This window comes from Pseudophryne corroboree, chromosome 3 (assembly GCF_028390025.1).
Source record: "Pseudophryne corroboree isolate aPseCor3 chromosome 3, aPseCor3.hap2, whole genome shotgun sequence".
NCBI classification, from domain to species: domain Eukaryota; kingdom Metazoa; phylum Chordata; class Amphibia; order Anura; family Myobatrachidae; genus Pseudophryne; species Pseudophryne corroboree.
In genome coordinates this window covers 47,352,080-47,489,797 of record NC_086446.1, presented here as the reverse complement: position 1 = coordinate 47,489,797, position 137,718 = coordinate 47,352,080, and the positions used below count along the sequence as shown (strand labels likewise).

The following is a 137,718-nucleotide window of genomic DNA, read 5'->3' as shown; positions in this document are numbered from 1 at the left end:
GTAGACACTGATACCAACACGGATTCTGACTCCAGTGTTGACTATGATGAGGCAAGGTTGCACCCTAAGGTGACCAAAAGTATTCATTATATGATTTTGGCAATAAAAGATGTTTTGCATATTGCAGATGACCCCTCTGTTCCTGACACGAGGGTACACATGTTTAAGGGGAAGAAACCTGAGGTAACGTTTCCTCCATCTCATGAACTGAACGAATTATTTGAAAAAGCTTGGGAAACTCCAGACAAAAAATTGCAGATTCCCAAGAGGATTCTTATGGCGTATCCTTTCCCTGCAAAGGACAGGGTACGCTGGGAATCCTCGCCCAGGGTGGACAAGGCATTAACGCGTCTGTCCAAAAAGGTGGCGCTACCGTCTCGACACCGCGGCCCTTAAGGATCCTGCGGATCGTAGACAGGAGACTACCTTAAAGTCTATTTATGCACATACAGGGGCTTTACTCAGGCCGGCAATAGCATCGGCATGGGTCTGTAGCGCTGTTGCAGCATGGACACATACCTTGTCAGCTGACATGGATACCCTGGACAAGGATACCGTTGTCCTGACTTTAGGCCACATTAAGGACGCAGTCTTGTATATGAGAGACGCTCAAAGAGATGTGGGGCTGCATGGTTCCAGAGCCAACGCCATGGGCGGTTTCGGCAAGGCAAGCTCTGTGGACCCGCCAATGGTCGGGTGATGCCGACTCAAAAAAGCATATGGAGGTTTTACCTTACAAGGGTGAAGTTTTATTTGGGGATGGTCTCGCGGACCTGGTTTCCACAGCTACCACGGGTAAATCTACATTTTTGCCTTTTGTTCCCCCACATCAAAAGAAAACCCCACAATATCAGATGCAGTCCTTTCGGTTGCATAAGTCCAGAAGAGGTCGGGGCTCCTCTTTCCTCGCCAGAGGTAAGAGAACACCTGCTTCGGCTAGTTCCCAGGAGCAGAAGTCCTCCCCGGTTTCTGCTAAATCCACCGCATGACGCTGAGGCTCCACGGAGGGAGTCCGCACCGGTGGGGGCACGTCTTCGACTCTTCAGCCCCTCAAGTCGGCTTTGCCAACTTCTCCCCCGGAGAGGGGAGTGGTATTAGATGCAATTCAAAAGCTGTGTCAACAGCAAGTGATTGTCAAGGTTCCCCTAGGCCAACAGGGAAAAGGGTACTATTCAACAATGTTTGTGATTCCGAAGCCGGATGGTTCGATCAGACCAATGTTGAATCTAAAATCACTAAAGCTTTACTTGAAAAAGTTCAAATTCAAGATGGAATCACTCCGGACTGTGATATCCAGTCTGGAAGCAGGGGATTTTATGGTGTCACTGGACGTGAAGGATGCCTACCTTCACGTCCCCATATTTCCTCTTCATTAAGAATACCTACGTTTCGTGGTACAGGACTGTCATTACCAATTTCAGACGTTGCCGTTTGGGCTTTCCATGGCCCCGAGGATTTTCATCAAGGTAATGGCAGAAATGATGGTGCTCCTGCGCAAGCAGGGTGTCACAATTATCCCGTACTTGGACGATCTCCTGATAAAGACGAGATCAAGGGATCAATTGCTGAAAGGCGTGTCACTCTCCCTGAGAGTGTTACATCAACACGGTTGGATTCTCAATCTGCCAAAGTCACAGTTGCTTCCAACGACTCGACTATCTTTCCTAGGCATGATTCTGGACACGGAACAGAAGAGGGTTTTTCTACCAATAGAAAAAGCCCAGGACATCCAGAACATGGTCAGGGACCTGCTAAAACCAAGAAGAGTGTTGGTGCATCAATGCACTCGTGTTCTGGGAAAAATGGTGGCAGCCTACGAGGCCATTCCCTTTGGCAGGTTCCATGCGAGGACGTTTCAGTGGGACCTTCTCGACAAATGGTCAGGGTCGCATCTACACCTTCATCAAAAGATAAGCCTGTCCCCCAGGGCCAGGGTGTCTCTCCTGTGGTGGCTGCAGAGTGCTCACCTTCTAGAGGGTCTCAGGTTCGGCGTTCAGGACTGGGTTCTGGTGACCACGGACGCGAGCCTCCGAGGATGGGGAGCAGTCACACAAGGAAGAAATTTTCAGGGACTATGGTCAAGCCAGTAGGCTTGTCTACACATCAACGTACTGGAATTGAGGGCCATATACAACGGCCTTCGACAAGCGGAGTATCTTCTTCGCGACCTAACGGCTCTGATTCAATCAGAAAACATCACAGCAGTGGCTCATGTAAACCGCCAAGGCGGGACAAGGAGCAGAGTGGCTATGGCGGAAGCCACAAGAATTCTGCGCTGGGCAGAAAATCACGTAAGTGTTCTGTCAGCAGTCTTCATACCGGGAGTGGACAACTGGGAAGCAGACTTCCTCAGCAGACATGATCTCCATCCAGGAGAGTGGGGACTTTATCAAGAGGTCTTTGCAGAGATAGCAAGTCTTTGGGGGCTTCCTCAAACAGACATGATGGCATCACGCCTCAACAAAAAGCTTCAGAGGTATTGTGCCAGGTCAAGGGACCCTCAGGCAGTAGCGGTAGACGCCCTAGTTACACCATGGGTGTTTCAGTCAGTCTATGTGTTCCCTCCTCTTCCTCTCATCTCAAAAGTGTTGAGAATCATAAGACGAAACAGAGTACAAGCAATACTCGTGGTTCCAGATTGGCCTCGAAGGGCCTGGTATTCGGATCTTCAGGAAATGCTCACGGAAGATCCGTGGCCTCTTCCTCTCAGGGAAGACCTGTTACAGCAGGGGCCTTGCATGTTCCAAGACTTACCGCGGTTGCGTTTGACGGCATGGCGGTTGAAAACCGGATCCTAGCAGAGAGAGGTATTCCAGAGGAAGTTATCCCTACTCTGATAAAGGCTAGGAAGGAGATAACGGCGAAGCATTATCACCATATCTGGAGGAAATATGTATCTTGGTGTGAAACCAAGAATGCTCCTACGGAAGATTTCCATCCGGGCCGTTTTCTCCACTTCTTACAGATGGGAGTGGATATGGGCCTAAAATTAGGCTCAATTAAGGTACAGATTTCGGCCCTATCTATATTTTTTCAAAAAGAATTGGCTTCTCTCCCAGAAGTCCAAACTTTCGCGAAGGGAGTGCTGCACACCCAGCCTCCTTTTGTGCCACCAGTGGCACCATGGGACCTTAACGTGGTGTTACAGTTCCTTAAGTCATACTGGTTTGAACCTCTTCAAACGGTGGAATTAAAATTTCTCACCTGGAAGGTGGTTATGTTATTAGCCTTGGCATCTGCACGGCGGGTGTCGGAGTTGGCGGCCTTGTCTCACAAGAGCCCCTACTTGATTTTTCATGTGGATAGAGCAGAGTTGAGGACTCGTCCTCAATTTCTGCGTAAGGTGGTCTCTTCTTTTCATTTGAACCAACCTATTGTGGTGCCTGTGGCTACGGGTGACTTGGAGGACTCCAAGTCCCTGGATATGGTCAGGGCCTTGAAAATTTACGTAGCCAGGACAGCTAGGGTTAGGAAAACAGAGGCTCTGTTTGTCCTATATGCAGCCAACAAGGTTGGCGCACCTGCTTCTAAGCAGACTATTGCTCGCTGGATCTGTAACACGATTCAGCAGGCTCATTCTACGGCTGGATTGCCGGTACCAAATTCGGTAAAGGCCCATTCCACTAGGAAGGTGGGCTCTTCTTGGGCGGCTGCCCGAGGTGTCTCGGCATTACAGTTGTGCCGAGCAGCTACTTGGTCGGGTTCAAACACTTTTGCAAAATTCTACAAGTTTGATACCCTGGCTGATGAGGACCTCGCATCTGCTTAATCGGTGCTGCAGAGTCATCCGCACTCTCCCGCCCGGTTTGGAGCTTTGGTATAAACCCCATGGTCCTTACGGAGTCACCAGCATCCTCTAGGACGTAAGAGAAAATAAGATTTTAAACCTACCGGTAAATCTTTTTCTCCTAGTCCGTAGAGGATGCTGGGCGCCCGTCCCAGTGTGGACTAAATCTGCAAGACTTGTATATATAGTTGTTGCTTACATAAGGGTTATGTTACGGTTAAGTTCGGTCTTTGACTGATTCTGTTTTTTGTTCATACTGTTAATTGGTTGCATATATACCAGGTTATACGGTGTGTTTGGTGTGGGCTGGTATGAATCTTGCCCTTAGATTTACAAAATCCTTTCCTCGTATTGTCCATTTCCTCTGGGCACAATTTCTCTAACTGAGGTCTGGAGGAAGGGCATAGAGGGAGGAGCCAGTGCACACCCATACTAAAAGTTCTTTAGAGTGCCCATATCTCCTGCGTAGCCCGTCTATACCCCATGGTCCTTACGGAGTCCACAGCATCCTCTACGGACTAGGACAGGGGTGTCCAACCTTTCACCTTTCCTGAACCACATTAGAAGATGAAAATTTGGTTTGGGCCGCACATAAAATAAAATAACAGTAACTATACCTGAATGAGAGACAGATTACTTACCTACATCCCACGCCGGTCACGTCCACTTGTCCAGTAGAATCCAAAAGGGTCGGTACCTATAAAAATGAAAATTATACTTACAAACGAATGAATGAATATTATGCCCTCACTGACGCGGGAAGACGTTCGCCCCTTGTAGTTGTGCCCCTGTAGCTGCGCCCCTTGTACTGTGCCCCTTGTAGTTGTGCCCCTGTAGCTGTGCCTCTTGTACTGTGCCCCTTGTAGTTGTGCCCCTTGTAGTTGTGCCCCTGTAGCTGCGCCCCTTGTAGTTGTACCCCTGTAGCTGCGCCCCTTGTAGCTGTGCCCCTGTAGCTGCGCCCCTTGTAGTTGTGCCCCTGTAGCTGCGCCCCTTGTAGCTGTGCCCCTGTAGCTGCGCCCCTTGTAGTTGTGCCCCTGTAGCTGCCCCCTTGTACTGTGCCCCTGTAGCTGCGCCCCTTGTAGTTGTGCCCCTGTAGCTGCGCCCCTTGTACTGTGCCCCTTGTAGTTGTGCCCCTGTAGCTGCGCCCCTTTCAGTTGTGCCCCTGTAGCTGCGCCCCTTGTACTGTGCCCCTTGTAGTTGTGCCCCTGTAGCTGCCCCCTTGTATGTGCCCCTTGTAGTTGTGGCCCTGTAGCACTAGCTGCCCCTTTGTACTGTGCCCCTTGTAGTTGTGGCCCTGTAGCTGCCCCCTTGTACTGTGCCCCTTGTAGTTGTGGCCCTGTAGCTGCCCCCTTGTACTGTGCCCCTTGTAGTTGTGGCCCTGTAGCTGCCCCCTTGTACTGTGCCCCTTGTAGCTGCCCCCTTGTACTGTGCCCCTTGTAGCTGACCCCTTGTACTGTGCCCCTTGTAGTTGTGGTCCTGTAGCTGCCCCCTTGTACTGTGCCCCTTGTACTGTGCCCCTTGTAGTTGTGGCCCTGTAGCTGCCCCCTTGTACTGTGCCCCTTGTAGTTGTGGCCCTGTAGCTGCCCCCTTGTACTGTGCCCCTTGTAGCTGCCCCCTTGTACTGTGCCCCTTGTAGTTGTGGCCCTGTAGCTGCCCCCTTGTACTGTGCCCCTTGTAGCTGCCCCCTTGTACTGTGCCCCTTGTAGTTGTGGCCCTGTAGCTGCCCCCTTGTACTGTGCCCCTTGTAGCTGCGCCCTTGTACTGTGCCCCTTGTAGCTGTAAAAAAAAAACACACACACACACAGACACATACTTACCGCTCCTGCAGCGCTGCCTCCGTCTCCGTCCGCCGCTCCTCTCTGCTGTACTACGGGAGGGACGTCTGTACAGGACACTGACTTCAGATCTTGATTCCCCCCCCCCCCCTTCCCCGGACACTGTACAGCTGCGCAGGACTTCAGATCTTGATTCCCCCCTTCCCCCGGGACACTGTACAGCGGCGCGGCCACGGACAGACACCCACCCCCGGCTCACTTACGTGTTCTTGTACAACCAACTTCTCCGCTGGGCTCCTCTACTCTCGCGCTGCTCAGTCACATGTGCCGCTATGCAGCGGAGGAGGGCTACACTGTGACTGACAGCGGAGAGGGCGTGAGCTGGTGCTGGTCCCAGCAGCAGCAATCCAATCAGGATGTGCTGACAGCCTGCTGGGGCCGGCTCAGCCTCACATGTGGTGTCCGTACTCGAAAAAAACAAAAAACCTCTGCTGCAGCGCTGCTCCTGGGCCGCATTACTAGCCGACTTGGGCCGCATGCGGCCCGCGGGCTGCGGGTTGGACAAGCCTGGACTAGGAGAAAAAGATTTACCGGTAGGTTTACAATCTTATTATCTCACTAGGCGTCCCCGCAAACAGTCTCCAAGTGGATCAGGTCCAAACGTCCCCCAAAGGTCTCCTCCTAGTCAATACCCTATGGTCTTGAAAAAGATACCACACACTTTTTTTCTCCTGTGTGAAGGTCAGTAAGGGACTGTTTGTGTTACTACATGCTGTAGTGTTAGTGAGCTGGGTTTAGTCCATTCTAAATTCATACTAGCATAATAACGTAAGTGGCCAATGCACCCTGTGGCTGTATTACCACTGTACAGTGTTGTGTGTGTTAGTCAGGGCCATAACTAGGTGTGGGTGGGTGGTGCTTTGCACACAGCACAGGCCCCGGCAGACTGTCAGCGCATTTGTTAGAGTGTGACAGCTGCCGGGTGCCTTCTCCGCCTCCAGCTCTCTGCTCTCAGAGAGGAGGCACCTAGTAGGGGGGTAATTCAGTCCTGATCGCTGTAAAGCGATTTTTGCTGTCCTGCAATCAGGTAGTCGCCGCCTACAGGGGGAGGGTTTTTTGTGTGTGCAGGTGTGCGTTCGCATGTGCTGGAGAACTGTACAAACAGCAGTTTGTGCAGTTTCTGCCCAGCTCAGGACTTACTCTGCCGCTGCGATGATCGGGGCTGAAGCCGACGTCGTGAATCCTCCCACAGCGATCAGGACTGAATTACCCCCTACGTGCTGAAGTGCGCTGCCCGCTGCCGCGCCACTCCTGAGTCCTGACAGCACACATGTGGTAAGTTGATTTAAGTATGCGCTATCATCACTCACCGGCCTCTGGGGGGGGGGGGGGGGGGGGTTGGCGAACACTGCCTATACAGTATATATATGTATATATATTATATCCTATTCTTTGCTTCGATTATCTAAGTAACCAGGGAATGGATTATCCAAAACTGTCATTTTTATTATTTCTCTATTTATTTTAATAAATGAAGGTTTATGAACTACCTAAACAAATAAGGAGATTTATGTTAAGACTTACCATGGTTAAATCTCTTTCTGCGAGGTACACTGGATTTCACAGGGAATAACATCGGGGTGTAGAGCTGGATCTTGATCCGAGGCACCAACAGGCTAAAAGCTTTGACTGTTCCCAGGACGCACCGCACTGCCTCCTCTATAACTCCGCCTCCGTGCACAGGAGCTCAGTTTTGATAACAAGTCCAATGCAGTAGCAGGTAAAGAGACGGTAGATGTTAGTCACATAGGTGGTCATTCCGAGTTGATCGCAGCCAGCAACTTTTAGCTGCTACTGCGATCAATAGTCCACGCCTATGGGGGAGTGTATTTTAGCTTAGCAGGGCTGCGATCGCTTGTGCAGCCCTGCTAAGCTAAAAAAAATTTCAAGCAGAAGTAGAGTAGGGCTGGACATACCCTGTGCGATGGATCCAGCGATGATGGGCCCGTCTTTGACGTCACTCCTCCGCCCTCCGTAGTCCTAGACACGCCTGCGTTTTACTCACCACTCCCCGAAAACACTCTGCAACGGTCTGGATCCGCCCATCCACGCCTCTTTCCTGTCAATCTTCTTAGCGGTCGCCGTTGCGCACTGCGCCCGCCGCACATGCGCATTCCACACCCATTCGCACTGCAGCGAAAAACCGCTGCGTGCGAACGGGTCGCATTGACACCCATAGAAACATGTTCTCACGACATGAGAAGGGACCAGTGGCTAATGCCACACAAACCCAAAGGGTGAGCGCCCTGTGGAATCCAGTGTACATCACAGAAAGTGATTTAACCATGGTAAGTCTAACCAAAATTCTCCTTTTCTGCAGCGGGGTACACTGGTATTCCACAGGGAATACCGCTGCTATGTCCTAAAGCAGTTCCTCATGGGAGGGGATGCACTGTAGCGGGCAAAAGAACCCGGCGTCCAAAGGAAGCATCCTGGGAAGTGGAAGTATCAAAGGCATAGAACCTGATGAACGTGTTCACAGAGGACCATGTAGCCGCTTTGCACAATTGTTCAGCGGGCGCACCACGATGGGCCACCCAAGAAGGTCCAAGTAGAATGGGCTTTGATAGCAGCAGGAGCTGGGAGACCAGCCTGCGCATAAGCTTGTGCAATCACCATTCTAATCCATCTGGCCAAGGTTTGTTTGGTTTTCACAAACGTGGCTGGCCTGCGAACAAACAACACGAAGAGGGAATCAGACCTCCTGATGGAGGCAGTCCTCTCCACATCAATAAGGAGAGCCCGTACCACATCCAAAGACCGCTCTTTAGAAGACAGATTAGAAGAGATAAAGGCCGGAACCACAATCTCTTGGTAAAGGTGGAAAGATGATACCACAGTAGGAAGATAATCAGGGCGAGTACGGAGAACTGCCCGGTCACGATGAAAAATCAGGAAGGGCAGACGACAGGACAAGGCGCCTAAGTCTGACACCCTCCTAGCAGAGGCAATAGCCAGCAGGAACAGGACCGTAAGCGTAAGCCATTTCAGGTCCACAGAATCAAGACGCTTAAAGGGAGACTCGTGCAGGGCATTTAGGACAACAGACAGATCCAATGGAGCCACAGGAGGGACATAGGGAGGTTGTATCCGCAAAACACCCTGAGTGAATGTATGAATGTCAGGAATAAACGCAATTTTTCTCTGAAACCACACCAACAAGGCAGAAATATGAACCTTGAGGGAGGCCAGACGAAGGCCTAAGTAAGTCCAGGCCTTGTTGCAGAAAAACCAGAAGCCATGAAGTTCTGAACTTATAGACATCATAGTTCTTAGCAGCACACCAGGTGAATTAAGAGTTCCAGACCCTGTAGTAAATACGAGCTGAAGCTGATTTACGGGCCTTCAGCATAGTTTGGATAACTGCCTCAGAGAATCCTTTGACCCTCAGGACGGATGCTTCAAGAGCCATGCCATCGAAGCCAGTCTGGCCAGATCTGGGTAGACACAGGGGCCCTGAATGAGGAGGTCTGGGCATTGAGGAAGGAGAGGACATTCCATCAATAGACCCTGCAGGTCTGACAACCAATGCCATCTGGGCCATGCAGAGTGACCAGGAGCAGGACTCCTCCTTCTTGCTTGAACTTCCGCAGTACCCTGGGCAGGAGACACCCCGCAGGGAACACGTACAGTAGCTGAAATCCCCATGGAATTGCTAGTGCATCCACGAACGCTGCTTGTGGATCTCTTGTCCTTGATCCGAAGACCGGAACCTTGTGATTGTGTCGAGACGCCATCAGGTCTACATCTGGTAGGCTCCACTTGTCCACTAGGAGTTGGGCGAAAGCTCCATTCTCCTGCGTGTACGTCCTGACGACTGAGGAAATCCACTTCCCAGTTTAGGACACTCTGAATGAACACTGCTGCCACCCAACTAAGATTTCTTGACACCTACATCATTGCAGCGCGGCTTCGAGTGCCGCCTTGATGATTTATGTAAGCCACCGTGGTGGCGTTGTCCAATTGTACTTGAACAGGCCTGTTCCTTATCAGAGGCAGGGCCAACGGCAATGCATTGAACACTGCCCGCAGTTCCAGAATGTTGATGGGGAGGAGAGACTCCTCCTTGGTCCAGCGACCATGAAGAGAATGTTGCTCGAACACCGCACCCCAGCCCCTCAGACCGGCATCCGTAGTCAAGAGGACCCAGTGAGGAATCCAGAAGGGACGGCCACTGCTCAACTGTTGATCCTGGAGCCACCAGGCTAGAGACGAGCGGGCCTCCGGAGTCAGGAATATTATTTGAGACCTGATTTGCTGAGGTAGACTGTCCCACTTGGATAGGATTAACCGTTGGAGAGGACGAGAAAGGAATTGAGCATACTCCACCATGTCAAAAGTCGACACCATCAGGCCTAGTACTTGCATCGCCGCGTGAATGGACACTCTTGGGCGAGAGAGGAAGTATCTGATCCTGTCCTGAAGCCTCAGGACCTTCTCTGGAGATATAAACAGCCTCCGGCTGTGCGTATACAGTATAGCTCCCAGGTGCACCATGCGCCATGCAGGGACCAGGGAGGACTTTTTCCAATTGATCAACCACCAATGGGCTGTGAGGAATTGCACCGTCAGTTGGAGATGACTCAGGAGCACATCTTGGGAGCTTGCCAGGATCAGCAGGTCGTCCAGATGTGGCAGGATTCTGATTCCCTGTTGACGGAGATGAGCTGTCATCACGGCCATGACCTTGATGAAAATCTAAGGGGCCATGGTTAATCCAAACAGCAATGCCCTGAATTGATAATGGAGGGTGCCATTAGCAAACCGCAGATATTGCTGATGTGAAATGGCAATAGGTATATGCAGGTAAGCATCCTGTATATCCAGGGATACCATTTAGTCCCCAGGTTCCATGGCCAGTACAATGGAGCGCAGTGTTTCCATATGGAACTTGGAAACTCTCACAAACTTGTTCAGTGACTTGAGGTTGAGAATAGGCCGGAAAGACCCATTGGGTTTCGGAACTAGAAACAGGGTCGAGTAGTAGCCCCTTCCTTTTTGAGAGCTAGGCACCGGTACACCACTCCTGTCTCCAGGAGGGATTGGATAACCAAGTGTAGAGCTTGCGCCTTCAATGGGTCCGATGGGCTGACCGTTGTGCAGAACTGGCAAGGGGGACGTCTCTTGAAGGAGACCACGTACCCGTGTGAGACAACTTCCTGCACCCATGCATCTAAAGTGGTCCTTAACCAGACCTGGGTGAACTGCAGAAGTCGGCTTTCCACCCTGGGGTCCCCCAGGGAGAGGCCCATCCCGTCATGCTGCAGGCTTGTCCCGTTTGGAAGCAGGCTGACGGGCAGCCCAGGATTGTTTAGATTTGGGCTTACTGGTCTTGGAAGCACAAGGCTGTCTCGAGTACAGCTGACCCTTCAATTTACCTGAAGTCTGAAAGGAATGAAAAGTAGTACTTTTGGCTCTCGGAGCAGAAGAAGTAGTAATAGGAAGGCACGCAGTCTTAGCAGAGGCTAAGTTAGTTACGATCTTGTTTAGATCTTCTCCAAAAAGGATGTCTCCCTTAAAAGGGAGCACCTCCAGAGTCTTCTTGGAATTCAGGTCCACCTTCCAGGACTGCAACCAGAGAATATGGCGAGCCAAAACAGATGTAGTGGCCGCTTTGGACGCCATGACACCCGCCTCAGAGGACGCCTCCTGAATATAGTGGGAGGCGGTGGTAATGTGAGACAGACACTGTATGGCCATGTAGGAAATATCCGAAGGTAGCTCATCCCCCAATACCTGGACCCATGGTTCCATACCTTTTGCAGCCCAGGAGGCTGCAATAGTTGGTCTATGTATTGCTCCATTTAGGGAAAAAATACACTTCAGGTATCCCTCCATACGCTTATCTGTCAGTTCCTTCAAGGAGGTGACAGTGCTGACAGGCATAGAAGAGAACACCACAATCCGTGCGACATGAGAGTCTACCGGAGGTGGAGTTTCCCACTTGATACTCAACTCCGTAGGGATAGGATAGCGAGCTAGCATCTTCTTAGATTTCTTCCCTGGTGAAGCCCATGCCTCCTGACATATGTCAATTAAACTGTCAGAATGAGGGAAAACAACTTTTACCACCTTCTGACTCTCGAATTTATCAGGCTTCTTTGACACAGTAGTGGGATCTGCTTCATCATCAATCTGGAGAACCATTTTGATAGCTTCCACTAAATCAGGGAAATCAACCTGTCAGGGGAGTCAGTCGGATCAGTATAAGCCCCAGCCTCATCAGAAGTAATCGAAACATGAGTGGATTGGGAGGAGGGAACCACACGCTTGGAGTGCCCCTTGGCCCCAGAGGGCTGAGGTGTAGGCTTCTGTTTAACCAAAGATTTATTAAAAATCTGTATCTGGGTAGACAGAGTGTCCGCCCAAGGCGGATTTGCTACAGAGACAATTTGTGGCTGTAATTGCACAGGTTGTCCCACAGGGGGCGTAAGACGTGTTACCAATGTGTTTAACATACAGGAGAAGGTAGCCCAGGGTGGCTCTTGATTGGCCACAGGAGATACAGGTGGAATGGGAGAGGTATGGGACCCAGCACCCACGTCCCCAGCAGCAGTTTCCCCCCCTGGGAAATCCATGGGATCAGCACTGCCTGAGGCAGGAGTATCCGTGGAATTACCGCCCTGTGTGGCAGACATTATGAGGATGTAGCCGTGGGGCACACAGTACAATATAGCCAGACAATAGGAATACCGTATACCAATTCCCTGATTTATGAACTAATAAAAGCAGGACACAGAGAATTAATTCAGTATGGGGTGACTGAAATACCAGAAAAATACACTGAGCTGTATAGACTGTGTAACACTATATCTACATATATATGGACCCTAACGCACTTATCCTCTCAGGGCACAGAATATAGTGATCGCAACTAACGCTGTCTAAATTACATGTAGAATACTCAAGTGACTAAAAGCACGGCGCTATGACAGGCGGCTTTACAGAGGAGACAGTAGCCCAGCAATCCCGTTGAGAGCAACCCTTGCTGCAGAAATGGTGTCAGGGAGAAAGTGAAAGCAGCACCAGGGCGGGAACACCTGCGGGAGATGGCGCCCAGAGCTGGGGGAGAAGCTACAGGTCAGCGCCTCATCCCCTCATGCTGGACTTCACCACCGGTACTATGGAGCCTTTACCAAAGGTTTTCAAGAAAACCGACCTGCGCTCCGGCTACCCTGGTGGATATAGCGGGGTCCCTGAGCCATACAGTGTCCACGCCAGCCGTGTGGTCCATCTCCCGGAGACCGCACCGGATCTCGATTTAGCCTGGCGGGTCCCTCCTGGGGGACCCTCTTACCTCCGCCCCATGTCCTGCAGCCACGCGACCCAGGAGATGTGCAGCGGCAGTGTGCCAGAATACCGGTGCGTCTCCACTGTAAGTACCCGGGAACCAGGCAGTGGGAGTATGCAGCACCGCAGTGGGGAGGTGATGGAGCCGCAGCACAATATGTTCAAGGGACATAAAAAGTGCAGGGGCCCTTGAAGTCTTCAATAAAGCTTTAATTTATTTTCTTCAGGGCTGCCTAACGCACCAGACCCCCCCGCCCCCCCCCCCTGTGTAAGTGACCTGCTCCAACTTTAAAACTGAGCTCCTGTGCACGGAGGCGGGGTTATAGAGGAGGCGGTGCAGTGCTTTCTGGGAACAGTCAATGCTTTTAGCCTGTTGGTGCCTCGGATCAAGATCCAACTCTACACCCCGTTGTTATTCCCTGTGGAATCCCAGTGTACCCCGCTGCAGAAATTACTGTTTTGATACATTTACTTCCAGTACAGTTCGCTTATAATAGATCAAACCTGCCTTTTAGTGGGCAAATGTGTACAAGCTGCACACTGATACTCTGAAAGGGGATCCGATCTCTAGGTCGACAATGTCTAGGTTGACCACTATTGGTCGACAGTAAGCAGGTCAACAGGGACTCTAGGACGACATGACAAAAGGTCGACATGAGTTTTTCACCTTTTTTTCATTTTTTGAACTTTTTCATACTTTACGATCCACGTGGACTATAATTAATTGGGAACGGTAACCTGCGAGCGAAGCGAGCCATGCAAGGGAATGCGGTACACTAATTGGAGTTCCTCGTCACTTTACGAAGAAAACGACACCAAAAACAGTTAAAAAATCCATGTCGACATTTTCATGTGTCGACCATTTTCACGTGTCGACAATTAGTCCATGTCAACCGATAGTGGTCGACCTAATGACTGTCCGAAACCAAGACTGTCCGTGGTTGAGCACTAATTGTACTAGATGACGAATACTTTTTGCGTTCTCGTCTGGCAGGTAAATGCGTTGAGCTACCGTATCCAGAAACATTCATAGAAATTGAATTTGTGGAGACGGGACCGGGCTTGATTTTTTTGAAGATGACAAGCAAACTATTACATTGTACGTCATTAAGGCATTTTGAAGGAGTATTTGTTGAGACGAAACTTTGATGAGAAGGTCACCTAAGTACGGATCTATTATCACTACCAGGGATCTGAGATGAGCTATCATCACAGACCTCACTTTTGTGAATACCCGAGGCGCTGATGAGAGGCTAAACAGTAGTGCTTGAAATTGTACTGCAAACGTTAAGTACGCCTGATGCGGTGGCCAAATTGGAATGTGTAAGTATGCATTCTTGAGATCCAGCAAAATCATGAATTCCTGTGGCTTTAAACCAGCAATCCCTGACCGCAGGGATTCCATCTTGAATTTGTAGTAAGTGACGTACTGATTGAGCCCATTTAGGTTCAATATCGGTGTGACAGAGCCTTCTGGTTTTGGTACTACAAAGGATTGGAATAAAACCCCTGACCTTGTTGGTGTACGGGTACCTGAATTAAAACTGCTGAATCTACGAGAGAATGAATAGCGGTCTGCCGAACCTTCTGATACAGGCAGACCTGTCTTGAAAAACAGCGTAGGTGGTAGACAATCTAACTCTATTTTGTAAACTTTGAACACTAAAATAAGAATTTACTTAACGATAATTCTATTTCTCGTAATCCGTAGTGGATGCTGGGAACTCCGTAAGGACCATGGGGAATAGCGGCTCCGCAGGAGACTGGGCACAAAAGTAAAGTTTTAGGACTACCTGGTGTGCACTGGCTCCTCCCCCTATGACCCTCCTCCAAGCCTCAGTTAGGATACTGTGCCCGGACGAGCGTACACAATAAGGAAGGATTTTGAATCCCGGGTAAGACTCATACCAGCCACACCAATCACACCGTACAGCCTGTGATATGAACCCAGTTAACAGCATGATAACAGAGGAGCCTCTGAAAAGATGGCTCACAACAATAATAACCCGATTTTTGTAACAATAACTATGTACAAGTATTGCAGACAATCCGCACTTGGGATGGGCGCCCAGCATCCACTACGGACTACGAGAAATAGAATTATCGGTAAGTAAATTCTAATTTTCTCTGACGTCCTAGTGGATGCTGGGAACTCCGTAAGGACCATGGGGATTATACCAAAGCTCCCAAACGGGCGGGAGAGTGCGGATGAATATGCAGCACCGAATGAGAGAACTCCAGGTCCTCCTCAGCCAGGGTATCAAATTTGTAGAATTTAGCAAACGTGTTTGCCCCTGACCAAGTAGCTGCTCGGCAAAGTTGTAACGCCGAGACCCCTCGGGCAGCCGCCCAAGATGAGCCCACCTTCCTTGTGGAATGGGCTTTTACAGATTGTGGCTGTGGCAGGCCTGCCACAGAATGTGCAAGCTGAATTGTACTACAAATCCAACGAGCAATAGTCTGCTTAGAAGCAGGAGCACCCAGCTTATTGGGTGCATACAGGATAAACAGCGAGTCAGATTTTCTGACTCCAGCCGTCCTGGAAACATATATTTTCAAGGCCCTGACTACGTCCAACAACTTGGAGTCCTCCAAGTCACTAGTAGCCGCAGGTACCACAATAGGCTGGTTCAGATGAAACACTGAAACCACCTTAGGGAGAAAATGAGGACGAGTCCTCAATTCCGCCCTGTCTGAATGGAAGATCAGATAAGGGCTTTTACAGGATAAAGCCCGCCAATTCTGACACCCGCCTGGCCGAGGCCAGGGCCAACAACATGACCACTTTCCATGTGAGATATTTTAACTCCACAGATTCAAGTGGTTCAAACCAATGTGACTTTAGAAACCCCAAAACTACATTGAGATCCCAAGGTGCCACTGGAGGCACAAAAGGAGGCTGTATATGCAGTACCCCTTTTACAAACGTCTGAACTTCAGGAACTGAAGCTAGTTCTTTCTGGAAGAAAATTGACAGGGCCGAAATTTGAACCTTAATGGACCCCAATTTTAGGCCCATAGACACTCCTGTTTACAGGAAATGCAGGAATTGACCTAGTTGAAAATTCCTCCATCGGGGCCTTACTGGCCTCGCACCCCGCAACATATTTTCGCCAAATGCGGTGATAATGCTTTGCGGTTACATCCTTCCTGGCTTGATCAGGGTAGGGATGACTTCATCCGGAATGCCTTTTTCCTTCAGGATCCGGCGTTCAACCGCCCTGCCGTCAAACGCAGCCGCGGTAAGTCTTGGAATAGACAGGGTCCTTGCTGGAGCAGGTCCCTTCTTAGAGGTAGAGGCCACGGGTCCTCCGTGAGTATCTCTTGAAGTTCCGGGTACCAAGTCCTTCTTGGCCAATCCGGAGCCAGGAGTATAGTTCTTACTCCCCTCCGTCTTATAATTCTCAGTACTTTTGGTATGAGAGGAAGAGGAGGGAACACATACACTGACTGGTACACCCACGGTGTTACCAGAGCGTCCACAGCTATTGCCTGAGGGTCCCTTGACCTGGCGCAATACCTGTCCAATTTTTTGTTTAGGCGGGACGCCATCATGTCCACCTTTGGTTTTTCCTAATGGTTTACAATCATGTGGAAGACTTCTGGGTGAAGTCCCTACTCTCCCGGGTGGAGGTCGTGCCTGCTGAGGAAGTCTGCTTCCCAGTTGTCCACTCCCGGAATGAACACTGCTGACAGTGCTATCACATGATTTTCCGCCCAGCGAAAAATCCTTGCAGCTTCTGCCATTGCCCTCCTGCTTCTTGTGCTGCCCTGTCTGTTTACGTGGGCGACTGCCGTGATGTTGTCCGACTGGATCAGCACCGGCTGACCCTGAAGCAGAGGTCTTGCTTGGCTTAGGGCATTGTAAATGGCCCTTAGCTCCAAAAATTTTATGTGAAGTGATGTCTCCAGGCTTGACCACAAGCCCTGGAAATTTCTTCCCTGTGTGACTGCTCTCCAGCCTCGCAAGCTGGCATCCGTGGTCACCAGGACCCAGTCCTGAATGCCGAATCTGCGGCCCTCTAGAAGATGAGCACTCTGCAGCCACCACAGGAGAGACACCCTTGTCTTTGGTGACAGGGTTATCCGCTGATGCATCTGAAGATGCGATCCGGACCATTTGTCCAGCAGGTCCCACTGGAAAGTTCTTGCGTGGAATCTGCCGAATGGAATTGCTTCGTAGAAAGCCAACATTTTTCCCAGGACCCTTGTGCACTGATGCACTGACACTTGGCCTGGTTTTAGGAGGTTTCTGACTAGTTCGGATAACTCCCTGGCTTTCTCCTCCGGGAGAAAACACCTTTTTCTGGACTGTGTCCAGGATCATCCCTAGGAATAGAAGGCGTGTCGTCAGGATCAGCTGCGATTTTGGAATATTGAGAATCCAACCGTGCTACCGCAGCACTATCTGAGATAGTGCTACCCCGACTTCCAACTGTTCCCTGGATCTTGCCCTTATCAGGAGATCGTCCAAGTAAGGGATAACTAAAAACTCCCTTCTTTCGAAGGAGTATCATCATTTCGGCCATTACCTTGGTAAAGACCCGTGGTGCCGTGGACAATCCAAACGGCAGCGTTTGAAACTGATAGTGACAGTTCTGTACCACAAACCTGAGGTACCCTTGGAGAAGGGTAAATTGGGACATGTAGGTAAGCATCTTTGATGTCCAGAGAGACCATATAGTCCCCTTCTTCCAGGTTTGCAATCACTGCTCTGAGTGACTCTATCTTGAATTTGAACCTTTGTATGTAAGTGTTCAAGGATTTTAGATTTAAAATTGGTCTCACCGAGCCGTCCGGCTTCGGTACCACAAATAGTGTGGAATAGTACCCCTTTCCCTGTTGCAGGAGGGGTACCTTGATTATCACCTGCTGGGAATACAGCCTGTGAATGGTTTGCAATACTGTCTCCCTGTCTGAGGGAGACGTCGGTAAGCAGACTTTATGAAACGGCGAGGGGAAGATGTCTCGAATTTCTTGAGACGGGCCCCCACCGTGCCTGAGACCGCTTGTAAAGCCCCAGCGTCATGCTGAGGACTTTGCGGAGGCGGGAGAGGGCTTTTTTTGGGGGGGGGGAATTGGCTGTTTGCTGCAGCCTTTTTCCTCTCCCTCTGCCACGGGGCAGAAATGAGGCGCCTTTTGCCCGCTTTATGGGGCCGAAAGGACTGCGCCTGATAATACGGCGTCTTCTTAGGTTGAGAAGCTACCTGGGGTAAAAATGTGGATTTTCCAGCCGTTGCCGTGGCCACCAGGTCTGTTAGACCTACCCCAAATAACTCCTCCCTTTTATAAGGCGATACTTCCATATGCCTTTTGGAATCAGCATCACCTGACCACTGTCTTGTCCATAACCTTCTTCTGGCAGAAATGGACAGCGCACTTACTCTTGATGCCAGTCGGCAAATATCCCTCTGTGTATCACGCATATATAGAAATGCATCTTTTAAATGCTCTATAGTTAGTAATATACTGTCCCTATCTAGGGTATCAATATTGTCAGTCAGGGAATCCGACCAAGCCACCCCAGCACTGCACATCCAGGCTGAGGCGATTGCTGGTCGCAGTATCACACCCGTGTGAGTGTATATACATTTTAGGATATTTTACTGCTTTCTGTCAGTAGGTTCCTTAAGGGCGGCCGTATCCGGGGACGGTAGTGCCACCTATTTAGACAAGCGTGTGAGCGCTTTATTCACCCTAAGGGGTGTTTCCCAACGTGCCCTATCCTCTGGCGGGGATGGGTATGATGCCAATAACTTTTTAGGAATTATCAGTTTTTTATCGGGGGAAACCCACGCATCATCACACACTTCATTTAATTCCTCAGATGCAGGAAAAACTACAGGCAGTTTTTTCTCACCCAACATAATACCCTTTTTAGCGGTACTGGTATTATCAGAAATGTGTAAAAACATTTTCCATAGCCTCAATCATGTAACGTGTGGCCCTACTGGAAGTCACATTCGTCTCTTAATCGTCGACACTGGAGTCAGTATCCGTGTCGGCGTCTGTATCTGCCATCTGCGGTAACGGGCGTTTTAGAGCCCCAGATGGCTTTTGAGACACCTGGACAGGCACAGACTGAGTCGCCGGCTGTCTCATGTCATCAATCTTTTGTAAAGAGCTGACACTGTCACATAATTCCTTCCATAAGCTCATCCACTCAGGTGTCGACTCCCTAGGGGGTGACATCTCTGTTACAGGCAATTGCTCCGCCTCCACCTCATTTTCCTCCTCATACATGTCGACACAACGTACCGACACACAGCACACACACAGGGAATGCTCTGATAGAGGACAGGACCCCACTAGCCCTTTGGGGAGACAGAGGGAGAGTATGCCAGCACACACCAGAGCGCTATACAGGGATAACCTTATATAAGTGTTTCTCCCCTTATAGCTGCTGTATTGTTATACTGCGCCTAATTAGTGCCCCCCTCTCTTTTTTAACCCCTTTCTGTAGTGTAGTAACTGCAGGGGAGAGCCAGGGAGCTTCCCTCCAATGGAGCTGTGAGAGAAAATGGCGCCCGTGTGCTGAGGAGATAGGCTCCGCCCCCTTCTCGGGGGCCTTTTCTCCCGCTTTTTAGGTTCTGACAGGGGTTAAAATACACCCATATAGCCCTGGGGGTTATATGTGGTGTATTTATGCCAGCCAAGGTGTTTACATTGCTGCTCAGGGCGCCCCCCCCTAGCGCCCTGCACCCTCAGTGACCGGAGTGTGAAGTGTGCCTGAGTAACAATGGCGCACAGCTGCAGTGCTGTGCGCTACCTTGTTGAAGACTGATGTCTTCTGCCGCCGATTTTTCCGGACCTTTTCTTGCTTCTGGCTCTGTAAGGGGGCCGGCGGCGCGGCTCCGGGACCGAGCTCCGAGGCTGGGCCTGTGTTCGGTCCCTCTGGAGCTAATGGTGTCCAGTAGCCTAAGAAGCCCAATCCACTCTGCACGCAGGTGAGTTCGCTTCTTCTCCCCTTAGTCCCTCGATGCAGTGAGCCTGTTGCCAGCAGGTCTCACTGAAAATAAAAAACCTAAAACTAAACTTTTCACTAAGAAGCTCAGGAGAGCCCCTAGTGTGCACCCTTCTCGGCCGGGCACAAAAATCTAACTGAGGCTTGAAGGAGGGTCATAGGGGGAGGAGCCAGTGCACACCAGGTAGTCCTAAAGCTTTACTTTTGTGCCCAGTCTCCTGCGGAGCCGCTATTCCCCATGGTCCTTACGGAGTTCCCAGCATCCACCAGGACGTCAGAGAAATTGTGGGTCCACCCATCTGTGGACATCTGATACCACGCCAAGTGAAATGTTTGAAGGCGTGCTCCCACAACTGAAGATCCGGAATGGGCTGGAAGCCCGTCCTGCCACTGGTTTTCAGCTGGCTTTGTGTCTTGACAACGGTTAGTGGTTAGTTGAAAACCACGTCCTCTACCACGTCTTCTCTGTACGGTTGTTCCTTGAGCCCAGCCTCAAAAGGACTGAGGTCTAAAAGATTTGAACGCTAGTCTAACATATGGGCCCTCATTCCGAGTTGTTCGCTCGGAGTTTTTCATCGCATCGCAGTGAGAATTCTCTTAGTGCGCATGCGCAATGTTCGCACTGCGACTGCGCCAAGTAACTTTACTATGAAGAAAGTAAGTTTACTCACGGCATTTTCATCGCTCCGACGTTCGCATTGTGATTGACTGGAAATGGGTGTTACTGGGCGGATGCACGGCGTTTTAGGGGCGTGTGGCAGGAAACGCTACCGTTTCCGGAAAAAACGCAGGAGTGGCCGGAGAAACGGTGGGAGTGCCTGGGCGAACGCTGGGTGTGTTTATGACGTCAGCCAGGAACGAAAAGCACTGAACTGATCGCACAGGCAGAGTAAGTCTGAAGCTACTCAGAAACTGCTATCTCGTTTGTAATCGCAATATTGCGCCTACGTCGGTCGCAATTTTAAGAAGCTAAGATTCACTCCCAGTAGGCGGCGGCTTAGCGTGTGTAACTCTGCTACATTCGCCTTGCGAGCGAACAACTCGGAATGAGGGCCATGGTCTTTTAGGAATAGGTGCGGGCAATAGTAGGAAAACAGACTTTCCCCCAGTAGCCTGAGAAATCCATTTGTCCAATGCAGGACCAAATCACATATCGCCAGAATAAGGCAACGCTTCTATTCTTCGTTTTGACTCAGCCTCGGACTGCCAAAGCGCCTGTCGGGCCGTAATTAGGGAAGCTGAAAGCAGAGTACTACCTGTCCGACATCTGTATTAGCCGTATCTAATTACTCAGCTGATTGTCAAATGTGATTGACGAAACGTATATCCTGGTATGAGGAAAGACGCTGTTGTAGGCCTAACCGGAGTTATTTTGCCTATGTAACCACTGCCTTGTTAACCCAAATTCCAACTAAAGCAGGTCTAAGCAACACTCCTGCTGTATACATGGATTTTAACATGGCCTCCAGCTTACGCTCCGACAGGTGTTTTAGCGTTGTTGCAGCTGGGACTGGAAGAGTTAAGTTTGACAGTTTTGAAACTGAATAATCCACTGGCGGCGCATTTTCTCATTTAGTTGACATAACCTGGAAATCGCTGTGGCGTAGAAAAACGTTTACCTGGATTTTTTTTATGCTTACGCCAACTGCTTATTAAGAGAATCTGAATAAGGAAACACACAATCAACCTTGGTCTCTTAGCAAACAATGCGTTAGTGAAATCTAGCAACTGGCGTAGCGCTCTGATGAGATCATCAATGCCCGGGCCCTGAGTGACCTCACTATCTGACCCTGGCCTTTCTTCCAGAGACATTAGGTGTGGCATTGAACTGTTTGAATGTAACACCAAGGAATCACTTAGCCGCCAGACGTTCGTCCCGTGCAGCTGACAACTCTGACTTCAAATCAGCCATCACACCTCATCGTTCACATAACGCACTATCACGGTTATTGCAGACAAACTGCTTTGCTCACAGACCGTAAATAGGATTTTGGTTACTTACCAGTAAATCCTTTTCTCGTAGTCCATAGAAGATGCTGGGATGCACATTAGTACCATGGGGTATAGACGAGTCCACCAGGAGCCATTGGAACTTTAAGAGTTTGAGAGTGTGGGCTGGCTCCTTCCTCTATGCCCCTCCTACCAGACTCAGTTTAGAAACTGTGCCAGAGGAGACGGACATCTTCGAGAGAAGGATTTTACACAGATAGTGGCGAGATTCATACCAGCTCACACATACAAGGCACATCAAGTTAACTTAGCTTGAAAACTCAGCAACTGCTGAAACATTACTTACCAAGTAACAATGCAGTACTCTACTAAAACGAAGTTGTACTGAACCAAATAACGATAGCAGGAAAAAATGAAGCGCTGGCCGGGCGCCCAGCATCCTCTACGGACTACGAGAAAAGGATTTACCGGTAGGTAACCAAAATCCTATTATCTCTTAGGTCCTAGGGGATACTGGGGTCCACATTAGTACCATGGGGATGTACCAAAGCTCCCAGGGAGGGAGAGCGCAAAGGCTCCTGCAGAACTGATTGACTGAACTTCAAATCATCAGAGGCCAAAGTATCGAACTTGTAGAACTTTGCAAACGTATTCGACCCAGACCAAGTTGCAGCTCGGCAAAGTTGTAAAGTTGAGACACCCCGGGCAGCCGCCCAGGAAGACCCCACCTTACGAGTAGAGTGGGCCTTGGCAGTCATAGGACATGGCAATCCTGCAGTAGAATACGCATGCTGGATAGTGAAAAATATCCAGCGAAAGATCGTCTGCTTAGAAGCAGGACACCCAATTTTATTGGGATCATACAGGACAGAGAGTCCGATTTTCTGTGACAAGCAGTCCTCTTCACATAGATTTTCAGAGCCCTTGCAACATCCAAGGACTTTGATGAAATTGAGGAGTCAGTAGCCACTGGCACCACAAAACGTTGTTTGATATGAAATGCCGACACAACCTTCAGAAGAAACTGCTGATGTGTCTGGAGCTCAGCTCTATCTTCGTGGAAGATCAAGTATGGGCTTTTACAGGACAAAGCCCCCAACTCCGACACACATCTAGCAGAAGCTAAGGCCAACAAAGTGACAGCCTTCCATGTAAGAAATATGACCTCAACCTCCTGTAGAGGCTCGAACCAGTTTGATTGGAGGAACTGCATCACCACGTAAAGGTCCCAAGGCGCCGTAGGCGGTACAAAGGGACCTGTTTTTGGTTAGATCAACACAGAGGACTCGTGGACACTCGCTCAGGTTAGAGGAGAGGAGATTCCGCACAATACGGCGTAAAGGCTTTTTCACGGTAAGGACAATACGTGTTTGGAATTCCCTGCCCGAGGGAGTTGTAATGGCGGAATCTGTCAACACCTTTAAGAATGGGTTAGATCACAGGTTCTCAAATTCGGTCCTCAGGACCCCACACAGTGCATGTTTTGCAGGTCTCCTCACAGAATCACAAGTGAAATACTTAGCTCCACCTGTGGTCCTTTTAAAATGTGTCAGTGAGTAATTAATACACCTGTGCACCTGCTGGGTTACCTGCAAAACATGCACTGTGTGGGGTCCTGAGGACCGAGTTTGAGAACCCCTGGGTTAGATAAATTCCTAATGGATAAGGATATCCAGGGGTATGGTGCATAGTCATGCATTATAGTTACTATAAATAGGGATAAAATGCAACGACTGACAGCAGCATCAGTCAGAAATTTTAGTCAAATCATCATGCATAGGAGACCACAAATAGGTTGAACTCGATGGACAATTGTCTTTTTTCAACCTCAGATACTATGGGGCCCTACACACTCGGCGATGCGCCGCCGAGGTGCCCGACGGCCGATACGGCTGACGAGCAACCCGGCGGCGAGGGGGCAGTGACGGGGGGAGTGAAGTTTCTTCACTCCCCCCGTCACCCGGCTGCATTGAAGTGCAGGCAAATATGGACGAGATCGTCCATATTGGCCTGCATGCACAGCCGACGGGAGATCAGCGATGAACGAGCGCGGGGCCGCGCATCGTTCATCGCTGGAGTCTCCACACTGAAAGATATGAACGAGTTCTCGTTCATTTATGAACGAGATCGTTCATATCTTTCAGAATATCGGCATGTGTGTAGGGCCTATAAGTTACTATGTAAAGGGAGGTTGGATGTGCAGAACGCCCTTCAAAAAGGTGTAAACCTCAGGGAGGGCAGTCAACTGTTTCTGGAAGAAAATGGATAGGGCCGTAATCTGGACCTTCACAGATCCCAGCCTCAGGCCCTTATCCACACCGGCTTATCGGAAGAGGAGAAACCGTCCCAGTTGAAACTCCACCACAAGAAATTTTTTTGACTCACACCAAGATACATATTTTTTCCAAATTCGATGGTAATGTTTAGACGTTACTCCTTTCCTAGCCTGTATCAGGGTAGGAATAACCTTGTTCGGAATGCCCTTTCGCACTAGTATCAGGCGTTCAACCTCCATGGCGTAAAACGTAGCTGCAGTAAGTCTTGATAGGCGAACGGCCCCTGCTGCAGCAGGTCCTCCCGAAGAGGAAGAGGTCTCTGCTCTTCTTACAGTAGATCTAGAAGATATGCGTACCAAGACCTTCTTGGCCAGTCCGGAACAATGAGGGTCGCTTGAACCCTTGTTCTCCTTATGAGCTTTAGAACTCTTGGGATGAGTGGAAGTGGAGGAAACACATACACCGACTGGAACACCCACTAGGGTGTCCACCACCACTGCTTGCGGGTCCCTCGACCTGGAACAATACCACCGAAGCTTCTTGTTGAGACAAGAGGCCATCATGTCGATCTGGGGTATGCCCCAAAGACTACTAAGGATAAGGGCGCACAAGCCAAAGTACATATAAATGTGTTAATGTCAAGACCCCCAGGAAAATAATTGATTTAATTGTATTCCAAAATTATTGAGAAGTGGGGGGTGCTACCACGGACACAAAGAATACAATCAGAGTTCAAAAGAAGAAGGAAAGTGTCCTCAATGTGGTGCACAAAAAATTATACAGTAGCTAAAATATAACTTTTATTGGTATACTGAATAAGAAGTATTCATAAAAAGCGAAAATTGAGTTTTTAAAAAATGTTAGACATGTGAACACAAAGAATGAGTGTGTATTAAAATAAATAGCTATATGTGAAATGACTAATTCCTCTAAATATTTCAAAAAATAGAAGGAGAAAAAGGCCTATATATTAAGATACAGTATTTGATCTCAGGCACAATATAATCTCCTAAAGATGCGAAACAGTAATTGGATCAGTGGGATCTTATGGGCTCCTCTCGTTCACGTATAATTATGTGTCTTGTTATATACCCAAATGGGCGGAGTCCTCAGAATCCTCATAAAGTGTCATATACCCTGGTCTTTTGACCTCACAGTTAGAATAATTAGCCACAAGGGGCAATTCTGTATCTATGACAGTTTGATATGTGCTAGAGCCCACTTGTTAGGTCTTATGTGGGTGGACACTCAGGTAATAATTAAATTTAAATATATATCTGTTTGTTTGAGTTTTGGTCCTCCTATAAAGCTGAGATCCCTCCTACCGTATAAATTTAATGGTATAGGTTGGTGTATGTTATGTCTATTTTTGTACCATAGAGGTGGAGAATGATGGGTAGTTCCCAGGTCTCAGATTAGGCTGGTACACTGAGGGAGAGAAGTATTGAAAAAAAGATAGCAATAGGTACACTCCTTATAAATGGAGTTAATTGGTATAAAGAAATGGAATATATCTAGTGTACGAATTCTCTATTCAATGACCTAATTCGGTAGTCCAGGACCTAAAGATCTGTTACCTCCTTGAAGTCCTCCGGATGGAGATCGTGTCTGCTGAGGAAGTCCACTTACCAGTTGTCTACTCCCGGTATGAAGATTGCTGACAGCACCAACGCGTGTTTTTCTGCCCAGAGGATGATTCTTGTTACCTCTGACATTGCAGCTCTGCTCTTCGTTCCGCCCTGTTGGTTTATGTAAGCCACCGTTGTCACATTGTCCAACTGTACTTGAACGGCCCGATTTCTCAGAACATGGGCCGAATGAAGAAGACTGTTGTAGATGGCTCTTAGTTCCAGAATGTTTATCGGCAGGCCGGCTTCCAGACTTGACCACCTTTCCTTGGAAGGTTTCCCCTTGAGTGACTGCGCCCCAGCCCCGGAGACTTGCATCCGTGGTTAGAAGAATCCAGTCCTGAATCCCAAACCTGCGGCCCTCCAGAAGGTGAGGCAGTTGCAGCCACCAAAGGGCAGAGGGGTGAAATCCTGGCCTTTGGTGACAGACGTATTCTATGGTGCATGTGTAGATGGGATCCCGACCACTAGTCCAGGAGATCCAGTTGGAAGGACCAAGCGTGAAACCTCCCGTACTGCAGGGCCTCGTAAGAGGCCACCATCTTTCCCAGAAGGCGAATGCACTGATGAACCGACACCCGGGTTGGCTTCAGGACATCCCGGACCATTGTTTGTATCACCAACACTTTTTCCTCTGGAAGAAACACCCTCTCCACTTCCGTGTCAAGGATCATTCCTAGAAACGACAACCTCCTGGTTGGTTCCAAATGTGATTTTGGAAGATTCAGGATCCAGCCATGTTCCCTGAGAAGCTGGGTCATGAGAGCTATGGACCATAACAGCTGCTCCTTGGACGATGCTTTTATCAGCAGATCGTCCAGATATGGAATTATGTTCACCCCCTGTCTGCGGAGGAGTATCATCATTTCAACCATCACATTGGTGAATACACTTGGTGCTGTGGAGAGGCCGATTGGCAGGGCCTGGAACTAAAAATGACAGTCCAACAGTGCGAATCGAAGATAAGCTTGATGCGGCAGCCAAATCAGAATGTGGAGGTACGCATCCTTTATATCCAGGGATACCAGGAATTCCCCCTCTGCTAGACCTGATATAACTGCCCTTGACTCCATTTTGAACTTGAACTCCCTCAGAAAGGGGTTTAGTGATTTTAAGTTCAGAATGGGCCTGACCGAACCATCCGGTTTCGGTACCACGAAAAGGTTCGAATAGTAACCTTTGTTTTGCATATGAGGTGGTGCTGGCACAATGACATGTGCCTCCACCAACTTCTTGACAGCTTCTTGCAGGACAGTCCTGTCCGCCAGCAGAGCTGGCAAGCCTGATTTGAAAAATTGGTGGAGGGAGATTTTGAAATTCCGAAATTCCAGCCTGTGCCCGAGACACAATATATTGCACCCAGGGGTCCAGTCCGGATAACACCCAGACATGACTGAAATGCCTAAGTCTCACTCCCACCGGCCCCAGCTCCGGGGCGTGCAGTCCACCATTATGCGGAGGACTTTGGTGTACCTGAAGCAGGTTTTTGTTCCTAGGAACCTAAAGCCGCAGGACTTGGGCCGACCTCCTCGAAAGAAGGTGTTGGACGGCTTGGCCTATCTGGGCTTGGTAGACCAAAAGGGCTGTGATGTAGCTAAAAAAGGGTTTCTTCGGAGCAGGTGTAGCTGAGGGAAGAAAAGGTGACTTACCAGCCGTAGCGATCCACGCATCTAACGCTTCCCCAAAGAGAGCCTGACCTGTGTAGGCTACGGTCTCCACACTTCTCCTGGATTCAGCGTCGGCAGACCACTGGTGCAACCACAGTCCTCGACGAGCTGATACAGACATGGAAGAAATTCCCACAGCCATGGAACCCAGGTCTTTCATGGATTCTACCAGAAATCCTGCCGAATCCTGAATGTTACTTAAAAACAATTCAACATCCCATTTCTCCATAGTATCCAAGTCTTCAAGTAACGTGCCTGACCACTTTACTATAGCTTTTGCAATCCAAGCACTGGCAATAGTGGGACGTAGTATTGCCCCAGAAGCAATGTACATGGATTTGACCGTATTATCAATTTTACGATCAGCCGGCTCTTCCAAGGCAGTAGATTCTGGAACAGGTAAAACCACCTTTTTTGAGAGTCTGGATACTGACGCGTCAACAATAGGTGGGTTTTCACATTTTTTCCTATCCTCTACCGGGAAAGGAAATGCCACCAAAACCCTTTTAGGTATCTGGAATTTTTTATCCGGGTTTTCCCAAGCCTTTTCAAAAATAGCATTTCATTCCTTTGATGCAGGGAAGGTTAGCGAGGCTTTCTTATTTTCAGTGAAGTAAGCCTCCTCAACCTGCTCAGGTGTTGTATCAGCAATATTCAACACATCTCTAATAGCCTCTATCATCGACTGCACCCCTTTAGCAAAGAGATGCTGTCCCCCGCAACACATCCCCGTCTGTAGTGTCAGAATCGGTATACATATCATCCTGCATGATCTGCGCAAGAGCACGTTTATGTGAATATACAGCGGGGAGCCCTGAGGTACCAGAACTGGGCCAAACAGCCATAGAGTTCTGTAAAGCCTGAGTTGCAGATTCATTTTGTGCAACCCTATTTGAAATCTGAGAAATCATAGTTTTGATAGAGGATAACCACTCAGGCTCCCTTGCTGGTATCCATGCTAAATCAGTGCAATCCTGATTACATGGCATGGAATCATCCTGAGGACATATCTTCTGCAGCATATGACACAGAGTCCCTGGACATTGCTTAATGGCGACCACAGACACTCCACACACACAGAGGACAGACTTTCACCCCCAAGAATGGTGAGAGACAGAGATTGGAGCCAACCCACACATAGCGCTTTTAATGTAAAGGGAGACCCCTACTAGCGCTGACTGTGCACCTTAATAGGTTACACAGTCTTATTGCAGCCCCCCCCCCCTTCTACAACCCCCTAGTACCGTGAGATAGCTGGAGTTGCTGTGGAGGGACTTGCACTTCCTGGACAGCGCTGTGCAGGCAGGAAAATGGCGCTGAAATGCTGCTGGGTCCGCTCTGAGAAGCTCCGCCCCCAAAATAGTGCTGGCTTCCCGGTCTTCACAAGGATTATACTGGCCTGAGGTAAAATGCTTGTTGAGATCCACGGATCCCGACAGGCTTGCTGACCAGTGCAGGGTTCAGGCACTGGCTCAGGGTGCCCATCCCAGCGCCGCACTAAGTACCGCTGAGCCCCCGGAGCACAGTTAGTACTGCACTCCTACCCTGTTGCCATCTTAACACCGGCCCCCCGCTTGCTAGGAGGGTCGGTGACTCATTCGCCACTGATCTTCAGCTCTGTAAGGGGGTGGCGGCATGCTGCTGGGGTGAGTGATCCCCTGTGGTGGGGAACGATCTATCCCCTCAGGAGCTCAGTGTCCTGTCAGCGGAGATAGTGGCTCAGACCCCGCAGAGCAGACACTACTCCCCCCCTTAGTCCCACAAAGCAGGGAGGCTGTTGCCAGCAGCCTCCCTGTAAAATAATAAACTCTAAAAACAAACTTTAATAAAGAAGCTCTAGGAGCTCCCCTAGCTGTGACAGGCTCCTCCAGGCACATTTTCTAAACTGAGTCTGGTAGGAGGGGTATAGAGAAGCCAGCCCACACTCTCAAACTCTTACAAGTGTCAATGGCGCCTGCTTACATAATGCATATGAATTACTGCAAACTTAAAAGTTACACGTAATTACTATAAAGCACACTGCCTGGCTGGCTTGGGCTGCCAATATATCACCCCCCCCACCACATATTGCAGAGACACTGTGTTACAGCTGTAGGAAGCACCGGGTAGCAACTCAGTGGAAGCCAGTTATTCTAAGCGGCTGCAGCGTGAACTGTATGCCCGTTCACCAGGTGGCGGGCTGGAAATGAGCAGCGCAGGGCTCTCTAGCATAGCGGAGCGCAGAATTCCCCCTCCTAATCAGAGCTCATAGCAACAGGCTGGGGAAGCGGCGGCGTAGGGCAGCAGTCCCACTGAATCTCCCTCTCACACATAGTGGTGGCATTGGGAGAGCAGTGTAGGCAGCCGTGTATAGTGGGGACCTGCACAGAGTGGCGGCAGCGTGAGCTGTCCGCCGTGATATACTGCATGTGGGGAGAGTGAGTTGGGCGCCCCATGCCACCTCTTACATCCTCACGGAGCATCGTGAGCAGACCACCGTGCACATTTACAGATCTCCGGCTGACATGCAACGGTTAAAACAAACAACATTGGTACACATGGAACGGTGGCAGTGTGAGCTGATCACCGCTTATTACCTTCCTGTACTGCCGGAGTCTGGAGGCACCGACGGAGCTTCTCTCCAAGCTGTCCTGGTCCCTGCAGCCAAGGCTGGAATCGGCTTATGCTGATGAAGGACTATGGTGGGGTTTCTCTGCAAGTGCCGACAAGCCTTTGCTGCCTGTTGCAGCACACACAGACCCGGACTCAAGCTTCTTAATAAGCTGGGAAGGGCTGTGGTTAAATATTTAAAATAAAAGGTCTGGAGTTCAATCCAGAACATGCTATCCCATGAGGCACAAAAAACACTGAGGCATCTTGGGAGTATGGAGGGGAAGGAGGGTTACACATTTAAATGTGCCTATCCGTGCTATCGCACTGTCCATATCCCAAGAGTACTCCAGTGACCCCCTAATAGATGAAAAATAAATGGGTTATCTCTATAGTAAAGAACACGCCCGCTACCTGTGAGGTCTCATACGTCCATAGGTTCCTTTCTGCCCACTAGGAACATGAATATGGGTTCTCTCTATAGTAAGGAACACGCCCGCTACCTGTGGGGTATCTCATACATCCATAGATTACTTTCTGCCCACAGGACATTCACCACTAGGAACATGAATATGGGTTATCTCTATAGTAAGGAACATGCCCGCTACCTGTGAGGTGTCTCATACATCCATGTTACTTTCTGCCCACAGGACATTCCCCACTAGGAACATGAATATGGGGTATCTCTGATCAATAAGATGAGCTGAAAAATAAGTAAAACATTTTCCACATTCTGTAGATGAATTATCACCAGAGTATGTAATTATTGCAAACACACATACTGTTTATTCGCACACTGTATATTTTATTATTATTTACATGAGGATAAAACTACACATAATGGAGCCATACTGGTAACTGTACCGGGCTCTCATGGCTGCAGATTAGATCAGCTGTGTGAAATCTCTGATGCTTTTTCCAACCAATGTCAGTCTGTAGGTTGTGGAGATTTTCCACATACACAATAAGGATATTGACTTCTCTCCTGTACAGATTTTCAAACTGCGATAAAGGAAAACCATTTACAACATTCAGAACAATATTATAGTTTTTCTCCTGCGTGACTTGTTTATGTACTTTCTGATTTGACTTAGGACTGACATTTTTTCCACTTTTAGAGCTAGATCATGGTTTTCGCTCTGTATGGATCTTCTGATGTGTTTTCAGATTTGAGCTACGGTTAAAACATTTTCCACACTCAGAACATGGAAATGGCCTCTCACCTGTGTGACTTCTCTCATGTCTAACAAGACTTGCTTTTTGTATAAAACATTTCCCACACTCAGAACATGGAAATGGCCTCTCACCTGTGTGACTTCTCTGATGTTTAACAAGACTTGCTTTTTGTATAAAACATTTCCCACACGCAGAACATGCAAATGGTTTCTCACCTGTGTGAGTTCTCTCATGTATAACAAGATTGGATTTGTGCCTAAAACATTTCACACACTCAGAGCAGGAAAATGGCCTCTCACCTGTGTGTATCTTCTGATGTGTTTTCAGACGTGTGCTACGGTTAAAACATTTCCCACACTCAGAACAAGGAAATGGCTTCTCTCCTGTGTGACTTCTCTCATGTCTAACAAGATCAGATTTGCGCATAAAACATTTCCCACACTCGGAGCAGGAAAATAATTTCTCTCCTATATGAATCTTCACATGACTTTTCAGACTTGAGGTAGTGTAAAAACATTTCCCACACTCAGAACATGGAAACAGTTTCTTTTCTGTGTGACTACTCTGATGTGTACGGAGCTGTGATTTCTGTGAGAAACATTTCCCACATTCAGAGCATCTAAATGGCCTCTCACCTGTGTGACCTCTCTGATGTCTAACAAGATGTGATTTACATGTAAACCGCTTCCCACACTCAGAACATGGAAATGGTTTCTCACCTGTATGACTTCTTTGATGAAGAGCAAGAAGTGTTTTCTCTGCAAAATACTTCCCACACTCAGAACATGGGAACGGCCTCTCACCTGTGTGACCTCTCTTATGTCGAGCAAGATGTGATTTACATCTAAACCGCTTCCCACACTCAAAACATGGAAATGGTTTCTCACCTGTGTGACATCTCTCATGCAGAACAAGATCCGATTTCCTTGCAAAACATTTTTCACACTCAGAGCATCTAAATGGCATCTCACCTGTGTGACTTATCTGATGCACTGCAAGATTTGATTTACATATAAAACGTTTACCACACTCAGAACATGGAAATGGCCTCTCATCCGTGTGACTCATCTGATGCACAGTAAGTTTTGATTTACATATAAAACGTTTACCACACTCAGAACATGGAAACGGCCTCTCACCCGTGTGACTTAGCTGATGCAAAGCAAGATTTGCTTTATCTCTAAAACGCTTCCCACACTCAGAACACGGAAATGGCCTCTCACCTGTGTGACTTCTCTGATGTGCAACAAGATCTGATTTCTGTGCAAAACATTTCCCACACTCAGAACATGGAAATGGCTTCTCACCTGTGTGAGTTCTCTGATGTCTAACAAGATTTCCTTTTAATGTGAAACATTTGTCACACTCCGAGCATGGAAATGGCCTCTCACCTGTGTGACTTCTCTGATGTACTGCAAGATTTGATTTACATATAAAACGTTTACCACACTCAGAACATGGAAATGGACTTTCATCCGTGTGAGTTATCTGATGCACAGTAAGTTTTGATTTACATATAAAACGTTTACCACACTCAGAACATGGAAACGGCCTCTCGCCCGTGTGACTTAGCTGATGCACAGCAAGATTTGCTTTATCTCTAAAACGCTTCCCACACTCAGAACATGGAAATGGCTTCTCACCTGTGTGACTTCTCTGATGTGCAACAACATATGATTTCTGTGCAAAACATTTCCCACAGTCAGAACATGGAAATGGCTTCTCACCTGTGTGAGTTCTCTGATGTATAACAAGATTTGCTTTTAATGTGAAACATTTGTCACACTCCGAGCATGGAAATGGCCTCTCACCTGTGTGACTTCTCTGATGTGCAACAACATCTGATTTCTGTGCAAAACATTTCCCACACTCAGAACATGGAAATGGCTTCTCACCTGTGTGAGTTCTCTGATGTCTAACAAGATTTGTTTTTAATGTGAAACATTTGTCACACTCCAAGCATGGAAATGGCTTCTCGCTTGTGTGAGTTCTCTGATGCTTATTAAGCAATGCCTTACTAGAAAGACTTTTTCCACATTCAGGGCAGGGCCAAGATTTGTCTCTATTGGTATGTCGACTTTTTTTCCTCTGGTGTCGAAGATGACTGGACCTGTTCTTAATACATGTTTCACTTTTGGAAGACCATACTTTCTCCTCAGCATGAGTAGATGTATACTGTGTATGATCTATGGATTTATACATCATGTCAGTGTGTGTGAGATTTCCTCCATTACATGAGATTAATTCCTCCTTAATATGAGTCGATGTATACCGTGTATGACCTGTGGGTGTATACATGTCAGTGTGTGTGAGGTCTCCTCCATCACATGAGACTGGTTCCTCCTTAATATGAGTAGATGTATACTGTGTGTGACCTTTGGGCGTATACATATCAGTGTGTTTGAGTTCTCCATCACATGAGACTGGTTCCTCCTTAATGTCAGGATGTAGAAGATTTTCTTTTTCACAAGGGATATATTCTTTATTATGAACAGATAGATCTTCCTGTAATTCTGTTGAGAAAAATAGATGTTGGTTATAAAATCAGGATTGTTTTGTACTCACCACATAATCAATTGCTGGCAATCCATCCAGGGTGCACAGCTAACTCTGGCTATAGAGGATGGGCAATTAAAACGGATACTAAACAGCTTAACTTACTAAACTAACGGTCCATCACATATTCACCTCCCATCTCCAACAAGACTTCATTTTTGTTTTTTAGTTCTCATAGCTCGAATGGAGAAAACATCCGGCAAAACGAAAAGGACAGGAACAAGTGAAACACAACACGTCAGAACATATAACAGGAAACAGATTTTACTATGCGTAGAAAAAATCCTGATTTTGCTTACATCCTATCTGGGGGACACTGCTTACTCTGGGAATTCCCAAAGCAAGCCTAAGGAGGAGGGGAGTGTTCTGGCAATGCCATACGCAACAGTCATTGCCCAAAATTGCTTGAAGAACAGGTGTCGAACCAATAGAATTTTATATGTGTGTGCACAGGTGACCTGGTTGATGTCTTGCACAGTTGTTACAGTGGCCCTGTGCCGCAACACCCATTAAGCACTTACAGCACAAGTAGCGTGAGCCCAGATGTTCACTGCTACCAGCCTCTCAGCAGACACGTACACCTGCAGCATCGTAGCGGTAAGCTATCTTGCAACAGATTGTTTTGATGCTGGCCAACATCATTTATGGGCACATCAGGGAAAAAGATTACCATCTGTTTTACGTTTGAAGTTTAATCAATGTAAATTTGTTAAGCCCAAACCACATCCAGGAGATGGGAGGATCCAGTGAACTAGAAGAAAAGGAGAGTTAAGGTAGACTTAACTATGTTAACTCTTTCTTTGCGGTCCATAGGGTCCACAGAGGAGACATTGGGATGTAGGTGGTGGTAAGGACCAAACAGTTAAAGATTTAGGCATCTCAGGATGCTCCGCGCCTTCCCCTCTGTACTCCGCCTCCAGCTCAGGCTTCCTCAGTTTTGTCAACAAGCCCAAGAACACACTCACAGACAAGAGAAGGGAACCAGTGACCAAGAAAAGAATGCATAGAAGCCAAGTGTGTCAGGGTGCGCACCCTGTGGACCTCAAAGAAAGAGAGTTAACAAAGTAAGTCTATCGTAACTCTCCTTTTCTTCTTCAGGTTCTATAGGAATCCACAGGGGAGACAGTGGGGATGTCCCAAAGCAGGTGTTTAATGGAGGGGATGATCCTGAGCGGATAGTAGAATTCTAATGTCTGAATTAAGCATCCTGTGAAGCAAATGTATCAGACACATAGAACCTGAGAAAGGAGTGGACAGAAGACCACGTGGCCGCCTTGCAGAGTTGTTCGGCAGACGCACCACAGCGGGCTGCTCACGAAGGACCCACAGAGCGCGTAGAATGAAGGACCTCAGCTTTGTTTGGGTCTGATGGGGGCCTGTGCAAAAGAATTGCTCAGGGGTAGCATCTCTGGAATGAAACAGCATACCCGTGAGACTACTTCTTGCACTCAGGCGTCTGTGGTGGTCTGACGCCATGAGTGAGCGAACTGAAGAAGTCGGTCTACCACCCTGGTTTCTCCCAGGAGGAGGCCCGCCCCATCAGGCTGCAGGCTTGTCGTCAGACTTGGTTCTGGGCTTGGAGTTCTTTGTGGAAGTTTACTGTCTGGGAAAGGAATAACCTGTAGCTTTGCCTTTTGGGTGAAAGAACCGAAAAGTAGATGTCTGGGACAGCGGAGCAGAGGCTGAGGGTAGGAAAGCAGTCTTGGAGGCTGTCAGATTAACCACGATTTTGTCTAACTCTGCTCCAAATAGGATATCTCCAGTGTAAGGCAGCAATTCCAGGGCCTTCTTGGAGTCCGTGTCCGCTTTCCATGAGTGTAGCCAGTGGAGGTGGCAAGCTACCACCGAGGTAGCAGATGCCCTGGAAGCCAGGAGACCAGTATCCAGAACCGCTTCCCTGAGGTAAGATGCAGTGTCCCTGATATAAATGAGGTGGTACCTAAGGTCCCAGGAAATGTCAGAGGGAAGGTTTTCTTCCAGAGCCCCTGCCCAACTCTCAATGGCTTTGGCCACCCAGGCAGCGGCCATAGCATGCCGAGTAATAGCTCCTATAAGGGAATAAACAGATTTGAGACAGGCTTGAATCTTCCTATCCGTAGTCTCCTTTAAAGAAGATGTGGAATGAATAGGTAAAGTACAGGTTTTCGCCAGACAAGCAACATGGAATCTACAGCTGGGGGAACCTACCACTCTGCACAATCAGTTGCTGGAGGAACAGGGTAAAACAAAGCTAGGTGCTTCAGCAGCTGAAACTTTTTATCAGGGGTATTCCAAGCTTCACGTAGGAGTTCTGTAGGATGCGCAGACTGAAAAAATTCAGCTTTAACTACCTTCTGCCGCTTAAATAGTAGCGCCTTCTTTGGTTGAGGAGCGGGCTCCTCCTCTTCTTTTTGAAGAATAGATTTGACGGCCCGTACCAGAGCAAATACATCTAAGGTAGACTGGTGCTCCTCATCCCCTGGGGGGACTCAGGGAGAGAGACGTCTGCCTCACCAGAGGATGCCGCAGAATCTGAAAGCTGCGTAGACTGTGAGAATGGCACAGCACGCCTGGTGGCTTTAGTGGGCAAGGATCTGTCACCCTGTAACACCTGCTGAAAGGCAGCAGAAGTAGTAGACTTTGTAGCGAGTTAGAAAGCATGTCTACCCAGAGAGGGGTCAGAGCTGTGACCGGCATAGCAGGGTGCACTGGTGTAGAAGAGTGGACCTGAGGGTGTCGTGGGGGGCCTCTGTGGGGGTTGCCAGGCGATCAGCTATCTGTATTAGGCGCTGTGAGAACAAAGCCCACTGGTGGAGCTTGCTGGTTAGGTGGGATATAGCAAGATGTATATAAACCATCCTGTACAATGTCCCGAGGGGATAAACCCGCTGAACAGGACCTGCATGAGACCAACAGAGGTGCAGCAGCCTCCTTCTGACTCTTGCATTTGCTAGACATAGCTGCAGGGATAATATAACACACAATATGGAACTATGCAGTGTGTTACAACTGCAGTACTGTGACAACCTTCACATACACTGGTAGCTGTTAAGTATGTTAACCTCTAAATACCTGTTCTTAGGGTTGTTTGAGAAGCAAAAGGGAAAGGTATAAGCTGACAGGAGAAACAAAACAAACAGCAGAGCTAGCACAAGTCACAGACAATGCAGAATACACTGTAAAATACACGAAATCAAATACACAGACCGCAATGGCCGGTAGGATATATCGCTATATAAGCTGGCTCCAAGGAGAGGTATACACAAAAACTGGACCCAGAGTTCCCGGAGACCTGTAGTTCCTGAAGAAAATGGTTGCTGTGGGTCTGTGAGGGTGTGGAGCAGCAACTCAGCAGTGGGAAGACGGCAGTGGAATGGCGCCCTGAGCTGGGGGAGGGGCCGCAGGAAGAGGGCTGAACTCCCCTATATGTACATCAACCACAGGTTCCCCTGGCCTCTAATAAACAAGCCATGGGCCAGTAAATGTAGCCCTGGTGGTGTAGTGGAGTCCCAGATGATTTGGTGTCCACATCAGCACCTCCAATCTGTCACCTGAGACCGGAGGTAGGACTGAATCAAAGATGCCCCTGTGGAGTCGTATGGACACCAAAGAAGAAATGTTCCTATTGCAAAGCCGGCAAGACTGTTTTCTGAGTCACATAGCATCTTTACATCTTTAATGAGTTGGAAGGTCCACCCTGACAGGATGGAAAAAATAAGAATTTACTTACCGATAATTCTATTTCTCGTAGTCCATAGTGGATGCTGGGAACTCCGTAAGGACCATGGGGAATAGCGGCTCCGCAGGAGACTGGGCACAAAAGTAAAGCTTTAGGACTACCTGGTGTGCACTGGCTCCTCCCCCTATGACCCTCCTCCAAGCCTCAGTTAGGATACTGTGCCCGGACGAGCGTACACAATAAGGAAGGATTCATGAATCCCGGGTAAGACTCATACCAGCCACACCGTACAACCTGTGATCTGAACCCAGTTAACAGCATGGTAACAGAGGAGCCTCTGGAAAGATGGCTCACAACAACAATAACCCGATTTAGTTAACAATAACTATGTACAAGTATTGCAGACAATCCGCACTTGGGATGGGCGCCCAGCATCCACTACGGACTACGAGAAATAGAATTATCGGTAAGTAAATTCTTATTTTCTCTGACGTCCTAGTGGATGCTGGGAACTCCGTAAGGACCATGGGGATTATACCAAAGCTCCCAAACGGGCGGGAGAGTGCGGATGACTCTGCAGCACCGAATGAGAGAACTCCAGGTCCTCCTCAGCCAGGGTATCAAATTTGTAGAATTTAGCAAACGTGTTTGCCCCTGACCAAGTAGCTGCTCGGCAAAGTTGTAAAGCCGAGACCCCTCGGGCAGCCGCCCAAGATGAGCCCACCTTCCTTGTGGAATGGGCTTTTACAGATTTTGGCTGTGGCAGGCCTGCCACAGAATGTGCAAGCTGAATTGTACTACAAATCCAACGAGCAATAGTCTGCTTAGAAGCAGGAGCACCCAGCTTGTTGGGTGCATACAGGATAAACAGCGAGTCAGATTTTCTGACTCCAGCCTTCCTGGAACATATATTTTCAGGGCCCTGACTACGTCCAGCAACTTGGAGTCCTCCAAGTCCCTAGTAGCCGCAGGTACCACAATAGGCTGGTTCAGGTGAAACGCTGAAACCACCTTAGGGAGAAATTGAGGACGAGTCCTCAATTCTGCCCTGTCCGTATGAAAAATCAGGTAAGGGCTTTTATAGGATAAAGCCGCCAATTCTAACACACGCCTGGCCGAAGCCAGGGCCAACAGCATTACCACTTTCCATGTGAGATATTTTAAGTCCACAGTGGTGAGTGGTTCAAACCAATGTGATTTTAGGAACCCCAAAACTACATTGAGATCCCAAGGTGCCACTGGAGGCACAAAAGGAGGCTGTATATGCAGCACCCCCTTGACAAACGTCTGAACTTCAGGAAGTGAAGCCAGTTCTTTCTGGAAGAAAATCGACAGGGCCGAAATTTGAACCTTAATGGACCCCAATTTTAGGCCCATAGACACTCCTGTTTGCAGGAAATGCAGGAATCGACCCAGTTGAAATTCCTCTGTAGGGGCCTTCCTGGCCTCGCACCACGCAACATATTTACGCCAAATACGGTGATAATGCCTTGCGGTTACATCCTTCCTGGCTTTGATCAGGGTAGGGATGACTTCATCCGGAATGCCTTTTTCCTTCAGGATCCGGCGTTCAACCGCCATGCCGTCAAACGCAGCCGCGGTAAGTCTTGGAACAGACAGGGTCCTTGCTGGAGCAGGTCCCTTCTTAGAGGTAGAGGCCACGGGTCCTCTGTGAGCATCTCTTGAAGTTCCGGGTACCAAGTCCTTCTTGGCCAATCCGGAGCCACGAGTATAGTTCTTACTCCTCTCCGTCTTATAATTCTCAGTACCTTGGGTATGAGAGGCAGAGGAGGGAACACATACACTGACTGGTACACCCACGGTGTTACCAGAGCGTCCACAGCTATTGCCTGAGGGTCCCTTGACCTGGCGCAATACCTGTCTAGTTTTTTGTTGAGGCGGGACGCCATCATGTCCACCTTTGGTTTTTCCCAACGGTTCACAATCATGTGGAAGACTTCTGGATGAAGTCCCCACTCTCCCGGGTGGAGGTCGTGCCTGCTGAGGAAGTCTGCTTCCCAGTTGTCCACTCCCGGAATGAACACTGCTGACAGTGCTATCACATGATTTTCCGCCCAGCGAAGAATCCTTGCAGCTTCTGCCATTGCCCTCCTGCTTCTTGTGCCACCCTGTCTGTTTACGTGGGCGACTGCCGTGATGTTGTCTGACCGGATCAGCACCGGCTGACCTTGAAGCAGAGGTCTTGCTAGGCTTAGAGCATTGTAAATGGCCCTTAGCTCCAGGATATTTATGTGAAGTGATGTCTCCAGGCTTGACCACAAGCCCTGGAAATTCCTTCCCTGTGTGACTGCTCCCCAGCCTCGCAGGCTGGCATCCGTGGTCACCAGGACCCAGTCCTGAATGCCGAATCTGCGGCCCTCTAGAAGATGAGCACTCTGTAACCACCACAGGAGAGACACCCTTGTCTTTGGTGACAGGGTTATCCGCTGATGCATCTGAAGATGCGATCCGGACCATTTGTCCAGCAGGTCCCACTGAAAAGTTCTTGCGTGGAATCTGCCGAATGGGATTGCTTCGTAGGAAGCCACCATTTTTCCCAGGACCCTTGTGCATTGATGCACTGAGACTTGGCCTGGTTTTAGGAGGTTTCTGACTAGCTCGGATAACTCCCTGGCTTTCTCCTCCGGGAGAAACACCTTTTTCTGGACTGTGTCCAGGATCATCCCTAGGAATAGAAGACGTGTCGTCGGGATCAGCTGCGATTTTGGAATATTGAGAATCCAACCGTGCTGCCGCAGCACTACTTGAGATAGTGCTACTCCGACTACCAACTGTTCCCTGGATCTTGCTCTTATCAGGAGATCGTCCAAGTAAGGGATAATTAAAACTCCTTTCCTTCGAAGGAGTATCATCATTTCGGCCATTACCTTGGTAAAGACCCGGGGTGCCGTGGACAATCCAAACGGCAACGTCTGAAACTGATAGTGGCAGTTCTGTACCACAAACCTGAGGTACCCTTGGTGAGAAGGGTAAATTGGGACATGGAGGTAAGCATCCTTGATGTCCAGAGACACCATATAATCCCCTTCTTCCAGGTTCGCAATCACCGCTCTGAGTGACTCCATCTTGAATTTGAACCTCTGTATGTAAGTGTTCAAAGATTTCAGATTTAAAATAGGTCTCACCGAGCCGTCCGGCTTCGGTACCACAAACAGCGTGGAATAATACCCCTTTCCCTGTTGCAGGAGGGGTACCTTGATTATCACCTGCTGAGAATACAGCTTGTGAATGGCTTCCAATACCGCCTCCCTGTCGGAGGGAGACGTCGGTAAGGCAGACTTTAGGAAACGGCGAGGGGGAGACGACTCGAATTCCAATTTGTACCCCTGAGATACCACCTGAAGGATCCAGGTGTCCACTTGTGAATGAGCCCACTGCGCGCTGAAATTCTTGAGACGGGCCCCCACCATGCCTGAGTCCGCTTGTAAAGCCCCAGCGTCATGCTGAGGACTTGGCAGAGGCGGGAGAGGGCTTCTGTTCCTGGGAACTGGCTGTTTGCTGCAGCCTTTTCCCTCTCCCTCTGCCACGGGGCAGAAAAGAGGAGCCCTTTGCCCGCTTGCCCTTATGGGGCCGAAAGGACTGCGCCTGATAATATGGCGTCTTCTTATGTTGAGAGGCTACCTGGGGTAAAAATGTGGATTTCCCAGCAGTTGCCGTGGCTACCAGGTCTGATAGACCTACCCCAAATAACTCCTCCCCTTTATAAGGCAATACTTCCATATGCCTTTTGGAATCCGCATCACCTGACCACTGCCGCGTCCATAACCCTCTTCTGGCAGAAATGGACAGCGCACTTACTCTTGATGCCAGTCGGCAGATATCCCTCTGTGCATCACGCATATATAGAAATGCATCTTTTAAATGCTCTATAGTCAGTAATATACTGTCCCTGTCTAGGGTATCAATATTGTCCGTCAGGGAATCCGACCAAGCCACCCCAGCACTGCACATCCAGGCGGAGGCGATTGCTGGTCGCAGTATAACTCCCGTATGAGTGTATATACATTTTAGGATATTCTCCTGCTTTCTGTCAGCAGGTTCCTTAAGGGCGGCCGTATCAGGAGACGGCAGTGCCACCTGTTTAGACAAGCGTGTGAGCGCTTTATCCACCCTAGGGGGTGTTTCCCAACGTGTCCTATCCTCTGGCGGGAAAGGGTATGATGCCAATAACCTTTTAGGAATTATCAGTTTTTTATCGGGGGAAACCCACGCTTCATCACACACTTCATTTAATTCCTCAGAAGCAGGAAAAACTACAGGCAGTTTTTTCTCACCAAACATAATACCCTTTTTAGTGGTACTTGTATTATCAGAAATATGTAAAACATTTTTCATTGCCTCAATCATGTAACGTGTGGCCCTACTGGAAGTCACATTCGTCTCTTCATCGTCGACACTGGAGTCAGTATCCGTGTCGGCGTCTGTGTCTGCCATCTGAGGTAACGGGCGTTTTAGAGCCCCTGATGGCCTTTGAGACGCCTGGACAGGCACAAGCTGAGTAGCCGGCTGCCTCATGTCATCAACCGTCTTTTGTAAAGAGCTGACACTGTCACGTAATTCCTTCCATAAGCCCATCCACTCAGGTGTCGACTCCCTAGGGGGTGACATCTCTTTTACAGGCAATTGCTCCGCCTCCACATCATTTTCCTCCTCAAACATGTCGACACAATCGTACCGACACACAGCACACACACAGGGAATGCTCTGATAGAGGACAGGACCCCACTAGCCCTTTGGGGAGACAGAGGGAGAGTATGCCAGCACACACCAGAGCGCTATATATAAACAGGGATAACCTTATATAAGTGTTTTTCCCCTTATAGCTGCTGTTTATGTTAATACTGCGCCTAATTAGTGCCCCCCTCTCTTGTTTTACCCTTTTCTGTAGTGCAGGACTGCAGGGGAGAGTCAGGGAGACGTCCTTCCAGCGGAGCTGTGAGGGAAAATGGCGTCCGTGTGCTGAGGAGATAGGCTCCGCCCCCTTCTCGGCTGACTTTTCTCCCGCTTTTTGCTATATTCTGGCAGGGGTTAAAATACATCCATATAGCCCTGGGGGTTATATGTGATGTATTTTCGCCAGCCAAGGTGTTTTTATTGCTGCTCAGGACGCCCCCCCCCCCAGCGCCCTGCACCCTCAGTGACCGGAGTGTGAAGTGTGCCTGAGGAGCAATGGCGCACAGCTGCAGTGCTGTGCGCTACCTTGATGAAGACTGATGTCTTCTGCCGCCGATTTTCCGGACCTCTTCTTGCTTCTGGCTCTGTAAGGGGGCCGGCGGCGCGGCTCTGGGACCAGACTCCGAGGCTGGGCCTGTGTTCGGTCCCTCTGGAGCTAATGGTGTCCAGTAGCCAAGAAGCCCAAGCTGGCTGCAAGCAGGCAGGTTCGCTTCTTCTCCCCTTAGTCCCTCGATGCAGTGAGCCTGTTGCCAGCAGGTCTCACTGAAAATAAAAAACCTAAAACTAAACTTTTTCTAAGAAACTCAGGAGAGCCTCCTAGAATGCACCCTTCTCGGCCGGGCACAAAAATCTAACTGAGGCTTGGAGGAGGGTCATAGGGGGAGGAGCCAGTGCACACCAGGTAGTCCTAAAGCTTTACTTTTGTGCCCAGTCTCCTGCGGAGCCGCTATTCCCCATGGTCCTTACGGAGTTCCCAGCATTCACTAGGACGTCAGAGAAAGGAGATTTATGGTAAGAACTTACCTTTGTTAAATCTCTTTCTGCGAGGTACACTGGATTCCACAGGGAATTACATCAGGGTGTAGAGTTGGATCTTGATCCGAGGCACCAACAGGCTAAAAGCTTTGACTGTTCCCAAGATGCACAGCACCGCCTCCTCTATAACCCCGCCTCCATGCACAGGAGCTCAGTTTTTTTAACCAGTCCAATGCAGTAGCAGGTAAAAGACGACAACAGTTAGTAGCCACAAACACCACATTCTCACGACAGGAGAAGGTATCAGCGGCTAATGCCATACCAACCCAAAGAAGCTAAGTGCGTCAGGGTGGGCGCCCTGTGGAATCCAGTGTACCTCGCAGAAAGAGATTTAACAAAGGTAAGTTCTTACCATAAATATCCTTTTCTGCAGCAGGGGGACACTGGTATTCCTCAGGCAAGAACATCGGGGATGTCCTAAAGCAGTTCCTTATGGGAGGGGACGCACTGTAGCGGGCACAAGAACCCGGCGTCCAAAGGAAGCATCCTGGGAGGCGGAAGTATTGAAGGCATAGAACCTTATGAATGTGTTCACCGAGGACCATGTAGCCGCCTTGCACAATTGTTCAAGGGTCGCACCACAGCGGGCCGCCCAAGAAGATCCAACAGACAGTAGAATAGGCTTTGATGGTAGCAGGAGATGGAAGGCCAGCCTGTACATAAGCATGTGCAATCACCATTCTAATCCATCTGGCCAAGGTCTGCTTGTTAGCAGCCCAGCCACGTTTGTGAAAACTAAAAAGTACAAAAAGAGAATCAGACTTCCTAATGGAGGTTGTCCTCTCCACATAGATACAGAGAGCCCGTACCACATCCAATGACCTCTCTTTGGAGGACAAGTCAGGAGAACTAAAGGCCGGAACCACAATCTCCTGGTTAAGGTGGAAGAAAGACACCACCTTAGGTAAATAACCAGGACGCGTTCTAAGAACTGCCCGGTCACAATGAAAAATCAGATAGGGGGACTTACAGGATAAAGCACCCAAGTCCGAGACCGTTCTAGCAGAGGCAATAGCCAGCAAAAACAAGATCTTAAGGGATAGCCACTTAAGGTCCGCAGATGCAAGAGGTTCAAACAGAGACTTTTGCAAGGCCTCCAGAACCACCGACAAATCCCAAGGGGGCACAGGTGGTACATAAGGAGGTTGTATACGTAAAACACCCTGAGTGAAAGTATAAACATCAGGCAGGGCAGCAATCTTTCTCTGAAACCATAGCGACAAGGCAGAAATATGAACCCTGAGGGAGACCAGACGAAGGCCTAAGTCCAGGCCCTGTTGCAGGAAGGCCAAAAGTTTGGCCGTACTAAACTTGTAAATGTCATTGTTATTAGACGCGCACCAAGTAAAGCAAGAATTCAAGACCCTATGATAAATCCGAGCAGAAGCCGGCTTATGGGCCTTCAACATAGTTTGAACGACTGCCTCAGGGAATCCCTTGGCCCTCAGTACGGAAGCTTCAAGAGCCACGCCGTCAAAGCCAGTCGGGCCAAATCCTGGTAAACACAAGGGCCCTGAACAAGGAGGTCTGGTCGTTGTGGAAGTAGAAGGTGACGCTCTAGCGAGAGGCCCTATAGGTCTGAAAACCAGTGCCGTCTGGGCCACGCTGGAGCTATGAGAAGCAGGACTCCTCCTTCCTGCTTGAACTTCCAGATTACTCTGGGCAGAAGCGACACCGGAGGGAGTACGTACGGCAGTTCCATGGAATTGCCAGTGCATCCACGAATGCTGCTTGAGGATCCCTTGTTCTTGCTCCAACGACCAGAACCTTGTTATTGTGTCGAGACGCCATCAGGTCTATGTCTGGTAGGCCCCACTTGTCCAATAGGAGTTGAAATACTTCTGGATGGAGGCTCCACAGTCCGGCGTGTAGGTCCTGACGACTGAGGAAGTCCGCTTCCCAGTGGAGGACCCCCGGAATGAATACTGCCGATATGGCTGGCAGATGGCGTTCCGCCCATTGAAGAATCTTTGACACTTCCATCATTGCCATGCGGCTTCGAGTGCCGCCTTGATGATTTATGTACGCCACAGTGGTGGCGTTGTCTGATTGTACTTGAACAGGGCTGTTAGGTACCAGATGCTGGGCCAGTTTCAGAGCATTGAACACTACCCGCAACTCCAGAATGTTTATTGGGAGAAGAGACTTCTCCCTGGTCCACTGACCCTGTAGAGATAGTTGCTCCAACACTGCGCCCCAACCCCTCAGGGATCAGTCGTCAGAAGGACTCAATTGGAGATCCAGAAGGGACGGCCCCTGCTCAACCGTTGGTCCTGTAGCCACCAGGTCAGTGACAGACGGACCTCCGGACACAAGGATATAATTTGAGACCTGATTCGGTGGGGCACGCCATCCCATTTGGCAAGAACCAGTTTCTGTAGAGGGCGGGAATGCAATTGAGCGTACTCAACAATGTCGAAAGCCGACACCATGAGGCCCAGTACTTGCATCGCCGAGTGTATCGACACATGTGGGCAAGAGAGGAAGTAACGTATCTTGTCCTGAAGTTTCAGGACTTTAACCTGTGACAAAAACAACCTCTGGTTGTGTGTGTCCAACAACGCTCCCAGGTGCACCATGCTCTGAGCAGGGACCAGGGAGGATTTCTTCCAGTTGATGAGCGACCCGTGGGCCAGCATAAACTGGACCGTCATATCCAGATGACGGAGGAGAACGTTCAGGGAATTTGACAGGATCAGAAAGTTGTCCAGATACGGCAGGATCCTGTTGCCCCGACGGCGGAGCGAAGCTGTCTTAACCGCCTTGACTTTGGTGAAAATTCGAGGGGCCGTAGTCAGACCAAACGGTAAGGCACGGAATTGGTAATGGAGATTGCCAATCGCAAACCGCAGGTATTGCTGATGTGACATGGCAATAGGGATATGCAGGTAAGCATCCAGAATATCCAGGGATACCATATAGTCCCCTGGTTCCAGAGCCAGGACAATAGAGCGAATGGTCTCCATACGAAACTTGGACACCTTCACAAATTTGTTCAACGATTTGAGGTTGAGAATGGGCCGAGAGGAACCATTCTGTTTGGGGACTAGGAACAGCGTGGAATAGTACCCCCTGCCCCTCTGAGCCAGAGGCACCGGTACCACCACTCTGGTGTCCAGGAGGGATTGTCCCACCAAGCGTACAGTAGTTGCCTTCTTCTGATCCGAGGGGATGTCTGTCAGACAACAGCGAGGAAGGGGGACGATTCTTGAAGGAAATTGCATATCCGCAAGTGACGACCTCCTGCACCCAAGCGTCTGACGTGGTTTCCAATCACACTTGGGTAAACTGCAGAAGTCTGCTTCCCACCCTGGGATCCCCCAGCAGGAGCCCTGCCCAGTAATGCCGCAGGCTTATCAGATTTGGAAGCAGGCTGATGGGCCGCCCAGGCATGTTTAGGCTTGGGCTTGGAAGTGTCAGTGTCCGGAGTCTTACCGGTACGCTGGGGCCGTGGGGATGGCTTCTCTGGCGGTGTGCGGCGGAGGTGGGCTGCTGCGCCGGGTCGGTGGGCAGCAGTGGCGGCGGGACGCCGCTGCAGCGGATCGCTCTTGCTGAGCCATTGCTAGGAGACCAGAGGCAGTGAGCAATGTGGCTTTGCAGAAAGGTCTGCATTACGGGGCAGCGCCATGTTGGAGACCAAGTTTTAAGCATAGTTCCCGTTTCCTGTTTCTTCCAGCCAATCCAGGGGAAGCTCTCCCTATAAAAGAGGGCTGGTTTAGGACAGGGACGCCAGTGCTTCAAGTTACAACCCTGTTGTAGGTGCTTTAGCCTGTGCTCCCAGGATCCTTGTCGTATTCTGGTTACTCCTGCTCCTGCTTGGTCGGTTCCCTATTGCTGCTGCAGTCCTGCCGTTCATAACCTGCTACTGCCTGTGGAAGCGCTCCTGGAAAACCCGGTCCAGTAAGACTCTTTGGGCACAGACAGCCCGGGTCTTCTGCCTCGTCTTTCAAGCCACACTCCACAGATCTACTTCACCAGCCACGTCTTTGTACCACCGACCACAACCTGCAGATTGTTATCTTCAGCCTCATCCTCCAAACCACAGTCCTTGTCTCCAGCCACGTCTTCAACTACCATCCACAGTTCCACAGTTCATCATCTACAGTCTAGTCTTTCATATCACAGTCCAGTTCTTTACCTCCAGCCACGTCTTTTAATCACCATCCACAGTTCGTTATGCACAACCTTGTCTTTCAAGCCACAACCTGCAGTTCTTTATCCGCAACTACGTTCTTTAACCATCGTGCTCCAGCCACAGTTCTCTACCTCAGCCCTGTACATAATAAATACTATTCATTAACTTTCAACCCCGCCTACGTTCTTCATTGCTCCGTGTCCCATGCGAGGGAACTATATACAACCCCCTCGTCTTGATCATCCACAGCCATCTACCTCCTCGGGCAAGTCTCAGCTGCCGGATCCTCAAACTTTGCTAGACGTGACAGGAAGTGCTAGACTGTTTCGGGTACGCCTGACCTTTTGCTTTACCTGGAGGTCGAAAGGAACAAAAGGAAGTACTCTTAGCCTTCGGTGCAGAAGGAGTAGTACTAGGAAGACATGCAGTTTTAGCAGACGCCAAGTCAGCAACAATCTTATTGAGATCCTCACCAAAGAGGATCTCACCTTTGAACGGGAGCACCTCCAGGGTTTTCTTAGAGTCCATGTCCCCTGACCAAAACCGTAACCAAAAAATACGGCAAGCCAAAATGGATGTCGTTGCAGCCTTGGCTGCCAGAACGCCAGTATCTGAAGCTGCTTCTTTAACGTAATGAGATGCCGTGACAATATAGGAGAGGTATTGTCTGGCATGTTCACAAAAATTAGAAGGAAACTCAGCCTCCATTTCCTGAGCCCACGCCTCAATAGCTTCTGTGGCCCAAGTAGCCGCAATGGTGGGCCTATGTGCAGCCCCTGCAAGGGTATAGATAGCCTTCAAGCAACCCTCCACACGTTTAACTGTCGGCTCCTTAAGAGAAGTAACGGTAGTGACAGGAAGAGCAGAAGATACCACCAGTCTAGCAATTTGCGAGCCTACCGGTGGTGGCATTTCCCAATTCTTGCTCAACTCAGCAGCAAGGGGATAGCGAGCTAGCATCTTCTTGTGCGGGGTGAATTTCTTCCCAGGGTTCTCCCAGGATTCCTGACGCATGTCAGCTAAATGGTCAGAATGAGGTAAAGCCAATTTAGTAACCTTCTGACATTTAAACCTATCCGGCTTCTTAGAGGCAGTAGTGGGCTGTGGTTCATCATCAATTTGAAGAATGAGCCGGATAGCCTCAATGAGATCAGGAACATCCACCTGTGAAACAGACTCCCCATCAGAACCATCACGATCAGAATCTGAGGGGTCCGTATACACGCCATCCTCCTCAGAAGAGGTATCTGGAGCTGGCGTAGTCTGAGAGGAAGTAACAGCCCACTTAGAGGACTTCTTAGGATTAGTCTAAGGTGGGCGAGGGACAGGACTTTGTTTAACCAAAGATTTATTCAAAGTGCTGTAACTGAGTGGGACAGGACATCTGTCCATGGGGGATGAACCGCAAGGACCATAGAAGGCTGATAAGGCATAGGAGGTCCCACAGGGGGCGTAAGTTTAGTTACCAGCGTAGTCAGTATATCGGAAAAGGCTGACCAGGACGGACCCTGATGTGCCCCCGGTGCTACAAACTGATTGCGGGGTACAGAACCCCCAAAACCTGAACCCTCAGTAGCCATGTTATCCTCAAACGCATCTGGGACGCCATAACAGAGTGCCACGGAATCAGACCCAGACCCATCGCCCCGTGTAGCTAACATATTATGAAAGCTTAAACTACAGGCGATACAGTACAATAATAGGAGATAAATACCAGCACAAACCTCCCCGTGTAGAGTGACAGCACAATCGGGGGATTTCTGAGGTAAAATGTGACTGAAAAACACAGAAAAAAAATAGGATTTTAATACCTACCGGTAAATCCTTTTCTCATCCGTAGGGGATGCAGTGGACACCATAAGAACCATGGGGTATAGACAGGATACGCAGGAGACATGGGCACTTTAAGACTTTGAATGGGTGTAAACTGGCTCCTCCCTCTGTGCCCCTCCTCCCGACTCCAGTTATAGGAACTGTGCCCAGGGAGACGGACATTTCGAGAAAAGGATTTATTGTTAACTCAGGTGGGACACATAGCAGCTCACACCTCAAACACGCCGTACAACATGGCATTTAACAAAAACTCCAGTCAACGGCATGAGCAACGTCAGAAACAGGCTGACCATAACGTAACACAACCCGTGTGTAAACATAACTAATAACTGCAGATAGAGTCCGCACTGGGACAGGCGCCCAGCATCCTCTACGAACTAAGAGAAAAGGATTTACCAGTAGGTATTAAAATCCTATTTTCTCATACGTCCTAGAGGATGCTGGGGACACCATTAGAACCATGGGGTTTATACCAAAGCTCTAAAACGGCTGTGAGAGTGCGGATGACTCTACAGCACCGATTGACCATACATGAGGTCCTCATCAGCCAGGGAATCAAACTTGTAAAATTTCGCAAAAGTGTTTGAATCCGACCAAGTAGCTGCTCGGCAGAGTTGTAATGCCAAGACAACGCGGGCAGCCGCCCAGGATGGGCCCACTTTTCTGGTAGAGTGGGCCTTCACTGATTTCGGTAACGGCGATCCAACCGCAGAATGAGCATGCTGAATCGTATTACAGATCCAGCGCGCAATAGTCTGCTTGTAAGCAGGCATTCCAATCTTGTTGGAAGCATACAGGATAAACAGAGCTTCCGTTTTCCTAAGTTGAGCCGTTCTGGCAACATAAATTTTCAAGGCCCTGACAACATCGAGAGATTTTGACTCCGCGAAGGCGTCAGTAGTCACTGGTACCACAGTAGGCTGGTCCATGTGGAACGATGAAACCACCTTCGGCAGAAATTGTTGACGAGTCCTCAACTCCGCTCTATCTTCATGGAAGATTAAATAAGGACTCTTGTAAGACAAAGCCGCTAACTCAGACAACCGCCTTGCAGATGCTAAGGCCAATAGCATAACCACTTTTTAAGTGAGAAATTTCAACTCAACCTTCTGTAAAGGTTCACACCAATGTGATTGAAGAAAATGCAACACCACGTTAAGATCTCATGGTGCCACTGGAGGCACAAATGGAGGCTGGATGTGCAGAACCCCTTTCACAAAGGTCTGAACTTCTGGGAAGGAGGCCAATTGTTTTTGAAAGAAAACTGATAAGGCCGAAATCTGCACCTTGATTGACCCCAAGCTAAGGCCCGCATCCACACCAGCCTGCAGAAAATGGAGACAATGTCCCAACTCAAAACCTTCCGTAGAAGCCTTCTTGGATTCACACCAAGACACATATTTTCTACAAATTTTCTCCTTTCCTGGCCTGAATAAGAGTGGGGATGACTTCCTTGGGAATACCCTTTCTGGCGCTCAACAGCCATGCCGTCAAACAAAGCCGCGGTAAGTCTTGGTACACGCACGGCCCCTGCTGGTCTATGAGCAACTCCTGAAGATCTGGATACCAAGCCCTCCTTGGCCAGTCTGGGGCAATGAAGATTGCTCGAACTCTTGTTCTTCTTATTTTGAGAACTTTTGGAATCAGTGGAAGTGGAGGGAAAACATACACCGACCGAAACACCCACGGGGTCACCAGTGCATCCACTGCTATTGCTTGAGGGTCTCTCGACCTGGAACAATATCTCTGAAGCTTCTTGTTTAGACAAGATGCCATCATGTCTACTTGAGGAACTCCCCAAAGACTTGTCACCTCTGCGAAGACTTCTTGGTGGAGGCTCAACTCTCCTGGATGGAGATCGTGTCTGCTGAGGAAGTCTTCTTCCCAGTTTTCCACTCCTGGAATGAAAATTGCTGACAGAGCTCTTACATGCCTTTCTGCCCAAAGGAGAATCCATGTCACCTCTGCCATTGCTAATCTGCTTTTGTTCCGCCTTGCCTGTTTATGTACGCGACTGCTGTTACATTGTCCGAATGGATCTGCACGGGATGATCTTGAAGAAGATGTACCGCTTGTAGAAGGCCGTTGTACATGGCTCTCAATTCCAGAACGTTTATGTGAAGGCAGGCTTCCTGACTTGACCATTTTCCTTGAAAATTTTCCCCTGTGTGACAGCTCCCCAGCCTCGGAGACTTGCATCCGTGGTTACCAGGACCCAGTCCTGAATCTCGAACCTGCGTCCCTCTAGTAGGTGAGAACTGTGTAGCCACCACAGGAGCGAAATCCTGGCTTTGGATGACAGGATTATCTTCCGGTGCATGTGTAGGTGGGATCCGGACCACCTGTCCAACAGGTCCCACTGGAATACTCTGGCATGGAATCGGCCAAACTGTATGGCCTCGTGGGCCGCTACCATCTTCCCCAACAACCGAATGCATTGATGGATCGACACTCTTGTTGGTTTCAATATTTGTTTGACCATTTTCTGGATTTCCAGAGCCTTTTCCACTGTAAGAAATGCTCTCTGTACTTCTGTGTCCAGAATCATCCCTGAAAAGGCCAATCTTGTCATCTGTTCCGACTGCGACTTTGGAAAATTCATGATCCAACTGTGTTGTTGGAGTATTGACAGGGAGAGTGCGATGTTCTGCACCAACTGTTCCCTGGACCTCGCTTTTATCAGGAGATCGTCCAGATAAGGAATTATATTAACTCCTTTTTGACGAAGGAGGACCATCATCTCCGCCATCACCTTGGTGAAATCCCTTGGTGCCGTGTAGAGACCGAATGGCAACGTATGGAACTGGTAATGGCAATCCTGTACCGCGAATCTCAGATAAGCTTGGTGAGGAGGATAAATGGGAACATGCAGGTAAGTATCCTTTATGTCTACTGACACCATGAAGTCCCTCTCCTCCAGACTGGAAATCACTACCCTCAGGGATTCCATCTTGAACTTGAACCTTTTCAAGTAGAGATTCAGATTTTTCAGGTTTAAAATCAGTCTGATCGAGCCGTCCGGCTTTGGAACTACGAAGAGGCTTGAATAAAACCCTTCTCCTTGTTGTGACATGAATACCAGGACTATGACCTGATCCTGACATAATTTTTTACTACTACCTCTCTTTCTGGAAGAGAAGCTGGCAAGGTCGATTTGAAAAATCGGCATGGGGGGACGTCTTGAAACTCCAATTTGTACCCCTGGGACACTATTTGTAAGACCCATGGGTCCAGGCCAGATTGAATCCAAATTTGACTGAAGAGTTTCAGACGTGCTCCCACCCAAGCGGACACCCGCAAGGGAGCCCCAGCGTCATGCTGGAGATTTGGCAGAAGTAGGGGTTGACTTCTGCTCCTGGGATCCTGGAGTCGCTGCGGATTAATTTCCTTTTGCCCTTCCTCTACCTGCAAAGAAGGGGGAACCTTTGGCCTTTTTGTATTTGTTGGGCCAAAAGGACTGCATGTTAGAGTGATGTGTCTTCTTCGCCGGTGCAGGAGCATAAAGCAAGAATGTCAACTTACCTGCGGTAGCCGTCGAGACTAACGCATCCAGCCCATCACCAAATAAGGCCTCACCTTTATATGGGAGAGCCTCCATATTTCTTTTGGAATCTGCATCAGCATTCTACTGGCGAATCCACAACGCCCCCCGAGCCGATACTGCCATGGTAGCGGCTGTTGAACCCAAGAGCCCAATATCTTTCATAGCTTCCAGCATGTATGCTGCAGCGTCTTTGATATTACCTAATGTTAGGAGTATCTCGTCTCTATCAATCATGTCAATTTCTGATCACAAGTTATCAGACCATTTTTCAATAGCACGACTCACCCATGTGCAAGCAATTGGTGGGTCTGAGCAGCATACCATTGGCCACATAAATAGATTTTAACCTGGTCTCCATTTTGCAGTCTGCCGGCTCTTTTAGTGAAGCCATCCCAGGTGCAGGGAGAATCACCTTTTTTGTCAACCTTGACAGGGCTATGTCTAACACCGGGGGTGACTCCCATCTTTTCCTGTCCTCTAAAGGAAAAAGGATAAGCAATTTGAAGCCTTTTGGGAATACGAAATTTATGTTCAGGATTCACCCACACTCCCTCTAAAAGAGTAACGAGCTCGTGGGAAGGAGGGAAAGTTACCTTACATTTCTTTTCCTTATAGAAATAAGCCTTCTCCTAAGGTACAGTAGGGGCTTCCATAACTTCTAAAACCTCTTTTATAGCAACAATCATATATTTTATGTTTTTTTGCCAATTTAGGAACTACCTCCCTGGAATCACTATCGTCGACACAAGAATCAGAGTCCGTGTCGGTATCAGTATGTACAATGGTCGCCTGCGGATGAGACAGCAGAACCCTGAAAAATCACATTGTCAACTGATTTTCTCCAGCTTTCTGCATGAGACTCAGACTTATCTAATCTCCTACTGATATGATTCACACTTTCACGTATTTCTTTCACCCATGCAGGCTCGTGGTGTGGCGGCAGCACCACCACATTACAACTCTGTGTCCCTAAAATGGCTCCCTCAGGGGAAGAACTCCCTGCCTCAGACATGTCACACACGTGTACAAAACACTCCACAGACACGGTATCCGGACTCCAGGTCGACAACAAAAAGGTCGACACCTTAGGTCGACGCCAATTGGTCGACATGGACAAGAGGTGGACATGGACAAAAGGTCCACAGGAACAAGGTCGACATGGAACAAGGTCGGCATGAAAAAGGTCGACATGAAAAAAGGTCGACGTGAGTTTTTCACAATTTGTTTCTTTTTTGGAACCTTTTCATACTTAACGATCCATGTGGACTACGATTGGAACGGTAATCTGTGCCGAGTGAAGCGGAGCCATGCGAGGGGACGCGGTGCACTATTGGGGTTACCGGTCACCCTACGGAGAAAAAGACACCAAAAAAACATTAAAAACTCATGTCGACCTTTTTCCATGTCAACCTTGTTCCTGTCGACCTTTTGTCCATGTCAACCTTTTGTCCATGTCAACCTTTTGTCCATGTCGACCTTTTGTCCATGTCGACCAATTGGTGTCGACCTACGGTGTGTCAACCTTTTGTTGTCCCAGACCCCACAGACACTCCGGGACTTATAGGGGACAGACCCACAGTAAAATCTGTCAGGACACAGAGAGGAGCAGCCAGTTCACAAACCCAGCGCCAGTAACAAATGCCCACTGACATACAGCACTTTTTATAATGTTAATACACAATGTAAAGCAACAATTTCACTGTGCCCCCCCCCCCCCCCCCCACCCTGTTTTGCACCCTAATACTTGTAGTCAGAAGTGGAGGAGGACCAGCGTTGTCTCTGCAGCCTGAGGAGAGAGAGAAAATGGCGCTGAGCAGTGTGCTGGCTGAATGAAGAGGAAGCACCGCCCCCCGCAATGGTGCGTTTCTCCTCAGCGATTTTTACCATATTATTTATACTGGCGAGGGTAGGGCTGTGCCATGGCATCTTATGCCCCCTTTCTGCCAGTTTAATCAGGTTTCATGGTAGCCAGGGCACCCCCCACCCCCCCCCTGCAGTGCCTGTGCATAAGTGGGCAACATGGCGCACTGTGCTCCCGCCAGCCATGCGGTACCTTTAGCCTTCACCTTGATTAAAGATCTATCTTCTAACACTCACCTGTCTTCTGACTTCTGGATCTGTGAGTGGGGTGACGGCATGCTAGGTGAGTGAGCATCTAGGCACGGCTAGCGTTCAGTTCCCTTCAGGAGCTAATGGTGTCCTGTCAGCTAGAAGCAGAGCCATGAAACTCTTTAGGAAGTTGGTTTCTACTTCTGCCCCCTAAGTCCCACGAAGCAGGGAGACTGTTGCCAGCAGTTCTTCCTGAAAATAAAAAACCTAACATAAGTCTTTTCAGAGAAACTCAGTAGAGCTCCCCTGGAGTGCATCCAGTCTGCCTGGGCACATTTCTAAAACGGAGGTCTGGAAGAAGGGCATAGAGGGAGGAGCCAGTTCACACCCTTTGAAAAGTCTTAAAGTGCCCATGGCTCCTGCGGAACAGTCTATACCCCATGGTACTGAAGTGGACCCCGGCATTCTCTAGGACGTATGAGAAATCTGGGAGGTGGGAGCTCCTGGAACTCCAGTCTGTAGCCCTGGGAAATAATAGGATTTTAATACCTACCGGTAAATCCTTTTCTTTCAGTCCGTAGAGGATGCTGGGGATGCTTCAAAAACCATGGGGTATAGACGGGATCCGCAGGAGACATGGGCACACTATAAGACTTTGATTGGGTGTGAACTGGCTCCTCCCTCTATAGCCATCCTCCAGGCTCCAGTTATAGGAACTGTGCCCAGGGAGATGGACATTTCGAGGAAAAGGATTTATTTAATTATTTTAAAACTAAGGTGAGATACATACCAGCTCTCACCACAAACACGCCGTACAACATGGCATTTAACAACAACGCATGCAACGGCATGACCAACAACAGTCACAGACTGACTGAACTCAACTCAATATGAGCGTAACTACAACCAAACTGCAGATGCAGCCCGCACTGGGACGGGCGCCCAGCATCCTCTACGGACTAAGAGAAAAGGATTTACCGGTAGGTATTAAAATCCTATTTTCTCCTTACGTCCTAGAGGATGCTGGGGATGCTTCAAGAACCATGGGGTTTATACCAAAGCTCTAGAACGGGCGGGAGAGTGCAGATGACTTTGCAGCACCAATTGACCAAACAAGAGGTCTTCCTCAGCCAGGGAATCAAACTTGTAAAACTTCGCAACGGTCTTTGATCCCGACCAAGTAGCGGCTCGGCAAAGTTGTAACGCCGAGACCCCTTGGGCAGCCGTCCAGGATGAGCCCACCTTTCTGGTAGAATGGGCATTCACCAATTTCGGTAACGGCAGTCCTGCTGTAGAATGAGCCTGCTGAATTGTATTACATTCCCAGCGCGCTATAGTCTGCATAGAAGCAGGAGCCCCAATCTTGTTGGGAGCCCACAGGACAAACAGAGACTCTGTTGTCCTAACCTGAGCAGTTCTGGCGACATAGATTTTCAACGCTCTGACCACATCAAGAGACTTCGATTCCGCCAAGGTGTAAATAGCCACTGGCACCACAATAGGCTGGTTTACGTGAAATGATGAAACCACCTTAGGCAGAAATTGCTGACGAGTTCTCAACTCTGCTCTATCAGCATGGAAGATTAAATAGGGGCTTTTGTGAGACAAAGCCGCCAACTCAGACACCCGCCTTGCGGACGCCAAGGCCAACAACATGACTACTTTCCAAGTAAGGAATTTTAACTCAACCTTACTCAAAGGTTCAAACCAATGAGATTGCAGGAACTGCAATACCACATTCAGATCCCACGGTGCCACCGGAGGCACAAACGGAGGTTGGATGTGCAGCACGCCCTTCACGAAGGTTTGGACTTCTGGAAGGGAGGCCAATTCTTTCTGAAAGAAGATTGATAAGGCCGAAATTTGTACCTTAATGGAGCCTAACTTTAGGCCCGCATCCACCCCTGCTTGCAAAAAATGCAGTAAACGCCCCAGGTGAAATTTCTCCTGTAGGAGCCCTCTTGGATTCATACCAAGACACACATTTCCTCCAAATACGGTGGTAATGCACGGTGGTAATGCTTTGCCATTACTTTTTTCTAGCCTGAAGAAGAGTGGGAATGACTTCACTGGGAATACCCTTTCGGGCTAGGATTTGGCGTTCAACCGCCATGCCGTCAAACGTAGACGTGGTAAGTCTTGATACACACACAGTCCCTGTTGTAACAGGTCCTCCCGAAGAGGAAGAGGCCTGGATACCAGGCCCTTTTTGGCCAATCCGGAACAATGATTATCGCCTGAACCCTTGTTCTTCTTATAATCTTTATCACCTTTGGAATGAGTGGAAGTGGAGGGAACACATACCGACAGAAACACCCACGGTGTCACTAGGGCGTCCACCGCTATCGCTTGAGGGTCCCATGACCTGGAACAATATCTCTGAAGAAGATGCTTGTTGAGGTGGGACGCCATCATGTTGTCGAATACTGTGACTGAGACAACCTGCTGAAGGCCTAACAGTTATGTGTGTGCACTACGGGATAGTACGTATATTATGTATACATCCAATAAGCAAAGGGTTCTCATATTCACTAGTATAATATGAAAGCATAACAGAATCCATTTTGATTCTAGCTAGATGATATAGCAAATTCATCTTGAACTTTATACACACCCTGAGAGAAAAACAACTTTGTTGGCTGAGTATTAATTCCACATACGCACTTTCTAAAAGCTCAGAGTCCAGATGTAATTCCTAATATGGACACAGTTGACGATCACGAGTATCATTTTAGTATTCTTGATAATTGTCCCAATATTGCATAACTCCATTGCCTAACATTGTATTCCTGAGGTATGAAATCATAGGGGAGGAATATACCAAAAGGGGCGTTACTTTGTATTATATAAAACTCATTGTTGATACGTGTATGTTGTTGTTAAAATGATTTGACACAGGAAGAGAGGATGTCTCTCTTCCCTGTATACGGGCGTGGCCCATTGAATAAATAATAATTGATTTTTATAAATCCATTTTCAATTCATTAATTTTACCTAACAACCCAAACAGCAACAAGATGGTAAAATTAGTTATCCTCACAAGGAGAATTCAACAAGATGGGGGCTATGTCCTTGGAACTATAGATCTCAATCTCTTCATCAAATTCTCAAAGGGGTGTGCCAGCCAGCAGCTGATGATGGAAGGAACATCCAAAGTCATTACAGCACTGGTAAGTATAGAATACCATGGTATGTGTTGTATTCCAGTACATTCTGTTTCTATACCTGCCAGCTGTCTGTGTGATTGTATTTTTTATAATATGAGAATTATAAGTGGAGAGATTGACAAACTAGTACAATAACTCAGGGACCTGTTTGTTGTTGTTGTTTGTTTGTAAAATTAATACCAAAATTATGTCCAAATCGGTTGAAGGACCAAGTAACTCGGAAATGATGATTGACAGATGCTGTTGCATGTAAATAAGAATACCAAAATTAATTCAAAGATTTGAGCAAAGAACCTGTGTTTTTCACTCTATGAATGATTGCGTGAATAAGTGCTTTGGACCAAGAGCCAAATAAAGTAAAAAGCACATAGATCACCTCCCCTTGTTAGTCAGCTACACGTGTATAAGAAGGGTACATTAGAAAAAAAATAGAATGAACAACCCGAGGTTATAGGGATTATATGTAACTGAGTGTAAGTATATATTGCAATACTGAGCTGCTAAGAGCTGCTGGTTGTTTTAAGCATAACCTAAGCCTGTTTGCTAACATTGTAGTGCACGAAGAGACTAGCAACTTTAACATGGCATGTTGCGTTGTGATTGTAGTCTGTGATAAGAGGATCTACTGCAGCTTCCCAGTGACAGACGTGTCGCGTGTGTGAAAAATTGCAGGGATTGCAATTTTTTCCAGCGTATGGGAAGGGCAGGGAGGATTAACTCTAAGTGTGCATATCATGTATGGAAGAAATATTCCATAGAAGCACAAATTTTGTATAGTACTGTGACAAAGGGTACAGTATATGTTTTGCATTTCAATTATGCTGTATAATATTGGCCTGATCAACCAATACTAAGCGTATTTTGAAATCGGCAAAACTGTTGAAATCTGTAAGAAATTGAAGTTTGCAAACTATTTAAATTTTTTGTGTTATGGTTTTTTTTTGTGGGTGGAACATAATGTTCAGTTAAGTATATTCTCAGATCTGTGTCTAATAGAAACCTTCTGTCTGTGATTGGCATGGTTACAAGTTTTGAAATAATAAAGTTTATATATATATATATATATATATATATATATTTGTGAACGGAGGAAACAAAAGTTGATGTCCGTGTTCAAATGGCTTTTGGCAGATCTGTAGTTAAAAATATGTGTTTATCTAATGTTACTATCTAACTATGAAGTGAAGTTTCCATATGGTATTGGTTAATACGCAAATATTTTTTAATGCAATATATTGTGAGAAGGTCTGCCAGAAAAAAAAAAAGAAAAAAACCCCTTCAGTTTCCAATGCTGTGTGAAGCACAGAGAGCTAGGGGGCTGTAACAGCGCAGAATCGTGCCCCCTCCTTTCCAGCAGCAGTGTAAGCCATGACGCAGTAAAGAAAAAAAAAAAAAGTGTTCAGTGAGCTTTAATTTTTTCATCTAACAAGATGGATCATAATAAGCATAAGTCAGTGGTTCCCAAATTTTTTTTTAATCATGTAGCCCTAGAATATCAGAATTTTTTTCACAACACCCCTAGGAAGAAATGTAAAAAAAAGGAGTAGATGGCGTTTATATGCCATCCTTAGAGTCAGTTGTGTGGTGAGGGATATTTGCTTCTGTTTGGCCACATATTTTATGACTGGCAGCCACCAGCACTGAATAATTTGAATTGGTACTAGACCATCAACCCAGGGCACCCCTACAAGTGTCCTAGGCACCCCAGGTAGCTACGGCACACAGTTTGGGAACCTCTGCATATGTTATACAAACTATCTACTCTAGTTTTAATATAAAAATAAGAATTTACTTACCGATAATTCTATTTCTCGTAGTCCGTAGTGGATGCTGGGGACTCCGTAAGGACCATGGGGAATAGCGGCTCCGCAGGAGACTGGGCACATCTAAAGAAAGCTTTAGGACTATCTGGTGTGCACTGGCTCCTCCCCCTATGACCCTCCTCCAAGCCTCAGTTAGGATACTGTGCCCGGACGAGCGTACACAATAAGGAAGGATTTTGAATCCCGGGTAAGACTCATACCAGCCACACCAATCACACTGTACAACTTGTGATCTGAACCCAGTTAACAGCATGATAACAGAGGAGCCTCTAGAAAAGATGGCTCACTACAGCAATAACCCGATTTTTTGGTAACAATAACTATGTACCAGTATTGCAGACAATCCGCACTTGGGATGGGCGCCCAGCATCCACTACGGACTACGAGAAATAGAATTATCGGTAAGTAAATTCTTATTTTCTCTAACGTCCTAAGTGGATGCTGGGGACTCCGTAAGGACCATGGGGATTATACCAAAGCTCCCAAACGGGCGGGAGAGTGCGGATGACTCTGCAGCACCAATTGAGAGAACTCCAGGTCCTCCTCAGCCAGGGTATCAATTTTGTAGAATTTTACAAACGTATTTGCTCCTGACCAAGTAGCTGCTCGGCAAAGTTGTAAAGCCGAGACCCCTCGGGCAGCCGCCCAAGATGAGCCCACCTTCCTTGTGGAGTGGGCATTTACAGATTTTTGGCTGTGGCAGGCCTGCCACAGAATGTGCAAGCTGAATTGTACTACAAATCCAACGAGCCATAGTCTGCTTAGAAGCAGGAGCACCCAGCTTGTTGGGTGCATACAGGATAAACAGCGAGTCAGATTTTCTGACTCCAGCCGTCCTGGAAACATATATTTTCAGGGCCCTGACAACGTCTAGCAACTTGGAGTCCTCCAAGTCCCTAGTAGCCGCAGGCACCACAATAGGTTGGTTCAGGTGAAACGCTGAAACCACCTTAGGGAGAAACTGAGGACGAGTCCTCAATTCCGCCCTGTCCGAATGGAAAATCAGATAAGGGCTTTTACAGGATAAAGCCGCCAATTCTGACACGCGCCTGGCCCAGGCCAGGGCCAACAGCATGACCACTTTCCATGTGAGATATTTTAACTCCACAGATTTAAGTGGTTCAAACCAATGTGACTTTTGGAACCCAAAAAACTACATTGAGATCCCAAAGTGCCACTGGAGGCACAAAAGGAGGCTGTATATGCAGTACCCCTTTTACAAACGTCTGAACTTCAGGGACTGAAGCTAGTTCTTTTTGGAAGAAAATTGACAGGGCCGAAATTTGAACCTTAATGGACCCCAATTTCAGGCCCATAGACACTCCTGTTTGCAGGAAATGTAGGAATCGACCCAGTTGAATTTCCTCCGTCGGGCCTTACTGGCCTCGCACCACGCAACATATTTTCGCCAAATGCGGTGATAATGTTTTGCGGTTACATCCTTCCTGGCTTTGATCAGGATAGGGATGACTTCATCCGGAATGCCTTTTTTCCTTCAGGATCCGGCGTTCAACCGCCATGCCGTCAAACGCAGCCGCGGTAAGTCTTGGAACAGACAGGGTCCTTGTTGGAGCAGGTCCCTTCTTAGAGGTAGAGGCCAAGGATCCTCCGTGAGCATCTCTTGAAGTTCCGGTTACCAAGTCCTTCTTGGCCAATCCGGAGCCACGAATATAGTGCTTACTCCTCTCCATCTTATCAATCTCAGTACCTTGGGTATGAGAGGCAGAGGAGGGAACACATACACTGACTGGTACACCCACGGTGTTACCAGAGCGTCTACAGCTATTGCCTGAGGGTCCCTTGACCTGGCGCAATACCTGTCGAGTTTTTCCCAACGGTTTATAATCATGTGGAAGACTTCTGGGTGAAGTCCCCACTCTCCCGGGTGGAGGTCGTGCTGAGGAAGTCTGCTTCCCAGTTGTCCACTCCCGGAATGAATACTGCTGACAGTGCTATCACATGATTTTCCGCTCAGCGAAGAATCCTTGCAGCTTCTGCCATTGCCCTCCTGCTTCTTGTGCCACCCTGTCTGTTTACGTGGGTGACTGCCGTGATGTTGTCCGACTGGATCAACACCGGCTGACCTTGAAGCAGAGGTCTTGCTAAGCTTAGAGCATTGTAAATGGCCCTTAGCTTCAGGATATTTATGTGAAGTGATGTCTCCAGGCTTGACCATAAGCCCTGGATATTCCTTCCCTGTGTGACTGCTCCCCAGCCTCGCAGGCTGGCATCCGTGGTCACCAGGACCCAGTCCTGAATGCCGAATCTGTGGCCCTCTAGAAGATGAGCACTCTGCAACCACCACAGGAGGGACACCCTTGTCCTTGGTGACAGGGTTATCCGCTGATGCATCTGAAGATGCGACCCGGACCATTTGTCCAGCAGGTCCCACTGGAAAGTTCTTGCGTGGAATCTGCCGAATGGGATTGCTTCGTAGGAAGCCACCATTTTACCCAGAACCCTTGTGCATTGATGCACTGAGACTTGGCTCGGTTTTAGGAGGTTCCTGACTAGCTCGGATAACTCCCTGTCTTTCCCCTCCGGGAGAAACACCTTTTTCTGGACTGTGTCTAGGATCATCCCTAGGAACAGAAGACAAGTCGTCGGAACCAGCTGCGATTTTGGAATATTGAGAATCCAATCGTGCTGCCGCAACACTACCTGAGATAGTGCTACACCGACCTCCAACTGTTCCCTGGATCTTACCCTTATCAGGGAATCGTCCAAGTAAGGGATAACTAAAATTCCCTTCCTTCGAAGGAATATCATCATTTCGGCCATTACCTTGGTAAAGACCCGGGGTGCCGTGGACCATCCATACGGCAGCGTCTGAACTGATAGTGACAGTTCTGTACCATAAACCTGAGGTACCCTTGGTGAGAAGGGTAAATTTTGACATGAAGGTAAGCATCCTTGATGTCCCGAGACATCATGTAGTCCCCTTCTTCCAGGTTCGCAATCACTGCTCTGAGTGACTCAATCTTGAATTTGAACCTCTGTATGTAAGTGTTCAAAGATTTTAGATTTAGAATCGGTCTCACCGAGCCGTCCGGCTTCGGTACCACAACAGTGTGGAATAATACCCCGTTCCCTGTTGCAGGAGGGGTACCTTGATTATCACCTGCTGGGAATACAGCTTGTGAATGGCTTCCAAAACTGTCTCCCTGTCAGAAGGAGACATCGGTAAAGCCGACTTTAGGAAAACGGCGAGGGGGAGACGTCTCGAATTCTAATTTGTACCCCTGAGATATCACCTGAAGGATCCAGGGGTCTACTTGCGAGTGAGCCCACTGCGCGCTGAAATTCATTGAGACGGGCCCCCCACCGTGCCTGATTCTGCTTGTAAAGCCCCAGCGTCATACTGAGGGCTTGGCAGAGGCGGGAGAGGGTTTCTGTTCCTGGGAACTGGCTGATTTCTGCAGCCTTTTTCCTCTCCCTCTGTCACGGGGCAGAAATGAGGAACATTTTGCCCGCTTGTCCACGAAAAGACTGCACCTGATAATACGGCGTCTTCTCATGTTGAGAGGCGACCTGGGGTACAAACGTGGATTTCCCAGCTGTTGCCGTGGCCACCAGGTCTGAAAGACCGACCCCAAATAACTCCTCCCCTTATTAAGGCAATACTTCCAAATGCCGTTTGGAATACGCATCACCTGACCACTGACGTGTCCATAACCCTCTACTGGTAGAAATGGACAACGCACTTAGACTTGATGCCAGTCGGCAAATATTCCGCTGTGCATCACGCATATATAGAAATGCATCTTTTAAATGCTCTATAGGCAAAAATATACTGTCCCTATCTAGGGTATCAATATTTTCAGTCAGGGAATCCGACCACGCCAACCCAGCACTGCACATCCAGGCTGAGGCGATTGCTGGTCGCAGTATAACACCAGTATGTGTGTAAATACATTTTAGGATACCCTCCTGCTTTCTATCAGCAGGATCCTTAAGGGCGGCCATCTCAGGAGAGGGTAGAGCCCTTACAAGCGTGTGAGCGCTTTATCCACCCTAGGGGGTGTTTCCCAACGCACCCTAACCTCTGGCGGGAAAGGATATAATGCCAATAACATTTTAGAAATTATCAGTTGTTATCGGGGGAAAACCACGCATCATCACACACCTCATTTAATTTCTCAGATTCAGGAAAACTACAGGTAGTTTTTCCTCACCGAACATAATACCCCTTTTTGGTGGTACTCGTATTATCAGAAATGTGTAAAACATTTTTCATTGCCTCAATCATGTAACGTGTGGCCCTACTGGAAGTCACATTTGTCTCTTCACCGTCGACACTGGAGTCAGTATCCGTGTCGGCGTCTATATCTGCCATCTGAGGTAACGGGCGCTTTAGAGCCCCTGACGGCCTGTGAGACGTCTGGACAGGCACAAGCTGAGTAGCCGGCTGTCTCATGTCAACCACTGTCTTTTATACAGAGCTGACACTGTCACGTAATTCCTTCCAACAGTTCATCCACTCAGGTGTCGACCCCCTAGGGGGTGACATCACTATTACAGGCAATCTGCTCCGTCTCCACATCATTTTTCTCCTCATACATGTCGACACAAACGTACCGACATACAGCACACACACAGGGAATGCTCTGATAGAGGACAGGACCCCACTAGCCCTTTGGGGAGACAGAGGGAGAGTTTGCCAGCACACACCAAAGCGCTATATATATACAGGGATAACCTTATATAAGTGTTTTTCCCCTTATAGCTGCTGTATTGTTAATACTGCGCCTAATTAGTGCCCCCCTCTCTTTTTTAACCCTTTCTGTAGTGTAGTGACTGCAGGGGAGAGCCAGGGGAGCTTCCCTCCAACTGAGCTGTGAGGGAAAATGGCGCCAGTGTGCTGAGGAGATAGTCTCCGCCCCTTTTTCGCGGACTTTTCTCCTGCTTTTTTATGGATTCTGGCAGGGGTTAAAATTCATCCATATAGCCCTGGGGGCTATATGTGATGTATTTTCGCCAGCCAAGGTGTTTTTATTGCTGCTCAGGGCGCCCCCCCCTAGCGCCCTGCACCCTCAGTGACCGAAGTGTGAAGTGTGCTGAGGAGCAATGGCGCACAGCTGCAGTGCTGTGCGCTACCTTGGTGAAGACAGGATGTCTTCTGCCGCCGATTTTCCGGACCTCTTCTGTCTTCTGGCTCTGTAAGGGGGCCGGCGGCGCGGCTCTGGGACCCATCCATGGCTGGGCCTGTGATCGTCCCTCTGGAGCTAATGTCCAGTAGCCTAAGAAGCCCAATCCACTCTGCACGCAGGTGAGTTCGCTTCTTCTCCCCTTAGTCCCTCGATGCAGTGAGCCTGTTGCCAGCAGGTCTCACTGAAAATAAAAAACCTAAACTAAAACTTTCACTAAGAAGCTCAGGAGAGCCCCTAGTGTGCACCCTTCTCGTTCGGGCACAGAGATCTAACTGAGGCTTGGAGGAGGGTCATAGGGGGAGGAGCCAGTGCACACCAGATAGTCCTAAAGCTTTCTTTAGATGTGCCCAGTCTCCTGCGGAGCCGCTATTCCCCATGGTCCTTACGGAGTCCCCAGCATCCACTTAGGACGTTAGAGAAAAACTAATATCTTTACCAGATAACCTGTAGAAAATGCTGCCAATTTCTTTCTACAGCATAACTGTAATCAGAAAATATAAGAACAAAAAAATCCCAGCAACAGATATGGGCTAGAGATGTCAGCGCTAACAGCGTTAACGCTAACAGATTTGCATCTGGCAGACAGTCAAGAAGACAACGCCCTAACTCTGGTGAACTAGACGGGGAAAAGCAGTAAAAACAGCAGCTAAAATCATAGGAAAAGATAAAGGAATACGCATTCTTTAATGTATATGTAAATCAAAGATTGCAACAAGCAATTAATCACTACGATTCCAGTATTAACATACTTTTAGACAATTCTTCAAAGTTATTTGGAAGAATCCTAATGTAAAAGTTACCCTGGGTATTTCTAAAGATTCCAGGAAGAATAAAGTAGGAACAGATTAAGTTGGATGCACAGCATATCTATATATCACTTACCCTGGGTTCGTGAGGTAAAAAAAAAAAAATATGCTTGCTAAAATCCATCTCATTGTATAGGCATCGATATAATACATTGCAAAAGTTCTTAGTGGACTGCACAATATGCGGTGATGAACCAGGTTCCGTAGCCAGGAAGTGTGGGGATATGATTGTATAGAATAGTTATACAGATAGAAATGTGAGCAGGAGCGTTGTTCAGTTTTGTAAGTGATTTTTCAGTGAATATGTATATGTGCCAAAACATCCATGGGATGGACACAGTCCAAGAAAAGTTTGCTTAGAAGCACAGGAAGGGATGGGTGTGCATGAGAAACGTACAGTTTGTGTGGACTGGCCAGTCTGAATGATATGATGAGAAATGTAACCAGTATGTGGATGATATACCTTTGTGCTATAAATTATTTGAAGTATTGGTGTCAGATACTAAACAGTTGTGTTTTTTTACAGAAAAGACCACAAGGTGGCGCAAGACAAAAGTCAACGGTGTGCTGACATAGTTAACTACCTAGACATTATTTGGCGCTAGGCCAAAGATAGTTAAAACCCTTAGAGGGTGGAGCCTTGGTATACATTTATTAATAGATAGATATGTATGACCAGATGATATATCTCTAGATACAGTAATTTTTTTAAATGCTATAAGCATACATTCAAGTTCATAACCAAAGAAATTATAGAAGGTAATACAATATTACACTTTATCATGAATAAAACATTATGGATACACAGTCAGAGCCAAATCATCCACTTATGCATAAGCAAGAACATATATGTTTAATACTGAGTATATAGGTTTAATACTGAGGTTAAGCAGTAGATAGTATATGATGTGTACATTTTACCTCTGACAGTATACAACTTAAATATAAAATGCAATAGTGTAGCTTACGGAGAGATTTCAGATTTAAAGATATATCCCTTCACTCAATAGGGGATATATGAACCAACAGGGAAATTGTAACAAATGATTTGTTCCATGAAAAATGTGTTTATTAGGACACATAAACTCACTGACATACTACATACATAAAGTGCATGGGTGAATCTGGACCAGTTAAAGTGACCGTGTGATAGATGTAAATCTCTCACCATATAATGGGATTGCGTTGGGCTAGCTTAAAGAAGTAACATGGGTCCGAGGCTGAAAATAGCCTAGGCACCACCGCAGATGGTTTATTCAGCGTATCAGTCCTTTTACTTGCTTCACTGATCACCCGATTCCCCTGTCCAAGAACCTATCCTGGTAGGGTTTCCTCTGGTGGCATAGTGATGCCCAGCTCAGAGTGTTTCCCGATTCACAGGATCCACCACAACTTAGATACAGCTGCATACTTGTCTTCCTCACCCCCAAAAGTGGGGAGTATAAGGAATATAATGTGGATGAGTAAGACAATTATAATGATTACATCGCATTTTACATTGCATTTAAAGGAATTGAAAAAAAAAAAAAAAAACTGATTAACAGGAGAATAATTTCTCGAGCATCCATAGGGGATAATGGGATGGTGAATTAGTGAATTAGTATTATTAATAATAACGTGTTGTTGCCAATTTTCATTAAGGGGAAATGTCATGAAATAGATTCACAAGCTTTCTATAGTGGGATGAAGTTTAATGAAGAAGTGTACATTGTGTTTTGGCATGGGACCAAAATAATTTATGTGATAATAAGAGGGATCGTGATGGTGATAAAGAAAGCTATAGCATGTTTACTGCAGATGGTTGGGTTGATTAAAAACAACATTGTTTTAATACAACATAGTGTAATGCAAAAAAAAAAAAAAAAAGGAACTATAGTATGTGTAACGGGTGTTAAGGGGTTATTTGAGAAATGAATAATAAGGCCAGAGGTGTGAGCTATTGTTTCAAAAGACAGTAAAGTTTCTTTACTGATAGAAAGAGTTTATAGGAGTTTGAAAAATATTTTGTGTTTAATATGTGTAATGATGAGAATAAAAAGTCATAATGTGACAAGGAAAGTTTAAAGAATTAAGCATTATTAATCTACAAAAGAGACAGGAAAGGCAGAATTTGAATCATGGCATGGTCCAATCGTTGGTTCAATAGTGGTAGAATTACACCTAAGCCTCTGCTTAGTCTCTCTTCTATATAATTTTTTTGTTATTCTTTTTGGAATCCAGCAAAGATATGTTATCCTGCAAAGATATATTATCCAGAGACTGATTCAAAACTACAAAATGATTTGACGATTCAAATGTGTCACACAAATTATTTAAACAGTTACAAGAATATCAAAAGCTGCAAGAACCTTGGAAAGATATTTAACCAACACGAAAACACACAGTCCGGCACAGGACAATCACTAAGAGAGTGAAGACGGTGTTATGGTGAGAAGTTGCTTATGTTTTGGTTCCATTACAGATCGCATAGGATGGTCCTTGGCAAGTACCGCTGACTCTGATACAGCCGTTGCAAAGGCTGCAGAAGAAGGACACCTAGATCCATGAGCTTGCAATGAAATGAAAAGGTCAGAGACCAGAGCTTAAAGGAACCTAACACTAAAAACAATTGTATGGAGATACAATACAGAGACTGTTACTACTGTTACTACCACAGAGTTGTATTTGAATGAACCCTTCAATCAAGATAGAGATGATTATGATCATTGATAATAGACTATGTGCTTATAAGCTAATATCCTACAGAACTTTTAATATTTTTGAAAGTATACGGGAGCGACGTTATTTATAACAGCATTAGGACTTAATTTATTTATTTTTCTTTGAAGAGAGAGCGAGCAAACGTGTGGTGTAGGTATGAGTACTCATTCATTATTGTGGATGGGAATTATTTCAATAAGACCCTTCCTTCCTCTTTTCTTTTCTAAGCAGGAAATCCAGAGGGATTTATGACCGGTGTAACGAACACACACTTTGAAAAACGTGGTTGTGAGTATTATACTCCATTTGAAGACAGATGTATAGATTAATGCATGGATAAGTTAAATAATTTAGGATATTATTCTGAGGAGTATCCAGTCCAGCAATACCATTAATTGTTGGAAAGATTTTAAGTACTGCAGCTATATAAAGTGTATTGCTAATCATTATTTAAGACTATTATAAGGTATAATGTATAATAGCAGGCCAAAGTTCTCTATGCAAGTTACATTTGATGTGATTACCAAAACTTTATAGAGTCGTGATAATTGTGAAACACGGTACATGTGTATAGATACAACAGTATCTCAAGAAATAACCACTGGTGATAATATTAGCTACACATATCGGGTGTATTTCAGTTAGTGGAAATAAAATAGGTCAATAATAAAAAAATAAAAAAAAATAAAAAATGATCTTATGTAGATAGAAAAGGTTGATTTAAGGGAATGTGAAAGGATTGTTACAATATACTAACCTAAGGTTTCTAGATGTGCTAGATATAATGAGTTAGGTATATATATATATAGTAATGGTTACATATGATGTTCATTAAGGTTTATGATGTAATATGTATTTTACTAGGAGTAGATTCAAAGGTTAAAAGAAGATATCATACATAACGGGGAATGGTAGTTGTCACCATGTCCTTAGGATATGATATATAATTGTTTACCTATTAATTCTAAAAAAATGTTTGTTATTTAAGAAGATTGATTTAGCAATTTTATACAAAAACATATATTAACTTGAGAAAAGTTTTCTTGCAGGATGAACTATTCCTAAAAAGAGTAATTGACTCAGTAATCAGGAGACATGTTCCTGCCACCAGAGTATCAATAAAACCTCGAAGTGGATATTCAAGAACTGTGGACATTTGTGATGATTCCAGGACATTGGACATGAACTATTACGATACCATATTGTTCTACATTTTTTAATACCACAAATTGGAGGATATTGTTGATTTCCGGAAACAGCACTTTGAGCTCACTGCTGTGCTTATTTGACCAAAGACATTACGGATCCTGATACGTGTAATGCCAAGTATATAAAGGAGGTCCATGATATAAAAGAACTTTAACCAAGGCATTATGATATGGACTGGAAAAGATAAATGTTTAAATCCTAGTATTCAATTTTCAGGATTAGGAAAATGTTTTTTAAATATATTGTATGTGATTGTATGTGATGATGTATTCTGTGATGAGGTTTATTTTTTTGACGACCCCGATGTGATTATAGACATTCATTTGATGTTCACCGCATACAGGTGCGGCCTATGTTGTATTTAGAAGACTACTGTCAAATGCAGAATAGCAATACTACATGAAATGATTATTAGCGAACTATACGTTCCCAGAAATTCTCCTGAGATGACAGGGCACATGGGTAATGTCCCTGATCAAAGGGTGGAGCTGTCGAATACTGTGACTGAGACAACCTGCTGAAGGCCTAACAGTTATGTGTGTGCACTACGGGATAGTACGTATATTATGTATACATCCAATAAGCAAAGGGTTCTCATATTCACTAGTATAATATGAAAGCATAACAGAATCCATTTTGATTCTAGCTAGATGATATAGCAAATTCATCTTGAACTTTATACACACCCTGAGAGAAAAACAACTTTGTTGGCTGAGTATTAATTCCACATACGCACTTTCTAAAAGCTCAGAGTCCAGATGTAATTCCTAATATGGACACAGTTGACGATCACGAGTATCATTTTAGTATTCTTGATAATTGTCCCAATATTGCATAACTCCATTGCCTAACATTGTATTCCTGAGGTATGAAATCATAGGGGAGGAATATACCAAAAGGGGCGTTACTTTGTATTATATAAAACTCATTGTTGATACGTGTATGTTGTTGTTAAAATGATTTGACACAGGAAGAGAGGATGTCTCTCTTCCCTGTATACGGGCGTGGCCCATTGAATAAATAATAATTGATTTTTATAAATCCATTTTCAATTCATTAATTTTACCTAACAACCCAAACAGCAACAAGATGGTAAAATTAGTTATCCTCACAAGGAGAATTCAACAATGTCTACTTGAGGAATTCCCCAACGACTTGTCACTTCTGCAAAGATCTCTTGATGAAGACCCCACTATCCTGGATGGAGATTGTGTTTGCTGAGGAAGTCTGCTTCCCAGTTGTCCACTCCTGGAATGAAGACTGGTGACAGAGCGCTGGCATGTCTTTCCGCCCAGCGAAGAATCTTCGTGGCCCCGGCCATCGCCGCTCTGCTCCTTGTTCCGTCCTGGCGGTTTATGTACGCCACTGCTGTTACGTTGTCTGACTGAATCAAGACTAGGAGACCTCCAAGATGATGTTCTGCTTGCAGAATGCCGATGTAAATGGCCCTTAATTCCAGAATGTTTATGTGCAGACAAGCTTCCTGGCTTGACCACTTTTCCTGAAAAATTCTCCCCGGTGTGACTGCTCCCGAGCCTCGGAGGCTTGCATCTGTTGTCACCAGGATCCAATCCTGAATCCCGAACCTGCGTCCCTCCAGAAGGTGAGAACTGTGCAGCCACCAAAGAAGGGAGATTCTGGTCCTGGAAGATAGGATTATTTTCCGGTGCATGTCCAGGTGAGACACGGACACTTGTCCAATAGGTCCCACTGAAACACCCTAGCATGGAACCTGCCACACCTTTGCTGGTTTCAGAATCTGTTTTACCATGTTCTGTATTTCCAGAGCCTTTTCCACTGGAAGAAAAACGCTCTGCAATTCTGTATCCAGAATCATACCCAGGAACAACAGCCGTGTCGTCGGAACCAACTGTGATTTTGGCAAGATTAGGAGCCAACCATGTCAGTGAAAGGGCAACATTTTTCAGCAATTGCTCCTTGGATCTCTCCTTTATGAGGAGATCGTCCAAGTACGGGATAATTGTGATTCCCTGCTTGCACAGGAGAACCATCATTTCCGCCATTACTTTCGTGAAAATCCTCGGAGCCGTGGACAGACCAAACGGCAACGTCTGAAATTGGTAATGACAATCCTGAACATGGGGACGTGTAAGTAGGCATCCTTTATGTCGACGACACCATAAAATCCCCCTTCTCCAGAGTGGAGATCACTGCTCGAAGAGATTCCATCTTGAATTTGAATTTTTTTAGAAAGAAATTGACGGATTTTAGGTTCAGAATCGGTCTGACTGAGCCATCCGGCTTCGGGACCATGAACAGGCTTGAATAAAAGCCTTCTCCCTGCTGTGACGGGGGTACCGTGACAATTAGTTGATTTTGACACAACTTTAGTATCGCAGCGCATACTACCTCCCTTTCTAGAAGAGAAGCTGGCAAGGACGATTTGAAAAAACGGTGAGGGGGCACGTCTTGAAACTCCAATCTGTACCCTTGGGTTACTATTTCTAATATCCAAGGATCCAGGTCCGAGTGCACCCAGACCTGACTGAAAAGTCTGAGACGTGCTCCCACCGGTGCGGACTCCCGCAGAGGAGAGCCAGCGTCATGCGGTGGATTTGGTAGAAGCCGGAGAGGACTTCTTCTCTTGGGAACTTGCCACAGCCTGTGACCTTTTTCCCCTTCCTCTCGCAGCAAGGAAGGAGGACCCTCGTCCTTTTTTTAATTTATTGGGCTGAAAAGACTGCATCTGATAGTGGAGCGTTTTCTTCGCTTGCGCAGGAAGATAAGGTAAAAATAAGAATTTACTCACCGGTAATTGTATTTCTCGTAGTCCGTAGTGGATGCTGGGTACTCCGTAAGGACCATGGGGTATAGACGGGCTCCGCAGGAGACTGGGCACTCTAAAAGAAATATTAGGTACTATATCTGGTGTGCACTGGCTCCTCCTTCTATGCCCCTACTCCAGACCTCAGTTAGGAAAACTGTGCCCGGAAGAGCTGACATTACTAGGAAAGGATTTGGAATCCAGGGTAAGACTCATACCAGCCACACCAATCACACCGTACAACTTGTGATAACTATACCCAGTTAACAGTATGAACAATAACTGAGCCTCAGTCAAAGATGGCTCATAACAATAACCCTTTAGTTAAGCAATAACTATATACATGTATTGCAGAGAGTCCGCACTTGGGACGGGCTCCCAGCATCCACTACGGACTACGAGAAATAGAATTACCGGTGAGTAAATTCTTTCGTCCTAGTGGATGCTGGGTACTCCGTAAGGACCATGGGGATTATACCAAAGCTCCCAAACGGGCGGGAGAGTGCGGATGACTCTGCAGCACCGAATGAGCAAACTCAAGGTCCTCAGCCAGGGTATCAAACTTGTAGAATTTTGCAAAAGTGTTTGAACCCGACCAAGTAGCAGCTCGGCAAAGTTGTAAAGCCGAGACCCCTCGGGCAGCCGCCCACCTTCCTCGTGGAGTGGGCTTTCACTGATTTAGGATGCGGCAGTCCAGCCGCAGAATGTGCAAGTTGAATCGTGGAGCAGATCCAGCGAGCAATAGTCTGCTTAGAAGCAGGAGCACCCAACTTGTTGGGTGCATACAGGATAAACAGCGAGTCAGTCTTTCTGACTCCAGTCGTCCTGGAAACATAGATTTTCAGGGCCCTGACTACGTCCAGCAACTTGGAAGCCTCCAAGTCCCGAGTAGCCGCAGGCACCACAATAGTTTGGTTCAAATGAAACGCTGATACCACCTTAGGGAGGAATTGGGGACGCGTCCTCAATTCTGCTCTGTCCATATGAAAGATCAGATAGGGGCTTTTACAGGACAAAGCCGCCAATTCTGACACACGCCTAGCCGAAGCCAAGGCCAAAAGCATGACCACTTTCCACGTGAGATATTTTAAATCCACAGTCTGAAGTGGCTCAAACCAATGTGATTAAGGAAATCCAACACAACATTGAGATCCCAAGGTGCCACTGGGGGCACAAAAGGGGGCTGAATATGCAGCACTCCCTTAACAAACGTCTGAACCTCAGGCAGTGAAACCAGTTCTTTTTGTAAGAAAATAGACAGGGCCGAAATCTGGACCTTAATGGATCCCAATTTGAGGCCCATAGTCACTCCTGACTGTAGGAAGTGCAGAAAACGACCCAGCTGAAATTCCTCTGTTGGGGCCTTCCTGGCCTCACACCAAGCAACATATTTTCGCCATATGCGGTGATAATGTTTTGCTGTCACATCCTTCCTAGCTTCTATCAGCGTAGGAATGACTTCATCTGGAATGCCTTTTTCCATTAGGATCTGGCGTTCAACCGCCATGCCGTCAAACGCAGCCGCGGTAAGTCTTGGAACAGACAGGGCCCCTGCAGCAGCAGGTCCTGTCGGAGCGGCAGAGGCCATGGGTCCTCTGAGATCATTTCTTGTAGTTCTGGGTACCAAGTTCTTCTTGGCCAATCCGGAGCAAAGAATATTGTTCTCCCTCCTCCTTTTATTACAATTCTCAGCCCTTGGGTATTAGAGGAAGAGGAGGGAATACCTAGACCGACTGGAACACCCACGGTGTTACTAGTGCGACCACAGCTATCTCCTGAGAGTCCCTTGACCTGGCGTAAAACCTTTTTTTGCTTTTTATTGAGGTGAGACGCCATCAAGTCCACCTGAGGCAGTTCCCATCAATTTGCAAACTGCGTGAAGACTTCCTGATGAAGTCCCCACTCTCCCGGGTGGAGGTCGCTCCCGGAATGAACACTGCTGACAGTGCGCTTATTTGATTCTCCGCCCAGCGAAAAATTCTGGTGGCTTCTACCCTCGCCACCCTGCTCCTTGTGCCGCCTTGGCGGTTTACATGAGCCCCTCCGGTCTGATTGGATCAGAACTGGTTGGTCGCGAAGTAGGATCTCCGCTTGACTTAGGGCGTTGTATATGGCCCAATAGTTCCAGGATATTGATGTGAAGGCAAGTCTGTTAACTTGACCACAAACCTTGGAAATTTCTTCCCTGTGTAACTGCCCCCCACCCTCGGAGGCTTGCATCCGTGGTAACCAGGACCCAGTCCTGAATGCCGAATATGCGGCCCTCGAGAAGGTGAGCACTCCGCAGCCACCACAGGAGAGACACCCTGGCCCTAGGGAATAGGGTGATTAACCGATGCATCTGAAGATGTGATCTGGACCACTTGTCCAGTAAGTCCCATTTGAAGGTCCTCGCATGGAACCTGCCGAAGGGGATGGCCTCGTATGATGCCACCATCCTTCCCAGGACTCGAGTGCAGTGATGCACTGACACCGGTTTTGGTTTTCAAATCGTCCTGACCAGTGTCATGAGCTCCTGAGCTCTCTCTATCGGGAGATAAACCCTCTTCTGGTCTGTGTCTAGGATCATGCCTAAGCGAGGCAGATGAGCTGTAGGAACCAACTGCGACTTCGGAATATATAGAATCCAGTCGTGTTGCCGTTTCACTTCCAGAGTAAGTGATACGCTGTCCAGCAACTGCTCTCTTGATCTCGTTTTTATGATAAGATCATCCAAGTATGTGATAATAGTGACACCTTGCTTCCGCATGAGCACCATCATATCCGCCAATACCTTGGTGAAATTGATAATGACAATCCCGTACCGCAATTCTGAGGTACGCCTGATGAGGTGGGTAAATGGGGACCTGAAGGTATGCATCCCTTATGTCCCGATTCACGATAAAGTCTCCCCCTTTTCAGGCTTGCAATGACCGCTCTTAGCGATTCCATCTTGAACTTGAACCTTTTCAGGTATATGTTCAGGGATTTTAATTAAATATAGGTCTAACCGAACCGTCTGGTTTCGGGATTACAACACGGTCGAATAATAACACCCTCTTGTTTAAGGAGTGGACCCTTGACCACCACCTGTTGAAGATACAAGTTGTGAATTGCAGTTAACACTGGCTCCCTCTCTTGGAGCGAAGCCCGCCGGGCCATCGGTGAGGATGCATCTTCTCACAGTCCAGCCTGTAATCCTGTGACACAATTTCTATTGCCCAGTGATCTAACAGGGAGTGTACCCACTTGTGGCTGAACTTACGAAGGTGTGTCCCCACCGGGCCTAGCTCCGCCTATGGAGCCCCAGCGACATGCGGTGGATTTTTGTAGAGGCCGGGGAGGACTTCTGTTCCTGGGGACTAGCTGTGTTGTACAGCTTCTTTTCCTCTGCCCCCGGCTCTCACAAGAAATAATGCACCTCAGACTTTCTTGTTTCTTTATTCGAAAGCTGCATTTAATAATGTCGTGCTTTCCTAGGCTGTGCAGGAATATAGGGCAAACTAGCAGAATTACCCACTATAGCTGTGGAGACCAGGCCCGAGAACCTTTCTCCACTCAATCCTCAGCCTTCCATATGCCTCTTAAGTCGGCATCATCTGTCCAATATATATTCTACAGGACACGTCAAGCAGAAATCGACATAGCTTAGACTCTAGGAACCAGTATACTCATGTCCCTTTGGGCATGCTTTATAATTATATATATATCTATCACTTAAGACAGCATCTTAATATATTTATATGCATACTAGGGTCTCAATCTCTGCTGATAAGGTACCTGTCCACGCTGCCACAGCGCTATAAACCCATGCCGACACAATCGCCGGTCTGGGTAGTCTAATATAATGTGCACACTATCTGCAGGATCCCTGAGAATAGCTAGTGCAAACAGGACACCCAAGGGGAAGATTCTCAACACATCCTGGCCCTAGTGGGAAAAGGATACAACCTGAGAATTCTCTTTTGGGAAGCTGCCGTCTCTTGTCTGGAGTTTCCCGCTCTTTTTCCTCATGAGAGGAGGGAAATTTACCTCAGCATTCTTCCCCTTAACATGTGTACTCTCGTGTCAGGGACAGATGAGTCATCAGTGATATGCAAATCATCTTTTATTCCAATAATCATATATTGAATATTTTTTTAGCCCTCTTGGCTGTAACTTTGCATTATCATAGTCGACAGTGGAGTTAAACTCCGTGTCGATACCAGTGTTTGTCAATTTGGATAGTGAGCATTATGAGACTCTGAAGGTCTCTGTGACACAGGGACAGACCAGGGTAGATTTCCTTTCTGTTCCCTAACCTTTTGTGCAATAAGTTTACCTCAGCACTTACACATATCCAAACAGGTGTCGGCGTTGTCGACGGAGACACCCTCCCACACACATATCCGCTCTATCACCTCATTAGAGGAGCGTTTTACCTCAGACATGTCGACACACGCGTACCGACACACCACACACACAGGGGATGCTCTATTTGAAGACAGTTCCCCCACAAGGCCCTTTGGAGAGACAGAGAGAGAGTATGCCAGCACACACCCCAGCGCTATATAACCCAGGGATTACACTCTAACTCAGTGTTTACCCAGTAGCTGCTGTATATACAATTTTTGCGCCTAAATTTATGTGCCCCCCCTCTCTTTCCACCCTTTGTGTACCATGATACTGCAGAGGAGAGCCTGGGGAGCTTCCTTCCAGCGGAGCTGTGAAGAAAACATGGCGCCTGTGTGCTGAGGAAGAGGGCCCGGCCCCCTCAGCGGCGGGCTTCTGTCCTTTTATGTAGTTTAATGGCGGGGTTTTTTACACATATACAGTGCTAGACTGTATTATGTGTGTTTTTATTGCCAAAAGGTAATCTAATTGCTGCCCAGGGCGCCCCCCCCCCCATCGCCCTGCACCCACCAGTGACCGTAGCGTGTGGTGTGCTGTGGGAGCAATGGCGCACAGCTGCAGTGCTGTGCGCTACCTTAATGAAGACCGAAGTCTTCTGCCGCCGATTTTCAGGAACATCTTCTTGCTTCTGGCTCTGCAAGGGGGACGGCGGTGCGGCTCCGGGACCGGACGACCGAGGCTGGACCTGTGTTCGATCCCTCTGGAGCTAATGGTGTCCAGTAGCCTTAGAAGCCCAAGTTAGCTGCAAGCAGGTAGGTTCGCTTCTCTCCCCTAAGTCCCACGAAGCAGTGAGTCTGTTGCCAGCAGATCTCACTGAAAATAAAAAATCTAACAAATACTTTCTTTCTAGGAAGCTCAGGAGAGCCCCTAGAGTGCATCCAGCTCTGGCCGGGCACAGATACTAACTGAGGTCTGGAGGAGGGGCATAGAGGGAGGAGCCAGTGCACACCAGATATAATACCTAATCTTTCTTTTAGAGTGCCCAGTCTCCTGCGGAGCCCGTCTATACCCCATGGTCCTTACGGAGTACCCAGCATCCACTAGGACGTCAGAGAAATGACGACTTACCCGCGGTAGCCGTAGACTCCAGGTCAGTGAGGCCATCGCCAAACAGGACACTACCGTTAATCGGTAACATTCCATTGATGAATCCACAATGCTCTTCTTGCTGAAACAGCCATGGCATTCGCCATTGATCCCAAAAGGCCAATATCCCTTACAGCTTCTTTTAAATATACAGCAGCGTCCCTGATATGACCCAGAGTCAAAAGCACGTTATCCCTGTCTAGGGTATCCATCTCAGATGACAAGTTATCTGTCCACTTTTCAATAGCGCGACTCACCCATGCCGCAGCAACGGCAGGCCTGAGTAGTGAACCCGTAGTGACATAAATGGATTTTAGTGTATTTTCCTGCTTACGATCCGCAGGTTCCTTTAGGGCTGCCGTGTCAGGAGACGGAAGCGCCACCTTTTTGGACAGACGCGATAAGCTTTGTCTACCGTGGGGGTTGACTCCCACTTTTCCCTGTCCCCAAATGGAAACGGATACGCCACTGGAATTCTTTTGGGAACCTGTATCTTCTTGTCAGGACTTTCCCAAGCCTTTTCAAAAAGAGAGTGTTCAGTTTCTGAGAGGGAGGAAACGTTACCACAGGTTTCTTACCTTTATACATACAGACCCTGGTATCAGGAACAGCAGGGTCCTCTGTTATATGCAACACTTCTTTTATCACCACAATCATGTACTGAATGCTCTTAGCCAGTTTTGGATTTAATATGGCATCACTATAGTTGACACTTGAGTAGGTGTCCGTGTCGGTATCCGTGTCTGCCAGCTGGGTAAATGAACGTTTTTGTGACCCCGAGGGGGTCTGGACTTTTAACAACACATCCTCTACGGATTTCTTCCAAGCCTATAGTCGACACTGGAATCAGATTCCGTGTCGGTATCTGTATCTGCTATCTGGGTATATGGACATTTCTGTGACCCCGAAGGGGTCGGAGTTTGTGACAAAGCATCCTCCATGGATTTCCTCCATGTCTGGTTCTTAGACTCAGATTTATCAAATCTCTTAATCAAACGAGTCACATTTGCATTCAAAACACTCAACATATTTACCCAACCATCCGTCGGCGGTGCCGACACGGTCACTCTCACATTATTTTCTGTCCCCACTCCAGCCTCCTCCTGGGTAGAGCACTCAGCCTCAGACATGTCGACACGCACGTACAGACAACCACAACCACACTGGGGCTATAGGAGACAGACCCACAACAAAGCCTGTTAGAGAGACACAGAGGGAGTCCTGCCATCTCACAACCCAGCGACTATCCCGGTACTGAAGGAAGTAAAAGACTGCTCAGACCTGTTAGCGCTTTTATATACAAGTAATTAGCACCAAATCTATTGTGCCACCCCCCCCCCCCCCCCCGTTTTGCACCCTGTTACTTGTACAGCAGTGTGGGAGGCCAGGCTCAGCGTCTCTGAAGCTTCTGTGAAGAGAAAATGGCGCTGGCCAGAGCTATGAGGGCTAAGCCACGCCCCCCTAATGGCGCGCTTCAATCCTGCTTAAAATACATATTAATACTGGCGGGGGTCGGTAATTAGTGTCTAGGCACTGTTTATCCAGCTGCCAGTGCTATTTGAGGGTCCTATGCTGCCCATGGCGTCCCCCCTGTGCCCTGCACCCTGTAGTGCCGTGTTATGTGTGGGAGCATGGCGCGCAGCGCGGTACCTCAAAAGCCGTCTTCTGCCGTCACTGAAGTTTTCTGATCTTCCTATACTCACCCGGCTTCTTTTTTCTGGCTTTGCGAGGGGGGGTGACGGCGCGGCTCCGGGAACAACCAACTAGGCGCACCAAGTGATCGGACCCTCTGGAGCTAATGGTGTCCAGTAGCCTAAGAAGCAGAGCCCTTGAACTCAGAGAAGTAGGTCTGCTTCTCTCCCCTCAGTCCCACGATGCAGGGAGCCTGTTGCCAGCAGGTCTCTATGAAAATAACAAACCTAAACTAAGTATTTTTCTGAGAAACTCTGGAGAACTCCTCTGTGTGCATCCAGTCTCACTGGGCACAGAATCTAACTGGAGTCTGGAGGAGGGGCATAGAGGGAGGAGCCAGTTCACACCCAATCAAAGTCTTATAGTGTGCCCATGTCTCCTGCGGATTCCGTCTATAACCCATGGCTCTTGAAGCATCCCCAGCATCCTCTAGGACGTAAGGAGAAAAGATCTATGACCCAGGGATCCTGGAACAAACTTGTCCAGATGTGACTGAAGATTTTCAACCGGGCTTCCATCTGCCAGTCTTCCAGGCATAGCGGTCCACCGTCATGCTGACGGCTTTGAGGAAGAAGATACTGAACTCTGTTCCTGAGAACCGGCAGTTGCTGGTTTGCGTGGTTTACCTCTAGCACTTCTGGTGGCTGTAGAACCACCTCTGGCTTTGCCGTTAAACTTGGCTGTCTGAAGAGGACCCCCTGCCCCCCAGAGAAAATAAAATAAATGCAGAAAACTCTTCAGGAGCTTCCATAAGCGTGACCGCCTCCTCTGGGCACATTTTCTAAACTGAGTCTGGTAGGAGGGGCATAGAGGGAGGAGCCAACACACACTATCAAATTCTTTAAGTGCCCATGGCTCCTAGTGGACCCATCTTTACCCCATGGTAGTAAATGGATTCCCAGTATCCTCTAGGACATAAGAGAAATAACAAGTCTAAGCATGCTAGTATCTCTTACTGTGTAATATTAGGACGACCCTTCCTTAGGACTGTGATTACGCCTCCTCTTACCCAGTGACGTGGGGTCCCGGCCATTCTCCATCATCGCCTTCTGTCACCGGCCTCTGTGTGCGTCTGAGTTACTGGTTCTAATCCTTTCCGCTGTCCGGCACCTGAGGAATATATCAGATGTGTAGGTCAGGAGAGGATACGTGACTGCAATATACTGTTACATACAGGATTACTGACATCCAGTTTACACTGTACATGTAATTCCTACCGCTTATTATAGTGGTGATCTGTTGCCTGTGTCTGGAGTGCCGGAGTAGAGGAATAGGGTGATGTTGGGGCAGTGCCCACGCCATTCACTTGGCTACACGCCGCTCAGAACACCCTGAGCACTCATCATATATTGCTGTATGACTGTGTATTATCACCTGTAATTAGATATAGCCAGATGTGTGTTATTAGTACAGCGACTGTCCCCTATCATTGCACCGCGTCACCAGGAGACATGGCCGGACTACCAGGGCTAGAGCTGGCCAGCTGTAGGCAAACAAACTTATGGGATAACACAGGGCTGGGACAGAGACATATCGGAGTCATCCTTTATGGACGCCTGACAAACGCCCTCTGTTCTCCACCCAACACAGCTAATCTTCCTGAGGTACTCACTGCAGGTTCCATGCTGCAGCCTGAGCTCTTGGGGGGAGGCTCAGTGGCTTAGTCTTATAGGATCCAATTATAGCATGTGACTATGATAGGAGAGCGCTTAGTGTCCCTGTAAGATAGCGGGTATGGTTTCGCTGCGGGTCCTTGTAAGAAAGTGGGTAGGATGGAGCTACGGGTCCCTGTAAGATAGTGGGTAGGATAGCACTGCGGGTCCCTGTAAGATAGTGGGTAGGATGGCGCTACGGATCCCTGTAAGATAGTGGGTAGGATAGCACTGCGGGTCCCTGTAAGATAGCGGGTATGATAGCACTGTGGGTCCCTGTAAGATAGTGGGTAGGATAGCACTGCGGGTCCCTGTAAGATAGTGGGTAGGATGGCGCTACGGGTCCCTGTAAGATTGTGGGTAGGATAGCACTGCAGGTTCCTGTAAGATAGGGGATAGGATAGCGCTGCGGGTCCCCGTAAGATAGTGGGTAGGATAGCGCTACTGGTCCCTGTAAGATAGTGGGTAGGATAGCACTACGGGTACCTGTAAGATAGTGGGTAGGATAGCGCTACCGGTCCCTGTAAGATAGTGGGTAGGATAGCACTATGGGTCCCTGTAAGATAGTGGGTAGGATAGCACTACGGGTACCTGTAAGATAGTGGGTTGGATAGCGCTGCGGGTCCCTGTAAGATAGTGGGTAGGATAGCGCTGCGGGTCCCTGTAAGATAGTGGGTAGGATAGCACTACGGGTACCTGTAAGATAGTGACTAGGATAGCACTGCGGGTCCCTATAAGATAGTGACTAGGATAACACTGTGGGTTTGTGCTAGTAAATGATAAATGTAAACAACTAAACATGAGGAAAATCTATAAATAGCCCCAAATCCCTCTGGGTACTGTATGTATATCTGCCTGAGCACCCACCGTCCTAATAACACAACCTGGGCCTATTTCTCAGTCACATGCAAACGCAGGTACAGCAGCATGTATTGTCTGTCGCCTGTCACCCATAATTTCTATGCCACATGTCTGATATTGTCTGTCCCAATCACAACCGCAATTACAGGCTGTGGATTCTCAATAAACAGCTCAGGCACAGGCAATGTATACTTACAGGTACTTACCTCAAGCTGGAACTTCTACTGCCTGGTTGTTTTCTGTGTTACCAGTGCTATATGTTGTTACCCAGACGCACTGGTGAGCTGCAAATGGGACTGTGATGCTGCTGGGGCTTTGATGTGGTGCAGCCACTTCCGCATCTCCTCTCACTGTACAGTCCCCTCTCCCCTATATAATAATACCACATATCAGTGTGTGCCGGGGGCTGTGTTATTCCCCTCATATATCACTGTACGGTCCCCTCTCCCCTATATAATAATACCACATATCAGTGTGTGCCGGGGGCTGTGTTATTCCCCTCATATATCACTGTACTGTCCCCTCTCCCCTATATAATAATAATACCACATATCAGTGTGTGCCGGGAGCTGTGTTATTCCCCTCATATATCACTGTACGGTTACCTCTTCCCTATATAATAATACCACATATCAGTGTGTGCCGGGAGCTGTGTTATTCCCCCTCATATATCACTGTACGGTCCCCTCTCCCCTATATAATAATACCACATATCAGTGTGTGCCGGGGGCTGTGTTATTCCCCCTCATATATCACTGTACAGTCCCCTCTCCCCTATATAATAATAATACCACATATCAGTGTGTGCCGGGAGCTGTGTTATTCCCCTCATATATCACTGTACGGTTACCTCTTCCCTATATAATAATACCACATATCAGTGTGTGACGGGAGCTGTGTTATTCCCCTCATATATCACTGTACGGTCCCCTCTCCCCTATATAATAATACCACATATCAGTGTGTGCAGGAGCTGTGTTATTCCCCCTCATATATCACTGTACGGTTACCTCTCCCCTATATAATAATACCACATATCAGTGTGTGCTGGGAGCTGTGTTATTCCCCCTCATATATCACTGTACGGTCCCCTCTCCCCTATATAATAATACCACATATCAGTGTGTGCCGGGAGCTGTGTTATTCCCCTCATATATCACTGTACGGTCCCCTCTCCCCTATAATAAGAATTTACTTACCGATAATTCTATTTCACGTAGTCCGTAGTGGATGCTGGGGACTCCGTCAGGACCATGGGGAATAGCGGCTCCGCAGGAGACAGGGCACAAAATTAAAAGTTTGACCACTAGGTGGTGTGCACTGGCTCCTCCCCCTATGACCCTCCTCCAAGCCTCAGTTAGGATACTGTGCCCGGACGAGCGTACACAATAAGGAAGGATTTTGAATCCCGGGTAAGACTCATACCAGCCACACCAATCACACCGTACAACCTGTGATCTGAATCCAGTTAACAGCATGATAACAGAGGAGCCTCTGAAAAGATGGCTTCCAACAATAATAACCCGATTTTTGTAACAATAACTATGTACAAGTATTGCAGACAATCCGCACTTGGGATGGGCGCCCAGCATCCACTACGGACTACGAGAAATAGAATTATCGGTAAGTAAATTCTTATTTTCTCTGACGTCCTAAGTGGATGCTGGGGACTCCATCAGGACCATGGGGATTATACCAAAGCTCCCAAACGGGCGGGAGAGTGCGGATGACTCTGCAGCACCGAATGAGAGAACTCCAGGTCCTCCTTAGCCAGGGTATCAAATTTGTCGAATTTTACAAACATGTTCTCCCCTGACCACGTAGCTGCTCGGCAAAGTTGTAATGCCGAGACCCCTCGGGCAGCCGCCCAAGATGAGCCCACCTTCCTTGTGGAGTGGGCATTTACAGATTTTGGCTGTGGCAAGCCTGCCACAGAATGCGCAAGTTGAATTGTGCTACAAATCCAACGAGCAATCGTCTGCTTAGACGCAGGAGCACACAGCTTGTTGGGTGCATACAGTATAAACAGCGAGTCAGATTTTCTGACTCCAGCCGTCCTTGAAATATATATTTTTAAGGCTCTGACAACGTCCAACAACTTGGAGTCCTCCAAGCCGCAGGCACCACAATCGGTTGGTTCAGGTGAAACGCTGATACCACCTTAGGGAGAAACTGAGGACGCGTCCGCAGTTCTGCCCTGTCCGAATGGAAAATAAGATATGGGCTTTTGTACGATAAAGCCGCCAATTCTGACACTCTCCTGGCCGAAGCCAGGGCCAGTAGCATGGTCACTTTCCATGTAAGATATTTCAAATCCACCGATTTAAGTGGCTCAAACCAATGGGATTTGAGGAATTCCAAAACTACATTGAGATCCCACGGTGCCACTGGAGGCACAACCGGGGGCTGTATATGTAGTACTCCTTTGACAAAAAGTCTGGACTTCAGGAACTGAAGCCAATTCTTTCTGGAAGAAAATCGACAGGGCCGAAATTTGAACCTTAATGGACCCCAATTTGAGGCCCATAGACAATCCTGTTTGCAGGAAATGTAGGAATCGACCCAGTTGAAATTCCTCCGTCGGGGCCCTCCTGGCCTCACACCACGCAACATATTTTCTCCAAATGCGGTGATAATGCTGTGCGGTCACTTCCTTCCTGGCTTTAATCAGGGTAGGAATGACTTCTTCCGGAATGCCTTTTTCCTTCAGGATCCGGCGTTCAACCGCCATGCCATCAAACGCAGCCGCGGTAAGTCTTGGAATAGACACGGTCCCTGCTGAAGCAGGTCCCTTCTTAGGGGTAGGGGCCACGGATCTTCCGTGAGCATCTCCTGAAGTTCCGGGTACCAAGTCCTTCTTGGCCAATCCGGAGCCACGAGTATCGTTCTTACTCCCCTTTGCCGTATAATTCTCAGTACCTTGGGTATGAGAGGCAGAGGAGGGAACACATACACTGACCGGAACACCCACGGTGTTACCAGGGCGTCCACCGCTATTGCCTGAGGATCTCTTGACCTGGCGCAATACCTGTCCAGTTTTTTGTTGAGGCGGGACGCCATCATGTCCACCATTGGTTTTTCCCAACGGATCGCAAGCATGTGGAAGACTTCTGGATGAAGTCCCCACTCTCCCGGGTGAAGGTCGTGTCTGCTGAGGAAGTCTGCTTCCCAGTTGTCCATTCCCGGAATGAACACTGCTGACAGTGCTATCACATGATTTTCCGCCCAGCGAAGAATCCTCGCAGCTTCTGCCATTGCCCACCTGCTTCTTGTGCCGCCCTGTCTGTTTACGTGGGCGACTGCCGTGATGTTGTCCGACTGGATCAACACCGGCTGACCCTGAAGCAGAGGTTTTGCCAGGCTTAGAGCGTTGTAGATCGCTCTTAGCTCCAGTATATTTATGTGAAGAGACTTCTCCAGGCTTGACCACACGCCCTGGAAGTTTCTTCCCTGTGTGACTGCTCCCCAGCCTCTCAGACTGGCATCCATGGTCACCAGGACCCAGTCCTGTATGCCGAATCTGCGGCCCTCTAACAGATGAGCACTCTGCAACCACCACAGAAGAGACACCCTTGTCCTCGGAGACAGGGTTATCCGCTGATGCATCTGCAGATGCGATCCGGACCATTTGTCCAGCAGATCCCACTGAAAAATTTGTGCGTGGAATCTGCCGAATGGAATCGCTTCGTAAGAAGCCACCATTTTTCCCAGGACTCTTGTGCATTGATGCACAGACACTTTTCCTGGTTTTAGGAGGTTCCTGACAAGTTCGGATAACTCCCTGGCTTTCTCCTCCGGAAGAAACACCTTTTTCTGAACAGTGTCCAGAATCATCCCTAGGAACAGCAGACGTGTCGTCGGGCTCAGCTGGGATTTTGGAAAATGTAGAATCCACCCGTGCTGTTGCAGCACTACTTGAGTCAGTGCTACACCGGCCTCTAACTGTTCTCTGGATCTTGCCCTTATCAGGAGATCGTCCAAGTAAGGGATAATTAATACGCCTTTTCTTCGAAGAAGAATCATCATTTCGGCCATTACCTTGGTAAAGACCCGTGGAGCCGTGGACAATCCAAACGGCAGCGTCTGAAACTGATAATGACAGTTTTGTACCACGAACCTGAGGTACCCTTGGTGTGAAGGGCAGATTGGGACATGGAGGTAAGCATCCTTGATGTCCAAGGACACCATAAAGTCCCCTTCTTCCAGATTCGCTATCACTGCTCTGAGTGACTCCATCTTGAACTTGAACTTTTGTATGTACATGTTCAAAGACTTCAGATTTAGAATAGGTCTTACCGAGACGTCCGGCTTCGGTACCACAAACAGCGTGGAATAATACCCCTTTCCTTGTTGTAGGAGGGGTACCTTGACTATCACCTGCTGAGAATATAGCTTGTGAATGGCTTCCAATACCGTCTCCCTGTCGGAAGTAGACGTTGGTAAAGCAGACTTCAGGAACCGGCGAGGGGGAGACGTCTCGAATTCCAACCTGTAACCCTGAGATACTACCTGCAGGATCCAGGGGTCCACTTGCGAGTGAGCCCACTGCGCGCTGAAATTCTTGAGGCGACCCCCCACCGCACCTGAGTCCGCTTGTAAGGCCCCAGCGTCATGCTGAGGACTTTGCAGAAGCGGGGGAGGGCTTCTGCTCCTGAGAGGGAGCTGCTTGCTGCAGTCTCTTACCCTTTCCTTTGCCTCGTGGCAGATATGAATGGCCTTTTGCCCGCTTGTTCTTATGGGAACGAAAGGGCTGCGGCTGAAAAGACGGTGTCTTTTTCTGCTGGGAGGTGACCTGAGGTAAAAAGGTGGATTTTCCGGCTGTTGCCGTGGCCACCAAGTCCGATAGACCGACCCCAAATAACTCCTCCCCTTTATACGGCAATACTTCCATATGCCGCTTGGAATCCGCATCACCTGACCACTGTCGCGTCCATAAACTTCTTCTGGCAGAGATGGACAGCGCACTTACCCTTGATGCCAGAGTGCAAATATCCCTCTGTGCATCTCGCATATAAAGAAATGCATCCTTTAAATGTTCTATAGTCAATAAAATACTGTCCCTATCCAGTGTATCAATATTTTCAGTCAGTGACTCCGACCAAGCCACCCCAGCACTGCACATCCATGCTGATGCGATAGCTGGTCGCAGTATAACACCAGTATGTGTGTATATACTTTTTAGGGTATTTTCCAGCCTCCTATCAGCTGGGTCTTTGAGAGCGGCCGTTTCTGGGGACGGTAACGCCACTTGTTTTGATAAGCGTGTGAGCGCCTTATCTACCCTAGGGGGTGTTTCCCAGCGCGCCCTAACCTCTGGCGGGAAAGGGTATAATGCCAATAACTTCTTTGAAATTAGCAGTTTTTTATCGGGGGTAACCCACGCTTCATCACACACTTCATTCAATTCATCTGATTCAGGAAATACTACAGGTAGTTTTTTCACACCCCACATAATACCCCTTTTTGTGGTACTTGCAGTATCAGAAATATGTAAAGCCTCCTTCATTGCCGTGATCATGTAACGTGTGGCCCTACTGGAAAATACGTTTATTTCTTCACCGTCGACACTGGAGTCAGTGTCCGTGTCCGTATCGACCGACTGAGGTAATGGGCGTTTTAAAGCCCCTGACGGTGTCTGAGACGCCTGGACAGGTACTAATTGGTTTGCCGGCCGTCTCATGTCGTCAACCGACTTTTGCAGCGTGCCGACACTATCACGTAATTCCATAAACAAAGCCATCCATTCCGGTGTCGACTCCCTAGGGGGTGACATCACCACTACAGGCAATTGCTCCGCCTCCACACCAACATCGTCCTCAAACATGTCGACACACACGTACCGACACACAGCAGACACACAGGGAATGCTCTGATAGAAGACAGGACCCCACTAGCCCTTTGGGGAGACAGAGGGAGAGTTTGCCAGCACACACCCAAGCGCTATAAATATATAGGGACAACCTTAAATAAGTGTGTTCCCCTTATAGCAGCTTAAATATTATGAATATCGCCAAATAAGTGCCCCCCCCTCTCTGATTTTACCCTGTTTCTGTAGTTTTTGCAGTGCAGGGGAGAGCCTGGGAGCCTTCCTACCAGCGGAGCTGTGTGGGAAAAATGGCGCTGTGTGCTGAGGAGATAGGCCCCACCCCCTTTTCGGCGGGCTCTTCTCCCGGGTTTTTCTGTAATCCTGGCAGAGGTTAAATACATCCATATAGCCCAGGGGCTATATGTGATGTATTTTTAGCCAGTATAGGTATTCTCATTGCTGCCCAGGGCGCCCCCCCCAGCGCCCTGCACCCTCAGTGACCGCGGTGTGAAGTGTGCTGAGAGCAATGGCACACAGCTGCAGTGCTGTGCGCTACCTTAAGAAGACTGGGAAGTCTTCAGCCGCCGATTTCTGGACCTCTTCTTCTCTTCAGCATCTGTAAGTGGGCCGGCGGCGCGGCTCCGGTGACCCATCCAGGCTGTACCTGTGATCGTCCCTCTGGAGCTAGTGTCCAGTAGCCTAAGAAGCCCAATCCATCCTGCACGCAGGTGAGTTCGCTTCTTCTCCCCTTAGTCCCGCGTTGCAGTGAGCCTGTTGCCAGCAGGACTCACTGAAAATAAAAAACCTAACAAACTTTTACTCTAAGCAGCTCTTTAGGAGAGCCACCTAGATTGCACCCTTCTCGGCCGGGCGCAAAAATCTAACTGAGGCTTGGAGGAGGGTCATAGGGGGAGGAGCCAGTGCACACCACCTAGTGGTCAAACTTTTAATTTTGTGCCCTGTCTCCTGCGGAGCCGCTATTCCCCATGGTCCTGACGGAGTCCCCAGCATCCACTTAGGACGTCAGAGAAATAATAATACCACATATCAGTGTGTGCCGGGAGCTGTGTTATTCCCCCTCATATATCACTGTGCAGTCCCCTCTCCCCTATATAATAATACCACATCATATCAGTGTGTTCCCCCTCATATATCCCCTATATAATAATAATAATACCACATATCAGTGTGTGCCAGGAGCTGTGTTATTCCCCTCATATATCACTATACAGTCCCCTCTCCCCTATATAATAATACCACATATCAGTGTGTGCCGGGGGCTGTGTTATTCCCCCTCATATATCACTGTACGGTCCCCTCTCCCCTATATAATAATACCACATATCAGTGTGTTCCCCCTCATATATCCCCTATATAATAATAATAATACCACATGATATAGCTATAGAATAAGTTACCTCGTGCATTAATGAGGATCTCCAAAATGGCGACTGAGGACTCCCTAACTCCGCCCCCTATGCTGCGTCACTTCAAGATGTTATGAGTATAGGGACTACAGAGAAAATGGCCGCTGCACACAAGATAACACCGCCGTCTGATTAGCTCTTAGGTACGTCATTCACAGAAATGAACAGGATGGGGCGGAAGCTGTAGCCATAGTGAGAGTGGGAGGGCGGGTTTGTCATACAGCCTGGACAGACGATTGGCTGATGTGGGGTGAGCGGGAGGGGACAGCTGCGGGGTGGGCGTGTCAGTAGGATAATAAGCAGCAAAGCAGCAGGGACAGTAACCATCGCTACAGAGAGACGCTGAGAAGGCCCCGCCCCTCCCCATAGTAACACTGGCTGTCATGTGACTAATGAGGGATATATAATAATGGTTGAGTATATTTTCTCTTCGCCGTGAGGACGTGGTCTTTATGATGAAGAGAAATTATCTCAATCTATGCAGAGCAGTCTACTTTACCTTCGTGATAAGGACCTTTTTGCCACCTAGTGGTCAGGTCCTGCACATGAAAGTAAATCAACCACTTCTACTAACACTTGGCTATTTTCTCTTCATGTAAAGGACTTTATTAGCCCTCTCATGGTTATGTCCTTACGGCGAAGAGAAAATAGCCAGAATATGCAAAAATCAGCTATTTTCTCTTCGCCATAAGGACATTATGGTCACGTTCTTATCCGAAAGGACCTTATTAGCCCTCTCATGGTTATGTCCTTACGGCAAAGAGAAAATAGCCAGATAATCCTAAAATCAGCTATTGTCTCTTCGCCATAAGGACATTATGGTCACGTTCTTATCCGAAAGGACTTTATTAGCCCTCTCATGGTTATGTCCTTACAGCGAAGAGAAAATAGCCAGATAATCCTAAAATCAGCTATTTTCTCTTCGCCATAAGGACATTATGGTCACGTTCTTATCCGAAAGGACCTTATTAGCCCCATCTCATGGTTATGTCCTTACGGCAAAGAGAAAATAGCCAGAATATGCAAAAATAAGCTATTTTCTCTTCGCCATGAGGACATTATGGTCACGTTCTTATCCGAAAGGACCTTATTAGCCCTCTCATGGTTATGTCCTTACGGCGAAGAGAAAATAGCCAGAATATGCTAAAATCAGCTATTTTCTCTTCGCTATGAGGACATTATGGTCACGTTCTTATCCGAAAGGACCTTATTAGCCCTCTCATGGTTATGTCCTTACGGCGAAGAGAAAATAGCCAGATAATCCTAAAATCAGCTATTTTCTCTTCGCCATAAGGACATTATTGTCACGTTCTTATCCGAAAGGACCTTATTAGCCCTCTCATGGTTATGTCCTTACGGCGAAGAGAAAATAGCCAGAATATGCTAAAATCAGCTATTTTCTCTTCGCCATAAGGACATTATGGTCACGTTCTTATCCGAAAGGACCTTATTAGCCCTCTCATGGTTATGTCCTTACGGCGAAGAGAAAATAGCCAGATAATCCTAAAATCAGCTATTTTCTCTTCGCCATAAGGACATTATGGTCACGTTCTTATCCGAAAGGACCTTATTAGCCCTCTCATGGTTATGTCCTTACGGCGAAGAGAAAATAGCCAGAATATGCTAAAATCAGCTATTTTCTCTTCGCCATAAGGACATTATGGTCACGTTCTTATCCGAAAGGACCTTATTAGCCCTCTCATGGTTATGTCCTTACGGCGAAGAGAAAATAGCCAGATAATCCTAAAATCAGCTATTTTCTCTTCGCCATAAGGACATTATGGTCACGTTCTTATCCGAAAGGACTTTATTAGCCCTCTCATGGTTATGTCCTTACGGCGAAGAGAAAATAGCCAGATAATCCTAAAATCAGCTATTGTCTCTTCGCCATAAGGACATTATGGTCACGTTCTTATCCGAAAGGACCTTATTAGCCCTCTCATGGTTATGTCCTTACGGCGAAGAGAAAATAGCCAGAATATGCTAAAATCAGCTATTTTCTCTTCGCCATAAGGACATTATGGTCACGTTCTTATCCGAAAGGACCTTATTAGCCCTCTCATGGTTATGTCCTTACGGCGAAGAGAAAATAGCCAGATAATCCTAAAATCAGCTATTTTCTCTTCGCCATAAGGACATTATGGTCACGTTCTTATCCGAAAGGACCTTATTAGCCCTCTCATGGTTATGTCCTTACGGCGAAGAGAAAATAGCCAGAATATGCTAAAATCAGCTATTTTCTCTTCGCCATAAGGACATTATGGTCACGTTCTTATCCGAAAGGACCTTATTAGCCCTCTCATGGTCATGTCCTTACGGCGAAGAGAAAATAGCCAGATAATCCTAAAATCAGCTATTTTCTCTTCGCCATAAGGACATTATGGTCACGTTCTTATCCGAAAGGACTTTATTAGCCCTCTCATGGTTATGTCCTTACGGCGAAGAGAAAATAGCCAGATAATCCTAAAATCAGCTATTGTCTCTTCGCCATAAGGACATTATGGTCACGTTCTTATCCGAAAGGACCTTATTAGCCCTCTCATGGTTATGTCCTTACGGCGAAGAGAAAATAGCCAGAATATGCTAAAATCAGCTATTTTCTCTTCGCCATAAGGACATTATGGTCACGTTCTTATCCGAAAGTACCTTATTAGCCCTCTCATGTTTATGTCCTTACGGCAAAGAGAAAATAGCCAGAATATGCTAAAATCAGCTATTTTCTCTTCGCCATAAGGACATTATGGTCACGTTCTTATCCGAAAGGACCTTATTAGCCCTCTCATGGTTATGTCCTTACGGCGAAGAGAAAATAGCCAGATAATCCTAAAATCAGCTATTTTCTCTTCGCCATAAGGACATTATGGTCACGTTCTTATCCGAAAGGACTTTATTAGCCCTCTCATGGTTATGTCCTTACGGCGAAGAGAAAATAGCCAGATAATCCTAAAATCAGCTATTTTCTCTTCGCCATAAGGACATTATGGTCACGTTCTTATCCGAAAGGACCTTATTAGCCCTCTCATGGTTATGTCCTTACGGCGAAGAGAAAATAGCCAGAATATGCTAAAATCAGCTATTTTCTCTTCGCCATAAGGACATTATTGTCACGTTCTTATCCGAAAGGACCTTATTAGCCCTCTCATGGTTATGTCCTTACGGCGAAGAGAAAATAGCCAGATAATCCTAAAATCAGCTATTTTCTCTTCGCCATAAGGACATTATGGTCACATTCTTATCCGAAAGGACCTTATTAGCCCCATCTCATGGTTATGTCCTTACGGCGAAGAGAAAATAGCCAGAATATGCTAAAATCAGCTATTTTCTCTTCGCCATAAGGACATTATGGTCACGTTCTTATCTGAAAGGACCTTATTAGCCCTCTAATGGTTATGTCCTTACGGTGAAGAGAAAATAGCCAGAATATGCTATAATCAGCTATTTTCTCTTCGCCATAAGGACATTATGGTCACGTTCTTATCCGAAAGTACCTTATTAGCCCTCTCATGGTTATGTCCTTACGGCAAAGAGAAAATAGCCAGAATATGCTAAAATCAGCTATTTTCTCTTCGCCATAAGGACATTATGGTCACGTTCTTATCCGAAAGGACCTTATTAGCCCTCTCATGGTTATGTCCTTACGGCGAAGAGAAAATAGCCAGATAATCCTAAAATCAGCTATTTTCTCTTCGCCATAAGGACATTATGGTCACGTTCTTATCCGAAAGGACTTTATTAGCCCTCTCATGGTTATGTCCTTACGGCGAGGAGAAAATAGCCAGATAATCCTAAAATCAGCTATTGTCTCTTCGCCATAAGGACATTAGGGTCACGTTCTTATCCGAAAGGACCTTATTAGCCCCATCTCATGGTTATGTCCTTACGGCGAAGAGAAAATAGCCAGAATATGCTAAAATCAGCTATTTTCTCTTCGCCATAAGGACATTATGGTCACGTTTTTATCCGAAAGGACCTTATTAGCCCTCTCATGGTTATGTCCTTACGGCGAAGAGAAAATAGCCAGATAATCCTAAAATCAGCTATTTTCTCTTCACCATAAGGACATTATTGTCACGTTCTTATCCGAAAGGACCTTATTAGCCCTCTCATTTGTCATGTCCTTACGGCGAAGAGAAAAAAGCCAGAATATGCTAAAATCAGCTATTTTCTCTTCGCCATAAGGACATTATGGTCACGTTCTTATCCGAAAGGACCTTATTAGCCCTCTCATGGTTATGTCCTTACGGCGAAGAGAAAATAGCCAGAATATGCTAAAATCAGCTATTTTCTCTTCGCCATAAGGACATTATGGTCACGTTCTTATCCGAAAGGACCTTATTAGCCCTCTCATGGTTATGTCCTTACGGCGAAGAGAAAATAGCCAGATAATCCTAAAATCAGCTATTGTCTCTTCGCCATAAGGACATTATGGTCACGTTCTTATCCGAAAGGACCTTATTAGCCCTCTCATGGTTATGTCCTTACGGCGAAGAGAAAATAGCCAGAATATGCTAAAATCAGCTATTTTCTCTACGCCATAAGGACATTATGGTCACGTTCTTATCCGAAAGTACCTTATTAGCCCTCTCATGGTTATGTCCTTACGGCGAAGAGAAAATAGCCAGAATATGCTAAAATCAGCTATTTTCTCTTCGCCATAAGGACATTATGGTCACGTTCTTATCCGAAAGGACTTTATTAGCCCTCTCATGGTTATGTCTTTACGGCAAAGAGAAAATAGCCAGATAATCCTAAAATCAGCTATTGTCTCTTTGCCATAAGGACATTATGGTCACGTTCTTATCCGAAAGGACCTTATTAGCCCCATCTCATGGTTATGTCCTTACGGCGAAGAGAAAATAGCCAGAATATGCAAAAATCAGCTATTTTCTCTTCACCATAAGGACATTATGGTCACGTTTTTATCCGAAAGGACCTTATTAGCCCTCTCATGGTTATGTCCTTACGGCGAAGAGAAAATAGCCAGATAATCCTAAAATCAGCTATTTTCTCTTCACCATAAGGACATTATTGTCACGTTCTTATCCGAAAGGACCTTATTAGCCCTCTCATGGTCATGTCCTTACGGCGAAGAGAAAAAAGCCAGAATATGCTAAAATCAGCTATTTTCCCTTCGCCATAAGGACATTATAGTCACGTTCTTATCCGAAAGGACCTTATTAGCCCTCTCATGGTTATGTCCTTACGGCGAAGAGAAAATAGCCAGATAATCCTAAAATCAGCTATTGTCTCTTCGCCACAAGGACATTATGGTCACGTTCTTATCCGAAAGGACCTTATTAGCCCTCTCATGGTTTAGTCCTTACGGCGAAGAGAAAATAGCCAGATAATCCTAAAATCAGCTATTGTCTCTTCGCCATAAGGACATTATGGTCACGTTCTTATCCGAAAGGACCTTATTAGCCCTCTCATGGTTATGTCCTTACGGCGAAGAGAAAATAGCCAGAATATGCTTAAATCAGCTATTTTCTCTTCGCCATAAGGACATTATGGTCACGTTCTTATCTGAAAGTACCTTATTAGCCCTCTCATGGTTATGTCCTTACGGCGAAGAGAAAATAGCCAGAATATGCTAAAATCAGCTATTTTCTCTTCGCCATAAGGACATTATGGTCACGTTCTTATCCGAAAGGACTTTATTAGCCCTCTCATGGTTATGTCCTTACGGCGAAGAGAAAATAGCCAGATAATCCTAAAATCAGCTATTGTCTCTTCGCCATAAGGACATTATGGTCACGTTCTTATCCGAAAGGACCTTATTAGCCCCATCTCATGGTTATGTCCTTACGGCGAAGAGAAAATAGCCAGAATATGCAAAAATCAGCTATTTTCTCTTCACCATAAGGACATTATTGTCACGTTCTTATCCGAAAGGACCTTATTAGCCCTCTCATGGTTATGTCCTTACGGTGAAGAGAAAATAGCCAGAATATGGTAAAATCAGCTATTTTCTCTTCGCCATAAGGACATTATGGTCACGTTCTTATCCGAAAGGACCTTATTAGCCCTCTCATGGTTATGTCCTTACGGCGAAGAGAAAATAGCCAGATAATCCTAAAATCAGCTATTTTCTCTTCACCATAAGGACATTATTGTCACGTTCTTATCTGAAAGGACCTTATTAGCCCTCTCATGTTTATGTCCTTACGGCGAAGAGAGAAAAGCCAGAATATGCTAAAATCAGCTATTTTCTCTTCGTCATAAGGACATTATGGTCACGTTCTTATCCGAAAGGACCTTATTATCCCTCTCATGGTTATGTCCTTACGGCGAAGAGAAAATAGTCAGAATATGCTAAAATCAGCTATTTTCTCTTCACCATAAGGACATTATGGTCACGTTCTTATCCGAAAGGATCTTATTAGCCCTCTCATGGTTATGTCCTTACGGCAAAGAGAAAATAGCCAGATAATCCTAAAATCAGCTATTTTCTCTTCGCCATAAGGACATTATTGTCACGTTCTTATCCGAAAGGACCTTATTAGCCCTCTCATGGTTATGTCCTTACGGTGAAGAGAAAATAGCCAGATAATGCTAAAATCAGCTATTTTCTCTTCATCATAAGGACATTGTGGTCAGGTCCTTATCAGAAATGAATGTCTTATTCCTCTGCTGGTTATGTCCTTATGGTGAAGAGAAACTAGTCAGATAATCCTAAAATCAGCTATTTTCTCTTCACCATAAAGACATTATGGTCACGTTCTTATCAGAAATTAATTTCTTAGTCCTCTAATGGTCATGTCCTTACGGCAAAGAGAAACTAGCCAGATTAATGAAAATAATGCTATTCTCTCTTCGCCATAAGGACCTCTTTGCTACTTATACCCCTTTCAGACATGCTCTAAATTCCCGGGGTTTTGCACATGAACGCGCATCAACCCAGGAATTTGGTATGTCTGAAATGCACCGACCCAGGAACATGATCCAGGTCGCCAACCCTGCAATTAACCAGGGTTTTTCCCGGGACTCAAGTCCCGGGAAGACAACCCAGTTTAGGTCTGAAAGGTGCTCCCAGGTCGCCCATGATTGGCGTGGCTGCCTGAAGGAGGCCGGAGTGAAGAGAGGGCGTGCGCCGGCTGCTGGAGTCCGTGCTGCTGGGAATAGTTGAAGCAGCCGGCGCAACCAAAAACAGGCCTGTTGGAGTGAGAGTGTGTGTGTGTGATTGAGTGTGAGTTTATGTGTATATATGAATTTGGCATGTGTGTATATATTACATGTATGTGTGTTTGAGTGTGACATGTGTATGTGTAAGATGTGTGTAAATGTACGAGTGTGACGTATGTGTGTCTGTATATAAGACTCATACTTTCCCGCCTGAATTGAAAACTCAAACGCGGCAAAACGTCATCATCCCACTGTCGGATTCTCACGGGATTTGGATTCCATATAAGGAGCCGCGCGTCGCAGCTATTTTCACTCCAGTCTCGGAGAGTGTATTGAGAGGACGTGTTCTCAGTGTCCAGTGTCTGTGTGGGGGCGGGAAAGTGGGGTGGTGAGTCTTGTGCTGTGTTGTGCTGCTCAGTCTAGTGTAGTCAGTGTATTGTGCTGCATCAGTCCAGCCAGTCACAGTGTTGGTGTTCTCTGCTGCCATATATCCAGTGTAGCTGTATAAAGTGGTGCTGTGTTGTGTTGTGCTGTCCAGTCCAGTGTAGTCAGTGTATTGTGCTGCATCTGTCCAGCCAGTCACAGTGTTGGTGTTCTCTGCTTCCTTATATCCAGTGTAGCTCTACAAAGTTTTGTTGTGTTGTGCTACATCAGGCCAGTGGTAGTGTCCTGTTCATCACATCAGTCACTCCAGTGACGATATACGATGCTGCTATATGTCCATTGCTGCCATATAATAATAATAATAACAACAACAACCACAAGTCCCTTACAGTGTTGTTGTGTTGTGCTGCATCAGACCAGTGGTAGTGTCCTGTTCATCAGTCATTCCCATCATTCCTGTGCCGCATATTGTCTCATAACTCCCAAAAAATTTAGAGGATAAAATAGTGAAAGATCAAGAAGAACCACTTCCTCCTAGTACTGAAGCTGCTGCCACTAGCCATGACATAGACAATGAAATGACATCAACGTTGTCGGCCAAGTCCGATGCCCAATGTCATAGTAGAGGGCATGTAAAATCCAAAAAGCCAAAGTTCATTCAAAAAATAAATAAATAAATAATTAAATCGTCTGGGGAGAAACGTGAACTTGCCAATATTCAATTTACGACACGGAGTGGCAAGGAACGGCTAAGGCTCTGGTCTATGTTCATGGCTAGTGGTTCAGCTTCACATGATGATGGAAGCCCTCTTCCTCCCGCTAGAAAAATTTAGAGTTAAGCTGGAAAAAGCACAGAAAAGAACTGTGCGTTTTGAGATGGTATCACAAATCCCCAAGGAGAGTCCAAATGTGTCGGCAGTTGCGATGCCTGACCTTCCCAACACTGGACGGGAAGAGGTGGCTCCATCCACCATTTTGCACGCCCCCTGCAAGTGCTGGAAGGAGCACCCACAGTCCAGTACCTGATATTGAAATTGAAGATTTCACTGTTGAAGTACACCAGGATGAGGATATGGGAGTTGCTGGCGCTGAGGAGGAAGTTGACGATTAAGATTCTGATGGTGATGTGGTTTGTTTAAGTCAGGCACCGGGGGAGACACCTGTTGTCCGTGGGATGAAGAATCCCATTGTGATGCCTGTGCAAACTACCAAAAAATCCACCTCTTCGGTGTGGAATTATTTCTACACAAATCCGGACAACAGGTGTCAAGCCATCTCTTGCCTCTGTCAATCCGTAATAAGTAAGGGTAAGGATGTTAACTTATGTGCATTACTTTACACATATCTGTATTGAAGTGCATTCTCCATTTCGCTGCCCAAGCTTCTAATTTAACTAAGTCCTTCTGAAGCGACTCAGCATCCCCCTCCGCATTTATAACTTTACACAATTTGGTATCATCTGCAAAAATTTACACCATGCTCTCTAGACCTTCTGTTAGGTCGTTAATGAAAATATTGAACAATAGCGGTCCTAATACTGAGCCTTGCGGCACACCACTTAGTACTTCAGTCCAAGTTGAAAAAGATCCATTAACCACAACGTGCTGCTCCCTATTATCTAACCAGTTTTTGACCCAAGTGCATATTGTGCTTCCTAGCCCTGAATCTTGCAGCTTGTAGAGAAGTCTCATGTGTGGTACAGTGTCGAACGCTTTGGCAAAATCTAAAAAGATTACATCCACCTCTTTACCCTGATCTAGGTTTACGCTTACTGTTTCATAAAAGCCAAGTAAGTTAGTTTGACAGGATCTGTCCTTCATAAACCCATGTTGATTCCTTTTAATGACCTTATTGACTTCAAGGAACTTCTGAATACTATCTCTTAGAATACCTTCCAATACTTTCCCCACTATAGACGTAAGACTAACTGGTGTCAGACTTGGTTTTGTCTGTGTCCCCGGAGGGGGCGCTAGTGGGTCAGTGGAGGTAGGAGGAAGAAAGTGAGGAGGCTGGATGAAGTTTCTGCGCATGGGCGCAATGATGTTTATTAAACAGAAAGTTCACAACGGCAGCAGAAACTAAACAATAAGAAATGCAAATGTCAATAGTGCAGCGTGGAAGCTGAAAGTCTATGGCAACGGAAATATGGCAAATGGATGAATGGTAACTGATGAATGATATCTGGTAAATGATAATAACTGATGAATGTACACTGATGAAATAATAACTTGACAGGAGATAATCTGGTATGGGAACCAGAGCAGTTTAAAACGTGGAGCCAGCAGAGATGGTCATGAATGGCAAACCTGGTAGCAGAGGCAGGAGACTGACAATGTCCACAGTGCAGGTGATGAGGCACTAGCAGCAAGCAAGCTGCATCACAGGTGGGGAGATGGAACACACCTGGAGTCAGTCTCTACTGCTAGGCTGAAGCACACAGAGATGATGATTAGTGTGAAGCCTGTAACAGAAGCAGGTGTTGCTGAGGCTTGTAGTTCCACGGAGCTGTGAGAGGTAACCAGGAGCACAGAGACTCAGGTAGATAGCCAGGAACACGGAACAACGGGTAGGTATCCAGGAACACGGAGGAACAGGAACCAGATACAGACACATGAGTCGCAGGAGTGACACAAAGTTCAGGATGCCTGCAGACTGATCCTGCAGCTCCTGATATACCCCCTGATGTGCAGTCATTGGTGGGAGTGAGGAAAGTAGGTGCGGCCAAGCACCGGATTGGCCGCCGTGCTCTGACCGATAGAGACTGTCATGGCGGCGCCTATGCCGCGGCCTAGCGGGAACGCGGCGTGCTACACGCCCGCTGTCACAGGAGCGCTCCCAGGCCCAGGATGACGTCTGATGGCAGAGGTGCGGATGACAGTGGAACGCAGGGACCCTGGACGGAGTCCGCACCGGCGGACAGATGTGACCATGGTGAGTCGATTCCTGACAACTGGTCTATAATTACCTGGTTCAGCTTTACTTCCCTTTTTGAATATAGGCACTACTTCCGCTATACACCAGTCTTTGGGAACCATACCTGATATTATTGAATCCTTAAAGATCAAAAATAGCGGTTATGCAAGTTCAGAGTGAAGCTCCATTAGAACCCTTGGGTGAATACTATCGGGACCTGGTGACTTATTAATCTTTAAATGTTTTAATCGGTCACAGACTATTTCCTCACTTAAATAAGTACCTATCAGTGGGCTATTCTCATTATTGAGATTATGTGTTAGTCCCTGAATTGGGTCCTCTCTAGTAAATACTGTTGAAAAAAACTAATTTAGTGTGTCCGCTATGTCATTATCATTTTTGCTTAAGACTCCCAACTTGTCTTTTAAAGGGCCTTTACTCTTTTTCTTTAATCTCTTGCTATTAATGTATTTAAGAAATTTTTGGGATTCGCTTTGCTTTCCTTTGCTACTAGTTTTTCAGTTTCTACTTTAGCCTCTTATTTCCTTTTTACATATTTTGTTACATTCCTTATAGTGCTGAAATGACTCTTTGTGTTAGACGTGCGTCCGGTATCGACCATTAGTTCAGTGGGACTTAGAGAATTGTTTGGCGGTACTATGTCCCTGGTATCAAGAACCATCTAGGTTCCAGTTATCTAGGCAGGCGATACCGAGAATCTACACAGACATCAGAAAAAGAGTCACCAGTGTCCTACAAAACGCGGTTGTATCCAGTGTCCACTTAACCATGGACATGTGGACAAGTGGAACAGGGCAGACTAAGGACTATATGACTATAACAGCCCACTGGGTAGATGTATGGCCTCCGGCAGCAACAACAGCGGCGGCACCAGTAGCAGCATATCGCAAACGCCAACTCATTCCTAGGCAGGACACGCTATGTATCACTGCTTTCCATAAGAGGCACACAGCTGACAACCTCTTACGGAAACTGAGGAACATCATCGCATAATGGCTTACCCCAATTGGACTCTCCTGGGGATTTGTGATATCAGACAACGCCACCAATATTGTACGTTAGTTACATCTGGCCTAATTGGAGATGCTGTCGTTAGCCCGAAAAATTGCGGGGCACTTTCGGTATTCTTCCACTGCGTGCCGAAGACTGGAGCGCCAGAAAACACTCCTGAACCTGCCCCGCCATCAACTGAAGCAAGAGGTGGTAAAGAGATGGAATTCAACACTCTATATGCTTCAGAGGATGGAGGAGATGCAAAAGGCCATTGAAGCCTATACATCCACCTATGATATAGGCAAAGGAGGGGTAATGCAACTGACTCAAGCACAGTGGAGAATGATTTCTGTCTTGTGCAAGGTTCTCCAACCCTTCGAACTTGCCACACGTGAAGTAAATTCAGACATTGCCAGCTTGAGTCAGGTCATTCCCCTCATCAGGCTTTTGCAGAAGCAGCTGGAGAGATTGAAGGAGGAGCTAAGATTGAGCGATTCCGCTAGGCATGTGGGACTTGTGGATGGAGCCCTTCATTCGCTTAACCAGGATTCACGTGTGGTCAATCTGTTGAAATCAGACCACTACATTTTGGCCACCGTGCTTGATCCTAGGTTTAAAGCCTACGTTGTATCTCTCTTTCCGGCAGACACAAGTCTGCATATGTTCAACGACCTGCTGGTGAGACAATTGTCAAGTCAAGCGGAACGTGACCCGCCAACAACTCCTCCTTCATTTTCTACCGCCACTGGAGCTGCCAGGAAAAGGATAACATTTCCAAAACCACCCGCTGGCGGTGATGCAGGGCAGTCAGGAGCAAGTGCTGACATCTGGTCCGGACTCAAGGACCTGCCAACGATTACTGACATGTCGTCTACTGTCACTGCATATGATTCTGTCACCATTGAAAGAATGGTGGAGGATTATATGAGTGAAAGCATCCAAGTAGGCACATCAGACAGTCTGTACGTATACTGGCAGGAAAGAGGCAATTTGGACGCCCTTGCACAAACTGGCTTTATTTTTCCTAAGTTGCCCCCCCTCCAGTGTGTACTCTGAAAGAGTGTTTAGTGCAGCCGGTCACCTTGTCAGCGTTCGGCATAGGAGGTTACTTCCACTAAATGTGCAGAAGATGATGTTTATCAAAATGAATTATAAATTCCTCCGTGAAGACCTTTGCCAGCAATTGCCTCCAGAAAGTACACAGGAACCTGTGATGGTGGATTCCAGTGGGGACAAATTAATACTCTGTGAGGAGGATGTACACAATGAAAGGGGTGAGGAATTGGAGGATGAGGTCGACATCTTGCCTCTGTAGAGCCAGTTTGTGCAAGGAGAGATTGATTGCCTCTTTTTTGGTGGGTGCCCAAACAAACCACTCATTTCAGCCACAGTCGTGTGGCAAACCCTGTTGCTGAAATGATTGGTTTGTTAAAGTGTTCATGTCCTGTTTATACAACATAAGGGTGGGTGGGAGGGCTCAAGAACAAATGCATCTTGCACTTCTTTTGCTTCTTATCATCATGTGCTGTTTGGGGACTAGTTTTTTAATAGTGCCATCCTGTCTGACACTACAGTGCCACTCCTAGATGGGCCAGGTGTTTGTGCCGCCCACTTGTGTCGCTTAGCTTAGTCATACAGCCACCTCGGTGCAACTTTTGGACCTAAAAACAATATTGTGAGGTGTTCAGAATAGACTGGAAAGGAATGTTATGGAGGTTTATAATACCGTAGGTGCAAATTTACCCCCAAATTCTGTGATTTTAGCTGTTTTTATGTTTTTTTCCCCAAAAATCATCCAGATCCAAAACACGAAAGGGTGGTTTTCCCAAAACCAAAACACTAACGTGGAATTAGAACCAAAACACGAAAAGTGTCCACCGGACATCTATAGCAGGGACGTGCAGTCAGGGGACGCAGTGCCTCCCCTGTCATTACTGATTAAAATAATAGAAGGAAGATACTTATGACACATATTCTGTGTCATAAGTATCTTCATTGTATTATTATATTCATTGTAAGCCCTGGAAGTAGGTTAGGAGGCACCGATAACAGTGCCTCCCGTTGTGAATGAGAATGAGGATAAAGTGGGGGGCGTGGCCAAGCACTGGGCTGTAAAAACCCATTGCAAATCGACGAGAAAGCGGCACTCTTATAAGTGCCTCATCGATAGGGCCAGTGTGATTGGACAGCGGATCCAGGGCTGGATCCGCTGGTCCAATCACCCATACGCTGAAAGATGAGTGCTCACCTCCCTCTCCGTTACCCGAGGCGGCCACTTCCTGGTCAGCCACAGTCCCCCTCCTGCCACATGTTTTCCCTCCTGTGTCTCTGTGTCCGCGCCGGTGGATTCTGAAATGAGCCGCTGGCAGACCTGCTCCCTCTGCCTGCAACAGAAGGCCACCCACACCTGATGCATGTTCCCCCTTCCTGTGCGTCTCTGTGTCCGCGCTGGGGTGTGCTGAAATGAGCCGCTTGCAGACCTGCTCCCTCCACCGGCAACAGAAGGAGCAGCTGGAGGCCGGAATCTACAGCTTCATCCAACGTGTGTGTCTCCCTCTCTCAAAACCTGAATTCTATCCTGAGTGTATAGGCAGGGAAGTCTTTTACAAAGCAAATTGTGTGCCCTCACTCCTCTACAGGTACCCCTATGGAATTCTACTGGACAAGTGGACGTGATCGGCGTGGGATGTAGGTAAGTAATCTCTCATTTTTACAGGTACCCCTATTGGATTCTACATGGACAAGTGAACGTGATAGGTGTAGGTAAGTATGTGTGAATGCGTAAGTGTGTTTTAATAAATTTGTACTTTCAAGGTGTGTGTGTTGTGTTTTTATTTGGGTATTTTTTTTGTTATAGAACTACAGTTACCAGCGGGCCCGTTATTTCCCCGCATGCTGGTACTTGTTGTTCTCCAAGTTCCAGAAAGCGGGGGAGGCTTGCTGGGCCTTGTAGTTCCACAACAAAAAAACAATATCCTTTTTTTTAAAAACACACTTATGCCTATCAGCCCGGCACCCACCACCCAGGGGTGCTGAGGTCAGCCTCGGGATTCACCTCTGGCCCTTGGGTGCCTGGAGGGGGGGGGACACCTTGATTAAAGGGGTCCCCACTCCTCTAGGGAACCCCAGCCAGGGGTGACTAGTTAGGGGGGGTAATTCCATGGCTGCAGGGAACAATATTAAAGTGTCCCCCAGCTGTGGCATTATCTCCCTGGCTAGTGGAGCCAGGTGCTGGTTTTGAAAATATGGAGGACCCCTACATCTTTTGTCCCCCATATTTTTGGAACCAGGACCAGTCTAAGAGCCTGGTGCTGGTTGTCTAAATACGGGGAACCCCTCTCCATTTTTCTCCCCTGTATTTAAACAACCAGGACTGGCTCAAAGAGCCCGAGGCTGGTTATACTTAGGAGGGGGGACCCCACGCATTTAAAAAAAAAAAAAAACTTTTTACCCATTCACACCCTTTTCCACAGATAAGCATGCACAAATCTCACTGATCCATGAATGACTATCACAACACGCCAGCAAAAAGCAGGTCTATTTGAAAGCTCCATTTTTTTACAAATTCCACGCTTTCCCGGCAGTGTTTGGCTATTGTCGGCAGTGATTGAGAATACAAATTCCTAGTAAATAAAGAGTTCTATTAAATAACAGCCGTGTTTGACCGATGGTCTATTGATTCGTATTTGTGTGGTCGGCTGTGTATCTCAATACAAATAGCCCCAACACTGCCGAGATTGCTGTTTAGTAAATTACCAAGATCACACTTAGAAAAAAAAAAAGCAAACTCGAATGAAATTGGGACCTTAGTAAATATACCCGTCAGTCCAGTCTGGCCAGAGGGGCCACGATCTCCCGCTTCTCTCACTCTCTCTCCCGACCCCAGATTCCTGTTCAGGCTGCTCTTGTCACGGGCGATCCCCGCAGTTCTAGGCCCATGTAAGTAAATACCAATATAATGGTAATTCACTGTCTGTTCCCATCACCCTTTACTTCTCTCTTTTATATTCTCACCCGCTGCTACCCTATCCCTGGCATCACCCTCTCCCTGTCACCCACTACAGCCACCCTTTCCCCGGCATCACCCACTGCTGTCACCCTCTACCTGGCGTCACCCCCTCCCTGGCATCACCCATTGCTGTCACCCTCTCCCTGGTATCACCCACTGCTGTCACCCTCTCCTTGGCATCACCCACTGCTGTCACCCTCTCTCTGGCATCAGCCTCCCTGTCACCTTCTCCCTGGCATCACCCACTGCTGTAACCCTCTCCCTGCTGTCACGCTTTTCCTGTCACCCTCTCCCTGGCGTCACTCACTCCCTGTCACCCACTGCTGTCACCCTCTCTGGCTATTTTGTTGACCAGGACTTTTATTAACTTAATAGCGCCGCATCCATGGTGCTATTAAGTTAATGGAAGCCGTTGGCAACAAAATTGCATTCATGTCCTCCTCCCACTCCCTTCCCAGTCCCAAACACTAATTTTTATTTTTCTCTAAAAATGTACAATATATATACAAGTATGTTGAGTAGGCAGCGGGCATTGGCGGTAGGGGTAATCGGCAGGATTCGGCGGACATTATGGTTGCAGTGCCTCACCAGCCACTGACCTCACCGCACGCCACTGATCTATAGAGTGAAAATCCCAGGTCTGAAGCAGGGAAATTACCCGGGTCTTATGTCTGAAAAGGGTATTAGTGGTCAGGTCATGCACATGAAGTGAAATTAACCAACCAAGCACAAAACATGTTCTTTACCCTTTGAGGAAAGGACACTTTTTACCCACCTGATGATTCTGTGCTTATGACTAAGGGAAACTAAGCAGCTATAAAGAAATGCTATTTTAACTTCAACCTTAATGATTTATTTACACTCCCAAGAGCACAGTTTCTCAAACTCTAGAGCAGGGTTTCTCAAACTCTGGGGCAGATGTATTAACCTTGAGAAGGCATAAGGAAGTGATAAGTGCAAGGTGATAACATACCAGCCAATCAACTCCAATATGTAAATTAACAGCTTGGAGCTGATTGGCTGGTACATTTATCACCTTGCACTTATCACTGGTTTATCACTTCCTTATGTCTACTACAGGTTAATACCAGGGACGTGCAGTCAGGGGAGGCAGTGCCTCCCCTGTCATAATGATTAAAATAATAAAAAGAAGATATTTATAACAGAGTCTGTTATCAATATCTTTTTTCCTTATTTTAATAATTCCCCTCCTGTGGCTGCTTGTGAGGGTGGGAGGCAGCGGGAGAGGTGCCTCCCGCTGCTTACACTAAAACTCCGGGCAACGGGGGGCGGGCAGAGGGCGGGGCGCAGCAATAGGCTGTGAAAGCCCATTGAAAATGAATGGACAAGCGGCACCTATACTGGTGCCGCAATGACAGGGGCGTGCATTCAGCCCCGATGAATGCACGCCCCTGTCAGTGTCCAGATGTGATTGGCCCAGCGGATCTCCCATGACGTCTCTCCCATAGTACAGAAGAGACGAGCCGGCGGCGGACGGACGGAGGACAGCACTGCAGGAGAGGTAAGTATGTGTGTGTGTGTGTGTGTGTGTGTGTGTTTTTTTTATGTGTTTGTGTTGGGGCACAGAAAGAGGGGCACAACAACTGGGGGGCACAGCAACTGGGGGGCACAGCAACTGGGGGGCACAACAACAAGGGGCACAGCAAGAGGGGCACAGCAACTGGGGGGCACAACAACAAGTGGAACAGCAAGAGGGGCACAGCAACAGGGGCACAACAACAAGGGGCACAGCAACTGGGGGGCACAACAACAAGGGGCACAGCAACTGGGGGGCACAACAAGAAGGGGCACAGCAACAGGGGCACAACAAGAAGGGGCACAGCAAGAGGGACACAGCAACTGGGGGGCACAGCAACTGGGGGGCACAACAACTGGGGGGCACAACAACAAGGGGCACAGCAACAGGGGCACAGCAACTGGTGGGCGCATCAACAAGGGGCACAGAAACAGGGGCACAGCAACTGGGGGGCACAACAACAAGGGGCACAACAACAAGGGGCACAGCAACAGGGGCACAGCTATAAGGTGCACAAGTACAAGGGGCACAGCAACTGGGGGGCACAATTACAAAGGGCACAGCAACTGGGGGGCACAACTACAAGGGGCACAGCAATTGGGGGCTCAACTACAAGGGGCACAGCAAATGGGGGCAAAATTACAGGGGTCACAGCTACTGGGGGCAAAGCGACTGGGGGCACAGCAAATGGGGGCACAACTACTTTGGGCACAGCTAGGGGCAAAGCTACAAGGGGCACAGCGACTGGGGTCACAACTACTGGGGGCACAGCAACAGGGACACAGCAACTGGGGGGCACAGCAACTGGGGGGCACATCAACAAGGGGCACAGCAACTGGGGGGCACAACAACAAAGGACACAGCAACAGGGGCACAACAACAAGGGGCACAAGTACAAGGGGCACAGCAACTGGGGGGCACAGCCACAAGGGGCAAAGCTACAGGGGGCACAGCTACAAGGGGCACAGCGACTGGGGTCACAACTACTCGGGGCACTGCTACTGGGGGCACTGCTACAGGGGGCAAAGCTACTAGGCGTACAGCTACTAGGCTCACAATTATTGGGAGAGCCTGCTCCATCATCCCAGTTAGCAACAGCACTGTCCCCTGTCTGTGCTAACGTCTTCCCGCGTCAGTGAGGGCATAATATTCATTAATTTCTCTCTCTCTCTCTCTCTCTCTCTCTCTCCCCCCTCCCCCACACTCCTGTGGATTACTTTGTTTGTAAGTATAATTTTCATTTTTACAGGTATCGGCCCTATTGGATTCTACTGGACAAGTGGACGTGACCGGCTTGGGATGTAGGTAAGTATGTGTGAGTGTGTAAGTGTGTTTTAATAAATTTTTACTTTCACGGTGTGTGTGTTGTGTTTTTATTTGGGTATTTTTGTTGTTGTAGAACTACAGGTACCAGCGGGCCCGTTATTTCCCCGCATGCTGGCACTTGAGGTTCTCCAAGTATCAGCAATCGGGGGAGGCTTGCTGGGCCTTGTAGTTCCACAACAAAAAAACAATATTCTATTTTTATACACACTTATGGCTATCAGCCCGGCACCCACCGCCCAGGGGTGCTGGGGACAGCCTCGGGCTTCACCCCTGGCCCTTGGGTGCCTGGAGGGGGGGGCCTCTTGATTTAAGGGGTCCCCACTCCTCCAGGGAACCCCGGCCAGGGGTGACAAGTTGGGGGGGGGGGGGGGTAATGCCACGGCCGCAGGGACCTACATAAATGTGTCCCCCAGCTGTGGCATTATGTCCCTGGCTAGTGGAGTCCGGTGCTGGTTTTAAAAATACGGGGGACCCCTACATCTTTTGTCCCCCGTATTTTTGGAACCAGGACTGGTCTAAGAGCCCGGTGCTGGTTGTCTAAATACGGGGAACCCCTGTCCAATTTTTCCCCAGTATTTAAACAACCAGGACCGGCTCAAAGAGCCCGAGGCTGGTTATACTTAGGAAAGGGGACCTCACGCATTTTTTTTTAACGTTTTTTAACCCATTCAGATCCTTCTCCATTAAGTTAATGGAAGCCCTGGACAACAAAATTGCATTCATGTCCTCCTCCCACTCCTTTCCCAAACACTCATTTTTATTTTTTTCTATAAAAATGTACAATATATCACAAGTATGATGAGCAGGCAGCGGGCATTGGCGGCATCGGACTGAGGTGCAAATTAGTGGCAGAGGGCTGGGTCAGTTGATGGTGGGCTAGTTTGTAAGCCATTGGCGGTGGCAGCAGGCATTGGCTAAGTGGCAGTAGTGGGCATTGGCTCGGCGGCGGTAGGGGTCATCGGCAGGATTCGGCGGACATTATGGCTGTAGTGCCTCACCAGCCTCTGACCTCACCGCACGCCACTGGTTAATACATCTGCCGTTCTCAGGACTCCACACAGTTCATATTGCAGGTCACCTGGCAGATGCACAGGTGTTTGCATTACTCACTGACACATGTTAAAACATCCACAGCTGGAGCAAATTAGCGCTTTTGATTCTGTGGTAAAACATTAACTGTTTGTAGTCTTGCGGGCAGATTTTCAGAATCACTCTCCTAGAGGATCAGCTCCTACTTGTCAGGTTCTGAAGATGAATGGGAACTAGCTAGCTTCATTTGAAGGCCATTTTCCCTTCAATGTAAGAATTTTGTTTTAGAGCACTAGTGCTTATGTCCTGCATACCAAGGTAGAATGTCCGGCTACAATGTAAAACATGTTTCCAAGTCTCTTTGTACCCCAATATCTCCAGAACCAGGGGGGTCTATAAAAATTCAGAGATATACGTTTTATTCAGCTGAGCCCAATCTTGAGTTTCCAGTACCCCAGGAACGTTAGATATTCCGTGTGACTTTTTTGTGTGGGGGTCAGTTTTGGGGGGCGATTGCTCGGTCCAGGGGGGGTATATTGAAAATCCGAGATATACATTTTGTAGGGCACTCTTTGGGCTACCCTTGACCCATAGGGTTCTGGGTCAAAGGTTACGACCCCTGACCTGTTTAGCATTCCGAACGATTTGGACCCAATTTTGGGGCACCCCCGAAATGTCCTGGAGCTTAACCCCCAATGTAACATAGGTAGCCCAAACTGTGGGCTACCCCAAAATGGTGACCACTAAGTCTCTAGACCCCAAATTGGTGAAACTTGGTAGGCTGGTTCAGATCACCCCTTCTGTCCACGTGCCAAATTTGGGGTCTCTAGCACCCCCAGAAACCAGTAAACTCGACTTTGAGTTAGCACCATCTGAGCTAGAGTCAACCTGTATAGTCTGTCTCTGGGACCCCTGTGTTGGCTAGCGGTCAAGCCGGGGACCTCGCGCCCTGAGCCGGGTACCTAGCGCCTGTTTTACCGGTCCACTTGAAACAAATTATCTTGCGAACCCGGGAACCCAGAAGCACGGGACTGGTGCCATACGGTTTGGACCCAGCAGAACCAGAGATATAGTCGTCCCAACCGGGTGACCCCAAGCCCCAGTTGGGACTTTCGAAATCACCGGTGAATATCTCTGGTTCCTGTGTACTGATTCACCAACGAGAGCCCAGACACCCCTGTCCATGTGGTCAAAATTTGGGGTCAATCGGTTCACAGGAACCGGAGATATCGACCTTTTAACCGGGGGCCCCTAGCCCCCATTCAAAGTCAATGGGCGAGTTGGGGTTCAATCGAACCCCGATATCTCCCGATCTAAGGGGTCTATAAAAATACCAAAATATGTTTTGTTCAGGAGACTCTTCTCTTTCCAACGAGCCTATCCTCAAAATTTAGCATACTTGGGGGGTCCGATTGCTTGGCTCCCTAATTTTTCATCAAAAATCCGAGATATACGTTTTGGAGAGGAGATTCTGAGCTACCCTCGGTACATAGGGGTCGGGGTCAAAGGTCATGACCCCTGACCTCTGGACGCTTCCAAACACTTTGATCCAAGTTTTGGGGGATCCCAATCCACTTTGGAGCTTAGACCCCAATGGGGCACAGGTAGCCCCAGCGATTCTGTACCCCAATTTCTAGTGTTTGTGGTCAAAAATGGGGGTGCTGGCCTCCGGGGGACACTGCCCCCCACCTCTTCCGGACCATGCACCCTAAAAACTTGGTGGGGTGATAGATAAGAGACTCTTCTGTATGCCTGCCAAATTTGGGGTCACTGGCACCCCAGGAACAGAAGATATAGCTCCCTAAGTGGACCACACTTGACCTGATCTCTTGCGGGAGAACACCGCTGGCTGGAAGTCATGGATCTCCGGTTCCTGTGGAGCTATTTACACCCACTAGTAGATGAGTATCTTCTCTATATTTGGGCCAATTTTGGGGTGATTCGGTCCAGGGGAACCGGAGATATAGACCGGCAAAGTCATGAACCTGTACCCGGGCACTCCCGGGTATGCTAATGGCCAAGTACCGCTGACTGGAAGTCATGGTTCTCCGGCTCCTGTGGAGCTATTTACACCCAATTTGGTAGACTAGAAGAGGGGTATCACCTGCATATTTGGGCCAAACATAGGGTGATCCGGTATTGGAGAACCAGAGATATAGACCGACAAAGTATAAAATCTTTACCGGCGCTCTCCCGGGTAAAGAAATGGCAAAGTACCGCTGAATGGAAGTTATGGATCTCCGGTTCCTGTGGAGCTATTTACACCCAATTTGGTACACTTGTAGAGGTATATTCGGTCCAGCAGAACCGGAGATATAGACCGTCAAACTGAAAAACATGTACCCAGGCACTCATCGGGTAAGTCCAAAGACCAAGTACCGGTGGCTGGAAGTCATGGATCTCTGGTTCCTGTGGAGCTATTTATTCCAAATTTGGTACACTAGTAGATGAGTATCCCCTCTATATTTGGGCCAAATTTGGGGTGATTCGGTCCAGCAGATAGGGGCACTGGCTTTCAACCGGTGTAGCTCCGTTTCCTCGGTAGCTGGTACTTGCCCAGAGAGGAGATCCAGACCTACAAAACGTATATCTCCAATAGTTGATTGACCCCTGGGAACCAGAGATACAACCGGCCAAAGTTCACCCAAATTCCCATAGACTATAATGGGACCCGTTCATTTCTGCCTGAACCCTGATATCTCAGCCGCCTTTGGGCTCACATGCTCTGTTATGATCTCACAAATTAGAGGGGACCCTCAGCTATCAGAGGGTATCAGAAGGTTTAATGTATCTACCCGGGAACCGGAGATATGACCGTTCAAAGTCGACCCCCATCCAAAGTCCACACTTTTTCAGCCTGACTTCCAAGTTGCTCCCCCTTCCACCCCAAAATTGGTGGAGATGTTCCCAGGATCAGGCTCCATAAGTGGTCAAAATTTGGGGTAAATCGGCCCCCAAGAAGGGAACCAGCCCCCCTCCAAAAAATATGGACTATTAAGCCCACCTCGATTGGCCCCCCTCCCTGGATTCAAAGCCCACCATCCACCGCCTGGAAGTTGTTGAGGCGCTGATTTCATTGCACTAAGTCTTGTTTCGGTACAAGTTCCCAGAGCACCGACTTATGGCCACAAATATCCTGGTTCCCGACCTGGGATTCACCAAAACGGCACCCACCGGGACAGGAGGGCCTCTTTAAACCCAGGGACCCTTCCATACACCCTGGATCCAAAACATCACTTCCACCGGTGGGGGCCATTATGGGGGCACATATTTTTTCTTTCTGGAGCCCTTTTTGGAGAGTACTTTATTGACAACGGCGCTTGTTGCAGCTCATCTCTGGTTCTTTGAATGGGACCAAAAGTTTCAAATTTGGGTCAAAATACCTCAGGTTCTGTTGGATCCAATGACCAATTTGGACCACATATAGGAGGTGATATTCAGCTACTACTGTACCAAATTTGGGGTCAATGGCTCCACAGGAACCGGAGATCCATGACTTCCAGACAGCGGTACTTGCCCATTGTCTTACCCGGGAGAGCTCCGGTAAAAGTTGGGGGATTTACCGGTCTATATCTCCGGGTCTGTTTGACCCAATGACCCCAAATTATGCCCAAATATAGAGGGGATACTCTGCTACTACTGTAACAAATTGGGTTTAAATAGCTCCGCGGGAACCAGAGATCCATGACTTCCAGCCAGCTGTGTTTTCCCATTGACTTACCCGGGTCTCTCCCGCAGGCGGAAAAGTCAAGTGGGGTCCACTTCTGGAGCTATAACTTCCATTCCTGGGGTGTCAGTGACCCCAAATTTGGCAGGCATACAAAAGAGTGTCTTCTCTATCAACCCAAGTTTCAACATTTTGGGGTGCATGGCACGGAAGCGGTGGGGGGCAGTGTCCCCTGGAGCCTAGCACCCCCATTTTTGACCCCAAAGACTAGAAATTTCATATTGGGGTAAAGAATCGCTGGGGCTGCCTGTGCCCCATTGGGGTCTAAGCTCCAAAGTGGATCGGGACCCCCCAAAACCTGGACCAAAGTGTTCTGAAGCGTCCAGAGGTCAGGACCTTTGACCCCTATATACCGAGGGTCCCCAATCAGTCCAAATTTCCAACCTGTGCCCCTCCAGATGCTGTGGAACAACACATCCCAGCATCCCCTGCCACAGTTTTGATATTAAGGCATGTTAAAACGTGTAGTTTCACAAAAGCTGGAGGGTCACAGATTGAAGACCTATGCAGTACAATCAAGCTATTTCCCCTTTGCTGATGTTACTTTTATTTCTTTCTTCTAATTGGTCCGCTTCTGTGAATAAAAATAATTTTTATGATATATTGGTCATCTTATTTTTTCAAATTACATATGTACTTTGAAGTTAGTTAATAATAGATATATAGCAATGGTTCTCAGACTCTGTCCACAGGACCACAAACCGAGCACATTTTAGAGATGAACTATCATGAACTTAGGTGTACTCATTGCTCACTGACATTTTAAAAGATCAACAGGTGGAGCCAACTATTATTATTCTTCTTTGTTTAGAACGTGAAAACATGAACTGTTTGGGGACCCGAGGACAGAGTTGGAGTCTGTCCTAGTACTTGTATACAAACGAGAGGGTATAAATATTGTAAACTCCCCTGGGGCAGAGACTGATGTGAATTTTTATAATTTAAAAGGTCTGTTTAAAATACGTGCGTTACTTAGATAATGTTATTTCACATGAAAAAATATTCTGCTTGAAGCTAGAGTTATCTTCCTAGGACAATAGCAGTCCATAAATAATTCAAAATGATGGATGTATTTTATCATTTTCAATTTACAAAGTATAATCTGACAAGCCTGTGGCCTTCACAATTGAGGACCAATATTCCAAACTAGGAATCTTTTTCAAGTTTGAAGAAGCACCAATACTGGAATAATAATCAGCCACAATGTAAAACTACTTTCATCTACAAGGTTCATTAATACATTTTTCCTTTAAAATTTAGTTGACGACATAGTGATAGGGTCTATATCAGGGCTGGCCAAACCGGTCCTCGAGATCTACCAACGGTTCATGTTTTCCAGGCCTCCTGGAGATCTGTAGAATTGTCAGTTAGGAATGAATGCAGCACATCTTAATTAGTAATGACTACACCTGTGTGCCAGCTGTCACAACTGAGGGCCCGAGCTGACGGGAGGCAGCCTCAGTTGTAGGGGCTGAGATGTAACGGAACCTGGGAGGTTGTATCAGACCCCTAGACATGTAAGTAACATGTAGAATAACTGCCCGAAGGCGTGACCACGACAACCAGGATAAAAGTCAATGATGTTTATTATGACAAACTCCGTAACACAGCAGCAGTAAAAGGAAACATAAAAGTCAACAGAGGATAAATACAATTCCTGGGTACTACAGGGTGGCAAGGGCCACAGGCACTGGTAGTGTGAGACAGTTCTTATAATCTTCTAGTTGGAAAGTCCTTACCAGGCCTGACTGTAGCAATGGAGAGAACCCAGGATCGTACCAGCCGGTGTTCCAGGAAAGGCTGGGCTGCTGAAGATAAAACGGCTGCTGTGGATACTGGCTGGAACCAGACTGTTGTTGATACGGAGTGGATACTGGCTGGGACCAGTTAAATAATAAACGAACTTGAGAGCGATGAAATAATAATGAAGTTTGGAGTTTGAGAGCGGTGAAATAATAATACCGGTGGAGAGTGGTAAACTGCAGAAAAGGACACCGGCCCTTTAAGAGAAGCTGTACACTGCTGGAAGCTGGGCTGGAAGCAGGTGATTGTTTGAGAGCGGTGAAATAATAATACCGGTGGAGAGTGGTAAAATAATAATACCGGTGGAGAGTGGTAAACTGCAGAAAGGACACCGGCCCTTTAAGAGAAGCTGTACACTGCTGGAAGCTGGGCTGGAAGCAGGTGATTGTTGTAGCTGGAAACAGGTGAGTCCAGAATGGATCGGAGAGTCAGGCTACACCGCAGATGGAATGCTGGTGCAGGTCTCTGTAGCAGAAGTCTGGAGACAGGAGCTGGAACCTGGAAGACAACCACAGGAGAGAGACAAACTGGAACTAGGTTAGACAACCAAAGCACTGACGCCTTCCTTGCTCAGGCACAGCTTACTTATACCTGCAGCAAGGAAGGGGTTGGCTAGGCAATTATGCAAAACAACAATACAGACAGCAGATTGGTGGAAATGATCAGATGACAAAATCCAAGATGGCTGCGCCCATGCAGACACTTGGAGGGAAGTTTGGTTTGTAATCCATGTGAGAATTGAAACAGTAATGGCGACGCCGGCCACAGGAGACAGGAGACGCCAGACTGACAAGCGCACATTTAACCACGCGGGCACAGCGGAGGCCGCGGCTGATGAAATCACCACTCTGACATTCTGCATGTGGAAACTCAGGAACAGCGGGATCCGGTCCTGGAACGCTGAGCCAGCCTTAGGAGGCATCTGAAGGGTAAGTAATGGCGTCCAGATACCCGAATCGTGACAGCACCCCCCCCTTTAGGAGTGGCCCCAGGACACTTCTTAGGCTTTAAAGGAAACTTTGCGTGGAAATTTCGGACCAAGGCAGGAGCATGGACGTCTGAGGCATTGGTCCAAGAGCGTTCTTCAGGACCATAGCCCTTCCAGTCAATGAGGTATTGTAACTGACCGTAACGGAAACGTGAGTCCAAAATCTTGGCCACCTCGTACTCGACTCCCCGTTGAGTCTGAACTTTGGGAGCTGGAGGAAGTGCGGAATGAAACCGATTCAGGATCAGCGGTTTCAACAAAGAAACATGAAATGTCCTGGGTATTTTCAAGAAGGATGGTAACTGTAACCTGTAGGCAACAGGATTGATGACTTGTTCAATCTTGAAGGGTCCGATGTAGCGAGGTGCAAATTTCATGCTGGGAACTTTCAACCTCAAATTCTTCGTGGACAGCCACACACGATCACCCACCTTGAGAGTAGGAACCGCTCTACGCTTCCTATCTGCAAACTTCTTATACCTGAATGATGCTTTAAGCAGGGCTGCGCGGACGTTCCTCCAGTTATTTGAAAACTGACGCAAGGTGACATCCACTGCTGGAACAGAAGTTGCGGGAAGCGGTTGGAATTCTGGGACTTTAGGGTGGAATCCATAATTAATGAAGAATGGTGTAGAAGAAGATGAGGAATGGTATTGATTGTTGTGGCTGAACTCGGCCCAAGGAAGGAGTTGAACCCAGTCATCTTGAGAGGAAGACACATATATACGGAGGAAGGCCTCCAAGTCCTGATTCACCCTCTCGGTTTGACCATTGGTCTGAGGATGGTAAGCCGTGGAAAACTTTAACTTGACTTGGAGGGCTTGACACAAACTTCGCCAAAATTTGGCTACAAATTGTACTCCACGATCCGAGATGATCTCTTCAGGAAGACCGTGAAGTCGGAAGATCTCTTGTATAAACACTTGAGCCAACTTGGAAGCTGACGGAAGACCGGTGAGAGGGATGAAATGTGCCATCTTGGTGAACCGGTCAACTACCACCCAGATGGTATTAAACTTGTTGCAGATAGGTAGATCGGAAACAAAGTCCATCGACAAATGGGTCCATGGTCGACGGGGAACAGATAATGGAACCAGTTGTCCCGCAGGCGACTGGCGGGAGACTTTGTGTTGGGCACACTTTGGGCAGGAGGCAATAAATTCCATAATGTCCTTCTTCAGAGTTGGCCACCAGTAGGACCTAGAAATAAATTCAAGGGTTTTCTGAATGCCTGTATGTCTAGCAAAACGGGAAGCATGGGCCCAATGCATGAGCTTCTTCCTTAGAACTGGCTTAACAAAACTTTTCCCTGGTGGAGGCGTAGAGTCCATCCCTACCGTGGAGAATGCCAACGGATTAATAGTAGGATGCTTGTCTGCAGACTCGGACTCATTTTCTTGCTCCCATGAGCGGGAAAGGGCATCGGCCTTACGATTCTGAGAACCCGGACAGAACTGGAGTTTAAAGTCAAACCTAGAGAAGAAAAGTGCCCATCTGGCCTGACGAGGATTCAGACATTGTGCGCCTTTGAGATATAAAAGATTTTTGTGGTCGGTAAGTATGGTGATTGAGTGGGAAGCTCCCTCCAACAGGTATCTCCACTCCTCCAGAGCGAGCTTGATGGCTAGCAACTCCTGATCGCCAATGGCATAGTTGCGCTCAGCTGGGGAGAACTTCCGGGAGAAGAAACTGCAAGGATGTAGATGTCCATCTTTGGCCCTCTGGGATAACACTGCTCCTACTCCAACGGAGGAGGCATCTACCTCTAAGATAAAAGGAGAGTCGGTGTCGGGCTGTTTCAGAACTGGTGCAGAGATGAACCGTTGCTTTAGAAGGTGAAAGGCCTGTGTAGCTTCCTCGGACCACTTGGACGGATTAGCACCTTTCTTGGTTAATGCAGTGATAGGCGCCACAATGGTGGAAAAGTCTCGTATAAATTTTCTATAATAATTGGCGAACCCTAAGAACCTCTGGACCCCTTTGAGGCTTAAGGGTATAGGCCAATTCTGGATTGCTTGGAGTTTCTCAGGATCCATCTCTAGTCCGGAACCGGACACAATGTAACCTAGAAACGGAATGGTTTTAACTTCAAACACACACTTCTCCAATTTACAATAGAGGTGATTGACACGGAGACGGGAAAGAACCTCTTTTACCCAGAAACGATGATCTTCGAGATTATTAGCAAAGATGAGGATGTCGTCTAGATAAACCACGACATGGCGGTACAAGATGTCCCTGAAGATCTCATTCACGAAGTGCTGGAAGACTGCTGGAGCGTTGCTCAATCCGAAGGGCATGACGAGGTACTCATAATGTCCGTCACGGGTGTTAAAGGCGGTCTTCCACTCGTCACCCTCACGGATTCGGATGAGATTGTAGGCACCCCTCAAGTCCAGCTTTGTGAAAATGATTGCACCACTAACTCTATCAAAGAGCTCGGTAATCAGGGGTAAAGGGTATCGGTTCTTGACGGTAATGCCGTTCAGACCTCTGTAGTCGATGCACGGACGCAGACCACCGTCTTTCTTCTTAACGAAGAAGAAGCCTGCGCTGGCTGGAGAAGAAGATGGTCGGATGAAACCCTTCGCCAGGTTCACTTTGATGTACTCTTCCATGGAGTGTGTCTCAGGCAGAGACAACGGATAAGTTCGGCCTCGCGGTGGAACCTTCCCTGGAATGAGGTCGATTGGGCAGTCCCATTCTCTATGAGGAGGAAGGATATCAGCAGAGGCTTTACTGAACACGTCCGTGAAGTCTTGATATGGAGGAGGCGGAACATCAATGACATGGGGAAGGAAGAACAAACAGGAAGAACTTTGGCTAAACAAGTCTCAGCACAGGAGGGACCCGATGCCAGTATTTGCGTAGTCGTCCAGTCAATTGATGGGTTGTGGAGACGGAGCCATGGAAGGCCTAAAACCACTGGATGTGTGGCTCTTGGAATCACTAAAAAAAGAAATATACTCAGAATGAAGAACTCCCACTCTCAGACGAACTGGAAGAGTCCTTAAGGAAATGACTGCGTCAAAAATCTTGCTGCCATCCACGGCAGTCAAAGAGATGGACGAGGACAGTCTCTCGGTGGGTAGGGACCACCGTTTAACATAAGCTTCGGTTATGAAATTCCCAGCTGCTCCGGAATCAAGGAGGGCAATGACGTTCCTGTAACGTTGAGCAATTTGGAGCGACACTGGGAGGTTACAGTCATGAGGAGATGGTGAGGAGATCATTACTCCTAGCCGGCCCTCTCCTTGGCGAGCTAGGATCTGGAGTTTCCCGGACGTTTGGGACAGGCATTGATAGTGTGCGACGGAGCTGCACAGTAGAGACAGAGAGACTCAGAGAGACGTCTTCGGCGCTCAGCGGGAGATAGACGGGAACGACTAATTTGCATAGGCTCATCCTTGGATGGAGATGGTTGACGAGGAGGAGGAGCAGAAGATTTAGGAGTAGATGATCTTCCTCGCTCGGTTGCTCTCTCTCTGAAACGTAGATCAACCTTTGTGCAAAGAGAAATTAGCTCATCCAACTTAGAGGGCAAGTCTCTGGTAGCTAACTCATCCTTGATGCGTTCTGATAAGCCATGCCAGAATGCAGCATACAGGGCCTCGTCGTTCCATGCCAGTTCGGATGCCAGGATTTTAAACTGTATAAGATACTGTCCCACAGTACGTGTTCCCTGGCGTAAACGAAGAATCTCAGATGAAGCAGATGTTATCCGGCCTGGCTCGTCGAAGATGCGCCTGAATGTAGCTACAAAGTCAGTATAGGAGGATAGCAGGGGATCAGACTTCTCCCATAAAGGTGATGCCCAGTCAAGGGCTGAGCCACTGAGAAGGGAGATGATATAGGCAATTTTGGTACGGTCACTGAAGAAATTGCCAGGTAGAAGCTCAAAGTGGATTTCACATTGATTGAGAAATCCCCTGCAGAACCTTGGAGATCCATCAAATTTTGCTGGCGTTGGAAGATGAAGATGTGGACTGGAAATGGGTAAGGTGGGTGGGGTTACAGCTGGTGTCACTGTAGTGGACGCACCGGACGTGCCAGGTCCACGGAGGGTCGTTTGAATCCCATCCAGCCGTGTAGAGAGATCCTGGAGACAGCGGATGATGTGGCCCTGTGCAGCCTCCTGATGTTCAAGTCTGGCTGCCAGTTCTTGCATCGGCCTGGCCGCTTGATCCTGGTCTCCGGCTGGATTCATCTGGTCAGTGCTTACTGTCACAACTGAGGGCCCGAGCTGACGGGAGGCAGCCTCAGTTGTAGGGGCTGAGATGTAACGGAACCTGGGAGGTTGTATCAGACCCCTAGACATGTAAGTAACATGTAGAATAACTGCCCGAAGGCGTGACCACGACAACCAGGATAAAAGTCAATGATGTTTATTATGACAAACTCCGTAACACAGCAGCAGTAAAAGGAAACATAAAAGTCAACAGAGGATAAATACAATTCATGGGTACTACAGGGTGGCAAGGGCCACAGGCACTGGTAGTGTGAGACAGTTCTTATAATCTTCTAGTTGGAAAGTCCTTACCAGGCCTGACTGTAGCAATGGAGAGAACCCAGGATCGTACCAGCCGGTGTTCCAGGAAAGGCTGGGCTGCTGAAGATAAAACGGCTGCTGTGGATACTGGCTGGAACCAGACTGTTGTTGATACGGAGTGGATACTGGCTGGGACCAGTTAAATAATAAACGAACTTGAGAGCGATGAAATAATAATGAAGTTTGGAGTTTGAGAGCGGTGAAATAATAATACCGGTGGAGAGTGGTAAACTGCAGAAAAGGACACCGGCCCTTTAAGAGAAGCTGTACACTGCTGGAAGCTGGGCTGGAAGCAGGTGATTGTTTGAGAGCGGTGAAATAATAATACCGGTGGAGAGTGGTAAAATAATAATACCGGTGGAGAGTGGTAAACTGCAGAAAGGACACCGGCCCTTTAAGAGAAGCTGTACACTGCTGGAAGCTGGGCTGGAAGCAGGTGATTGTTGTAGCTGGAAACAGGTGAGTCCAGAATGGATCGGAGAGTCAGGCTACACCGCAGATGGAATGCTGGTGCGGGTCTCTGTAGCAGAAGTCTGGAGACAGGAGCTGGAACCTGGAAGACAACCACAGGAGAGAGACAAACTGGAACTAGGTTAGACAACCAAAGCACTGACGCCTTCCTTGCTCAGGCACAGCTTACTTATACCTGCAGCAAGGAAGGGGTTGGCTAGGCAATTATGCAAATCAACAATACAGACAGCAGATTGGTGGAAATGATCAGATGACAAAATCCAAGATGGCTGCGCCCATGCAGACACTTGGAGGGAAGTTTGGTTTGTAATCCATGTGAGAATTGAAACAGTAATGGCGACGCCGGCCACAGGAGACAGGAGACGCCAGACTGACAAGCGCACATTTAACCACGCGGGCACAGCGGAGGCCGCGGCTGATGAAATCACCACTCTGACATTCTGCATGTGGAAACTCAGGAACAGCGGGATCCGGTCCTGGAACGCTGAGCCAGCCTTAGGAGGCATCTGAAGGGTAAGTAATGGCGTCCAGATACCCGGATCGTGACACCAGCTAGGTGGCCTGGAAAATGTGAACTGTTGGTAGATCTCGAGGACCGGTTTGGCCAGCCCTGGTCTATATGATGGTTGCAGTTTGATAGGCAGTGTCTTGTTAGACAGCCAATAGACACCATATGTTAGACAGACATTAGGTCGACATGGTCAAAATGTCAACATGAAAATGATTGACCACTAAAAAATAGACACCCTGTTTTTTGCATTTTTGTGGCTTGTGTGGATAATTTTGTCAACTGGGACTCCAAAGGTAGACTTACCCTCACCTCACTTGCCACAAGGTTTATAACGAACTCTATGCCAACATAGATAGAGAAGGTATGAAATAGTCCAAATACATGTTACATTTAAAAATAAATAAAAAAATAAGAATTTACTCACCGGTAATTCTATTTCTCGTAGTCCGTAGTGGATGCTGGGTACTCTGTAAGGACCATGGGGTATAGACGGGCTCCGCAGGAGACTGGGCACTCTTAAAAGAAAGATTAGGTACTATATATGGTGTGCACTGGCTCCTCCCTCTATGCCCCTCCTCCAGACCTCAGTTAGGGAAACTGTGCCCGGAAGAGCTGACACTACAAGGAAAGGATTTGGAATCCAGGGTAAGACTCATACCAGCCACACCAATCACACCGTACAACTTGTGATAACTATACCCAGTTAACAGTATGAACAAAAAACTGAGCCTCATTCAAAGATGGCTCATCAACAACAACCCTTAAGTTAAGCAATAACTATATACATGTATTGCAGAGAGTCCGCACTTGGGACGGGCGCCCAGCATCCACTACGGACTACGAGAAATAGAATTACCGGTGAGTAAATTCTTATTTTCTCTGACGTCCTAGTGGATGCTGGAAACTCCGTAAGGACCATGGGGATTATACCAAAGCTCCCAAATGGGCGGGAGAGTGCGGATGATTCTGCAGCACCGAATGAGAGAACTCAAGGTCCTCCTCAGCCAGGGTATCAAACTTGTAGAATTTTGCAAATGTGTTTGAATCTGACCAAGTAGCAGCTCGGCAAAGCTGTAAAGCCGAGACCCCTCGGGCAGCATCCCAAGAAGAGCCCACCTTCCTTGTGGAATGGGCTTTCACTGATTTAGGATGCGGCAATCCAGCCGCAGAATGTGCCAGCTGAATCGTGCTACAGATCCAGCGAGCAATAGTCTGCTTTGAAGCAGGAGCACCCAGCTTGTTGGGTGCATGCAGGATAATTAGCGAGTCAGTTTTCCTGACTCAAGCCGTCCTGGAAACATAAATTTTCAGAGCCCGGACTACGTCCAGCAACTTGGAATCCTCCAAGTCCCGAGTAGCCGCAGGCACCACAATAGGTTGGTTCAAATGAAACGCTGATACCACCTTTTGGAGAAATTGGGGACGAGTCCTCAATTCTGCCCTGTCCATATGGAAGATCAGATATGGGCCTTTACATGACAAAGCCGCCAATTCTGACACACGCCTAGCAGAAGCCAAGGCCAACAGCATGACCACCTTTCACGTGAGATACTTTAGATCCACGGTCTTAAGTGGCTCAAACCAATGGGATTTCAGGAAATCCAACACAACGTTAAGATCCCAAGGTGCCACTGGAGTCACGTAAGGAGGCTGAATATGCAGCACTCCCTTAACAAACGTCTGAACTTCAGGCAGTGAAGCCAGTTCTTTTTGAAAGAAAATAGATAGGGCCGAAATCCGGACCTTTATGGACCCCAATTTTAGGCCCATATTCACTCCTGACTGTAGGAAGTGCAGAAATCGACCCAGCTGGAATTCCTCTGTTGGGGCCTTCCTGGCCTCACGCCAAGCACCATATTTCCGCCATATGCGGTGATAATGTTTTGCTGTCACATCCTTCCTAGCTTTTATCAGCGTAGGAATCACTTCATCTGGAATGCCCTTTTCCGTTAGGATCCGACGTTCAACCGCCATGCTGTCAAACGCAGCCGTGGTCAGTCTTGGAACAGACAGGGCCCCTGCTGTAACAGGTCCTGTCTGAGAGGCAGAGGCCATGGGTCCTCTGAGATCATTCTTGTAGTTCTGGGTACCAAGTTCTTCTTGGCCAATCCGGAACTATGAGTATAGTTCTTACTCCTCTCCGTCTTATTATCCTCAGTATCTTAGGTATGAGAGGAAGAGGAGGGAACACATACACCGACTGGTACACTCACGGTGTCACTAGTGCGTCCACAGCTATCGCCTGAAGGTCCCTTGACCTGGCGCAATATATTTTTAGCTTTTTGTTGAGGCGGGACGCCCTCATGTCCACCTGTGGCCGTTCCCAACGATTTACAATCCGTGTGAAGACTTCTGGATGAAGTCCCCACTCTCCCGGGTGGAGGTCGTGCCTGCTGAGGAAGTCTGCTTCCCAGTTGTCCACTCCCGGAATAAACACTGCTGACAGTGCTCTTACGTGATTCTCCGCCCAGCGAAGAATTCTGGTGGCTTCTACCCTCGCCACCCTGCTCCTTGTACCGCCTTGGCGGTTTACATGAACTGCTGCGGTCTGACTGCATCAGAACCAGTTGGTCGCGAAGCAGGATCTCCGCTTGACTTAGGGCGTTGTATATAGCCCTTAGTTCCAGGATATTGAAGTGAAGGAAAGTCTGTTGACTTGACAACAGACCTTGGAAATTTCTTCCCTGTGTAACTGCCCCCCACCCTCGGAGCCTTGCATCCGTGGTCACCAGGATCCAGTCCTGAATGCTGAATCTGCGGCCCTCGAGAAGGCGAGCACTCTGCAGCCACACACAGGAGAGACACCCCGGCCCTGGGGGATAGGGTGATTAACCGATGCATCTGAAGAGGTGATGCGGACCACTTGTCCAGTAAGTCCCATTGGAAGGTCCTCGCATGGAACCTTCCTAAGGGGATGGCCTCGTATGATGCCACCATCCGTCCCAGGACTCGAGTGCAGTGATGCACTGATACCTGTTTTGGTTTTAATAGATTCCTGACCATTGTCATGAGCTCCTGAGCTCTCTCTATCGGTAGATAAACCCTTTTCTGGTCTGTGTCTAGGATCGTGCCTAGGAGAGGCAGATGAGTTGTAGGAACCAACTGCGACTTCGGAATATATAGAATCCAGCCATGTTGCCGTTTCACTTCCAGAGAAAGTGATACGCTGTTCAGCAACTGCTCTCTTGATCTCGCTTTTATGAGGAGATCGTCCAAGTACGTGATAATAGTGACACCTTGCTTCCGCAGGAGCACAATCATATCCGCCATTACCTTGGTGAATATTTACGGGGCCGTGGAGAGACCAAACGGCAACATTAGAAATTGGTAACGACAATCCCGTACCGCAATTCTGAGGTACGCCTAATGAGGTGGATAAATGGGGACATGAAGGTATGCATCCCTTATGTCCCGATCCTTTTTAGGCTTGCACTGACCGCTCTTAGCGATTCCATATTGAACTTGAACCTTCTTAGGTATATGTTCAGGGATTTTTAATTCAATATGGATCTGACCGAACCGTCTGGTTTCGGGATTACAACATGGTCGAATAATAACACCCTCTTGTTGAAGGAGGGGACCCTTGACCACCACCTGTTAAAGATACAATTTGTGAATTGCAGTTAACACTGACTCCCTCTCTTGGGGGGAAGCCCGCAGGGCCGTCTGTGAGGGGGCATCTTCTCACAGTACAGCTTGTATCCCTGAGACACAATATCTATTGCCCAAGGATCTAACAGGGAGTGAACCCACTTGTAGCTGAACTTACGAAGGTGTGTCCCCACCGGGCTGACATTGGTGGATTTTTGTAGAGGCCGGGGAGGACTTCTGTTCCTGGGAACTAGCTGTGTTGTGCAGCTTCTTTCCTCTGTCCCCGGCTCTGACAAGAAAGGACGCACGTCAGACTTTCTTGTTTCTTTATTCAAAAGGCTGCATTTAATAATGTCGTGCTTTCTTAGGCTGTGCAGTAATATAAGGCAAACTAGCAGAATTACCAGCTATAGCTGTGGAGACCAGGCCCGAGAACCCTTCTCCACACAACCCTCAGCCTTCCATATGCCTCTTAAGTCGGCATCATCTGTCCAATGCATATTCTACAGGACACGTCAAGCAGAGATCGACATAGCTATGACTCTAGGACCCAGTATACTCGTGTCTCTTTGGGCATGCTTTATAATTATATATCTTCACTTAAGACAGCATCTTTAATATATTTATATTAGGGTCTCAATCTCTGCTGATAAGGTACCTGTCCACGCTGTCACAACGCTATAAACCCATGCCGACACAATCGCCGGTCTGGGTAGTATACTAGAATGTGCACGCTATCTTCAAGATCCCTGAGAATAGCTGTTACGACAGGGCTACCTTTTGTGACACCCTAGGGAAGATTCTCAACACATCCTGGCCCTAGTGGGGAAAGGATACAGCCTGAGAATTCTCTTGTGGGAAGCTGCCGTCTCTTGTCTGGATATTCACGCTCTTTTTCCTCATGAGAGGAGGGAAATTTACCTAAGCATTCTTCCCCTTAAACGTGTACTCTCGCGTCAGAATAACCCTTTATATGGTACCTTATTTTCAACACAGGCATTTTTTCTGTATTTTTTTCTGTATTCTTTCTTTGTATTTATAAAGAGATAATGCATATATTTTTTTCCTTAAACATTATGATCTGACAGTTATATCCCTCTACTGTATATTTTACACACAGGCCTAATATCTTTACTCTCCATAAGACTTGTTATTTATGCTTGGTTACTTATGCATTTATTGAAAAAAATTTATTCACATGCCCTATTCCTGTCACCTTGAACCATACTATAAAAGCATGTATGATTACATAACTTTCTCTTAAAAATACTGTCCCATAGAACTTCAAGTCTCTGTGTAAAACATTATATTTTTCTGTCACGGCCAGGCCGTTCCTTTGTTTTTTCTTCCTATTTAAGCAATCAGCCATTTGGGCAATGCACGTATTTTACACATTAGTAGAGTTTTTTTCAGCAACCATGTACCGTCGTATATTTGTTCTCTGAAAATTATGTTGTCCATGTGACAAATCCTATTTCCAGTCCCACCCAAATTAAAGGGCAGGACGCCAGGGAGCTTCTCCTCACATCAATAGGAGTCCCTGCCACGGTCTGACATATTTTCTTGTTATAGTCAGGCCATACTTCACTTAAACTATTAGTAGGCTACATCAGCCCATCCATTGAGGATATCAACCTGTCATTCTGTCCACCTATTTCGTGGACTCTCATCCTCGATTCACGGAGCACGGTACCACATTCGTGGGAACTGTTGAACCGCGTCTAACGTGGAAAGCAGATCCACACATTTTCACCCACTTTTCTCATTAATTTTTTTCTATCCTTTCATTATCTCATACTATAACTTCATATATAGGTGCACTCTCATTGGTGTACAGGCCACATAAAACTCTACTACCATACCACGCGGTCAGCGCTCTATCTCGTTCGATCTTGGAAGCTAAACGGCGTTGGGCCGGGTCAGTATCAGGAGAGGAGACTACCTGTGAATACCTGGTGTTGTAGAGCAGGAATTATTTTTCCATCTTCATGTGACAAGAGACACCAACAGCAGCATCACCACTAATTCTATCTAGCATCTCTTTTCTAGTATGTCTAGCCTTTTCACTCTTTGATGTCAGTGCAATGCCCTCAATTTTGTTTGAAAATAATAGCTTTATCAACCACTCAGGTATGGAATTCATCATTTGGTGACCAATAATTATCATTTAATTTAAGTGACGAGAACCAGACTTCTTTACAGTATCTCACACTTTGATGACCATTAATTACCACTTAATGTAATTAATGAGAATTGGACTTCTTTACCTTACTCTGTTTGACCACCCCCGGTCTCATTAATACAGAAAATAAGAATTTACTTACCGATAATTCTATTTCTCGTAGTCCGTAGTGGATGCTGGGGACTCCGTAAGGACCATGGGGAATAGCGGCTCCGCAGGAGACAGGGCACAAAAGTAAAAGCTTTAGGATCAGGTGGTGTGCACTGGCTCCTCCCCCTATGACCCTCCTCCAAGCCTCAGTTAGGATACTGTGCCCGGACGAGCGTACACAATAAGGAAGGATCTTGAATCCCGGGTAAGACTCATACCAGCCACACCAATCACACTGTACAACCTGTGATCTGAACCCAGTTAACAGCATGATAACAGCGGAGCCTCTGAAAAGATGGCTCACAACAATAATAATCCGATTTTTGTAACAATAACTATGTACAAGTATTGCAGACAATCCGCACTTGGAATGGGCGCCCAGCATCCACTACGGACTACGAGAAATAGAATTATCGGTAAGTAAATTCTTATTTTCTCTGACGTCCTAAGTGGATGCTGGGGACTCCGTAAGGACCATGGGGATTATACCAAAGCTCCCAAACGGGCGGGAGAGTGCGGATGACTCTGCAACACCGAATGAGAGAACTCCAGGTCCTCCTCAGCCAGGGTATCAAATTTGTAGAATTTTGCAAACGTGTTTGCCCCTGACCAAGTAGCAGCTCGGCAAAGTTGTAAAGCCGAGACCCCTTGGGCAGCCGCCCAAGATGAGCCCACCTTCCTTGTAGAATGGGCATTTACAGATTTTGGCTGTGGCAGGCCTGCCACAGAATGTGCAAGCTGAATTGTACTACAAATCCAACGAGCAATCGTCTGTTTAGAAGCAGGAGCACCCAGTTTGTTGGGTGCATACAGGATAAACAGCGAGTCAGTTTTCCTGACTCCAGCCGTCCTGGAAACATATATTTTCAGGGCCCTGACAACATCTAGCAACTTGGAGTCCTCCAAGTCCCTATTAGCCGCAGGTACCACAATAGGCTGGTTCAGGTGAAACGCTGACACCACCTTAGGGAGAAACTGGGGACGAGTCCGCAGTTCTGTCCTGTCCGAATGGAAAAACAGATATGGGCTTTTGTGAGACAAAGCCGCCAATTCTGACACTCGCCTGGCCGAGGCCAGGGCCAACAGCATGGTCACTTTCCATGTGAGATATTTCAAATCCACAGATTTGAGCGGTTCAAACCAATGTGATTTGAGGAATCCCAGAACTACGTTGAGATCCCACGGTGCCACTGGAGGCACAAAAGGGGGTTGTATATGCAGTACTCCCTTGACAAACGTCTGGACTTCAGGAACTGAAGCCAATTCTTTCTGGAAGAAAATCGACAGGGCCGAAATTTGAACCTTAATGGACCCCAATTTGAGGCCCATAGACACTCCTGTTTGCAGGAAATGCAGGAATTGACCGAGTTGAAATTTCTTCGTGGGGGCCTTCCTGGCCTCACACCACGCAACATATTTTCGCCAAATGTGGTGATAATGTTGTGCGGTCACCTCCTTCCTGGCTTTGACCAGGATAGGGATGACCTCTTCCGGAATGCCTCTTTCCCTTAGGATCCGGCGTTCAACCGCCATGCCGTCAAACGCAGCCGCGGTAAGTCTTGGAACAGACATGGTACTTTCTGAAGCAAGTCCCTTCTTAGCGGCAGAGGCCATGGGTCCTCTGTGAGCATCTCTTGAAGTTCCGGGTACCAAGTCCTTCTTGGCCAATCCGGAGCCACGAGTATAGTTTTTACTCCTCTACGTCTTATAATTCTCAGTACCTTGGGTATGAGAAGCAGAGGAGGGAACACATACACCGACTGGTACACCCACGGTGTTACCAGAACGTCCACAGCTATTGCCTGAGGGTCTCTTGACCTGGCGCAATACCTGTCCAGTTTTTTGTTCAGGCGGGACGCCATCATGTCCACCTTTGGTCTTTCCCAACTGTTCACAATCATGTGGAAGACTTCTGGATGAAGTCCCCACTCTCCCGGGTGGAGGTCGTGCCTGCTGAGGAAGTCTGCTTCCCAGTTGTCCACTCCCGGAATGAACACTGCTGACAGTGCTATCACATGATTTTCCGCCCAGCGAAGAATCTTTGCAGTTTCTGCCATTGCCCTCCTGCTTCTTGTGCCGCCCTGTCTGTTTACGTGGGCGACTGTTGACTTTGAAGCAGAGGTCTTCCTAGGCTCAGAGCATTGTAAATTGCCCTTAGCTCCAGTATATTTATGTGGAGAGAAGTCTCCAGACTTGACCACACTCCCTGGAAATTTCTTCCCTGTGTGACTGCTCCCCAGCCTCTCAGGCTGGCATCCGTGGTCACCAGGACCCAGTCCTGAATGCCGAATCTGCGGCCCTCTAGTAGATGAGCACTCTGCAGCCACCACATAAGAGACACCCTTGTCCTTGGAGACAGGGTTATCCGCTGATGCATCTGAAGATGCAATCCGGACCATTTTTCCAGCAGATCCCACTGAAAAGTTCTTGCGTGAAATCTGCCGAATGGAATCGCTTCGTAAGAAGCCACCATTTTTCCCAGGATCCTTGTGCAATGATGCACTGACACTTTTCCTAGTTTTAGGAGGTTCCTGACTAGCTCGGATAACTCCCTGGCTTTCTCCTCCGGGAGAAACACCTTTTTCTGGACTGTGTCCAGAATCATCCCTAGGAACAGCAGACGTGTCGTCGGGATCAGCTGCGATTTTGGAATATTTAGAATCCACCCGTGCTGTTGTAGCAGTACCCGAGATAGTGCTACTCCGACCTCCAACTGTTCCCTGGACTTTGCCCTTATCAGGAGATCGTCCAAGTAAGGGATAATTAAGACGCCTTTTCTTCGAAGAAGTATCATCATTTCGGCCATTACCTTGGTAAAGACCCGGGGTGCCGTGGACAATCCAAACGGCAGCGTCTGAAACTGATAGTGACAGTTCAGTACCACGAACCTGAGGTACCCTTGGTGAGAAGGGCAAATTGGGACATGGAGGTAAGTATCCTTGATGTCCAGGGACACCATATAGTCCCCTCTTCCAGGTTCGCTATCACTGCTCTGAGTGACTCCATCTTGATTTGAACCTTTGTATGTAAGTGTTCAAAGATTTCAGATTTAGAATAGGTCTCACCGAGCCGTCTGGCTTCGGTACCACAAATAGTGTGGAATAATACCCCTTTCCTTGTTGTAGGAGGGGTACTTTCATTATCACCTGCTGGGAATATAGCTTGTGAATTGCTTCCAATACTGCCTCCCTGTCAGAGGGAGACGTTGGTAAAGCAGACTTCAGGAACCTGCGAGGAGGAGACGTCTCGAATTCCAATCTGTACCCCTGAGATACTACCTGTAGGATCCAGGGGTCCACTTGCGAGTGAGCCCACTGCGCGCTGAAACTCTTGAGACGACCCCCCACCGCACCTGAGTCCGCTTGTAAGGCCCCAGCGTCATACTGAGGACTTGGCAGAAGCGGTGGAGGGCTTCTGTTCCTGGGAAGGGGCTGCCTGCTGCAGTCTTTTTCCCTTTCCTCTACCCCTGGGCAGATATGACTGGCCTTTTGCCCGCTTGCCCTTATGGGGACGAAAGGACTGAGGCTGAAAAGACGGTGTCTTTTTCTGCTGAGAGGTGACTTGGGGTAAAAAGGTGGATTTTCCAGCTGTTGCCGTGGCCACCAGGTCCGATAGACCGACCCCAAATAACTCCTCCCCTTTATACGGCAATACTTCCATGTGCCGTTTGGAATCCGCATCACCTGACCACTGTCGTGTCCATAAACATCTTCTGGCAGAACTGGACATCGCACTTACTCTTGATGCCAGAGTGCAAATATCCCTCTGTGCATCTCGCATATATAGAAATGCATCCTTTAAATGTTCTATAGTCAATAAAATACTGTCCCTGTCAAGGGTATCAATATTTTCAGTCAGGGAATCCGACCAAGCCACCCCAGCGCTGCACATCCAGGCTGAGGCGATCGCTGGTCGCAGTATAACACCAGTATGTGTGTATATACTTTTTAGGATATTTTCCAGCCTCCTATCAGCTGGCTCCTTGAGGGCGGCCGTATCTGGAGACGGTAACGCCACTTGTTTTGATAAGCGTGTGAATGCCTTATCCACCCTAGGGGGTGTTTCCCAATGCGCCCTAACTTCTGGCGGGAAAGGGTATAACGCCAATAATTTCTTAGATATTAGCAATTTTTAATTCATCTGATTCAGGAAAAACTACAGGTAGTTTTTTCACACCCCACATAATACCCTTTTTTGTGGTACTTGTAGTATCAGAAATATGTAACACCTCCTTCATTGCCCTTATCATGTAACGTGTGGCCCTACTGGAAAATACGTCTGTTTCTTCACCGTCGACACTGGAGTCAGTGTCCGTGTCTGTGTCGACCGACTGAGGTAATGGGCGTTTTAAAGCCCCTGACGGTGTTTGAGACGCCTGGACAGGTACTAATTGGTTTGCCGGCCGTCTCATGTCATCAACCGACCTTGCAGCGTGTTGACATTATCACGTAATTCCATAAATAAGCCAACCATTCCGGTGTCGACTCCCTAGGGGGTGACATCACCATTACAGGCAATTGCTCCGCCTCCACACCAACATCGTCCTCATACATGTCGACACACACGTACCGACACACAGCACACACACAGGGAATGCTCTGATAGAGGACAGGACCCCACTAGCCCTTTGGGGAGACAGAGGGAGAGTTTGCCAGCACACACCAAAACGCTATAATTATACAGGGACAACCTTATAATAAGTGTTTTCCCTTATAGCATCTTAATATATTATAATATCGCCACACAAAATGCCCCCCCTCTCTGTTTTAACCCTGTTTCTGTAGTGCAGTGCAGGGGAGAGCCTGGGAGCCTTCCCACCAGCAGAGCTGTGTGGGAAAAATGGCGCTGTGTGCTGAGGAGATAGGCCCCGCCCCCTTTTCGGCGGGCTCTTCTCCCGGTTTTTATGGATTCCTGGCAGGGGTTAAATACATCCATATAGCCCAGGGGCTATATGTGATGTATTTTTAGCCAGTTTAGGTATTAACATTGCTGCCCAGGGCGCCCCCCCCAGCGCCCTGCACCCTCAGTGACCGCTGGTGTGAAGTGTGCTGAGAGCAATGGCGCACAGCTGCAGTGCTGTGCGCTACCTTAAGAAGACAGGGATGTCTTCAGCCGCCGATTTCTGGACCTCTTCTTTCTTCAGCATCTGCAAGGGGGTCGGCGGCGCGGCTCCGGTGACCCATCCAGGCTGTACCTGTGATCGTCCCTCTGGAGCTAGTGTCCAGTAGCCTAAGAAGCCAATCCATCCTGCACGCAGGTGAGTTCACTTCTTCTCCCCTAAATCCCGCGTTGCAGTGAGCCTGTTGCCAGCAGGACTCACTGAAAATAAAAAACCTAACAAAACTTTTACTCTAAGCAGCTCTTTAGGAGAGCCACCTAGATTGCACCCTTCTCGGCCGGGCACACAAATCTAACTGAGGCTTGGAGGAGGGTCATAGGGGGAGGAGCCATTGCATACCACCTGATCCTAAAGCTTTTACTTTTGTGCCCTGTCTCCTGCGGAGCCGCTATTCCCCATGGTCCTTACGGAGTCCCCAGCATCCACTTAGGACGTCAGAGAAACTCTGTACTGGTCAGGGGAAATGGGGGTATGACAATACAGTGTCTACAACCTTTCCGAACACTCTTTGAAATACAAGAGACCAGAACATTTTACCATTTTTTTAACTCTTTAATTTGTTCTATGGATCTTTTTGGATGGGAGATTATGGTTTAATAGTATCATTAAAAGTTATGTTTTAAATATTTCTCAAATTTTATACCATTTAATTAACCTTTCCTTACAAGAGTGCGCCCACACAAGAGCCTTCTTTTTTCTTCCATTATAAGTCGGCACTCCCATATAATAAGGACAACAGAACCTGTAATGGGGAACACTGCCCAGCACCCCCCATCCCAGTCCCCAAATGGCTGCTGCCTGTCAACAGCTCCCCACTACCTGACATGGCGCTTCTACAGTGTGCCTCTGCCTCTCGCCCTCCCATCTGTGCCTCTGCCCAAGCCCTCCACAAGTGTGCCTCTGCCTCTCCTCCTCCCACGTGTACCTCTGCCCAAGCCCTTCACAAGTGTGCCTCTGCCTCTCGCCCTCCCATGTGTGCCTCTGCCCAAGCCCTCCACAAGTGTGCCTCTGCCTCTCCTCCTCCCACGTGTACCTCTGCCCAAGCCCTTCACAAGTGTGCCTCTGCCTCTCGCCCTCCCACGTGTGCCTCTGCCCAAGCCCTCCACAAGTGTGCCTCTGCCTCTCCCCCTCTAACGTGTGCCTCTGCCCAAGCCCTCCACAAGTGTGCCTCTGCCTCTCCCCCTCCCACGTGTGCCTCTGCCCAAGCCCTCCACAAGTGTGCCTCTGCCTTTCCTCCTCCCACGTGTGCCTCTGCCCAAGCCCTCCACAAGTGTGCCTCTGCCTCTCCCCCTCCCACGTGTGCCTCTGCCCAAGCCCTTCACAAGTGTGCCTCTGCCTCTCCCCCTCCCACGTGTGCCTCTGCCCAAGCCCTCCACAAGTGTGCCTCTGCCTCTCCCCCTCCCACATGTGCCTCTGCCCAAGCCCTCCACAAGTGTGCCTCTGCCTCTCCTCCTCCCACGTGTACTTCTGCCCCAGCTCTCCCCATGTGTTCCAAATGACATCTTCCAGATCAAGTCATAAAATTGCCCAGTCCGGTATATTGATAAATTATAAGTTATAGTCTTCACACAGAATGAAACAAGAGAAGTAAGGGCCCCTGTTTATTTGACCAGGAAACCCCAGGGGATGGGCTCACAGAGGATCTGCAGATACCTAAGCACAATCAATCAATTATGGTTTTAATAAGATTTTAAACCTACCGGTAAATCTTTTTCTCATAGTCCGTAGAGGATGCTGGGGACTCCGTAAGGACCATGGGCAGGAGACATGGGCACTTTAAGAAAGACTTTAGATCTGGGTGTTCACTGGCTCCTCCCTCTATGCCCCTCCTCCAGACCTCAGTTAGAGAAACTGTGCCCAGAGGAGACGGACAGTACGAGGAAAGGATCTTTGTTAATCCAAGGGCAAGACTCATACCACCCACACCAATCACACCGTATAACTTGTGATAAACTACCCAGTTAACAGTATGAAACAACATAGCATCAGTTCAAAACTGATGCAACTAAAACATAACCCTTATTTAAGCAATAACTATATACAAGTATTGCAGAAGTAGTCCGCACTTGGGACGGGCGCCCAGCATCCTCTACGGCAGGGGTGGGCAACCTCAGGCCCGAGGGCCATATAAGGCCCGCAGAGCCACTTGATCCGGCCCGGCCTGAGATTTTGTTACTAGCGGGCGCCTGGCTTCTTACCCTCAGTACCAGCCGGAGGCAGGAGCTTGCTCCTGAGCTCCGGCTTACGGCTCCTGCAGTATGCGTGTGCTGCTGTGCTGTGTTATGGGAGAGATGTCATGACTTCTCTCCCATAGTTCTGAGGAGCGGGCGGCCAGGCAGAAGGCAACGTTCTGGAAGCAGGAGCGGGGCTGGTGAGTATTGTGTTTTTTTTTCTTTTAATGTGTGTGTGTAAGCGTCGCTACTAGGGGCATATCTTATGGGGCATAACAACTGACTGGTGGCATATCTAATGGGGCATAACAAGTGACGGGGCATATCTAAAGGGGCATAACAAGTGACTCGTGGCATATCTAATGGGGCATAACAAAGTGACAGGGCATATCTAATGGGGCATAACAACTGACTGGTGGCATATCTAATGGGGCATAACAAGTGAAGGGGCATATCTAATGGGGCATAAAAACTAGAGATGAGCGCCGGAAATTTTTCGGGTTTTGTGTTTTGGTTTTGGGTTCGGTTCCGCGGCCGTGTTTTGGGTTCGACCGCGTTTTGGCAAAACCTCACCGAATTTTTTTTGTCGGATTCGGGTGTGTTTTGGATTCGGGTGTTTTTTTCCAAAAAACCTAAAAAACAGCTTAAATCATAGAATTTGGCGGTCATTTTGATCCCAAAGTATTATTAACCTCAAAAACCATAATTTCCACTCATTTTCAGTCTATTCTGAATACCTCACACCTCACAATATTATTTTTAGTCCTAAAATTTGCACCGAGGTCGCTGTGTGAGTAAGATAAGCGACCCTAGTGGCCGACACAAACACCAGGCCCATCTAGGAGTGGCACTGCAGTGTCACGCAGGATGGCCCTTCCAAAAAACCCTCCCCAAACAGCACATGACGCAAAGAAAAAAAGAGGCGCAATGAGGTAGCTGTGTGAGTAAGATTAGCGACCCTAGTGGCCGACACAAACACCGGGCCCATCTAGGAGTGTCACTGCAGTGTCACGCAGGATGTCCCTTCCAAAAAACCCTCCCCAAACAGCACATGACGCAAAGAAAAAAAGAGGCGCAATGAGGTAGCTGTGTGAGTAAGATAAGCGACCCTAGTGGCCGACACAAACACCGGGCCCATCTAGGAGTGTCACTGCAGTGTCACGCAGGATGTCCCTTCCAAAAAACCCTCCCCAAACAGCACATGACGCAAAGAAAAAAAGAGGCGCAATAAGGTAGCTGTGTGAGTAAGATAAGCGACCCTAGTGGCCGACACAAACACCGGGCCCATCTAGGAGTGTCACTGCAGTGTCACGCAGGATGTCCCTTCCAAAAAACCCTCCCCAAACAGCACATGACGCAAAGAAAAAAAGAGGCGCAATGAGGTAGCTGTGTGAGTAAGATAAGCGACCCTAGTGGCCGACACAAACACCGGGCCCATCTAGGAGTGGCACTGCAGTGTCACGCAGGATGTCCCTTCCAAAAAACCCTCCCCAAACAGCACATGACGCAAAGAAAAAAAGAGGCGCAATGAGGTAGCTGTGTGAGTAAGATAAGCGACCCTAGTGGCCGACACAAACACCGGGCCCATCTAGGAGTGGCACTGCAGTGTCACGCAGGATGTCCCTTCCAAAAAACCCTCCCCAAACAGCACATGACGCAAAGAAAAAAAGAGGCGCAATGAGGTAGCTGTGCGAGTAAGATAAGCGACCCTAGTGGCCGACACAAACACCGGGCCCATCTAGGAGTGGCACTGCAGTGTCACGCAGGATGTCCCTTCCAAAAAACCCTCCCCAAACAGCACATGACGCAAAGAAAAAAAGAGGCGCAATGAGGTAGCTGTGTGAGTAAGATAAGCGACCCTAGTGGCCGACACAAACACCGGGCCCATCTAGGAGTGGCACTGCAGTGTCACGCAGGATGTCCCTTCCAAAAAACCCTCCCCAAACAGCACATGACGCAAAGAAAAAGAAAAGAAAAAAGAGGTGCAAGATGGAATTGTCCTTGGGCCCTCCCACCCACCCTTATGTTGTATAAACAGGACATGCACACTTTAACCAACCCATCATTTCAGTGACAGGGTCTGCCACACGACTGTGACTGATATGACGGGTTGGTTTGGACCCCCACCAAAAAAGAAGCAATTAATCTCTCCTTGCACAAACTGGCTCTACAGAGGCAAGATGTCCACCTCATCATCATCCTCCGATATATCACCGTGTACATCCCCCTCCTCACAGATTATCAATTCGTCCCCACTGGAATCCACCATCTCAGCTCCCTGTGTACTTTGTGGAGGCAATTGCTGCTGGTCAATGTCTCCACGGAGGAATTGATTATAATTCATTTTAATGAACATCATCTTCTCCACATTTTCTGGATGTAACCTCGTACGCCGATTGCTGACAAGGTGAGCGGCGGCACTAAACACTCTTTCGGAGTACACACTTGTGGGAGGGCAACTTAGGTAGAATAAAGCCAGTTTGTGCAAGGGCCTCCAAATTGCCTCTTTTTCCTGCCAGTATAAGTACGGACTGTGTGACGTGCCTACTTGGATGCGGTCACTCATATAATCCTCCACCATTCTTTCAATGGGGAGAGAATCATATGCAGTGACAGTAGACGACATGTCCGTAATCGTTGTCAGGTCCTTCAGTCCGGACCAGATGTCAGCATCAGCAGTCGCTCCAGACTGCCCTGCATCACCGCCAGCGGGTGGGCTCGGAATTCTGAGCCTTTTCCTCGCACCCCCAGTTGCGGGAGAATGTGAAGGAGGAGATGTTGTTGACAGGTCGCGTTCCGCTTGACTTGACAATTTACTCACCAGCAGGTGTTTGAACCCCAGCAGACTTGTGTCTGCCGGAAAGAGAGATCCAAGGTAGGCTTTAAATCTAGGATCGAGCACGGTGGCCAAAATGTAGTGCTCTGATTTCAACAGATTGACCACCCGTGAATCCTTGCTAAGCGAATTAAGGGCTCCATCCACAAGTCCCACATGCCTAGCGGAATCGCTCCGTGTTAGCTCCTCCTTCAATGTCTCCAGCTTCTTCTGCAAAAGCCTGATGAGGGGAATGACCTGACTCAGGCTGGCAGTGTCTGAACTGACTTCACGTGTGGCAAGTTCAAAGGGCATCAGAACCTTGCACAACGTTGAAATCATTCTCCACTGCGCTTGAGACAGGTGCATCCCACCTCCTATATCGTGCTCAATTGTATAGGCTTGAATGGCCTTTTGCTGCTCCTCCAACCTCTGAAGCATATACAGGGTTGAATTCCACCTCGTTACCACTTCTTGCTTCAGATGATGGCAGGGCAGGTTCAGTAGTTTTTGGTGGTGCTCCAGTTTTCTGTACGTGGTGCCTGTACGCCGAAAGTGTCCCGCAATTCTTCTGGCCACCGACAGCATCTCTTGCACGCCCCTGTCGTTTTTTAAAAAATTCTGCACCACCAAATTCAAGGTATGTGCAAAACATGGGACGTGCTGGAATTGGCCCAGATTTAATGCACACACAATATTGCTGGCGTTGTCCGATGCCACAAATCCACAGGAGAGTCCAATTGGGGTAAGCCATTCCGCGATGATCTTCCTCAGTTGCCGTAAGAGGTTTTCAGCTGTGTGCGTATTCTGGAAACCGGTGATACAAAGCGTAGCCTGCCTAGGAAAGAGTTGGCGTTTGCGAGATGCTGCTACTGGTGCCGCCGCTGCTGTTCTTGCGGCGGGAGTCCATATATCTACCCAGTGGGCTGTCACAGTCATATAGTCCTGACCCTGCCCTGCTCCACTTGTCCACATGTCCGTGGTTAAGTGGACATTGGGTACAGCTGCATTTTTTAGGACACTGGTGACTCTTTTTCTGAGGTCTGTGTACATTTTCGGTATCGCCTGCCTAGAGAAATGGAACCTAGATGGTATTTGGTACCGG

The 137,718-nt window shown here is 47.7% G+C and overlaps 1 protein-coding gene and 1 pseudogene across 2 annotated transcripts; one reads left to right on the top strand and one right to left on the bottom strand.

The window, feature by feature from the left end:
- Positions 1-30,768: 30,768 nt before the first annotated feature.
- LOC135054678 (oocyte zinc finger protein XlCOF6-like) lies at positions 30,769-89,436 on the bottom strand. 2 transcript variants are annotated; one of them, XM_063957931.1, is made up of 5 exons: positions 89,194-89,435; positions 82,176-82,338; positions 80,674-80,830; positions 80,466-80,566; positions 30,769-33,675 (listed from the first exon to the last, which is right to left on the bottom strand). In XM_063957931.1, the coding sequence occupies exons 4-5, from the start codon at positions 80,497-80,499 to the stop codon at positions 31,112-31,114; spliced, it is 2,598 nt and encodes an 865-aa protein (XP_063814001.1). In that variant the 5' UTR covers positions 80,500-80,566; positions 80,674-80,830; positions 82,176-82,338; positions 89,194-89,435; the 3' UTR covers positions 30,769-31,111. The 2 variants fall into 2 exon arrangements, with proteins under 2 accessions (XP_063814001.1, XP_063814002.1); XM_063957932.1 differs by lacking the exon at positions 80,674-80,830 and having other exon boundaries at positions 89,194-89,436.
- A 36,588-nt stretch (positions 89,437-126,024) lies between these two features.
- LOC134896281 (5S ribosomal RNA) lies at positions 126,025-126,143 on the top strand (annotated as a pseudogene).
- Positions 126,144-137,718: the final 11,575 nt, after the last annotated feature.

Coding starts and splice junctions, on each gene's coding strand:
- LOC135054678 (XM_063957932.1), bottom strand. CDS start 80,499: ATGATGGAGAATGGCCGGGACCCCACGTCACTGG. Junction 33,676..80,465: donor CCGGGACCCCACGTCACTGG/GTAAGAGGAGGC, acceptor TTTTCTCAACAG/AATTACAGGAAGATCTATCT.